Below are 125,150 nucleotides of genomic sequence, written 5' to 3' on the forward strand. Positions count from 1 at the left end.
CCACAAATGCTAACTGCGTCAATAAGCCAGAAAACAGAAGGGTTAATCCTTTCGACACCATTATGTAATCCTAGAACGGCTTCCACCCAGCATCACCAATCTCCTCTTCTTCTTCTGCAAGTTGCACTCCTGGTTTGGCCTTCTCAGATATCTCAACCTGCTTACTCTCTTTAGATTCCTTGTGCTTCACTAAAAAGGAATCTGCAGTTTCACCGAAGATTTCACCATTTGAAGGCCCAAATGTGGTTAAAACTTTGTGAGCATTCATAAGCTGTTCAAATGCTGTTCTTGCAATCAAGAGCTCCTGGTAGCTACCCGATTGGTTACTTGCAAGCAGGAAATGGGAGAATGTTGCATTCCATCTGTTCGCGTTTTCTTTTTTTATCTACGAGATACATTTATAGTTGCAACAAATGAATCTTTGTTCCACGTACTTAAATTTGATTTTTCTTTCTTTGGCTTGCTTTGATGTCATGTAGCCGTTCATGTTGAAAATCAAACTTGTTTTCAAGATCGGTTCCATGGAAACTGGACCGGACCGGCGGTCCGGTTCCTGGGTGGATCCATGCAACAAACAGGTGGATCCGGTTTTAATTTTTCGGAACCGGTCCTTAGCGGACGGTTCTCGGTTCTAGGTCGAGAATCGCCCGCTCGGACCATGCACACCCCTAATATGGATTTATTAATTCATGTAGTTCTTTCTATTTTTAAAGTGTCTAAAAAAATGTTATTTTTACTTTTAGTTAACTCAATTAGTGTCTAAAAATACTTGTTAACAAGATCCTTACTAATTTATTACTGTAGCATGCTATGGCAACCGAGATAGCATCCTTACAAGTAGATAAAGTTAACCTTTTTTTGTGTAAGTGCGCCTAAGTTGATTTTACAAATTATTCTTTGATTAAAAGGAATTTGCAATTCGTATATATTGATATTTTCCTTTGGAAAACATTTAAAACTTGTATGAGTTATAGGCATCGACAGCCCTGACACATATATTTATATATAATTTTTCAAAACTCTTTAAAATTTGATGAAATTATAAGTTTTGATGGAAAAGCAAAGAAGTAAAAATTTTACTTCTCAAGTGATAATTATTGTCAAGTGATAATTATTGTTGAAAAGGAAGATATTTTTCATCAATTCATAAACGAACGATATGAGTAATCTTTTTTCGGATTTTTTAAAATAAATTATTCATTTTTGGCGAATTAAACCCAGCAACGGAGACTAAGAGGGGGAGAAAAGAAGTTTTTTTTTCGGTCGGTGGGGGAGAAAAGAAGTTATCAACATAAAAAGGAAGGGAAAAGAGAAAACTAATAGAAGTTTATTTATTTATTTTTTAATTTGGTCCAAACTAATAGAATATTAGAGAGGTACAAAATGAAGAATAGGCACAAAAAAGAATGTGGGATGGGAATGGCACTATGAGTAAAATAAGGAAAAATCACCGAGGACAAGATTCAACCCAATCAATCAGGTCTCCCCGTAGGCCCCACTCGTCCAGCTATTATCATGGCATCCATCTTTTCAAAGATCACAACACAAGAATTAGAGATCTCTCTCTCTCTCTCTCTATCTAAATTTTTAGGGTCTTTTCTTCCTTCTCGTTTCTTGATCAGCATTTCTTTATATTATATGATATATTTCATCAGATCTTTTTGATGATGATGATGGTGGTGGTGCTGCGTCTCCTCTTCTTCTTCTTCCTGTCTTTGACTTCAATCCCCACAACACACAAGCGCACGCTCACCCTGCAATAGTACCACTTCCCCTCTCTCTTTCTCTCTCTTATTTACTTCAAGAACCTCCGACGGTCTCCTCCCTCCCTCCCCTCTCTCTCTCTCTCTCTCTCTCTCTCCGCCGCTTACCGGGGCACCTCTGCTCCGGCAATGAGCACGCCGCGCCACCGCCGGCATCCCTCGACGGCCGCCCTCACGGCCCTCGCCTTCCTGCTGTTCGCCTCCGCGTCCGCCGCCATCTCCGTCACGCGACAGGCCATGGCGGCGGCAAGGATCCCGGGCCGGCGCCGCCGGCGCGCCAGTAACCGCAAGATCGCCTACAATTCTTGGCCGCTGGCGGAGCCGCCGTCCCCGAGGCGGCTCCTGGCGGGGCCGGGGTCCTCGCCGCCGACGTGCAGGGGCAAATGCGGGCGGTGCTTGCCGTGCAAGGCGGAGCACGTGCCGATCCACCCCGGCCTGAGCCTGCCGCTCGAGTACTACCCCGAGGCCTGGCGCTGCAAGTGCGGGAACAAGCTCTTCAACCCTTGATCAGTTTCCCAAGAAAATCAAGAACAAGAAGAAGAAGAAGGAAGAAGATGACGAAGCCGATGGTGATGGTGATGATGATGTTGTGGAAAACAGACGATGTCGTCTCGATGTCCTCGTTCTTCTTCTGCTTCGGATTGCGATTTGGCGGTCAGTTTCTTTTTGGTCTCTTTTCTTGGGTTTCGCCCGCTTGTGTATAGGATGATGATTGATTTTTTTGGGGGATGGGGATGATTATGAGGAAAGCAAAGCTGGGGGTGTCGTTGGGATTATAGCTTATTTAGCTCTCTCACTCTCAGTCTCATGTGAAGCGGAGAGAGACTCTCTCAGTCTCTCTCTCAATCATAGTTTCTCTCTCTTTTGTTTCCTTTTGTTTCTTTTGTTTTTTTTTTTTTTTTTTTGGGTGGAGGTGGTTCTGACTTTACATTAAGATGGGGTGCGAGGTTATTATGGGGACAAGATGGGAAGCACACAGACATGTAGTTATAACATGAGCTTCTCTCTCCCCCTCTCTCTCATATATTCACTAATTTCTATATGGAAAACTATGGGAAGCTGTCATCTAAGATTTTCCTGTATATGCTATATTCCTTTCGTCTTCCTCACCTTCTTTCTTCTGATTGTTCTTACCGCCGAAATCCGCTGATGAGGAATGAAGTGTTAATCTACTTAGCATCTTCCAACCATTGTAATCTGAGTAAAGCTGATCAGTCTTTCGTGCTGCATATTTCTAAACCATCGACGACCATCATGATAACTCGGCTGCAAATTGGTTCCCCCTAACATTTCATGCTTCGGCATTAGCACACCATCGACTGCGTAAGCGCCATTTCTTTTTTCTTTTTCTTTTTTTTTCGCTTAACAGCGTGCATCAATTTGGATGTCGTGCGATAAGTTATATACTCTTGCGCAGAAAATTGTTTTTTTTCCTCCATAAATAGCACCTCTCTCTCTCTCTCTCTCTCTCTCTCTCTGTGGTTATGTGAGATGAGGGAGAGGGGAGAGATGGAAAAATGGAATATGAGAAAAAGCATGGAAACGGGAAGGGATTGGAGACTCTGGACGGGGGATGTCACTATGACTAAAGAATCGGAGAGGAGACCGTGTGAATGAACTGATCAGAGAGATGGGTTTCCATTTGACTTTGGATCTTGGAAGAACGATGGAGGAGAGCTTTTGAAAGTAAGCAGAGAGAGAGAGAGAGACGGAGAGAGGGTGTTTTGTTTCGGAATGTGTGGCGTTTTCTTTCCACTGTCGTTTATCTTTTATAATAATAATTTGTAGGAGAAGAGCCCTGTGCTTGGCCAATACGACAGCATTCATTTCTCTACGGACTTTGCCCTTTTCCTTTGCATCGTACCCTCTGAAACTTTCAGAACGGCTCCATTTCCAGATGTGCCCCTTTTGTTTTCAGATCTTTAATTTAGTTTTTGGTCAGATTTTCCCTTCTCTTTCCCCAGGACTTTTCATATGTCACTGTTCTCTAGGCGGTAGGTTTTCTGATAGATTGTGGCAGAAGCACTGCCAAGTGGAAAATGCAAACAGAAAAGAACTATCTACAAAAATGATCCCAAACTCCTAAAAGATGCCTATAGAGCTATCATTATCAAGCGCTTGAATTGCAGTAAATTTCACATTTGAATTACAGTGCCTGTTAACTCGTGCTTAGCCTTTCGATGTCGTGCCAGTGGGGAGGCGATTTGCGCAAGTGTGAAGAACTTGTCAGATTTTGAGTGCTCGGATTTCACATATTAAACAATAATTATAAGATTACCTACCAAAATATTTTTGAATTTGAAAAGGAAAGAGGAACCCTCACGGTCGGTGCAATTTTGGGTCATTGGAAGATTTGTAATTCAAGAACCGGAGGTCAACTGTTAGAATCCTACTAATTGTGTACAAATTTTTTAGGTCAAGACTATTTACATATATCAGCGGTCTAGATTTAACCGATTTAGGGAACATACGTGGTGTTCCATGAGCCTGTATAGCCGGATCTCTATGCTCACTCCCTTGATTCATAACATAAAAAATGAAAATAAACTCATTATTATGAAAATTGCTCTTTTAATTATATTATGAGAGAGAAAATAGAGATTTGGTTAGTGTGGACTCATATTCCTACACACCCTTCCCCCCTTCACTTTGCCTTAAACTTTTCCTTTGTAAAAGAGAACAGTCTTTTATTATGTAAATAGTCTTTAATTTTCGAATTATTTTCATCCTCCAATGGAAAAGAAATTAATAAAGATTTTAGATTCTTTAGAGTCTGCCTCTCAAATTTTTTTGAACTTCTATCCTTGTGGATAAACTCTTCTTAATTTGCCTCCCTCGAGATTATGGGAATGCTTTACTGTGTGCTTTACAAAATGCTAAGTCCAACCAAATGCTGACTTAATTTTCAGCACAAGACTTTTTACTCTACATTTGGTTCTTCAATTAGCAACATTTACCATCTTCCTCGACGCTTTACACTCATTAAATCCCAAACAATACCTATTTGTAACTTTAAGAGCATCATCTTATTAATACCAAATTTAAGAATTTTAAGAAAACTTACTTTCATCGATGAAGCCTGAAAGAAATCCCATGACGAGTAAATGGTGGTAGTCTCTCTCATTGAATGTGAACTTAAAATCGTCAAAAATGTTAGAAGTGATCACAAGAAAGTAATTAATTGTGAATTCTCTAACTCTAACATTAAACCCGTTGAAGCGGGTGAGTCAAGTTGGAAATGGTCTGACCAAATTGATCAATTTTCATGCAATTCAAATTTAGTGACTCATATTAGACTGAAATCATATTACTAAAGTACATCCATATTTAATCTAATCTAAGAAAACTCATCCTTGAATTAAGGTGAAGTGCAAAATCAAGTGAGGGTGAGAGAAGTGCGAAATTGAGTGAGGATGAGAGAGTGAAGAGAGAGTAATGAATGTGACTTTGGTCTAAGTAAGTTTTGAACCATTTAACACCGATATTATTTTGGATTTTACCAATTTAAACCCGTTTATACTTATTTACTGAATATAACGAACAAGTATAAGAATCTAGCTCATTAAATATAGGTTAAGAAATTAGCCTATAACCGTTTATTTGACATGAATGAATAGAGAAGGTAGATTTAATACGGCGCCCAAAGATTAGTTTCTATACCTAGTCGCTAAAAAAAAACCTCCTCCTCGGTCCGTAGGGGACTCGAACACTGTCCTTATGACACGAACTGGAAGAACGACCGAGAAGGAAGCTTGCTAGGAATTGATAGAGCAGCAGTCACGCATTTGATTATATTAGATGTCTTCTTTAGAAAAAGAAAGTCATTCCACCAGAGTTATTAAAAAACTATAATCACTTCTGATGCAATCGAAAACGAAAATTTATGGTTTTCACTGAGTCGCCTTATGCGCGCTTAAGATGTAATCAACGTTGTGGAATCAAAACACATTCTATCCGAAATAACTCGGAACTTCAGTACCTTACGAAGGCGCGTTATAAAACCCTAACCCCTCTCTACCTGTATATTTTCCCAAACGTCGCGGTTCAAGTCAAGAAACAGAAGTCAACGGAGGGGTCGTCGTGGCCATTCCTCTCCCACTTCTCTCCATGGAAATCTGTATAAAAATCCTGAAAAGCTTTCCGCACGGGACAGTAGACGAAGGAGGAGGACCCTCTGTCTTGCTTCTGTCTACTTGCATGTATAATGTTTTCATAGCAAAGTAACCGTGAGAGAGAGAGAGAAACCTACAGTTCTGCGGATCCATGTGGCAGTGTTCTTTTCCATTAAATGAGGTCGCAGGACTGTACGTACGCAAGAGAAGCCCCCACATTCACATCCACATACTCCCGTTCCTTCGACGTCGAAGCAGGGCGATATCATAAATTTATCGTTCACGGATATTTTGCGCAGAGAGTTTTACCTCTCCAAAGATAAATTACCCCGCATCGCCCCCCGTCGCGACCGATGCAGCCGTCCTTCACCTGACCTGACATTTTCATTACTCCAAGAAACCAAGACAACGTTTTCATATTTTGACCGAGGAATGATGGACTTTTTTTACAGTTTTCTTTCTTTTACTTACTTTCATCTTTCGAGGTTAAAAAAATGATTGATTTTCCTGGATCAGGCGAGACAGATTGACCGAGGGGTGAGCTGGTCGGGCCGGTGGATTCTGCATCTTCATTTTTAAGGAAAGAGAAATAAAAAAGAAAGAAGAAGGGGGGTCTGGTCATCTCATCTGCCCCCACCTCCTCCTTCCCTAACTTGGATTTTCATGAAGAGGGAAATTAGAGAGAGAGAGAGAAAAGAAAGGGAAAAAGAAAAAGTGGGTTTCGAAGTGATCTTTGATTTGACGTAGTTGTTGGGTTTGCTGGCTACTAGGTGGTATGGTCGATATTTCTCGAGATCTCTTCCCCTCTTCTTGCTTCCACCCCCTCAACCCTAAATCAAATCCTTACTTTCGCAGTTGCCTCTTTCTCGCGCATTATTGATCTCTCCTTTTCAGCTTTGAGCCTTTGGGGAAAGTGGTACCTAACATGTACCTTACCTACATAGGGTTTCGATTTGATGTAAAGGGCTTATGCTAAAAACGACGTACGTTTTACCAACTTATCAAAAGATGTGAAATTCTTGATCGGGTGTGGGGAATAAACCGGCAGTTCTTGCCCCTGCTGCCGATGGTGAGGTGATGAGTTGCGCAGCATTGCATTTATTGTACATGCAGTTCTCTCGATTTGCGCTGATAAATTTCATGCTTGAGTTATAACAAGGGTTAATACCCTGAAAAATCCCGAATCGGTACACTTGTGACAAATTTATTCTCAAACTATTTTTTTGATCATGAAAAATTCCAAACTGGTACACCTATGACAAATTTACCCCGACTGACCATAAAAAACCCTAAATTGGTACATCTATGACAAATTTACCCTAAACTAATTTATTCGACCGCAAAAAACCCCAAATTGATAAATTTGTGACAAATATACTATTCGCTAAATTGAATTAATACCACAAAAAAATTATAAAAATTGTAAATTTTGACAAACATATCGTAAAATCCAAAATTAGTATACTAGTCAATTATCACGTGTCATTTAACTTAATAATTTGATAATAAAATTTAACAAAAACTAACAGAGGGTAAATTTGTCACAAGTATACTAGTTTGGGGTAAATTTGTCAAAGGTATACCAGTTTGAGGTTTTTGGTGGTCAAAAAAATAGTTTGGGGTAAATTTGTCACAAGTGTACCAGTTTGGGGTTTTTGGTATTAACTCTTATAACAATGATTGCTCTTGCTGATTTTGAAGGATATTAGTGAGCTCATTTGGAGGAAAATAGATAGGTAGGGGGAAAGAATATAAATGAAAATGCTGATAAAGATGAAAAGAAAAAGAAAAAAGGACAAACATTGACAAAAAAAGGAGAAGATGCCGGATACATGCCTAAGTTTCTTTTTTCTTTTTCTAAATAACAAATACATCTCTATTTTTATAAACACAAACTCACGTACCTCAATTTAGCAAAATTATGCGCTTATTTGCAAGATTTCCATTCGTTGTTTCCCTAAAAAATGACCCTTCTTTTTCTCCACTGGCTATGACATCCTTGGGACGAAGTCTCTCCTGGCATGGCAACCTCAATTTGAGGTTGCCCATGGTGTTGCGACCTCGATCTCCGGTTGTGACGTCCCGTGGCAACCTCGACTTGAGGTCGCGACGGCCAAGGCTATGAGAAGGAGAACATCGGCGAATTTGAGAGCATTATAAGAGAGAAGATTTGACCTGAGGGACGAAGAGAGGGAAAGGGGGCTGTGATGATGTCCGCGGCATCGGCTAGGCCGTTTGAATTGGCGGAGGTAGTGGCCGATGGTGGGGGAAGGTTGCGGTTGAGAAGGTTGGGAGTTTGAGCATGTATGAGGCTATGGTTTTCAGAATGGTTACACGAGGAAGGATAATTAGGTCTTTTAGCGGAATAGAGATATAGAGTAAAATTGTAAACATGGACATGTTTTTGTCAAGGATAAAAATCGAGACATGTTTCCTTTTTTTGTATTTCTCCGAAAATAATCTACAATAAGATGAGCACCATCATAAAGAAAATATAAATTAAATGATGATCATCTAGACCATGTTAGCAATGCCAATCTTTCTTACCAAAGTTCCTTAGGAACATTTAAATACATGATATTCATGCATAGTATGATTCATTTGTCTAAACAATCCCCAAGGTTTTGTCAAATCACTTACCCAAAAGTAATCTCTTTGACATTTCTTATCATACATCGTCATCCTTCTATGTATCGAATAATCATTCGACTCTGGACAAAAATGCACGCAATCATTGAATTATTGTGTAACATGCACGATTGCAGCGACAAAGTCGAGATGAAATTTCCCGTGAACTAGTTAGTAGAAAATTCAAATTTTCCTCAAAGAGATTGATTTTTGTGTCACAAAAAATAATTCAATAACAAAAAGAACAGAAACAATAGAGCAAAGACATAGGGAGCCACCTCCCGACCTAAGCACCACGGTGCATGGTTGGCATGAAAAATAAATCTGGTGCATCACTAGAAGCAATATTAAATTAAAACAGTGCTATAAAAAGTGGAATCTATGTCACCATTTGTTTCCAAAAAAAAAAAAAAAAAAAAAGATGTGAAAACACAAACATCTTGTCGAATAAACATGTGTTTTTATTAAAAAAATCCCAGGAATTAAAATCTCCAGAAAAGAAAAAGAAAAAGAAAAGAAAAAGAAAATAGGGAGTGGTTTTTTCGTGACAGTCTGGTGAAAGTGTTTCCAACTAGCAAATGTTTTGTTGACAGGCCCCCCACCCTTTGTTTCATGTGAAAACATGTCCCATGAACTGGAATGGACATGGCCAGGCGGACGGTCACATGATTCTCAAAAAGGGCACGAAAGCTTCCTCTCGTGGTGTCCCTCCCTTCCTCCATTGTCGAGAATCCAATCGAGAAACTACCTACAGGGGACATTATGACCCTCCTTCTATTTTTTTTTTTTTGGACTCTGTTTGGAACATGCATGAAATTAGGCATGCGACGAAAATTCGAGTGGAAAATCTTGAAAATTGTTACAAAACTAAAGGGAGGGAAGACTTAAAATTTCGAATGTTTTAAAGTTCTTCACACGTAAAAGTAGATGCCATATTGGTCACCATTGAAAGTAGATGCTCTATCAAGATTCTAACGACATAAATAACCTACTATAACAAAATACGACATACAAGACTCACTGTCTAATCACTGTACAAACACTGTATGATCATAAGCAACTTTAACCATTCACCTTCTTGGCTTTTGCTCTCCCACTTGAAGGTGGAATATCATATTATGCCCTTAATAATTCTAGAAGAAATACCCTTCTCTATCACCTATTTTAGTAAGAGAGACCTCCCCCCTCCCCCGAAAGCAAATGATCTGTTAATCACCATTGAAAGGAAATGCTCTATTAGAACTGTAGTGGCACGAATAACCTACTCTAGCAGAACATGATAGACAAGAAACACAGTTCAATCCTCGTGCGAACGCTGAATAATCACGAGGGACCTTGGCCATTCACCCTATAAAATAACTCTCGGTTCTCGCTCTGTCACTTCAAGGCAGAACATCATATAATACCCTTTATAATTTGTATAAGAGAAACCCTTCTCTCCGGACTTGTGTCTCCTGTTCCGACAAGGGAAACTTTTCCTCTCTCTTTATATATTATATAATATATGTATAGGGAAAGAATTATTTGCCTGTAGATTAAGTATGGGTTTGATAATGGAGGATAGCATGGGCATCCTTGTAGTCTCGGTTGGGACGTTTGGAATCTGGAAAATGTCAGCAAAGGTGCAAAAATAATTGAGGACTGCAAATCGCTGCCGATGATGAGGAGCACGTAGATTTTTTGTACCCTTCGCGCTTATATGCTAGCCTTTAGAGCAGCAGACACAAACCATGCCACCGTCGCTAATGGAGTTTCAGAGATCTAGCATGATCAATTACAGAACATCATCATGCACAAAAGCAAGACCAGTCCTCCCTGTGATCTTTCATTGCACCCGAAACACGATCCTTCAAATTTCATCCCTGCATTCTCGAGCCGCAAATTTGTTCTCATCCGTCATGGCATTCTGCAAGAGCTCTTCCAAGCCTTATCGACCGTATTTTGGTTTTCTCATTTGTTATTGATTCAATCGAGGGTAGAATCGCTGCTCATCTATTCTAGGCCGCCTTGCTCCCGCAAACCGGAGATTTCGAGTTCAGGAATGTTTAATTGCATTAGTTTCACTTAATGCCGGTTACCGGTTCCTTTTCTTATTTATTATTAGGTTATGTAATGTGGTCCTTTTTCATATTATTCCTAAACAAGTAAATGAAAGAATCGACGCAACCACTTCGAGGCCGCCAGCACGGCCCTCCAATAGCCACCGATTGGATTACTAAAAGGTATGGAAACATGGTCAAATCAGGATTCAAATGAATGAAACGAATCGAAGCAAATATAACTGCAGACTATGTGCTTCCCCCAATGATCGCATCAAGACAGATTCTACACATCAAGTCTTATCCGGATCGGGAAACGTCTAATCTGTCATGATGTTTTCTGATGGGTTTCACAATATTGTCGAGGCATAAGCATACCGAACAAATGGCAAGAATCGTTTGGTGGGCTCACATCGTACATTTACAGCCCAACTTTATGAAGTGCGTGATCCCCTCATGTCCCTAGCATCTCCTTCTTAGTTCTATATTGCTTTCCTAAGGGAAAATTGTCTTAATATTATTTAAAAATTCTTAAATCTATTATAAAATGACCAATTTATTATTAAACCTTTTCAATTTTGATAAAAAATAACTAACCTGACAATCTATTCAGCACCAATATTTTTTACTATTCAGCACCGATATTTTTTACGTAGTTGTATGGACAAATTTTAATCGATATTGACAGGGATAAATTTTGCTAATTTTAAAAAAAATATAACTGGCAAATTGTAAAGAAGCTTAAGACTAAATTATCACAATTAAAAGATTTAGTATTTAGGATCGAATTGATTTAGGATTTAAGATCGAATTGATTGCTATATAATAAGTTTAGGACTTTCTGAAAAATTATCCTGCTTTCCTAACATTACTGTTTTCCTTGTGCAAATAGTCCCACAATATGACTAGGCATGGAATATGCAATTCCCACTATATACTCAACATGCTAATGAACAAGTTTGACCAGTGTCGTGAAAAAAGTGCCAATACAGTCCCAAAAAACCGAACATAGGAGAAAAAGAGAGAGAGTTAATGGCAGTACAAAGCTAAAGTTAGGTTCAGCTCGTCTCCAAATGAAGAAAGTAAGATGTGATGTGGATTTTTTTGTCAAGGGTAGACGAATTCTACTCCTAATTTTCTTTAAAATGCAGTAAGGCCTTTTGGGCAAAAAAATTTAGGTGATCAGCATCGTGCATCTTCGCGGTCCTTTCAAGCATCAAACATCATTTGCCTGAGGAAGACCCTCTTCGGACCGCGGTTCCTCTGGAGGTGGCGATACCTCGGTCACTATGTCCGCAAGATCTTGGGCTCCTTCTTCTCCCAATCGGGCATCGCATTTCTCAACAATCTGAAAATAGCAGCACATACATTATGAGTGATAAACCCACATAATCACACCAACGTTCAGAGTAAAAAGGAACTGCCCAAAGGGCTCGAATCCAAGAAAGAATGGACAACTTGCAGCAACAAAACCTCAATTATAAGTTGATCCACCGTACAGTTTAAATGGCAACCATATTCGCATGCCCGGAAATCTTTCTATCATCTTTATTTTTTATAAAGAGAAACACCACTGGGAGACATACACATGTAAATACTGATCCAAGCTCGATATCTACAATTCTATGTACTACGTGCTGTCACCCATATTTGTCTTAAGAAGCCTAACAACAGCTAGAACCAGTATTTAGTCATCATGCAATCTAAGTTAGGTAGTCTGGAGGCATATATGAGCATTTAAGAGAGTTACTTCTTCTCTGCGAGCATGTATGTAAGTGTATGACCATGCACGCTAAGCCTATAAGAAAAAAGTGGTCCCTTATGCATGCATGCACGTTTTCATCATAGCAGTCCAATATGCTCTTCCACTACACTACACAATTTTGTTACAGAAGGCCCAATTAATCAACGCATTCCATATCACTGAACCGTATTCTCAGATAAAATACTCAGTTCCCCAAAAACGGCTTTCTGAAGTTTGGCTTTGAAGTGAAGGTATTATTCCGCTCAGGCACACTGCATTTTTCAATAAGATTATTTTGAAAGAGCACTAAGGGAGCACGATTTACCAATAACCTAGAAAAGAAGAGCCCAAAATAAGTTCACACAACACCATCCTGATCATTCCTGCCAAGTTTCTTGTACAGGGCCAGAGCGTCCCACAAAAGAAGACCTAAAAGTATCTTGGTGCAACAAAGTGATTCTCAACTATTACCATATCCAAATTACTTCAAGGTAAAGGTTTATAGATATAATAAGTTGATCCTGTTTTGTACAAGAAGCTTTCATACTTTAAAAATGAGCAACATTATCAAGGATCCATTGCATCATGCCAGGCACTAACTCTTCAGCAGAGTTATATTCAGATCCTAATTATATTCAAATTGTCTGATATATCTACAATAGTTAAGAAAGTGTGCAAAGAATAGTGCAAAGATGATCCTAGTTCTCCATAAAGATTCTTTTTGATGACATTGCTCTTGATATAAGGGAAAAGTACAAATTTAAATAACTCAGTATTACAGATAATTTTCTGTGCCAATTCAACACCAAACTCTCTTCCAACTTATGCTTGAGGAGATGATACTCCTTTCAGGGACAATCCACAATACATTAGGCATCTCATAGAAGCACAGGGAACTTGAAATCAGTAAGCATAAGAATAGTTCAGCCAGTTGATATTAATATTGACCTCTTAACTTCAAATGACTATCTAAAAATCAAATCATTGACTACAAGATAAAGACTGGTAAAGATGAAAAGGACCGGAAACATATTGAATAAGACTCACCGTATAAATACCAACAGCTGAAGTTGGTCTAAGGTTGATAATGTTAAGCACCTCCGCTTTTGCAAGGTCATACTTTTTCACCTTCCCCAAAAGGTCAGAAACACTCTCTTTTGTTTGCTTGTCCACAGCGGTGTTGACTAAGTACTGGAAAACTTTGTATTCTGATGGTGCAACTGTTGCAGCCACTTCCTTTGAAGCGCCTCTAGACTGTAAGAAACTCAGGACCTCAAAGTTTGTTAGAGCACCATCATTGGCATTCTTTCTGCAAAATGCATAAAAGAAAAACATCAATCTAGAAATGTAAATTGGAAAACAAGAATGAGCAACAAAAAAGAAAAAAAAAGAAAGGAAAAGGGGCACATCAACAGAGCATGGCAAGTACATACATCTTCATTTCCAATAAAATCAGATGCCAAAGAGTAACCTCCAGGGAAATTCTTTCAATTAGCAGAGTCGCCTTAAACCGCTATGAGTCTCACTCCACTTTTATCAGCAGAGCCACAATATAATCAGAGGAATGATCAATCAGTGCATGCCCTGCACACACCAGACATAGGATTAAAGTCGATAATCATTCTCAATCAGTGCAAAGGGAGTACGCCACGGAACTGCATTTAGGCTTTTAGCTAATGGACACTCCAAGCAAAATGTCTTGCATGCATTACCTACACACCTTGGGATTCACATTGAATTTCACAAATGGAACCAGATTCATCTACCACTTAAGCAGTAAACTCAACACAATATCAGAACACAAGGTTGCTCAATTGATCGATGAATTTGAACTTTCACACTAGACGGATCATCCATGGTCTGCAATATTGGCTACGAATCCTCCAACAGTATTAAGAACATAAGCATATCATGCCTCTATCGATGGGCTTGAATTTCTAGAAAAGCATTCGACCTTTCCCTGAACAATTAGATGCTCCATCGGACCCTACAAACAGCGGAGACGGTTACCCCTAAGGAGAAGAAACGACCAGCCTCGAAAGCAGAGAAACTTCAGGAATTTCATCGAACAGTCGGCACGCCAACTCAAAAGACGCGCTTAAATATTCATGGGTATCTACTGGGCATCACTCTTCCTCGCGTCGAGTCGCATTAAGCTCGCTCCCTCCCCAAGAAAAGCACAGAAAGAGAGAGAGAGAGAGAGAGAGAGAAAGAGGGGCTACGGAATCTGGACCTGAAATCGTCGAGCTCGGTGGGGGGAGAAACGGCCTTTCAGACCCAAGCAGGAACCGCTCGATCGGGCGTCTCCGATGATCGCGACGCCACTGACTTCACCGAAGACTCGGCAGGACTTTCGAAAGCAGGAAATCGCCAAATGGTCGACGAGGGAAACGTCGGTCGCAAGATACCCAGAGGCAGAGAGAGAATTGCGAGGGAGAAATCCTTAGCAGTACCCTCTTTCGACCCGCCCGGCCCGGCCCGGCCCAGTTCCCGGGCTTATCCGACACCCACCGCACTCTCTCTCTTCCACGAACAACCCAGGCGCGAACAGAGCGCGTCCCCGCGCGATCGCCGGGCCGCCGCCGCCCGATCACCCCCGCCGCGCCGCCCAGTGGCTCGTCTCTCTCTCTCCCTCTCTCCCGCCCTCCGTGCACGGCGGCTCGTCCGCGACTCACCCACTCTCGCGACCCCTCGATCGGGTCTCGCTCGCGGGCGTCTACCCCTTCTCGGGGCGGGCGACTACCCCTATCGGGGTCGCGAGCACCGGGTGAGCCCCGTCCGAGCCGCCGTGCACGGAGGAGGGAGATGGAGATAGACAGGAGGGGGGCGGGGTATTTAAGGCCCCCCGGAGCTGAGAGCGCTCGATCGGGTGAATCCCGCGAAAGAGGATGGGCAATTTGGTCATTCCGCGGCGACGTAGCGTGAGTTTCGGGGCAACCTTGTCTGGCGGCCCGGTCGAACCGTCGGACCCGATTCGACCGGCATTGTAACTTGGAAGGAAAGAATTTTGCAGTTTCCATCACGCGGGTCCTACTTCTCTCTGCTTGCGCTTGAAGCTATCTCGGAGGGGCTCTATGGAACGCACCGTGAGACACGAATATAGTTTTGCAATAGCAGCTCCGATCTTGAGTCACTTTTTCATCGGTTGTTTGCATAGATTGTTATATGATTCCTACCTTGATATCATCAGGAGTCGATTTACAAGTTAATGCACAAATGCACTTGTACTTATTGAGTTCCTTTCTCCAGCTAGAGATATGATAAAGAATTTTACATTCTTGACCATTGGTTATGTACTTGTGAATGAGGCAATCTTTTCAGGAGTGCGTAGATGGTATGGCTTTTTTCAGACGATTTCCTGTGTAATTGATGCCTTCCCTAGCAGCGTGTGACTCCCTATTGGAATTTAGTTTACCTGCAGAAAACGCAATCCTGTCTGTGAAGGTTGCTGCTCTTACTCTTTTATGGGAGGACATTAAGACTCAAATTGAAGGAAAAGTAATTCCTACAACTACGACACTGAACAGAACCTAGGAAACTTTTGAAAGAGCAAAGGAGTAGGCAACAAACTCGCATTAAAATCTCGTCGACACTTAGGCTGGTGTTAGCAGATCCTCCTCTTTGCAACTCCACTTGCGTATGTATGTGCTCACTGAACCCACCATCTTGTAATGCACCGTCATCCGGTAAAGTTTGTGGGATCATCATCATCTATTTTAAAGCTTAATCTGTTACAAAAAGGGGTGATTTACTTATTTGAATAATTTAACAAAATTGGTTAAAAAGGTATCTCTCTTAAAGGGATGTCAAAATTAGTCTATGTATAATTCACTCCAATAAATTATCCAATTATAGTACCCTTCGAGTTCTAATCCCCAAATTTGCTTAACACCATATTGCTATTGAAGAAAATTCCCTAATAGATTTTGAAGATCGACAAAATTTTTCTTAATTGTCTTTTGATTTTAATAATAAGTTTTTCGAGATGAAAACTCTGATGTGCATCATCAAACATTATTTATTAGACTCAAGGATGTAGTGGAGACTTTATTCTTAATATTCAATCTCAATGAAATAAGAACATTGATCCGACTATGAATCATTGTGCTAATGACTAGAAGATTGACATGGATTCCTTATAAATATTGATTGTTTGAAAGGAAAATATTGAATAAAATCTTACTTATTTGGAACTTCTCAATCTATCAACGAAACGATCAATTGAAGACGGACTATTTCCTAAAGGAAGGACTCAACTTATGGAAACCTATATGTTGTATGGGCAATAGATCCTTTTGGAGAATTTTATTCTTGACAATCTAGAAGCAATAAGATCTTCCTCAACATTCAAGTCTAATAGGTTGATTGGATGAATGATCCTTAGAGCTTGAGTCCAATGGTCAACTTGGAGAACGAGAAGTATTAAAGGAAGTAGTAATGCTGAAGGATTCAAGAAGAGAATTGAAGTTTTGAATTCCGCAGTTCAACAAAGTCTTATCCTTAATACATTCATCTTTTCGTGAGCTATGCATTGTAATCTTTTAGAGGTCGTCGGTGTGAGATCAGTCCTTCACACAAGCTTTAGTAGTGAATACTTAGTCTTTGTAACCTCTGATTAATTCATCTTAGTAGAATCTAACCGATGGGCTGTCAACGCAGAAGAGTGGATGTAGACTTGTCAAAGCTAAATCACTATAAATTTGTTGTGTGCAATTTTTCTATCCCTCTATCTCTTATTTATATTCTGTGATAGATTGTTGCACATTGGTAAGATTTGAGCATTGCATAGCTTATCTTCAGACATTGTCTTGTCACAATAATCTTAATTTTGTTTCAATTCCACATTGTGACCTATTCACCCCCTTTAGGTGATAGATCTATCTTTACAATTGGTATTAGAGCTTAGTTGCTCATTATTTTTGAAGCGTTACTTTTGAGCTAACAATCTTTCAATGGTTAGCAATATTGCACTAGGACTTTTGGAAGGATAGAGCAACATAAGGCCTCCATACTTTGATAACTAAGACTATAATATCTAGAAAAACAAGATGAAAGCATTCATTAGATTCAATGATCCCTTATAATGGGACATAATTCTGAAAGGGATAAGGCTTGAAGCCTTATAATCCAAAAAGGAAACAATAGTAAAAAGTTGGAAATTGAAACTCTGTTTGATGAGGATATAACTAAAAGAGAAGCATTAGATGCTAATTCAGTTTACTCTTTATACTGCAGTCTATCTCATATAGAGTATAGTTGCATTTCTTCATGTTGAACAGTTAAGGAAGTTTGAGACAAGTTGCACGTCATATATGAAGGAACTGATTGAGTCAAGGGGACAAAGATAAACATTTTCCTAGCGCAGTACGAATTTTTCAAAGTGAAACTAGATGAATTGGTTTCTAACATGTTCAGTAAATTCATTGAGATTGTTAGTGGCTTGGCACATTAGGGACAACCAGTACTAGATTCCATGAAAGTAAACAAAATCCTTTATGGGTTGTCTAAGAAATGGAATAATATCAAAACATCCATTTGTGAAACTCCAAGGATTGCACCATTATCCATAGACAAACTTGTGGGAACATTTCAATCATATGAAGTGGAAAGTTTGAATGAAGAAGGAGACTCAATGTCATGCCTTGAACCCCTAGCACATGAACATCCCTCAAAGGTCGATTAGAAATTTGCGATGTCTTAGGACGCATCACCGACCCATTCTTTTTATGTTTTGATTAAACGCATGCAGAAGCGAGTTAAATAAACACCTAGTCAATTAACAAATAACATGGATAACAAAGCACAACAAACAATTTCCAAAAGCAACGATTTATTTATTGATTTGTTAATCCTAGGAGTTTAACATGTATAAGCCTACAACAAAAGGTCCTACACAACCTATGAGCAAAAAGGGTCAGAAAAGTCAAGATTAACTTTAACTTCACTAACTCTAAGCATTGACCCTAGTGTCTTGACATAGAGTTGGGCTCGTAGTCAGAGGGGAACTTCTCTAGGGGCTCATAGTCTGGATCGGATTCTGGGTCCCAAATGACACCATCAGCGATGTTGATATCCATGAAATCCCACACTTGCCTTCTCATGATCCTGGAGGGTGGTCCATAAAAGCCATGAAGTGGAATGGTTTGATCACCATTCGCTTCTCTAATAAACCACACCTTGAGCTTGTAGGGCACCCAAACAGCCAGCCCCTCGTCTATCCACATGGTTATGATCACCAACTCGTTGTTGATACCTAATTTTTAGTTGATGAGTCGAAAAAATAAAGAAAGTCAAGATTTGAGTTTCTAATTGCAACATAGCCCATTTCTTGGCCAAAAAAAAAAAAAAAATTGTTGCTTTTCATTTCTTTTTGTTGCATTGTCACTATTAAATGATTTTCAAGTCATTTTCAATAAAAATTCAAAAAGTCAAACGATTGACTTTTGGTTGACCTTTTTTGGTTAACCCTATGATTAAAAGTCAATATCGGGTCAGAAATTGACTTTTTACCTAAAAAAATGGGTTAATATCCTGAAAAACCCCAAACTGTTACACTTGTAACAAATTTACCAAAAACTATTTTTTTTGACAACTAAAAACCCAAAACTGGTATACCTTTGATAAATTTATCCCAAACTGGTACACTTGTGACAAATTTACCTTTTGTTAGTTTTTGTTAAATTTTATTGTTAGATTATTAAGTAAAATAACACGTGACAGTTTACTAGCATACCAATTTGAGATTTTACGCTTCGTTTGTTACCGTTTACAAATTTTGTGATTTTTTTGTGGTATTAATTCAATCTGGGGAGGGTATATTTGTCACAAATTTACCAGTTTGGGATTTTTTCAGTCGAATAAATTAGTTTGGGGTAAATTTGTCATAAATATACCGGTTTAGGGTTTTTTTATGATCAATCGGGGTAAATTTATCACATGTATACATATTTGGGATTTTTCATGGTCAAACAAATAGTTTGGGGTAAATTTGTTACAGGTGTACTAGTTTGGGGGGGTTTAGGGTATTAATTCAAAAATATTTTATTTAGTTTTAATTTTATATTTATTGGATCTCCAAAAATTCAAAGATTTAGAAAAAAAATCAACATTTTAGAAAGGACGCCGTTGCTCTGTTTCATCGATGCCCTAATTTGCGACTTCTTCTTTGCAGGCGTGAATCCAACTTGGCCGCTCGGGCTGCCAAGGCTTAGGGCCGTGGAGTTCTCGGGGGCCCGATTGGGCTTCTAATCAACATTTTAGAAAGGACGCCGTTGCTCTGTTTCATCGATGCCCTAATTTGCGACTTCTTCACTGCGGCGTGAATCCAACTTTTGGCCGACCTAGGCTGCCAAGGCTTAGGGACTTCTTCCACCCCCCTCCCCCTTTTAATCTTCTGTGTAATGATGCCCTCTCTAAGGGTTGTAATCTTTTCTACTCTTGAATGTTAAGTTATGTTTCCGACCAAAAAAAAAAAAAAAAAACTAAATGGTTGACTTTTTATCAAACTTTTGACTAAAAAAATTTGAAAAAAATAAAAAGTGCACAAATATATTTCTTTTGATGTCAATTTGACTTTTGTGTCAAAAATTTCACAAAATTCAATTAAGAACCTCGATTTCCGAAATTTTTAGTTTTAGGTTCTAAATCGACCAAAAATAAAAAATCTTTTATTTTAGTGAGAACTGGGTGTAGTTCCTTCTTTGACATTTGGTTTAGGGACTATTTTAAACCCATTTGTGCTTTCGGTTTTGCGAATTGCTTAGTCAAAATATGAATTGCTAGGTCAAAATATGAATTGATGTTTTGAGCTCCAATTAGGGAACTAAAATCGATTTTTTATGAATTGTGAAAGGACAGTTGTTGTTCTCTTATTTTCTTAAAATAACTCAAAATCCGAAATCGATTTTGTTCACACAAAAAATTCTTAATTTGAAGAATTTTACTCTCCCAAGAATAAAAAAGTCAAGCAATTAAGCTTCAATTGGCAAAATTTTAGTCAACCCATTCATGGTTATGGTTTAATTTCATAAATCTAGATTCAATTTCAATATTAGATCTATATTCATTTTTGACATAAGCTTGAACACTTCAATTCGAGGTTAATTTGAATGCGATAAATGATCTTATATACGGGTAGTTAATTAGATAAGACAATCGTGGCATTAATTGAACTCAATTTCAATCAATTTATAATTTTGCCAATTGAATTGCAAATTTGATCAATTTAGCCATTTAGCCTCATTGAAAGCACCCATGGTTTTGACCTGTTATCTTTCACGAGAATCATTCAAGTAGGTCAATAAAAGATCCCTAGATCACATTCATAATGTTTAATTAGCTTAATAAATCTTAATCGGTCATTTTCTTCTTAAATATGATAAATTTCCTTTTCAAGAACCAAATTGCATAAATTTTGAACCCATAGAGGTCTCAAGTGAGTGAAATAGCCAAAGCCGAACTAAACCGGTCAAGAACTAGTTAAAAATCAGCCAAATCGAACCGAACCAATTTGACCGATCTGATCAACCGTCGGCGGTGTTGGCTGATTCAACCATTTACCTGCCAGCTTTGGACCTCTGGCGATCGATTCTGGGTCCTTTCGATGTCACTTTCACTTCTACACCTTCAATTTCTCAAAATTTTACAAGTAGATTTTTGAATTTTATCAAATTGCAAATTAACCCCTAATTGGACATTTTGATGCAATTCTCGATTTTGACTTAGGTTTTTGCAAATCAAACCTATTGGAGAGATTACCCGACACCTCGAGATCATGATCCAACCTTCGAAATGAAATTTGAATATTTGAATTGAAATTTCGATTGTTGAATCGAATCGACGGACAAAATTACATGGTTTGGGGGTAGTATATAAGCCCATTTTTCCTCCATGTTTTTTAGGGGCCTAATTTGTGCATGAAGTGTCTTCTCTCTAAAACAAAATTCTCTCTCTTCCGTCTAAACTTTCCCGCCCAAACCATCTTCTCTCTTTCCATTATGCATTGAGTTTTTGCCGTCAATCCTTTAGCCAGTGTTGGTAGTCCACGCCTCCCTCAGCTTTCCCTTTCTACAATCGCAAGTCTTGCCCAATACCAAGGCTACCGGGGTTTCTAATCCAGCAAGCTCTTCCTCTTGGATTGATCACTGGCGTGTGTGTCATCGTTGTGATCGGCGGACTCTTCCGCGTCAATTGGCCTTTATTGGCCATCCATTGGAGATTCAATCACTCCCACTTGGATCCTTGAAGATTCCCTAACCTTATTGTGGTAAGGATTAGTAGATTAATCGCCAAATCAGCATCGGTAATTTGATCTACTTTGGCGACATCAAAATCGATCTGAATTTGGACTGGTTCTGGTTTTGTTTGTTGCAGGTGGTTTAGTCGGCTTTGTGGCGGTTCGTGGCAGCTTGATCGTCATCCTACAGATTGAGGATCAATTCGAAGATTTGACTCGATCGATTGTGATCAAAATCGACAAAAAGAGATCAAAAGGTAACAATATTGATCTTGAATCCTGGGAAGCGAGATCGGATTAATTGATTAGGACTGGGGTTCAATTTTAGGTTAATATGCTATGTTTAGATGTTAGATCGAAGGATTTGGATGTTGATTTGATGTTCTTGATTGTTCTTAAATGATATGGATGATTGAACTTGATTTGGCAATAATTTGCATTTTCACGGTTCTGTAATAGGGTTTCTATTTTGGTCAAAATGAGGTTTGAAATAACCGTGAGTTCTTATAAACTTTGATAATACACATTATGAGCTTCAAATTGATAGGTCGCACGCTCCGATCGAGCGACGTTTGACCCCCCAAAAACACCTCTAAAGATGAGTGATTCTGTAATGATGTAAGTTTTCAGTTCTGTCATAATTCGAATTGTGATTTTTCTATTTTTGTGTAGCTTTATATGTTGATTTTTGAAGGAACTTTCCTTCATCAAAGTTGTTTGTTGTTGTGTGGTGTATTTTTTTTTTATTTGGGAATATTTGAACATAATTAGTTAAGTCAAAACCATTCAGATCGGAGCCTAGGTCAATATGTTTTGTGTTGATTTCTGATTTTGTCAATTTTGTATTGATCTTCGTGTTGATTTTTGGAGGAACTTTATTTCATAAAAGTTGTTCATAATTATGTGGAGAACACCTTGTAATTGTTTTGGAATTTTTGGGTGTGTTTAAGTAGGTCAAAATTGCCTAGATATGAACATAAGACAATCTGCCCTGCATTGATTCGGATTGTATTTTGATGAAATTGAGTCCATAAATGAGTTTGTTTGGTCTCAAATCCTTCATAAAAAAAATGAAATGCATGCTGTTTGTGTCCAATTGTCGCATGATTTGCAAAGTTTTGATATTGTTTAGTGTGTCAATTGGATGAGTTAATATGAAAAGGTGTTACAGTAACATATGACTTAGATATGCATGTCTATTTTGCCATGACTCATGTGAATTCATATAATCTCAAACTCTTAATAAAAAATATTTCTCATTGTATATTTTGTAAATGTGATTTTTTGTAAGATAGTCGAAATCATGTTCGTTCTGTAATATTAAAATCAGAACGGAATCTTACCATATATGCACATTGCCCTATTTGTTTGAGTCATTTAAAGGCTAAATATTGCGATTATGTCTTCTTGATAATTGAACCGCATATAATAAGGTTTGTGTACATGTTTACGTCATATTATTTAAGCATCATTTCGCATGTTAAACTTGTATCACAAAAGTGTTCATAACACTTAAGATTCTCAAGTATGTCATTAAGAATCTTGAATCAACTTGTAATGTCATTAAATTTTTATGACATCTTTGCATGCCGACTTAGGTTAGATGATTACCCAAGTTATTCTTCACATTTGATTCTGTCTTATGTGATTTCTTCATGCCATTTGTGCATTACTTAATTAACTTTGAGACTTTTTAATAAATGTTTGTGTTATGTTTTTCTTAGTCATTAACATGTGCACTTTTAGAGATCTCGATCTTAAGACATCTAATTAACTTAATTAGACTCGAGCCTTTCTAAGAAGTTGTAAGGCACAACTAGAGGTTTCAAATGCCACTGATTTCATATCAATTGCCATCTTTAGGGGCACTTTCTATTTTTTCAAACCTAGGCTAGAATTTAGACATGATATCAAATTCGAACCCCTATTCTAACCCTTGTTTGGAGACTTTTGACATTTTTGCTCTATTTTCTTTATAAGGATTATGTAGTTGATCCCTTAATGAAACTTGTTTATCACCATGTTTGTTATATTGCATGAAAATTTGATAATTTTTAGACCTATTTTAATAGGAAAAATTCTTACGATATTAGTTGAATGTCTTGCTGTTTTGACAATTTCCTGACATGCCATTGTTTATTGTTTGATTTTTGTAAAATCATGGGTAGTTCGTTTAAGAAAATTTTCGCCATGAAAGTTGTTTGTTATCCTGTCATGCATGTTAGGGAATTTTGTCATTACCAAATTGTTATTAGGCATTACCCAATTTTACTGTCTTTACATGTTTGTTCTGAAATTTCTTAACATGAGTTTGATTGTGATTTTTTAGGTAATCTTTCTAGGTTAGTTTGTGTATGAACCTAGCTCATTTCATCTTCATGAAAGTTGCTATAAATACCTCTATATTCATTGTTGAATGATTTTCGATGAGTTTCTTTCCAAACAAAATTTAAAAATCCTTTGGTACATGTGATTTCTAAAAACCATTTTTTAAGAAATTTTTTTTCAAAGCTCGATTTGATTTAAGGAAAAGTCGTTGTTTAGACCATATTCAAAATGCTTGCAATGATTGTGAGTGCATTTATGCGAGCCCTGAGCTAATTTTGGCAATTGAATGTATTCCATAATCTAGATATTCCTTAATAAAAAATATCTTCAAACCTCTTTAAATCTTGATTTGACATTGTGAGAAGTCACAGTTTGAATTATATTTAAAATACTTGTGACACTTATGAAAATATTTATGTGAGCCCTGAGCTAGCTTTGGCAATTGAATGCCTTTCCTAGCCGAGGCATCACTATCTCAAAATTTTTTGTGGATGATTTCAAAAGATCTATTTGAAACATCATATAATGCCCTATGAATATAATCACGTTATTCATTTAGAAGTTCTTATATTTGTGACTAGCGCATGTCATTGATAATAAGTAACCAGCCAATAGTTCACTTTCTTACTTGATTGGTTAAGAAATAAGGTCGAAAAGACCTGCATTTAATTTTTATTCTTACAATACATGTGACTTTTAAATTTATGGTAGGGTTGATGTATGATATTGAAGGAAAACTTTAGGATCACATATATCGCTTGCTTAGAAGACTTATAAGTGTTATTGATAACGTGGGAACACAATTGGTCAATAATGGCTATAAATCATAAAATAAATAGAGTAGGTGTCTTGAGGGACTTGCGCATGAATTATAAAAGTTAACCCTCGAGACCCAAATCGTCTTTTTGAATTGAACTTCCTTTTGAGTGATTGATTTTAGTATGATGTTGTGCTTTTGATTTTTTTATGTGTATGTCTGTTTCCTTTCATTATATGTACCTAGTTATAGATTTTTAGACTAGATCTAGATTAGGACTCTGAAGATGGAGATGATATAAAGACAATGGATGTCGATGTCCATTCTAACCATTATTTTGTACTATTCATCCTTGACATATGTCTTGAGTTCTCATCATCTGTATAAAAGGTCAATGAGTTGTGGGTTCTTTTCTTTCTTATTCTTTAGTTTTATTTTTCTCTTTATCTTTTTTAGGATTACATGATAGATTTATTACTTTCCTTGTTTGTTTACTTACTACTTCGCAATTTTCAATTCAATTGGGTTCTTCTTTTTCATTTTCTTTAAGAATAGAATAATATGAAATGACCAACCACACACGATTGCCTATTTAGGATTAACGATCCTGAAAAAGTAAAGAAGAAATGCATGGCCATGTTAGATAAACATAACATATTATTTAGGCATCGAAAAGACGCTAATAAAAATATTGGTGTAACCCAAGTCCTTGGACCTAAATATTTGATTGCGTAGAAATCGAAGGAACACTCAATCCTCGATTGGGTCTCCAGCCGATCTCCTAAATGATGACTCTCGTCTTGATTCTAGGATATCTTAAATAATAAAATTGTATAAATGAACCTGTCGCGCAGAGTACGGGTCTTGATAAGACTCACCATGGTTTAACATATCCGCATGTGGAAAACTCCTAAAGTGACACCATCCTTTATACCTAACCTCCTCTCTTGAGATATGTTGCTTGTGTAGGTATGGGTTGTGACGCAATGCTATATGTGGGGTACGAGTTTGGAAGAACTTGCGACCTCGTAGAGGTAAATCACAAGAGGTTCAATCCAATAGACGAGGTGTTGATGTCTTTTGGAACGCGAACCGTGAGGGAACTCTCATGATCAAGGACCATTAAATCCGACATTTCCCTTTGCTTTTCCTCATGAGAGGGATCAGGTGATGAGATTGGGTCGTGACACTCGTGGACGCGACCGATCCCTTGAATAAACATAGTCCTATACGAATCATAGTCCATGGGGACCCCAAAACGTATGGGGTGGTGCTTCATACTAAGAAAATGAAAAGATTCAACAACAATGGGGTGAGATAAAATCTCAGCGAGTCAACTTCTTAAACGTTGATTAGGAAGTTGATTCATCTCGGAGACAGCTTAAACACACAATGACATACAATTTTACCTTGGTATACCCCTGCATATTGGTACATCTTACATGGCAATATTAGTGCAACGCACATAAATAATAATCATAATACGTTCGCAATATTCCAAACGCATTGCCAACACACGTGTTCCAATTATTACAACCCTTCGAACCATGGCCAACACAAGAGTTGGCAGTCTTCCGGCATGATCGAGTATTGTCCCACCCTATCGAGCATAGCATTGTCTAGAACCCCCGCCTAGACAACATTCCATAAAGGAGCATTGGTCCGGCTTCAATTGCTAGGCATCTAATAAAAATTGAGCATTGTCCCAAACTTCTCTTAGATGATAGGTTCGATTAGATGACCACTCAAGCACACCAACAATCAAGCCAATTCTTATTACCATTAATTAGCTCATAACAAAATAGTTCATTTTCAAATAATCAATTTTGGCAAATTTTCACACTTAAAAATCCCAGTAAGATATTTGTATGTGGTCACATATTTGAAATCAACTTATCAAACTTTGCACACTTCAATTTTAAAATCTCATTGCTTTATTTAGCACATCAAATTTGAAATCCAAACCGACACCTCAAAATTCTCTATTTTCTTGTCCATAAACCTTTTTTTTTTAAATAATAAATAAAATCTAATTGGGCAATCAATAACATAACATTACAAGCTAAAATGATTGAAATTAGGCACAATCTCATCCAAAAAAACAAGCATAAAACTCTAATTAATGGCTAATCCATAATTAATTACACTAATCATAATAAATTAAGCTAATCATGATTAATTAAGCTAATTTTAATTTAATTAGACTAAAATCGATTAATTATCCTAACTATAATTAATTAAAGCTAATCACCATTAATTTAAATAATCACAATTTATTAAACAAATTACAATTAATTAAAGCTAAACTCGATTAATTAATCTAACTACCATTAATTAATATAATTGCACTTAAATTTAATCTAAACTGTCCTTAATTGTAATTAAGGCTAAACTAAAAATAACTAATACTAACCGTCATTATCCCTAAATTAATTTACCCCATAAACGTAAGTAACACCATAACCAATGATTAGGAAGTTAACTCATGGGTTTCGGTGACAACGAGCTCGCGGCAATGGCGACGCGACGGAAACTCAACAGTGGCAGTGACGGCGACTCAAGCTCACGACCACCTATGGGATTCGGCTTGGTAGTGGCCACTGTGGTGGTTTGGCTTGCGACTGTGAGGATGAGCGAGTCGAGACGTGGCAGCTTGGTAGACGGGTGGCTTCAACCTTCCCTGCTTCACCTATTACAAAGGAAAGCCCTCAATTCATCATGGATGCCACGGACAACCTCTAATTATAGCGAGATGACCATGGGAAAAATGTTGTAATGGTAGTGGTAGTGCCATTGAATTGGGGCTAGAGTAGGTGCTGGAAGATGTTATTAAGAATTAACTTGCTATTTGGTGTTTCACTCATATCCTATCTTGGGGACTTAAATAAATGTTGTTTGCTTTGTGGAGAGTTTTGAGTTTGACCAGCCCCTTGACCATAATGCTTGGAGATCAATTGTTTCTTGTGCATACTTCAGAGCAAATCTTACATGATATTCTATCAGAATACGATAATGGTATAAACATTTATGATAAGGAAATAAGAAGTGAAAAACAGTTTGTTGTTGATATTTATATGTCAATGATACTCTAAACTTGGAGATAAGCACTGAAAAGGATGCATCGATTGAGGGGGAGCACATTATAGATGTAAGGGATGCACAAAATGTATAGATAGAGGGTAAGACACATAATGATCCACTTGTTGAAATCATTCCTCCATGATAACATTCATATGATTCCAGTGGTAAGATTATTTAATGACATAAGGGCAATGGAGGATCTAACGGCACATGAAATGACATATGTTATTTCGGGTACAAAAGGGTTAGTGTTCGTTGATATTTGCAAACACAATTGGCACCTAAGTGAATTAGTGGCCTATATAGTATTAAAAATTATAATTGTGGCACCTATAGGTACCTCATAGATATTTTCTAGGAGGTAACGCTCAGACTTGATGGAGCATCGTCTCTTAGGAGGAGGTGATGCCATCGGGTTGGGGTTGGAGTAGAAGTTGGAAAATATCATTAAGAATCACCTTGGTATTTGGTGTTTTGCTTAGCTCTTATTGTGAGAATTAATATAGGTGGCTTTCGAGAGTTTGTTGAGGAATTACGGGAGTCCGTTGATGGGTAAAGTGTGAAAAATCTTCAAGAGAGAAGGATGGAGCTTTAACCAGGCTTCATCCTTCTATGATTTGCTTTGTGGAGGGATTCTAGTTTACCGATCCCTTGACCACAATCTTTGGCAATCGATTGGATTTTGTGCATAGTTTAGAGCAAATATTGTCTAATCCTCTATCTGAAGAACTAATAAGGAAATAAGAATTGAAAAAGAGTTTGTCATTGATATTCCTATTGCTAAGGATATTGTGAACCAGGAGATAAGAACAAAGAAGGTTGCATTGACTGAGGGAGAACGCATCATAGATGTAAGGGATGTATAGAATGTAAAGATTGAGGGTGAAATACATAATGATCTACCTATTGAAATCATTCTTCCACTAGAACATTCATCTTATTCTAGTGTCAGTATTATTTATATTAATTGTATCAATATAAATGAAATTGAAAAATGAAAAATGAAAAAATGTACCCTATTTTTTCTGTTGGATGGTTCGACACAAAAATAGGAGGGGGGACTCACCAAAATCCAATAATATAAGGGTGGTAGAGACTCCAATGGCACATGAAATGGCATATGTTATTTTGGTGGCAAAAGGGTTGGTGTTCGTTGATATCTACAAAAACAATTATCACCTAAGTGAATTGGTGACATATATTATATTAAAAATTAGTGCGTTATCACATATGTATCTCCTTTATATTTTCTAGGAGGCGGTCTCCTAGGAGGAGGTGATAACATCGAGCTAGGGCTCGAGATGGAGCGACACTCGAACTCTATGGAGCAACTCAGGCTGGAGTGACGCTTGGACTCTATAGAGCATCGTCTCCTAGGAGGAGTCGATGCTGTCAGGTTGGGGCTAGAGTCGAAGTTAGAAGATGCCATTAGGAATCAGTTTGGTGTTTGATGTTTTGCTCAAATCCAGCTCGAGCCCCAGCCCAATGGCATCGCCTCCTCCTAGGAGACAATGCTTTGTAGAGTCCGAGTGTCACCTCCTAGAAAATACCAAGGAGCTACCTACATGCGTTACCGCTATAATTTTTAATATAATATACGCCATTGATTCACTTAAGTGATATTTATCTCTGCATAAATCAATGAACACCAACCCTTTCGCCCCTAAGATAACATATGACATTTCATGTGCCATTGGAGGTCTCCATCGCCCTCATGTTATTGGATTTTGTTGAGTCCCCACCCTCCTCTTCTTATCTCAAACCATTCAACCAGAATAATAGGTCGTGTCTTTTTCATTTCTAATTTTTCAATTTCATTTATATTGATACGATTATTATAAATAATAATGTCACTGGAATAAGATAAATGTTTTGGAGGAATGATTTTAGTAGGTGGATCATTATGTGTCTCACTCTCAATCTCTACTTTCTGTATATCCCCTACATCTATAATGTGCTTCTCCTCAGTCAATGCATCCTTCTCTGTCCTTATATCCTAGTTTAGAGTATTATCGGCAAACTCTTTTTCAATTCTTATTTCCTTATTAGGAATATTTATGCAATCATCTTCTTCAGAGAGAGGATTATGCAAGATTTGCTTTGAAATATACACAATATCCAATCAATCGCCAAGCTGAGCGCTCCCTTCTTGTTATATTGATGACAGAGTTCTCTAGTCTGAAAAATCGGGAACATTTGTCAAGGACTGGTAGTTGCCTATGTATAGTGTAAACAAGTTAGAAGGAAGTTGAATAAATGATTGCAGATCTACACAGGACAATACCGGTTTCTCAAGTCTATAAAGCGAACCCACAGTAACAGTAATGTTGTGATTTCCGAAAGTGAAAGCTGCAATCTATCCAATTTGATAAACATTCTAGGACACATGGGTTAGGATCTTGGACTAGCTTGTTTGGATCGTTGGTGGGAAAGGAAACTTTAATTCAGCATCAAACAAAATGTGGTATTGAATTCCCAGGCAATACACTTCACAAGCAATACATACTCCTCTATATAATTGACGTTACATTTAGATGATCACTAATAAACAAAAAAAACCATTATGGCCAAATACCTTAATAGTGATGGATTCAGTGATATGAACACGATGGAAGATTATCAGATGGATTACCGTTGACATTAACGTTGGTTACTAAGCTTCCCTCCATCAACGATGAGTTCGCAAACGCAATCCTTAGGTAGTTATAGTGTGCTTCAATAAGCACATTGTGGGAGCCCCCCTTAAACCACGAGCCAAACTCGTTCGTGCCTAGCATTCACAAGCCCAACCTGACCACCACCGTCCCTTGAGACCTCCGCTTTAGATCCATCTTCCTAATCACCGACCCCTCCGCCTCCTCCTCAGACCTCTCTATCCTCATGGTCACCTTTATCACAATCTTGCCGGGTGTTGGCATCACGAGTGGCTCCACCGACGCCACTGCCAAGGGTCGTGTCGCGTCCCAATTGTAATATAGGAAGCACTCTACTTGGTTAAATAGGTAGGTCTCGCTGTCCGGTCTCTCTACCAACAGTGCGACTTCCCAGGTGGCGTTAGACACTGTCAGCTCAGCAACCTTCAAGTGTGGGGTATGTAAGTTTGATCGGTGGCATATATAGTATTAAAAATTTACAATGGTGGCGCCTATACGTGCCTCTTGGATATTTTCAAGGGGGGTAACGATCGGACTCGATGGAACGTCGTCTCTTAGGAAGAGGTGAGTCATCGGGTTAAGGTTGGAGTAGAAAGTGGATAATACCATTGAGAATTAGCTTGGTGTTTGGTGTTTCGCTTAGCTCCTATTGCAAGAATTGATATAAGTGGCTTTCAAGAGTTTGTTGAGGAATTTCCGAAGTTAATTGACAGGTAAAGCTTGAAAAATCTTTAAGAGAGAAAGATAAAGCTTTGACTAGGCTTCATCCTTCTATGGTTTGCTTTGTGGAGGGTTTCTAGTTTACTGGTCCCTAGACCACAATCCTTGGCGATCGATTGGATGCTATGCATACTTCAGAGCAAATCTTACCTAGTCCTCTCTCTGAAGAAGATGATCACATAAACATTCCTGATAAGGAAATAAGAATTAAAAAAATGTTTGTCGTTGATATTCTTATTGCTGAGGATACTCTGAACTAGGAGATACCGGACAGCCGCGGGACCTACTTGTTTAACCAAATAGAGTGCTTCTTATATTACAATTAAGATGTGACGCGGCCCTTGGTAGTGGTGTCGGTGGAGCCACTCTGATGCCGACACTCGGCAAGATTGTGATAAAGGCGACCATGAGGATAGAGAGGTCTAAGGAGGAGGTCAAGGGGTCAGTGATCAGGAAAATGGATCTAGAGTGGAGGTCTCAAGGTACGGTGGTGGACGGGTTAGGCCTACGGATGCTGGGCACGAACGAATTTGGCTTGTGGTTTAAAGGGGCTCCCATAGTGTGCTTATTGAAGCACACTGTGACTACTTGAGGATTGCGTTTGCAAACTCATCGTTGATGGAGGGAAGCTTAGTAACCGGCATTAATGTCGGCGGTAATCCATCGATAATCTTCCATTGTGCTCATATCACAAAATCCATCACTATTAAGATATTTGACCATAATGGTTTTTTTGTTTATTAGTGATCATTTAAATGTAGCGTCAATTATATAGAGGAGTATGTATTGCTTGTGAAGTGTATTGCCTGGGAATTCAATACCACATTTTGTTTGATGCCAGATTAAGGTTTCCTTTCCCACTAATGATCCAATCAAGCTGGTCCAAGATCCTAACCCATGTGGCTTGGAATGTTTATCAAATTGGAGAGATTGCAACTTTCACTTTTGGAAATCACGACATTACTGCTATTATGGGTTCGTTTTATAGACTTCAGAAATTGGTATTGTCCTGTGTAGATCTGCAATTGTTTATTCAACTTCCCTCTAGCTTGTCTACACTATATATAGGCAACTGCCAGTCCATGACAAATGTTCCCGATCTTTCAGACTAGAGAACTTTGTCATTGATATAACAAGAAGGGAGCGCTCAGTACCTTAGGTCGAGAAATTTTTATATCAGGTAGAAGGGAAATTAGCATTCCGACTTACTTGTGAAGAGAGCCTTAGTGTTTCGATAGGGTGTCGAGTGGGGTTATGAGATGAATTAGAGCTGAAAGCGATGAAGCTCTTTGAGGAGCTGATTGTATCCAGTAGATAGAGGTTGTAGTGATTGCACATAATTGTTTTAGTCTGTATCAAAAGATCAGGTAGATTCTTGCTGCTCATTTTTTTCCATGGCCCTGAGTGCAAATTGGAAGTATGTTGTCATAGTCATCCGTTGTAAAACACGCACATCCACTTGGGTTGCTACATACCTTCCTCTGTTCAGGACTGGATGTTTCCTTGAATGGGAAAAGCAAGGCATGCTAAGCCTACTGGTAGATTAGCGGATTCATTTTTAAATACCGTAGATCACACAAGATGTTTAAGGGGTCACATCTACATTTTCGTATGTTGTACAAGACTTTTTCCAATTGCATCCACGAAGCAAGCAGTATGTCTCTATCTGAAATAACATATGCCATTTCATGTGCCATTGGAGTTTCCATTGCCCTTATGTTTTCGATTTTGGTGAGTCCTCACCCCGTCTCTTCTTGTCTCGAACCATCCAACTAGAAAAATAGGGCACGTCTTTTTCATTTCTAATTTTTCAATTTCATTTATATTGGTACGATTAACATAAATAATACTACCACTGGAATTAGATGAATGTTCTAGATGAGGAATGATTTCAGTAGGTGGATCATTATCTATCTCACCCTCAGTCTTTACATTCTCTACATGCTCTACATCTATAATATGTTCCCTCTTAGTCAATGCATCCTTCTCTGTCCTTATCTCCTAGTCTCATTGATCATGTTGTCTAGATTATCCTCCTAATCTTTCGATTGATCAAAGTATAAATCTTCAAAGGATTCTTTAGTCGGTTTTTGTATAAAAGTCTAAGACTCACCTTTCTAATAATGAGTCTTTCTCCTTTTTGATGGTGGTGAAGCAAGATCATTCAACCTACGAAACACTTTTTATGCAAGTGATGATAGATTTGCATCGCAGAAAATGCAAGTGAGAACAGAGTGACTCTTCATTATATAGGCTATCAATTTGAATTTCACACTCCCATAGTTAGTAGTTTGCCATTTGTCCTTTCATGGCTTGTGTGGTTTTTGTGCATAAGAAGCGATTGCTATCACAATTTGAGTTCCTAGAGTTCTTTTAACCTATGTTCCAAAGAGGAACAAAATATCCTCATCTTTAAGGGTTAAGCAAACAAGAAACTAGATTTGACTTCTAAAGCTAATTGCTCTTTCTTCAATTTCACCAACATTTAACAAAAAACGAGCAATCAGTTTTCCAAAAGGAGATCCTCACTCAGCAACCCAACCTCCCAAGAGAAAAAAGAAATCTATCGATTCAGATGTCCGTCTAATATTAATTAAATTCTTTCTTTGATGTCCTACAAGGACTAGGCTTAACCAATCCACTCTCCAACATCTATGAACCCCCCCAAAAAAAAAAAAAAAAACACCTCACCCAAAACCAAAAAGAAAAAACCAAACGCTCCAACTGCTTTCCAAATTTAAAGCTCCAGGAAACGCAGTACTCCGAATGCCTTCAACCCCAATGTTATACCATTATAGAATGGATTTTTAAAATGGAGATCCGCTCGGCAAAATACCCTACCTATGCAAACTAGTCCTGATATAAATTTTTTTCTAATAAACCACAAGTCAACAAGATATATCATTTCAAACGAACTACACAGGCACGAAAAGGCAGTCACTTTAGCGTGTGTTACACTGCACAAATGCGAAATCGGTAAAGTAACGAGTGCATGATATTGCTAGACGGGCAAATCTCCACCTGCTCAAAAATCAATGTTGTACATACCAAATGCACAACCACATGGCTACGAGCATTCGAACAAACGACAGATAACCCAGTAGACTATGATCAAAATTATGTCAAACTGAATACGAGCACCACTTGCATAACTTTTGCCCAAAGATCTAATTCTAATCAACTATTAGCCATCACAAAACACGGGATTACAGCCAATTCGCAATCACGAGTTCACAACCTCTCCCCCGCTGAATTCATGATTAATTAGATACCCGAAAAAAGGCGCACCTAATCTCTAGTTGGGAGTATGAATTCGGCCCCGGGAGACGAAGAAACCATTGTAAACACGCCCCATGCACGACGCGTTTGGCTCGGCCAACAATAAAAAGAAAAACCTAATAATAAAAAAAAGAAGCGCAGCAGAAAATATGGGGGCAAAAAAAGCAACGACAGTAAGGCATGGCCAGAAACCAGCATTCACTCACCGCCGGGAATCGAGTGTCGAGCTTCTTCCTTATGTCGCCACCAGCGAAGGAGCCAAAAGAAAACCCTAAAAAAAGAAAAAAAACGAGGGGATGAGCGATGGCGAGATCTCCGCTCTTTGCCCTAGCGCAGCCTCTCCTCGCACGAAGAGAGAGAAAGGGAACCCGTTCCCCGACCAGGACGAGTGCAGGAACCACGACGCGAGCCGTTCTCGAAGAAGAAGAAGCGGCAGAAGAGGAGTTGCGAATTCGCTTTTTCTCTGAGAGGAAAAATAGGAGAAAAACCTCCCCCAATTTCGTGGCTTTTGTTTATTTAATTGTTTAATTAATCAATTCTTTTTTCTTAAACCCCGGCTAACTGGGGATTAAGTTGGGCTCGAATCTTTAGACCGTTTTTGTTGGGTTGGGGGGCGCGGTTTTCTCTCACCGTTAAATCACGGCGACCATAACCCGGACGTTAATTGAACCATGAAGGGTCTTTTTTTTTTTTTGGTCGGTCCTACTCTAATCCTACTCTAATACTCACTCTCGGACTTTTACCCTGCCTCCTTGCAGGGCGTGGGAGTCGAAACCCACTCCTGAAATGAAATTGTCCCCATCCCAATCCTCCTATCCTCCTGAGAAGGTGAGGATTTGAACCCCTCACCTCCCCATTCCAAATTGGAAGAGTGGCCATTGAGGCGAACCCCCAGTGGTTTATGAAGGGTCGATTATAATATTTTAAGCTTTAAAAATATAATCAAATAATTGAAATCAAATAATAGAATTAAGTAAAAGATATTGATAAAGGGGGAAAATTTTCGAAATATAACAAGAAAATTTGCATAACATGTAGAAATCAAGAAAAATGCGTCCAAAATCTTTGATGTATCGGAAATCAAGAAAAGTGTGCGAATTTGAGATCAAATATCATAACAAATTTGTGACTTTGAAGATCCTACAATCTTCCTTAATTTGTGTGAGTGCTGCTCTCTTGATTTCGAAGATTTTCATATAAGCATTTGCTCATTATTCTATGTCAAATCTTCTTTGCTCTAAGGAAGTTATCCACAATGATATTCGGCTGCGTGAGAGCGGTCATATTCGCCGGCTACATCGTCTACGACGTCAACAACTTGGTCGAGCGCTTTAGCCATGATTAGGGCATTTGGGCCGCAGTTTCCCTGTATCTCGACATCATCTACATCTTCCTCAGCTTTATAGATTGTTCTATGATTCCTATCTTGATATCATCAGGACTCGATTTACAAGTCAATGTACAGATGCACTAGTAGTTATTGAGTTCCTTTCTCCAGCTAGAGATATGGTAAAGAATTTTACAATCTTGACCTTTGGTTACATACCTGTGAATGAGGCAATCTTTAATGGAGTGCGTAGGGGGTATGGCTTTTTTCAAATGATTTACTGCGTAATTTATACCTTCCCTAGCAGCGTATCACTCCTTATTGGAATTTAGTTTACCTGCAGAAACGCAATCCTGTCAGTGAAGCTTTGCTCTTACTCTCATATGGGAGGACACGATACCTCAAATCGAAGGAAGAGTGATTCCTACAACCACGGCACTGAACAGAACCTAGGAACTCGGCTCCCATAAACGTGTTCATTGGACCCACCATCTTGTAATGCACCATCATCTAGTAAAGTTTGTGGATCACCGTAATCTATTTTAAAGCTTAACCTGTAATAAAAATGGATAATTTAATATTTGAATATTTTAACAAAATTGATTAACAAAATTGATTAAAAAGGTATTTCTCTCGTAGAGATGTCAAGATTAGTTTATGTATTATTCACTCAAATAAATTATCCAATTATAGTACCCTTTGAGTTCCAACGCGTTAGATATGGCCCCCAAATTTGCTTTACACCGTGTTGCAATCACTTATAGTGGCCATTCAAAAGTTTCAAAGTACGTTAAAATTAGATAAAAAGTGCTTAGTCCCGCTTTTTCCTTAAATGGAATTCCCCACTAATTGCCTGTGTAATCAATACGCTAACCCTTGATTAAGCGATGCACTAATTAGGGGTGATGCCCATCCTAGAGTAGAGAATCAATCACTAAGGATTAGTTCCACAAAATGGGAACTGGTGGTCTAGTTCTCCCACGAAACTGGTCTAATTCTTAGGAACTATGATACGGTGAATTTTGAAGTACCAGTAATATAACCACTACTATGAGGACTGACCTTAAATTAAGGAGCAACAAATCAATCGACCAAAGCAAGGAGCAACAATTAGAAGGATGAGCAATATTCTTATTGTAGTTCCACTACATATTCCAGAATATGCTTAGTGATGAAAAGTATGAGCCGAGCTTGAACAAACCTAAACAGCTCAAGTAAATAGCTCGAACTAGAACAGAGAGCTAGAAACTTGCGAACTCACCAACCACTAAGACAGGAGACTCAACGGTCCGGCTTAGGGCAAGGCAACCGAGAGGCGAGAGGCTAGAGCGAGAGGCTAGAGCGAGATGAGGTTAAGTTGAGAGGGCTACCGCGCATAAGGAGGTGGAGGAGGAGTCAGGAATGGAACGATGAGTAAAAGGTAGGCTTTCTTCTTTTACTAAAAGGGGAGCTGAAATTAAAAAAATAATATGAAGTACTAATTTGGTCTGGATGGTCTAGTAAGCGGTTTCACACCTGAGAACTGGAAAACCAGATGGGTTCCCATGGGAATCACCCACACGACTAGCCGATTTAGGTGGTTCCTGGTTCTCTTACATGAGGCTGTTGATTAATGCGGCAAGTCTATTGTTGATGGCTAAGTATAACTCCCTCAAATAAATCATCCAATTATAGTACCCTCCGAGTCCTAGCACGTTAGACATGGCCCCCAAATTTGGTCACTAGCGTGTTACAATCACTTATAGTGGCCATTTGAAAGTCTTGAATTACGTGAAATTACGCAAAAAGCACTTGGCCCCACCTTTTCCTAAAATGGAATTCGCCACTAATCACCCCGTGATTAATACGCTAACCCACGATGAATCCACGCACTACTGTTAATTGAAACTCATTGCCTTCGTGCGAGACTTAGAGAAATTTTACTCGCAATCTCGGCCTTTGTTCGTAGGATTCACTTGCTTGTTCAGTAAATTCCACCGACTAACAAGTTTCCACATAAATAAACGCCCCCACACCTCCATCGTTCATACTTCTCCCCTCCTCTCTCTAGAACCCAGAAGCCCTAAAGATCGAGAATCCTTCCCCAGGACTTCCTTTTCGCAAGGCCGACGATGAAGAGCAAGGCCGGCGACGTCGAGAGCGGCCAAGCCGCCGCTGCATTGTACCCAGGCATGCTCGAGAGCCCGCAGCTTCGCTGGGCTTTCATACGTAAAGTGTACGCGATCATCCTGGTGCAGCTCCTCCTCACAGCCGGCGTGGCCACTGCAGTCGGCCTGGTGAAGCCCGTGTCGCGCTTCATCGCCAAGACCTGGCCGGGGTTCGGCGTCCTCATGGCCCTCATCGTCTTATCTTTCATAAGTAAAGAAACCCATCTTTCGATCCTTCTACTGTTGTTTCAATCTTTCGGTGGTTATTCGTTGGTGACGTTCTCATCGTCCTTCTTTCTCGATCTCTCTTCAGTTGTAATCGTGCTGCGCGCGTACCACAACAGATATCCGGTGAACTTCGTCCTCCTGGGCCTGTTCACGGTCACGATGGCGTCCATGGTGGGTCTCTCCTGCGCTTTTTCAGAAGGTACTTCCAAAATTTTCTGTTGCGTAAATCTTGATTTTGTTTCCTAGATTCGTTTGTCGAGCTCGTTCGGCCTTGTCCGAGGTTGTGCAACTCGCGGCAACCGCGACACTGGTGCAAAACGCCCGGAGAAAAAGTGCCATCTTGGCCTTCTTCTCTGTTGCTCTCGATGCCTCGCGTTTCATGTTTTTGCTAGTTCTCCGTGAGTGAGTTCGTTTCTTGGGTTTATCTCAGAAAACTAAAACCAGAGCTGATCAGCAATGAGGTGAGAAAAAACAGCCAATAAACCTCTATTTCACCCTTTGTGTTCTGCTGTTCGATTCATTACTCTCAATTTGAGTAATCACTATTCTTCCTTAATGACAGCAAACGTGTAAAATCCAGTCCACTTTCTTGTTCAGGGACTGGGTCGTTTCCCTCGCCGTTCCTAATTTTTCTATGCATTCAATTCGATGCAAGGCTTATCTTAGAGCTTTCGGCTCTGTTGAAAGCAGAGAAATTGATCGAAATTGTTGATTGGTAATGGAATAATGGAATGTTCTTTCCATGTATGTGCACATTGGCGTGAATGCTATGTTCTCTGCTTTAGTTCTGTCTAATATTTTTGCAGCTCATTAAGCCCTAATGATCAAGTGCTAGTAGCTACTTCTTTTCTGTCCATATCTAATCTCCAGCTTCATCTCTTCAACAGAAAAGGTCATTTTGGAATCGGCAATCTTGACAAGTGTCGTCATAGTCGCGCTTACTTTCTACACCTTCTGGGTCGTAAAGAGAGGCGGCGACTTCAGTTTTCTCGGACCCTTTTTGTTCGCTTCCCTCCTGGTATTACTTGTTTTCGCTCTTATTCAGGTACTAAACGAACAATTTTCATTCCTTTCCGACATCTCTCTCTGTTTTTTTTTTTTTCCTCTTGCTGCTCTCTGTTATCTTCTGAAATGCTCACGTTCTGGGCTAATATGTTTGATGAACAGATCTTCTTTCCTCTGGGGAAACTATCCATGATGATATTCAGCTGTGTGGCAGCAGTCGTATACGCCGGCTACATTGTGTACGACACCGGTAACTTGATCAAGCGCTACAGCTACGACGAGTACATTTGGGCTGCAGTTTCTCTCTATCTTGACATCATCAACCTCTTCCTCAACTTTATCAATGTTTTCCGAAGCGGCTGATCGCTAAGAAAAGCTGTTCGACACGGCCGTGCTGGAATGATGATGGTGTCTTAGCTGAAGATACCGAGGGATAAAGATTCTACGAGCATGATAATAATAGGGACATGAATATAGTTTTCAAAGCAACTCTGACCTCGAGTTACTTTTTCATTGGCCGTTTGAAGAATCCTCAAATATCTTGATTTGTGTATATCAAACCGTCTAAACTTTGCTTCGAAAATGTATTTGGATAAAATTAAGATTTATAGAGAGTGCTATAGATGCTGGAAAATAATAAATCGAGCGATTAAGCAAAGCTATAGTTTCTTCCTTTTAGTGTAACAAAAAGATTGATAATGTTGTAAGTTGTCATTTTTTTTTTTTTGGGTTTTGTGACAACGTGCTTGTCGATACGCTGTGACGGCAACTATGCTCAACTAGACAAGTACATTCGACCAAGGGCTTAAGAAGGAGCAACGATTCAGAGGTCGAAAGTTGAAGGCTCTGGTTTGGATAGGCATGCGTACTGTCCGGCAATTGATTGAGTGAAGCGATCTAGATGATGGAGCAGTGATACGACATAGATCAACGAAGCAAGTCTTCTTGGGCCAGTGACAGAGCATGCTAGTTGAATGCTGCGAAAAACAACCGGATAAGAGCGAAAGCAAGTAATGCTAGGAGGGAAGCGAATAAAAAGGGTCCGAGAAAATTGAAATCACGGCCTTTTGTCACAGCCTAGAGAAGGTGTAGAATGTAAACACGGCGGCCATGATGACAACAACGACGACCGTCAAGATTGCTGATTCCAAAATGATATTTGCTATTGAAGAGATGGAACTGGAGATTAGACACAGACACAAAAGAGGTAACTAATACTAGATCATTGGGAGTTAATCAGCTGTTGAGATATATGATAGGACTGAAAAATGACATATACATAGAGAACATTCCATTAAATAGCAAAAAGTTATAAGAAAAGCCCTGCGTGGAATCATTATATGCAGTGGAAATTAGGAACGGGCAGGGAAAACAACACGGTCCCCTGAATGAAAAAGTCAATCTGACATGATCGCTAACCCGACATGCGACCTGTCCTAAATTTTGGTGTGTCGAATTTCAAATCAATGGCGTATCCCATAACCTCAATCATTCTTCCTTTCCTGCGGAGATTCCCATTCAGAAATGAAGGGAATGCTCCCATTCTACCTTGTTGTCCATGGATGCCGAACTGAAGCCTGAGTCGACCTTCAGGCGATGCATGAAAAATTTAGGACAGGTCGCATGTCAGGTTAGTGATCATGTTAGGTCGACTTTTTTGTTCAGGGGACCATGCCATTTTACCTCACCGTTCCTAATTTCCTATGCATATGACGATTCGACGCGAGGTTTGTCTTATAGCTTTTGGCTCTTTAATGGAATGTTCTCTCTATGTATGTGTATCATGCTTCAGTCTATCATGGTTCTCAACAGCTGATTTAACTCCTACTGATCTAGTACCAGTTACTTCTTTTGCGTCTGTGTTGAATCTCCAATTCCATCTCTTCAACAGAAAAGTTCATTTTGGAATAGGCAATCTTGACAGTTGTCACTGCTGCCGTGCCGTGCTTACGTTCTACACCTTCCAGGCTGTAACAAGAGGCCATGATTTCGGTTATTTTGGACCCTTTTCGTTTGCTTCCCTCCTAGCATTCCTTGTTTTTGCGCTTATTCAGGTACTTACGGGAGATCCATTCATTCCTTTCCAACACCTCTTTTTCTGGCTGCTCTCTGTCATATTCTGCTAGAAATTCTCACGGTTTGGAATTTGCTTGACTGACAGATCTTCGGAGAAGTTTATCCTCGATGATATAGGGCTGCGTGCCAGCAGTCGTATTTGCTGGCTGCATCATATACGATGCCAGTGACTTGATCAAGCCCTTCAGCTGCGATGTGTACATATGGGCTGCAGTTTCATTGTGTTTCGACACTATCAACCTCTTCCTTAGCTTTATGTTCAGGCAATAAAAAAAATCAAGAAAATATAACTATCAAATAGATAAAAATAAATAAATAACTAATCAATAACATAAGATGAATTGCACGCCATGAGGAATCTTGCTACATAACTCTGAATAATACGAGAACTCGTGTTAACGCACAACCGTCACAATGTAATGCAGGGGCTTGATGCAAGCAGGCTAAACGCAATGCAAACACATGCCGGATCATGTAACTACATGCTAACTGAACACACATGGGGATGAAATCAATGAACAACGACATGACAAGCGATGAGTACAAACCCTACATGACAAGCCATTAAAAATATTATAGGCGCTTCGATGAAAATCTCATTTCATTTCATTGAAAACGGGGTTGGAAATCAGGATGTCACATCACTTCACGAGTTGATTATGCCTATAGTATTTTTCTCTGAGCTGATCACTCATGATGATAACTAATCTATCAGGTAAAGTTGTTAAGGAATATAAATGTGACTGACTTAAGAATTCGACCAGAAATCGACTACTCGACTGTGCTAATCAGTAAGTGTTAATACATCATCGTTAAAATCGATTAGAGACTGGAGATAGGTCGATTTGACAGAAGCATGTAATTAAATTATGGGTGATTCCACATGATTGCAAAATTCTTGTTGAGTGGCACTAAACTGATTTTTTTACCGATTACGTACCCCGGTGCTCGTAATTGAAATCTTGAGATTTTTACAACAATCGAGAGTCGCCTATGAGTTGGAGATACACAATGTGGATCGAAAATAATTGACCATGGGTCAAACGTATTAAAAATTCATAAAAGCTACTCGGTAGGTTAGGTCACGCTAAAATCGCATCTGGTTGAAATTAACCACGAAATTGAACTTGGTTTCAGGAATCAAAAGTTTTGGTGTGTCACGATTTATTTTTGGGACATCAACTCATCCTTCGAAGAATTTTTGATGAGCCCGAATTTTTGGCGAAAAATCAAAATTTGGCAAAATTGATTCAAGAAATTCGGAGGGCCACCTTGGTGTGGATTTTTTGCCTTCAAGTTGGATTGTTTGGTGATGGAAATGGTGGAAATTCATTTGGGGCTAGCAGGGGTTGCAACATTTGGGCATCAACCTTGGCTTGTTGGAGAAGAATTGGAGGAAATGGCTGTTGGATAAAGGCTGAAGTTGGTGGGGCCTTACACTTGAGTTTTTGGATATTTTCCCTTGACTTTAAGGCTTCTTGTCCCCCTCCTTCCCTGCAGCAACTCCATCTTCTTCTTTCTCAGTTTCTTCTTCATTTCCTCCAGTTGAAACCTCAATTTCCAAAGCAACATGACTAGCTACCACCCCCGCAAGCCGAGCCAGCCATCGCTAGGCCTCGCGCTAGCTTATCCTGAGCCTATCGTCCAGACCCCGTGCATCCGCCGAGCCAGTGACGCCGACCAGCTCGCTAGCTATCCGTGCATCGTCCACGCCATCCAGCTTGCCAGCTGTCCGTGCGTCGTCCACGCCGTTCGATCCAGCAACCTCCTACAGCCGCTCGTTCGTTGTTCCGGCAATCCAAGTCGCCGCCATCTACCCCTGCTTGCGTCACCGTCCAGCCCTGCCCATCCCCACGCGGATTGCCTCAGCCTCAACCGGTTCTGTCCCTCCTCGGGCGAGAGCGGATTTGAGCAAAGTGAGGCTTGCTTGGCCATTTTCGGGCCCTTCCGAGCCTCCTTTGGTGTTGCCGTAGGCCCGAGTCTTGCTCACCTTTGCGTCGCTGTCGCTGTGAACCGGTTTATTCGTTAATCCGGTGAGTTTATGTTCTAAACTCTAATTAGGGTGCTAATTATGCTTAGAGGTGGATTAGTGGTTAATTAGAGGTTTAGTTAGGCTTAAGTGAGGTTAGAGTAAATTAGTTAGTTTAGTTAGTTCATTAGATTTTGTAATTAGGTTAATTTAGCAATTAGGTGGTTAGTGATTTTAGTTAGTTAGCGGCAAAAGATCGTTTCAAGTACCATAACTTGGCATAAAATAACACTTAAGTACAATAACTTACAAAAGTGACACTTAAGTGCCACGTTCAAAGAGAAATAGATCACTTAAGTGCCATTCCGGCCAAAATACTGACGTGCGTAATTTTTGGCGAAGTAAGTGCAAAACAACGCCGTTTTATACGCTGACGTGGCTAAATAATGCAAAAACGACGTCATTTTGGTGCTAACATAGTAAAAAAATAATATAAAAATTAATTTAATTAAATTTAAAATTAAATTTATTTAAAATATTTAAAATTTTAATATTAAAAAATTTTAAAAAGTTAAAAAAAAATTAAAAAGAAAAGAAAAGCGGGGGAGGCGGCTAAGGGCCGTCGCTAGGAAGGGCCGATGACGGAGGGGGAGGGTCGAGTCGGGGTTGCCGGGACCTAGCCAAGGGCGGCGACTCCGGTTGACTAACAGCGAGGGCTCGTTTTTTTTTTTTTTTTTTGTGAATATTAAAAAAAAAATTAATTTTAAATTTTTTTAAATAAATTTAATTTTAAATTTAATTAATTTTTATATTATTTTTTTTACCACATTAGCACTAAAATGACGCCGTTTTGCACTTGCTTCGTCGGAAAATCGCCACGTCAGCATTTTAGCCGGATTTTGGCCGGATTAACACTTAAGTGATCTATTTTGTTCTAATTTTGGCACTTAAGTGTCACTTTTGTTAGTTATGGCACTTAAGTGTCCCTTTGTGCCAAGTTATGACACTCCAGGTCCGCACGTTGTTAGTTAGCCTAGTATATTAGATTAGTTTAATTAAGTCCAATTAGGTGGTTAGTTTAGTGTAAGTAAATTAATTAGTAATTTATTTAATTATTTTGTAATTTATTAATGATTTATTAATTAGCGAAAATTATCTTTTGGAATAGCCGGTTGTCAGAATTTCATGCTAATCGCCATGGTTGTATCGGTTTGTACAATTGAGTGCTAATTTATGTAATTGAATGATGATAGATGATTTTTATTTATTATTTCAAAAATATGGAATTTTGGTATTTAATTAGAAAATATCGGGTGTTGGTTTTTTATGCCAAAAATGTTTTTAAGTATTATATAAAATCGTGAAATTTTTAAAAGAGATGATATCGAATTTTACGATTCAATTTATTTGTGTGCCCACACATAATTATTTTACTAGGTGTTTTTAATATGAAGAAAATATGCCAAGTACATTATTTATATTGAGATATTTGAGTGCAATGCACGATATCCTTGGCTGGGATAGATGTGTGTGTGATCGTTATGAGAACCCATCATGAGCGTTTACGCCAAATAATGCTTCTTCGGGGATGCTCTTTCATGAATGCCAGTTGTAGTGGAGGCTAGGCCGATGCTCCTTTATGAATGTTGTCTAGATGTAGACGTTGTTGTACTCAATGGTGCGAAACAACGCCCGGTTATGTCGGATGACTGCCAACTGTTGAGTTGGCTGTCGCCGTTGGATTGTAACTAATTGGAACGCTTGAGTGATTAATATAGCCGCGCCTGATTATAAGACAAAATTGTGTGGCACGGAATATGACGTATCATAACGATTTGGCTTTATAATCGGGACTCTTGTGATTGATTGATATGTTGAAAGTAAAGTGTTCAAATTATTGAGTGCATTTACTGTATGCACATGTTATATGAACTGTACTAATATGCATAGAGGTGCTAAGGCAAGGTAAATCTTATATGATGTGTGTATAGGCTGCCTCTAGGTGAATTTATCTTCCTAATCGGGGTTTAGGGTGTAGACTCACCGAGACATTGTCTCACCCCATCGTGGTTTACAATGTTCAGGTCCCTAGATGGAGGTACAACAGGTACGTTATGGGGTTCCGCAGGTGGTGGATTTTGAAGACACCTTTTTCTTTATCCGGAACCACCCTGACCCGAGAGTTAGTGGAGTCCACGGTCTAGGTCGATGAGGGCCTACCCTAGTTGGTACCTCATCGATTCATAGTGTGGTTCATTGGCTTTCCTCAAGGTTTTGACGGGGTCGAGAGGGTTCCCTACAAGGTTTCGACAGGCCTCTCGTTGGGACCGAGGAGTGGGAAGTAGGTCACCCGATGGATCTCGACACCCTAATGGTGTCGTGGTGGACCCAGAGCCCATGGCTGTAGAGCCCGAAGTTTAGATAGCTCAGTAGCTCCTTTTTGAGTTAGACTCTTGCATATATAAACTCGGTTTGTTTATAAAATATGTTGTGTTAATTGGTTGTCCTGCTTTTCTATTACATATGTTCGTTATTTGGAGATTGTTTAATTTGATTCCGCATGTGTATAAAATGAATGGGTTGGCGACGTGTCCTGGGAATGTCGCAATTTTAATCGACCACCAAGGGATGTACGTGCGCTCGAGGTTTGGGATGTGACAAGTTATGCATTGAAATTACCGAGAATCGGAGAATCGAACCACGGGTTTTGGTTCGGTTCCCGGTTCCAAAGAGGCCGGTTCCGGTTCCCAGTTCCCTTTTTAGGGAACCGGCGGTTCTTGGTTTCGATTCCCAAACCTAAAAACCCTAAATATTTTTATCGGCGGCATCCCAATTTTTGAACTTCCGCCCAAACCCTAAATCGCTGGTGAAACCTCCACCCAAACCCTGTCCCCGACTCCTCCATATCCCTACCTTGATACCCTCGATGACGCCCTCCCTTGACGATGCCGCTCGCCCCCGGATGACGCTGCGGTGACGACAACGCCCTGTCGCTTGCCGCCCTTGAAGTCGATGTCGCTCGCCCCCGCTCGCCCGCCACTGGACACCACTCGCCCCCTCCGCCCCCGTTGTACACCGCTCACCCCCCCGACGACGCCCTTGACGACGACGCCCCGCCGCTGCCACTCACCCGCTACTTGCCAGCGGTGCGCGCTCTCTCTCTCTCTCTCTCGTGGCGTGGGTTTTGTGTCTTACGTATGTGGAATTTTTGATTTCTCTTTCTCTTTCTGGTTTTGTTTCTTGCGAAGTGCAGAATTCAAGTTTCAGGGACTCGAGGAGCTTTTCTCAGCCGACTTACATGCTGGTAATCTCTACTGCCCCCTCTCTCCATCGTTTGTTCGCGATTGAACCTCCTGGTTTTCTTGAACTGCCCCCTCTCTCCATCGTTTGTTCTCTCTTATGCTGGTGGCTGAAATAATTGGTGTTGATCGGTAAAATCTATCTTAAAGTTGATTCTCTAGTTCGGCAGCTGATGCACTTTGACTCATTTGTTGCTGAATAATAATCTTATATGGTGTGGATCAGGTTCCCACTAATGGCAAGCTTTGTGCTGACAAGCAAAACCAAATCTTTAGTTGGAACGTTGTATTAGTCAATTTTGTGCTAATAACCACGAATACAAGCATAATTAGTATCCTTTGCTTGTAGCGGCGAGGCCAAGGGTGAGCTTCTAGCAAGCGATGGAGACGTAGAAGACGAGGTGGGTGAGAGAGAGAGGAGGGGGGGAGTAATCCAAGCATTATATTGGACATAAACACTAGACTTGGAGTAGCACTGCTGTGCAGGTAATTTTCATGTGCTTGCTGAAAAACCTGTTTTTTTTTAAGAGGATCGCTTTTTAAATTTTTTGCTGGCGTTCTTTGACTCAATTGGAAAGGCGGGCCAAAGTGAGACTGTATAGGTGCATAATTTTGCGCTATTGCTTGTACAAGTGAGATTTCACTTGTTGTATCATCCAATTGATGCTTAGAAGTTACTACTATACAGGCAGTAGGAAGTTCCTATTAGTCAATGTTGTATCATCCAATTGATGCTTGGAAGTTCTTGACAGTCCCAAGTCTCACTTGTACAGGTGCAACAGTTGGAAAGCTCATCAATTTGGTGACGAAGTGAAGGTTGCCCAAGCCGATGATTCAAGTAATTAGTAAAATTTACTAGTGAGACTTGCCGGATAACATTAGGCAATCGATGCCTGCAAAGTTTTTGAAGGTATAGATATGAATTTGTCACAAGTGCTAAAGCAAAATTCTCGATTTTTTTTTTAATGTAAGTGTGTGAAAAAAAGAAGAAGTTTTGCGCTTGTTTGTTCGTGGTGTGCCAATTTAAAAATTCATGTCTCGAAATATTGAAGAAATCGTGTTGTATTGGAATTTGAAATTTTCGAGCATATATCTCTCTTTTCCTCCAAGTTCACAAGCATTTTCATTTTCCTTTGAAGGTATGAGTTTTTTCCTAAATCCAGCTTTGATCCTCGATCCTACTGCTTAATTGTTGGTAATGTTAGCTATGTTAGGCCTTCATGAACTCTCTATTTCTGAGAAAAACTATATTATTACATTCTTCCCAAGTTGACTAGCATATATCATTTTGTATTATCTTTGATGAATGACAAAGCTTATTTGTTATTGTTGCGTTCTTTTCCGTTTTTTTAAACTAAAATGAACAAAAAAAAAAAAAAAAAGAGAACTTGTTGGAACTGGAATCGACCACGGAACTGTGACGGGGTAGGTTCCAGGTTTTGGCCCGACGGGTAGGTTCTAGGTTCCAAAAATTAGGAACTGTGCACGAGGTTAGGTTCCAGGTTCTAGGTAGAACCTGTAAGGAACCTGGAACCGCTCACCCATAATTGAAACTATCTTATCAATCAAGTTTTGTGGTAAATTGATAGCTCCTAGAACCCAAGTACTGCCTCCCATTTTACCATGTCAAAAGGTTTCATGAGGTTAATTTGTATTGCCACGTATTTAGCTTTATTGCCCTTATGATAGTTGTGAAGGATTTTCTAGCAAAGCAAAACATTCTCCGAGATCTATTGACATGAGATGGAAGCATTTGGTTGAGGGCAACAACCGAAGGAAGGAAATAGTTGACTCTTTCTGCAAGTAACTAGGATATGATCTTATATAAAACATTGCAACATGAGATGGGTCTGAAATCCAGCACGCAAGATGGATTTAGGACCTTCGGCACAAGGGATATCAAAGTAGAATTTATAGTTTTCAGCATCCTTCTTAAGGAGAAGAAGTCCATGATAGCATCCTCTATGTTATACTATTATTTGTGCATATTGAAAATTAGGGTTCAATTCTTGGATATGGACAAATTGTAAATCGCTGTTACCTTAGGTTCACCCCCTAATTTCCACCGATCCCCATTTAATTAAAACACTAATCGAGGCATTTATAGAAAACAACGTGGGGAGTTAAAATAATCGTTATTCGTAATGAGGCGCTTTCTTGAAAATCGACCGACCTTTTTGTCTCGACGTCCGTGGATCAAATGTGATTTCGGCCATTTGTTCTTGGAATCGATCGTGACGGGCCCGATCAATAATCCCACCACGACAAATTTCGACCTAATATATATGTAATTTCGTCTGTCTCCTCCTCCTCTTCCTCCTCCTCCTCCTTCGCAAGACCCACAATGAAAAGCAAGACTGGCGACGTCGAGAACCGCGGAGGCGACATCGAGAACCGCAGAGATGGCGACAACGAGAGCGGCAGAGATGCCACCGCGTTGTACCCCAACATGCTCGAGAGCCCGCAGCTGCGCTGGGCTTTCATACGCAAAGTGTACGTGATCATCTTGGCTCAGCTCCTCCTCACCGTCGGCATCGCCTCCGCTGTCTTCCTCGCAAAGCCCATGAAGCGCTTCGTGGCCGAGACCAAGCTGGGGTCCGCCATCTTCATCGTCCTCCTCGTCCTCCCTTTGATACGTAAAAAAACCTATCTTCGCGTCACCCCAGGACGCGTTCATGTCTTTGTCCGTTCATTCATTTTCTACTGTCGTTTCTGATTTTCAGTAATTAGTCTGTCGGCGAAGTTTCTTTCTTCTTTTCTGTGATCGCTCCAGTTATATGTCCGCTGCGCGCGTACCATAAGCGACACCCGGTGAACTTCGTCCTCCTCGGCCTGTTCACGGTCACGATGGCGTTCGGTTTGTGTTTTTCCTGCGCTTTTACGAAAGGTACCTCCACTCTCTCTTTTTAAAAAAAAAATTAATTATATAAATCCTGGCATTTATATCTTGAACACGTTCTGCTTGGTCTGGTCAGTGGGGTCAAGGACCATTGCGTTCCGACGACTGCGACGTGCCGAGGAAAGAAATACCGTCTAGGCCATGTCCTTTTGCGTTTCGGACGTCGCTCCATGTTTGTTAGTTGTTTTGGGAGAGAGTTCATCATTTGGCTTGCTTCAGAAAACTAGACCAAAATTATAGCAAGTTTCCTGGCAAGTTTGTCTTCCACTGTTTGATTCTTTCTTTAATTTGTGCAATTGCTCTTCCCTGGTGATAGCAAATGTATAGATACACAGTCCCCTTTTTCTTTTTTCTTTTTTGTTTCGGGACTGTCTTTTTTCTCTTACCGTTCGTTTCCTATGCAAATGATACAATGCGTGGCTTGTCTTACAGCTTTTGCTCTTTAGATGAATAAAAAAGGAGTACGGATCAGATCTCAAGTGGCAGCTATTGCCGTTGGACTTATCGGTTCATTTCTGCTTTTCATGAAGTCCAACCTTGGCGCTTGAACAAGTTCTTGTTAGCGTACTTATGAAGCGTTTGTTTTACAACTCTGAAAAAGGACCGGCTTTTGCGTGGCTCTCATGGCCGATGCATTTTGGTGACCTTGAGCTCACCGAATACTCGATTCGATGAGGGTTTTTACTATATTCTGAGAGTCGGCACATGCTTTGTCGATATAAATTTTGTAATTGAAAAATCTTAATATGTTGACTTCCATCAAGAGGGTTTTGATGTTTGGTCCACTGTTCCTAACGGATATTCTGTTATTCGATTATCCGATCATGGTGCAAGTTCTCTGCTTTAGTTCTATCGAATATTTCACAGTTCATTAAGTCCTAATGATTAACTGCTAGTTACATCTTTTGCGTCTATGTCTAATCTCAAGTTCCATCTCCTCAACAGAAAAGATAATTTTGGAATCGGCAATTTTGACGAGTGTCGTCGTTGTTGCGCTTACGCTCTACACTTTCTGGGCGGTAAAAAGGGGCCATGATTTCAGTTTTCTCGGACCCTTCTTGTTCGCTTCCCTTCTGGTGATAATTGTTTTTGCTCTGATTCAGGTATTTAGAGGAACAATTTTCATTCCTTTCAAACATCTCTTTTCCTGGCTGCTCTCTGTCAAATTCTGCTAAAATTCTCACGCTGCGGACTATGTTTGATGAACAGATCTTCTTTCCTCTGGGGAAGTTATCCTGGATGATATTTGGCTGCTTGGGATCGATCGTATTTGCTGCTTTCATTGTATACGACACCAATAACTTGATCAAGCGCTTCAGCTACGATGAGTACATATGGGCTGCAGTTTCAATTTATCTCGATGTCATCAACCTCTTCCTTAGCCTTCTCTATGTCTTCGGAGCGGGCGACGGCTAGAAAAAACTGTTCGGCACCCCCTTGCCCTTGATTTGTGTGAATGGTGATTGGTGTCTTGTTTGAATAAACCGATGAGGGCTGAAGTTTGTGAATAATGATATGGACGCAAATCTAGTTTTTGTGAGCTACTTTGATATGTGATTGTGTAATGTAAGTGTTAAATTATGTCTCGAGTTTGAGCGTTTACAAAACGCGATTCGCTGGACTCTTGAAATGCACAAAAAAGGAAATATAAAAATAAAATAAAATAAAAAGGGAGGAAAGTACTTCTTTGCTGCGAAGCCTGCGGAATCCGAATTGAATGAAATCAAATCGTGGAGCCCAGAGTCAAAGTGTTGACTCTGGGCACACGCACGTAGAAGAATTCCCTTTTGGCGTGAAGGAGTCCTTCACACACATATATATGAACATATATAATTTCCTTCTTTGAGAGCGTGCGTGGAGCGGCCGAAGACCTACGTAAAAAGAGAAGCCACACGTCAGAGAAGCTTTTGCACGTCCACGCCGCTTGAAGAAGAGCCGCAAGATTTTGAAGCCATGCAAAGCCTTTGAAGAGATACGCGAAGCCTTACGTACGTGGACCAAATACGATCGCTGGAGTTCTTGATTTTGGTGTACATAGAGTGTTTTGTTTAAAGCTTGTACGTGCAATAATTTTGTGTCATGAATTTATGTCCAAATGAGTTGTTTATTTATAAACACTTTGGGTTTAGGGTTAAATCTAGTTGTGGGAAATACTTGAGCGTATGAGTGATTGTAAATTTTGATTCTCCAATTATAGTGGATTATTTGCTGCTGGCTCTCCCCATGGACGTAGGTACCAATACTCGGATCGAACAACGTAAATTTTCTAGTGTACTTATTTTTCTCATTTATTTATCTAGTAATTTCGGGTTAACGTAAATTGCAAGATCCCGTCGTTTCTACGTATTATATCCCAACAATTAGTATCAGAGCTTGGATTGAATTTCTTGATTGTGATTTGGAGCTTTTGCTTATCTGATTATTATCTAGAAATTCTATTACTACAATTATGTCTGAGAGGAAATCTGAAATTGAGAAATTTAACAAGAGCAACAACTTTGTGTTATGGAGCATCAATATGCGGGTATTACTAACAACACAAGTTTTGGCCAAGGCATTGGATGGTGAAGATGAGTTGCCGATTATGATGAAAGCCTCTGAGAGGGTAGAGCTAATGGAAAAAGCAAAGAGCACAATCCTGTTAAATTTGTCGGATGAGGTTTTAATAGAGGTTGCTGAGGAGAAGGATGTCGCAGCAGTATGGGCAAAAACTTCAAACACTCTAAAAGGTTTGAACAATCACTTGTGCATGTTAAAGAAGATGTTTCGATTTAGATATACTGAAGGTACGTCTATTAGAACCCACCTAGATGAATTTAATAAACTCATAATGGATTTGAAGAATGTCCGTAAGATACTTGATGATGAAGAATATGACATGATATTGTTAGCTTCTTTACCAGAATCATGGGAGCACTTTACTGATTCACTATTGCAGGGGCATACTACAATTACCTTAGAAGAGGTAAAGTCCGCCTTATTCTCTAAAGAGTGGCAGAGAAAGTTGCGAGATGATGGTCTAGTGCAAGGAGTAGTGCAAACACTGACGATTCGAGGTAGAGAACAACATTGATGTTCTAGTAGTAGTAGAGGTAAAAGCATATCAAAATCACGACATAGAAAGTTCAAGGAATGCGTGAAGTTCTTTGAGTGTCACGAGGAGGGGCATATAAGGAGAGATTGTCCAAAGCGAAGGAATAAAGCTGATAGGCAAATGTTGCTGAAGGGAGCACTAGTGATGTAAAAGTTGTTTTATGTGTGAATGCTACTTCGTCAGGAGACGAACGGGTGCTAGATTCGGGGTGTTCTTATCATATGACGCCTCATAAGAACTGGTTTACTACTTACCAGACTGCAGATGGTGGAAGGGTTTTTTGGGGAATAATGCAATACGTAAGAATGTGAGGATAAAGACAATTCGGATTCGGATGCACGATGGGGGTGGTGCGCACATTGACAGATATGAGGCATGTACCAGAGCTAAAGAAAAACCTTATTTCTCTAGGGACACTTGATGACATCGAGTGTAGGTACACCGCTGAAGGTGGAGTACTGAAGATCTCTCGAGGTGCCATGATAGTGATGAAGGGGAAGAAAGTGAATACTCTCTATCATCTACTGGGAGAGACCGTGACCAGATCCGTTGCAGTTTCATTAGGTGAGTCAGACTTTAACTTGACTCAATTATGGCATATGCGTTTGGGGTACATGAGTGAAGCAGGTATGACAATGCTGAGTGAACGGGGGCTGTTGAAGGGTCAAAAGACAGGGAAACTAGACTTATGTGAGCACTACATTTATGGGAAGCAACACCGAGTTAAGTTTACTACAATTATTCATTCGACCAAATGACCAGTTAAATATATTTATCCAGACGTCTGGGGCCCATCTTTAGTTCCTTCGAAAGGAGGTGCCCGATATATGTTGATATTTATCGACGACTATTTGAGGAAGGTATAGGTATACTTTTCCAAAACACAAATATGAAGTGTTTGATTGGTTCAAGAAATTTAAGGCATTGATTGAGAATCAATCAGATAAACAAATCAAGTACTTGAGAATCAATAATGGCATAAAGTTCTGTGGTAATGATTTTATTGAGTTCTACAAGAAAGAATGTATTGTGAGACACCACACAGTACATGGGATACCACAGTAGAATGTCGTGGCATAATGGAATAACAGAACTTTTTTTAAGCAAGCTCGATGCATGCTTTCGCATGCGAGACTTGGCAAGGAATTTTGGGCTGAAGCAGTGAACATGGCATGTTACCTAGTTAATCGATCTCCATAATTTGCTATCGAGTGGAAGACTCCTGAAGAAGTATAGTCGGGCAAACCTGTTGATTATTCTGGATTACATATATTCGAATGTCCTGCGTATGATCATGCGAGTGATGGTAAGCTTGAGCCGATGGCGAAAAAGTGCATATTTCTGGATTATGCACATGGGGTGAAAGCTTACTAGATGTGGTGCACTAATCCCAGATCACTCGGTTTTCTAATCAGCAAAGATGTGCTCTTCAACGAGACTGCAATGCTTTAATAGAGGGGTTCTGAGACACAACCAGCAAAAAAGACAAATTAAGGTGTCATTAGTGAGGTGGAGCTTCGGGTGAAGACTTTGGAGACTTCGAAGGTAACAGAAGTTGAGATTGCAGATAAAACTGTGTAGTTCCTAAAGTCGGTGATAGTGAACAACTAGCAAAGCTGCAACATACTATAGCTGCAGATAGACAGAGAAGGCATATTAAATCACTGGTACATTATGGTTATATAGATATTGCTTATGCATTGACTATAGGTGATGAGGTGGAGACAGATGAACCTTTGTCTTACTCTACGACGATAGCTAGTTTGGAGTCATCGCAGTGGCTAGGGGCTATGAGTGAAGAGATGGAATTACTCAAACGAAATCAGATATGGGGGCTGGTCAAAGTACCTAAAAGCCAAAAGATTGTCGAAAGTAAATGGGTCTTCAAATGGAAAGATGGCATTTCTAGTGTCGAGGCAGTGAGGTATAAGGCGAGACTTGCGGCGAAGGGGTATACACAACATGAGGACATTAACTACAATGAGGTGTTCTCTCCTATGGTAAGACATACTTCTATTCGTGTTTTACGTATTTTAGTTGCTTCGTAGGATCTTGAGTTAGAGCAGCTAGATGTGAAAATTGCGTTTATTCACGGTGAGTTGGAGGAGCATATTTATATGAGGCAACTAGAGGGGTTTGCTATTATGAGTAAGGAAGATCATGTTTGCTTGTTGAAGAAATCTTTGTATGGGCTGAAACAATCTCCTAGGCAATGGTATAAACGTTTTGATACTTTCATGGCTAGTCAAAACTATTCAAAAAGTCAGAAGAATAGCTGTGTTTGCTATAGGAGATTGGAGAATGATTATTTGATTTATCTACTTTTATATATTGATGATATGTTGATAGCAGTTAAGAATATGTCTGATATTGATGTGCTAAAGAGGCAATTATATGCTGAATTCGAGATGAAAGATTTAGGTGCTGCAAAGAAAATTTTGGGTATAGAGATTTTGCGTGACAGGGCTATAGGGGTTTTACGTCTATTTCAAAAGAAATACATTGAGAAAATCGTGACACGTTTTAATAAGCAGTCGACAAAATTTGTGAGTACACCTTTAACAAAGCACTTTAAACTTTTAGATAAAATATCACCATAGATTGAGGAGGAGGTGGAGCATATGTCCCGTATTTCTTATTCTAGTGACGTGAGTAGTATTATGTATGCTATGGTGTGCACTAGGCTTGATATTTCACAAGCTGTGAGCATGGTTAGTCGCTATATAAAGCATATTGGAAAAGCTCATTGGGAAGCTGTGAAGTGGATCCTTAGATATTTGAAGAGGACAACAAATGTGGGTATAGTTTATCGAAGGGACAACAATGACAGTGAGACCACTGGTTTTGTGGATTCGGATCATGCCGGTGACTTAGATGATTGCAGGTCTTTAGCAGGGTACGTATTTACGCTAACGAGTGGTGCAGTTTGTTGGAAAGTGTCCTTATAGGATCACATTGCCTTGTCTTCGACTAAGACAAAGTACATGGCACTAACATTTGTAACGAATGAGGTGATATGGTTACAAAGCTTGCTCTCAAAATTTGGGTTAGAACAGAAAAGTGTGGATATACACTATGATAACCAACGTACGATATATTTGGCATATAATCCGGTTTATCACGAGTGAACGAAGCATATCAACATTAGGTACCACTTTATCCAAGATATCTTAGCTAAGGGTAATGTCATTGTTAAAAAGATTGCTACAATAGATAATCCACAAGACATGATGACTAAGTGTCACGACCCGAACCGCGAGTGTGCCAATATCCCGCCATGGTCATGCAAATGCGACATTCCCAAGTAGTGTCGCGGACCCCATTCATTTATTATTGCGCAAGCAGAATGTATTACAAAACCCTTGACAAAAACTCATAGGATAGGAAAGTAGGAAACCACTCATTCATAAACAAACATGCTTTCAAAGGTAACCACACTAGGGTTTACACATATACCAAAAAGGGGCAGTCTACAAAAGGCCGGCTCTTAAAAAGGAACTGTCCTACGACCTACAAGTCGGACACGTTCTCCAATCCTCTTGACTTCACCTTTGCAACTCCTCAAGGCCAACCAAAGCGATCTGGTCGCTTCGTCCACTAGGGACCTAAAAATGTTGGCCCACAATGAGATGAGACATTGTCTCAGTAAGTTCAACCCCCTAAACCCTCTATTAGAAAGAAAATGCGTCCAATGATGGCCTAGCCACACCACATAGAGGACTTATCTCGCCTTAGTTCCTTTATGTAGGTTAGCACAATTCATATCACTCAATCATATGCTTATATCACCCAACCACCTACAGTAATACGAACTTAAATAACTAGAACACATTCGCTTTCATATAACCGTCAACCACATGGGTCTTGATTATAAGACTAAATCGTTATGACGCGTCTAATTCCATTCTACACAATTCCGTCTCATAATCTGACACATCAATAACACTCAACATGCATTCCAATTGATTATTCACTACCACGTAAGGTCATAGCCTATTCATAGTTTGGCTATCTACTAACATTAATGTCAGGCATCACCTCCCCACCTTGAAGCACGGCTTCGTCAGTACGTCGACGGCATTCCCGAAGGAGCATGAGTCTAGTTGGCCTAGCCTCTACTGCGACCCACAACCACTACATGGGTATCCCATATAGGGGTAAGTCCGGCTCAACAGCCCAGGACAAATTCCTCTTAATTATAACACAACAAAATCATACTCGGCCCCAGGACACTTTGCATTTCACTCAATGCTTCCACTTAAAATAGTGATCCCTGCCATTTTTCTTTATATTAAAAACATCTGAGAAAGTAGTTGTGTGAGTGGATACACAATCGGATTCAAACCATAAAAACTAACACCGTTCTTTTTCAAACCCCATTGCTTGATATAAAACTTAAATTTGCAATATCCACTCATCAAATTAATAATCTGAATACACAGCATCAATCAGCACGAAATTCTGAAAAAAATAAGATCTCGAAATAATTTTCGGAATTTATTAAATAATTAATTTTATTTCGAAAATTAATTAAATAGTAATATTTTAATAATTTTCGTAATATTATATATTATTAAATAATTAAATAATTTCGAAATACATATATAATTCAAAATTATATATTTAAGTCAAATCATCATTAAACTAACATAACCATCCATTTAACTTTAAATAAACACACCCTAAACTAATCACACCCCTTAATCTAATCCACATTTAAATAAATTAAACTAACCACCTAATAACACTTAACATAAACTAAACCTTCCTAAGCATAATTAACCATCTAATCGAGGTTTAGTGAGTTAAACTCACTCAATTAACGAATTGATCGGACCAAAATGACGGGGATGCCACAGGGAACAACTTTCCTCAAAGCGGGCCAAGCATCCGGGGTCGGGGAGCCGGCCAAAACGGGCCAAAACGGGGCTAAGATACCCATTTTTGCTTGCTACTAGTTGAGGCTGACGAAGGGGGAAAATGGCTGGTTTTGAACCGAATCCAGCAAGGGAAGATCGGCGGTGGCTTGGACGGGCCAGTGGGGAGGTCAACGGCGGCGGGGACGAGCTACGGCAGCTCCTGGAATGCGCAGACCAAAACCAACGGGGACGACTCAGCGTCGGCCAACCGTGGAGCAGCGGCTGTGCGAAATGGCAAGTGGCGACGACGAGCGGCTCATGCGGTCAAGACGGTGGCTCCGACGAGGATTGCTGGCTCCGACAGTGGCTGACGAATGGCGAGCAGATGACTGGCGAGGTGGGACGATGGCTAGAGGCTCGGGCGGAGACGATGCGACGTGCTAGCCGAGGCGTGCACGTGGACGAATGGCGACCGCGACGGCTTCGGCGATGGCGACGAACGGCGAGCAGTGAAGGAGCGGACGAAGGGGGGCCGGGCTGCTGCAACTGGTTCTCTCTCTCTCCTCCCACTTCCCAAGCTTGAAGATGATGTTGATTGGTAAGGGTGAAATCCCACCTTTTCAAGAGCAAATCCTCACCCTCCACTTGTCAACATCCTAGCCACTCTTGCCCCCACACCGTCATACTCCACTAACTCAACCCTCCACAACATCTTCCAATTGGTGCAAATTTCATTTTCTTCCGGGGCATAAAATCTTGTACAACAACTTTTCAATTTCATTCGATTCTCTTCCAATTGAATCAAATTGAAGTCCATAAAATTAATCCAATGTCACCACACTTCAATTCACATTTTCACTCGTCCATAAAACCAACTTAAGTCCCAAAAGCGCGACCAAATGCTGGCCTACTAATTTCTTGAACCAAATTAGTCATTCTCTAATTTAATTGTTGAAAAATTCTGATTACATGAAAATCTTCCGAAGATGAGTTAATGATCCTAAAATGAATTGTGACATACCATGACTTCTAATTTCTGAATTCGATTTCAATTTCACGGTTAATTTCACTTTGGCACGATACTAACGTGTCATGATCTACCGAGTAGCTTTTAGAAATTTTCATACATTTGACCCGTGATTGATCAATTCAAAGCACAACGTACATCTCTAACACATTTGCGACTTACGGTTGTCATGGAAATCTCAAGGTTTCAAATACGGACACAAGGTACCCAATCGACAGAAAAGTTGGTTCAGTGCCGATCGACAAGAATTGTGCGATTTGGTGGAATCACCCACACCTGATCACATGCCTCTATCGAGTTGACCTATTTTCGATCTCTAATCGATTTTTAATTGTGCAAAGGTCGCTTCCTGGTCAAATTCTCGAGTATGATGCATTAGAATTTCTTAACGGCTTCACCTGATAGACTAGTTTTCACATGAGTGGCCGACTCAAGGAAAATAATTATACGCGTGCCAACGAAATGTCCATCTCAATTTATTGAAAATAGAATTGGAAAATTGGGATGTCACACTAAGTCTATTCCTTTGGTGAAACTCAAGCTCTGCTTGAGCTCTATTGGCGTATGTGGAGAGTGAGCGCCTGTCGGGGCAGTGGGAAAGTAACATGGATGATAGGCACTATAACTTGGTTTCAAACATCAAGCTAAGGTGGAGAATTATTAAATTATGTCTCGAGTTTGAGTGTTTATAAAACGCGATTTGTTTGACTCTTGAAGCTGCACAAAAGAGGAAATATAAATATAAAATAAAATAAAAAGGGAGGAAAGTTCTTCTTTGTTGCGAAGCTTGCGGAATTCGAATTGAATGAAATCAAATTGTGAGGCCTAGAGTCAAAGTGTTGACTCTGGGCACACGCACATAGAAGAATTCCCTTTTGGCATGAAGGAGTCCTCCACACACACATATATGAACAGCTATAATTTCCTTCTCTGAGAGAGTGCATGGAGCAGCCGAAGACCTACGTAAAAAGAGAAGTTGCACGTCAAAGAAGCTTTTGCACGTCCACGCCACTTGAAGAAGAGTCGCAAGATTTTGAAGCCATGCAAAGCCTTACATATGTGGACCAAATACGAACGCTGGAGTTCCTGATTTTGGTGTATGTAGAGCGTTTTGTTTAAAGCTTGAACGTGCGGTAATTTTATGCTGTGAGTTTATGTCTAAGTGAGCTATTTATTTATAAATACTTTGGGTTTGTGGTTAAATTTAGGTGTGGGAAACACTTGAGTGTGTGAGTGATTATAAACTCCGATTCTCCGATTATAGTGAATTATTTGCTACTGGCTCTCCCTGTGGACGTAAGTACCAATACTCAGACCAAATCACATAAATTTTCTAGTATTCTTATTTTTCTCGTTTATTTCTTTGGTGATTTCGCGTTGACGTAAATTACAAGATCTTGTCGTTTCTGCATATTATATCCCAACAATAAGATATGTGAATGATCTAATATGAACAAGACTGAGGTGGTACATATGCCTCTCGAACTTTACATGTGACCTCTTTAGCTTCTTCATTGATTTACATACGCTTGTTAGTCCTGTAGTCGCATGCTTGCACTTCAGTGAATAAGGATCACTGTCGATCTAAAAAATTAGGTTATCAATATCAAGATACATGGACTATGTATTCCTTACTATCTCAAACTTGATATTTAATGACGATACATTAATATCATATCGTATATATGCTTAAAACTTTTAGAGTTCATTTATTATAAGTGCATGCATGCATCTGTCGTTCACTAAAAGCTACATCATATATGACGCCAATGACTTGATCAAGCGCTTCAGCTATGACAAGTACATACGGTCTTTGGTTTGATTGTATCTTGATATTGCGAACACCTGCTCTTTCGGCTACTCAATCGTTTAGCGGACGATGGCTAAAACAACCGTTCGGCATGCCCTTGCCCTTGATTTTGTGAATGATGAATTGGATCTTAGTTGAAGAAACTGACTAGGTTTGAGGCCTTTGGATGGTGATAGGGACATGAACATGGATTTGCAAGCAACTGTGATCTGTCATTTTGTATGAACAAGTCTGAGGTAATATATATGCCATTGGCCCTTTACATGTGACCTCCTAGCTTCTCCATTGATTTACGAAGGCTTGTTATCGGCGGTTGCTTGGCAGCCATTGACAGTCGAGCATCAGCGAGTTACCATTACCATAATTCCAAAGAACACATCATTTAGGACGGGCGTGTTTGAGAAAAAGTATTTTCCGTGAATTAGTTTTCCTAACTTTCACGCATCTGGTTCACTGAAAATGATCGGTCAACCAAAAACAATTTACAGGCCAGGAAACCTCAGTAAAATCTAATCCTCTTTTGTTGCGTGTTCGATATGTTTTCACATGCAGGAATCAACTAAAAACTACTATATTGGAAATTTCTTTTAGCACCGAAAGCACGATAATTCATATCTACTAGCATAGTCTGGAGCAGGAGTATCATCAAGAGGGCTCTAGTTCGTCTGAAGCTCAAGCACTCCCAGAAGAATAGCCCAAAGGACCAGCCACAATGATGTCCTTCGTCCAAGCAACTGAGCTGCAAGAGGAAAACAAGAACAACTTGATTTGATCACCATGTCTCATGGGCATTAATTAAATTTCTCTATGTACGCAGAGGTATAATTGAACAGGGACCAAGAACCGAAGGACTAAACTGCAACCCTAACTAGTGACATGAACTTACTTACCTTTGCTCACATCAATGTCTCCCAAATCCGGTGGGTAAGATCCATTCGGAAAAGGAATCCCAAGGCTTAAGCAATCCATTCCAAACGAACCTTCAAAATCAAAGGAAAAAGGGCGAAGAAAAAAAAAACCGTCAAACATATAGCCGTTGCTACCTATTGAGGTCATTCTATTAACCTGATCGATCGAGCGAGCCTATGCCTCTCGTTCCAGTGACCTAAGTTCCGCGAGTGCGCTCGAACCATAGAAGATTCTACGGGCAAAAGAGCAATAAAGAAAAGAAAGAAAGAAAGAAAAAGAATTCGGAGGTCTTACATCCTTTAAAACAAGGCAAGGCCGTGAGGTTGAGGAGATTGCTGTAACCCTCTTCGCAGACGCAAGCGTACGAGTACTGCGATGTTTGGTTGCACGACCCAACTCTGCATTCGATCCACATGCAGGCTGTGGAAACCTCCAAGCAACATGGGGAATAAGAATATAATGACCATACGATGATAAATCAGAATCAAATTGAAGGGTTGGGAGATTGAGATTACTTTCTTGCCTTGTTATAAGGAATGAATAAGTCTAGTCTAATCAGTAGAATATAAGGAGTTAAAAGAAAGCGAAGTCAATTACGATTGAGGATTGAAGAATTTCTGCCTCCGCTAGCTTTCCCTCGAGCTGGAGAGGAATCTCTCTCGCAAGAGGAATCGATCGTACCTGCGTGCACATGAAACAGATAAAGGAATTATTAGCATGTATCTCGTGGTGTGTGATTGTCGAGGCTAGAGAGAAGTCGGGACGGTCCTTGTTCCATGCCAAACTTAGAGATGTTTTAGTTTGTGAAGGTCAGAACGCAAGCGTGACTTGTCTGATTATCACGACTTGGGCGCGACCTAATAGCAATTCATAGATTCATACATACATCCATACACCCAAACATGCATGTGCACATGCGCATTCATAACACATGCACGCATGGCATGCACATGCGCATGCACATTTATATGTACATACATGCATCGTTCATGCATGCATAGATACGTGCATACAACCATTCATGCGGATGTATATACGTACTAGTTATATGTAGTTGTTTGACTTGGACATGAAAGTGCAATGCAAGAGTTACTAGTTAACATGCCCGCGCCTTGCGAATGTAATAGTGAAAATATATATTTTATAGGTACTCAATTTTTTAAACTAAAACATAAAAGGAAAAAAAGAAGAAGGATAAAATGTAATGTGCATAAGGAAAACGGCTTATGCTACGTGTAATTTCTTGCGACTGTATTCATAGGATCGATATCATCTTAATTTGTAAGTAAATATAAATGTCCAATCCATGTCAATAATTTGAGTGTTCAAGATGCACGATGTCATCACAACCTTGCCTTGATTGTCGTAGGACATGGGCGAAAGATGGTTAATCTCAATGAAGGTAGCATCGGTGGAGGAGTTGAACATGTATCATTTGCTTTTCAATCCTCCTCGGTAAAGAAGTGACCTCTTTAATTGAAATGACCAATCTACGAACATTTCTGTGTTTGAAAAGTGAAGAACATTTCAACAAAACTTTTTCCCAAATGATACTATCAGATTTTCTCCAAGTATAGGCATTTTTGAACATTGTTATTAGGCTATGCAGATCTTTGTATCTTTCCTTCCTTGGAGATCCAGTTTAGGCACTTAAGATGTCTTGATGATTCTAAGAACATCCATCAAGAGTTTGTTGGATTCAATCTTGGATCTGGTGAACTTGCTAACCATTGAACTCTATGGATGTGAGAAGTTTATTACACTTCCACGGGATTTGAGGAAATTTTTCAACCTTAGACACCTCTTAATTGATTAGCATGACTCGTTGAGCCACATGCCATGCTGGTTGAATCACTTGTCTTCACTTCAGATTTTCCCAATTCATCTTACAAAACATGGACCATGTAGTACCTGGTGGCATGAGGAGAATGGATGAACTGGATGAGTTAAACATACTGATTGGTCCCTTACTCTTAGAAAACTAGAGTTCCTTCAACTGACACCAAACAAAGTTACTTGAGGGAAAAACATCTCTGTGATTGAAATTGAAGTGGTTGAGGAAGCAAGACGATAAAAATGAAAGCAACGAATTAATCTTGTGGGAGAACATTAGACTACACCCAAATTTGGCTTGTTTAACCATATCTGCTTGCATGGGTAGGAGTCCACCAAAGTGGCTTTTTTTCATTAGAAATCTTGTTGTTCTTAGACCTCATGCATGCAAAGGATAGGAATACTTACTATCCTTGAGTGCACTCCCCTCCCAAAAGACGTTGACTCTCGAGGACTTGCATTTGATGAAATTCATTCAAAAAATATAAATAAATAAGTGAGCAAGAACATTCTAACACTGCTCGCCCCCATTTTTGGAGAGATTGTTCCTCTTTGGCCTTGTGAACCTGAAAGAATGGTGGAGAAGAAGGCAAATGGTGGGAGCAGATCAAGATCATTGCCAGTGTGCACATACGTGCCACATTTGTATGTATATATGCATGTGTCATGAGTCGATCTTTCAAGATCGACACCGTGTGATGACTTACACTTCTTGGACCGCCTAAGCTCATTAGAGTGGCTAAGCAAAGCCTTACTTGGGATTGATCACTCATTTGGATATTTAGAGAGAGAAAGTTTATAGAGAGAAGTTCTGAATGAGAATAATAAACTTTGATTCTGAAATAGTTAGATGGTTACAATGAGGGGGAGGACATCCATTCTTATACTAGTGGCTCTCGAATTACAATCATTAATTGAGATTATATCTGGCTGGACAAGATTGTACCTTCAAATCTACCAACTACCGACATTTATGCCTAGAAAGTTCTAGATCCTTGGCACAATAACCATCTTGCCTATCCCTAAGAGCATTCTGGAATTTATAGCGGGAACCATGGGAGGTCTTCCTCCATCATGCACAGTCCCTTGGTCGCGGGAACCTCATGGGCACGACACATGCATGCATGTATCCTAATATGTTCCCGCATGTTGCTTTCTTCTCCATTATCCTTTCAGGTTCCCACAAAGAGGAATAATATCTCTAGAAGTGAGAAGAAGGGGCATATAGTATTTGATTGCACCTTATCATTAATCTCTCAAATGAACTCCAACGCATGCAAGCCCTCAAGAGTCAATGTTCTTAAGGAATGGAGTTCACTCAAGGGAGGCTGGTACTTCCGTCCTTTACATGCTTGGAGTCCGAGGACCACAAAATTCTTTATGGAGAATAGCCAGCTTAGTAGACTCCTAACTATACGAGTGAACATGTTCAACAAGGCTAGACGTGGGTGTGGTCTGAGATTCTCCCACACGATCAATTCATCCCTCTTGCTTATCTAATCTTGCTGCTCCCTTCAACTTTAAGGAATGGAGACATTTTTTCCTCATGTGATCTTTCTTTGGTGTCGGTTGAAGGAACTCCAACTTTTGAAGAGTAGTTGATCCAACAAATCTATATAACCCACATAGTTCATTTACTCTCTTCATGCCACCAGGTCCTTTATGGTCCATCTTTTGTATTGGTAAATTGAGATAAGATCACGAGACAAGCAGTTCCATTTGAGTGACATGTGGTTTAGTGAGTCTGCCCATCAATTAAGAGTTGTCTAAAGTTGATCGATTGCCTCGAATCTCTTCAAAGTATGATAAGCTTCTCACATTTAGAGAGTTTAAAGATTAGCAAGTCCACCGAATCTATGACTGAATCGGCAAAACTATTGATGGATTGGTTTCCGAAAACATCAAGAAATCATACATGTTTCAACCGACTAACAAAGGAAGGAAAGTACAAAAATCTCCATAGCCCACCCCAACTTTTGACAATGCCTAAATTTAGAAAATTACATGATATTGATTTGGGAACAAATTATGTTAAAAAATTCTCCACTTCTTCAAAGACAGGATTATTTGTAGATTGGTCGATTCAAGTAAAGAGGTCAATTGACAATTGTGAAGCAAATGACGCACATTGAATTCCTCCACTGATTATGCCTTCATTGATATTAACCATATTGCACTAATCTCTTGCAACCTTCAAATTAAGATCATGTATAATAATATAGATCCTGTGAATGTTGTTGCAAGAAATTAGACATAACACAATATGTATATATAATGCACATTAGATTTTCTACTTCATTTTCCCCTTTTGATCATTAAATTATAAATATTGAATGCTAAACTAATTAATGGTGGGCACATTATCGGACTTGTCAAATGAGTGGATCGGGCTCAAAATGGGCCAACCCTAATTAATCAATTTAACATGTTTTGACTCATTTTCATGAAATATAAGTTTAGTGACACATACCCAACCTGACCCATAGTACTAAAATACTTATATATTTAACCAAATTTAGGAAAACTCATATATAAATTGAGGTTAGAGCATGAATTGAGTGAGAGCGAGATCAAGTGAGGGCGATAGAAAGTGAAGAGAGAGTCATATAAGTAAGTTGGGTCTAAGTAGTGAACCCATTTTTTACCATATTAAATCAAATTATTTATTTATGCAAAATTAGGTGTAAACCCATTTACTGAAAATAATTACCTATATAATAACTCAGCGTACTAAATATGGATTAAGAAATGCATCTATGATCCATTTTAACGTCCATTTTAATACTCTAGTCAAAATTAACACCCGAAGTCGACTATTGGAAGTTAAAGCTTCAAGAAGAACTTGATTCAATATTCATATTGCAAAGCTGAATAATCACAATGATGTGATGATAATAAAAATAAAAATGGCAATAATAATAAATAATAATAATAACAACAAATGGGAAGCGTTTCTCTCTTATTTTTTAGATAGAAACAAACTTTTCACTATATCAGGATGCAATTGAATATTTTTCGAATGCTTAATCGAAATTGTCAACTAAGGCAATTTTCGAGCGTAAATTCCACACACTTCAGTATACAACTTCAAAATTTATCTTGATAGCGAATTAATGAAGGCAAATTGTGTAATGACTCATGAACTCCCACCAAACATCATTATAACGAAATGACTCTTTCGGACACACATAAAGCAGTCAGCTAGCTTTCCTAAATGAGGTTGGCGTTTCCGTCTTTGACTGGAACAATTACTCCAAATGGATTCGATAGAGTTGAAGAGTTATAAGACACTACATGTGCAAACTGCAAATTCTTACCGCAGTTATAAGCGTAGCATGAAAATGACATATAACAAACATATATTAGAGTTTCAAAAGTGAAATTTAGGGTTCGTTGACGGCACGGATCAGGTGATGCTTTTCTCTGGTAATTATTCAATTCCATCACACACACAGCCCAGGCTGAAGTTAGCTAGAGCATCAGACGGTTTTCACATTTCAAAGTTTCATTTCCAAACTAAATTAGCTTAGCAAATACATTTTGTAACCACACTATCGAATGAAGGTCATGTAGCCTGCAAACCCCTAGACAGGTGGAGAAGATGTGCTATTAAGCTAAAGCATGAGCTACAAATTTAGGCTATACTTGTTCACTTCAGCTACCTAACTCAAGACATTGACGAGCCTGAAACTTTTATTTCCAGTTTAAATTTATTCCTTCGGTTTCTTGCGCGTACCATTACATCAAACAGTCAATGCACTGAAATAAAACTTTCGAACCTTGCTGATTAATTTCCCTTAGGCCATTGAAATGAAGAGTTATCTAGGACCATGGGATCAAGAGTTGGAAATTTCAAATTCATTTTTTTATAACGATGAATAGTACTTTTTATAAAGATTAAAGATTGAAGGATCAAGTTCAAAGCTTTTTTGAAACTGGCAGCTAAGGCCACCCTGAAAAGCACATGAAGTTGTGGGGACTACAAATTTACTAAAACTGGGTTTGACCAAGAGAAACAAAATAATATCTGGCTATAATTAATAACTTGGTCATGAGTTGTAAACCTAAACCTAACCCCATTGCATCGAAAACAGATTATGCAAGAGTTAATGGCGAATGCATAGGCGAACATTTTCTATCTCATGCAGTCCCAACTTCAATCAATGGAGCAAGTCCCAATGGAGATAGGATGGTTCCAAAACCTAACAACCGCTCGTTGAGAAATGTTTTCTTTTTTCCTTTTTTTCATCTTTACTTTTTTTAGGGTAGTGGTTTATTGAAATCCCTTCGAATTAGGTGCACTTCCATTTTTCACCAATAGAAAAGATTACATCCTCTTCAAACAAAGGCATTGCTTTTCTATCCTCCATCATCCTAAAACTCACCTCTTTTTACCTCCCAAGTTAGAAGAAACACTTCAAGGCCTAACCACCTAACGCTTAGCAAAGAAAAAACCAGAGAGAGAGGACATGAACTTACAGTTTGGAAGCGTACAAGGAAGGAGCGTGAGAGGATCCGTGCCCCGAAGAGGGGATTTCCTCCAGCCAGGATCGCACTCGCATTCGTACAAGAAGTTGGCGGAGTCACTGAGCAAAGGCATGCATTTCCCTTTCCCGCATTCCACTTCTTTGCACAGGTCATCTAATAACAAGAAACCCACGACACAAACACAAAATAGATATGCATTTAGGAACAAAGAAAAGAACGTACAGCGAGAAACTGAGGGCAAAGAAAGACACCCATCAGCGCAGAATCTGAAAACGAACGGAGAAACCCAAAATATCTGAGGAATACCTTGTAAAGGAGAGATAAAAGGAGTTAAGGGAGACAAAAGGTCGCTCGTTGTGGGGGTCACGAGGATAAAGAGCGTGGCGAGGACGCGGAAGAGGATGGGGAGCGAAGTGGCCATGGCTGAAGAACGAGGAGGAGGAGGAGGAGGAGGAGGAGAGACGGAGATATTTTATGTCTGAGTTTGAATTTGTGAAGTTGTCTTAGGATAGGGTTGGTTTGGTACTTAGGGATGCCAAAAATGTCAATGGGGCTCACCTATAATGCTTGCAGAGATTATTAATTATGGGTCGGGACAGTTCAGAGTTGAGTTGGAGTACAGATCCTCCACTGCATAATCTCATGGGATTGTGGTGTTGTTCTCACTATCGTCCCCCACTTTATTTCAACAGCATTGGCAAATTAGTTTTCTCCAAGGTTTTTAAAGAAAATAAGGAAGAAGAAGAATAGGAAAAAAAATAGTAAAAAAAATGAAAGAAAGAAAAGCTTTTTATACGAATAACTGACCCAGGGACTCAAGAGAGATCATCAAAGATGGAAAATCACAAAAGTCTTTCATTTTTTTTTCTCAGAATCCCCAAGAATTATGTTTTAAGCTATAGAAGTAGGTTGTGCAAAATAAATAAATAAATTATGATTGTACTATTTTTTATTTTTTATTCGTTAAATATAAATATTCTTAGATATCAAGTCCAATGAGCAATTAAATCATAAACATGTGAATTTACACAATCAAACACTAAATCAAGCAAGTTTACTACTGTAGTACACTAGAATCTAGTATGACATTTACTAATATATTTTTAGCAAATGTATCGCTAATTATCAATTTAAAAAATAAAAAGAAAAAGAAAAATATTAAGTTTAAATAAAATAAAAAAAAAAAAAAAAAAAACCAAGTAAGAGAGAGAACCCAAGGATGGGTGAGGGCCTACACTGTTTTCACGATTTAAGTTGCCCCCATTTTCAATGACTTGGCAAGAATTGTACAAAGATGTTGAGGAGGTGCCATGGTAGGAGACGGTCACTGACGAGGGCTAGCGATGTGGGCCCCCAGCCCTCATTCTCTCTATCTCATGGTCTTTGAAATTTTTAAAATTCTTTGGCTTTTTAAAAAAAAAAAAAATTCTCCACCAATCTTTTAAATTATTTATGTTTTTCTTAAAGCTTTTTGTTTTCGAATTTTTCAAACGTGCCTCCACGCCCGCACCACATCAATGCCACATACTGAAAAATGAATTGAAAGACGCCATATGCCAAATTCTCGGCATGCTCACGCGAATAAATTTGGTCGTAAGTTTGCTAAAATGACTAAATTACACCCAATAGAAAATTTTTACTATTTTGTTACACAAATATTCAAACCTTTTAGGACTTGATTGCATATTCGCCCAGATATCTAAAACAATCAGTGCAATTTTCCTGTCATGAAAATATCAGCTGGATTTTGTCTATGAGTTGTTGCTCGTGCATACCTACCTAAATTTCGACCCTCTCGTATATTTCGTCACCACAATGTCACATGATTTTCCTACTCATTCACCTGTCACGTAACGAAATCTTGTTTTGGTTGTAGAAGATCACCTTTAGCGGCGAAATTTGCTAGATTTTAGGTATGCACCGATGATATTGATCCATTGCCAGAATGTCTTTCTAGCGACGAACTTGTAATTTGCTGCTAACAACGTGAAAAGCTGATATTAATTCTTATAGTGTAAATAGGCCTCAAATGACTTCACGCTATCTATTTAAGGCACAAATTGTAGGACACCCGCACTCCATGCACTCCAATAATCAAGTAATTTATGTACTTAATTGAATACTTAAGTGAAACCTTATTATGATTATCAAACGTTGCTTAATTTTTATTAGTGTTGAACAAATTGATTTTTCGGTGCTCATTGGAATCATCAAGCCGGCTTGGCATGTATGTGTCGAAGCAGGTTTATTGGATGGCATCTAAATGTGTTTAAACTGGTTAAAGGGTTCATAAGGCATGAGGCACACGGAACTAGCCATATATAAGTGAGTAGACTGTTTACGACACGAAATTGATTGAGTGTCGACCAAAAAAATAGCTAAATGTCCACACGTCCTGTAAATAGAGATGCTCGGAGGCAAAACATAAAATACCTAGAGAAATATGAAGATGACATATACACATAATTTTGAATCCCAAAAAATTAATTAAAAAAATTTCTCTATCAAGTAATGCTAATGCGCAAGTTGACTGGAGCTATAAATACGATGAGGAAGAAACATAATGCATCATCGAATATAGTCAAATGTAAAACCGATTCAGAATCTGATTATGTCCAATACACAAAATCTGAATTTTCGAATTAGAGTATCTCGCATTTATTACATTTATGTTGTAATTAGTTGTTCTTTCGGAAAATATGACGAGAGAAAATGATGAAACGTGGTCGGCGCTGGTTTGCTACTTGGTCCATTTTGGTGAAACCAAATAGCCCACGGGTTTGAGTCCAGCAACGAACTGCAAATGGCATTTTTGAAGTTAGCCCATTATAAAGAACCCATCGCGCACTAGAGTCCAACTAATGAGCAATTCAAATATTTTCGCCATGAAGCTGGAGAGTGATCTGTAAATCGCATTTCATTACCAAAATGAAAGAATAAATTTCCAATTACTCCACCACCTCCACCGGCTGCCATTGCCACCGACGAACACCACCGTGTGGACTTTGAATTTGCCGCCGGGAAATAAAATTCCATCAATGATGTGGGATGTTTTCCCATTGGCTTTTGTCATTAAATCATGCACGCGTCTTATCTTGAGTTCTTTCTTGTATATCTTATCTAAGTAGATTTTTGTGCGTTAATGATGGGGGAGGTTAAAATAACAAATGAGGTAAAATTTCTATGATCCTTCGAAGGATCGATCCATTGCCTTAAAGGTGTTACTTATTAAACATAGCATCAGCAAGCGATAGCAAGGTCGACCTCGCGAGGGCTAGACCTCACCAATGCATGGGTGAGGTCATTCCCGTTGGCCCTCGCCTCTAACTGGCAATTGGCTAGAGGAAAGAGGGAAGGGAAAAAAATAAGAAAAAAATCGAAAAGATATTAAAATATTATTAAAATTTGTATATGTCAACGCCGGCCACGCTACATAGGATGGCCAACGTCCATCTTAGCGATTTTTGATCAAAATTAGCTAAATAGACTAATGGTACAAATTTAAAAGGTTTAGGATTAAATTGATAAAAAAAAAAGATTTAAGACTGAATTGACACAATTATAATAAATTTAGAAAATATTTTTAAAATTATTTATTTTCTATGAAATAAATGAAGCATTAATCATGCATTTATGTGCCCCTAACTTTCTAAAGGAATTTTGTTCTTTACTTTTTTGGGGATGTCTATGGTGTGGGCCATTAGATAGAATCATCATGGTTGCAGGAGCTATTCATGGGTCTCCAAGAGCTTTGACATTCCATCAATTTTGAAGGACATCAAGGCATCAATTTTGTTGATATCACTTATCCCCACTACTTTTTTTTATCCCATATAAACACAACTATGGATATATGACATATGAAACATGATAAAGTGTACTGTGTGACAAATATATTACATGATAACCATAACCTGAAGAAACTAATCGACAAAGAGTGAGAGCTTGGAAACTTGCATGCAAACATTAGTCAAGATGTATATCACTGAAATAACATGTTACTGGTAAATCGTGCCACGTCAGCTGTGTAACACATATATCATGTGACAGCAATACGTGAGGAAACATATTAATAAAAAGTGAGGGTTTCGGACCTTAAATGCAAACATTAGACGGGATGTGTATCACGTGAATAACGTGTGATGGGCCAATCGTACCACATCAGCTGTAGAGCACGAAACGCTAACAGGATGAGATGCTGGATGCTCACCGAAAGAGGGAAATTGCACGGTCCATTGCGGCCCTATGGCAGCCCCTTTTCTTTATTGTGCTCTTTTTCACCCTTTGAGGCAACGAATGAGAAGAAGGGAGAGGAAAAGGATGCATGCGCACAGAAAGTTAGAGGAGAAATCCATTTGAAAGTCAACTGCAGCCCCAATGATTTGAACAAATTCCACCATAATGTCATGTCAATTTCGCTTGCCATATTCATCATGTGGACCTCAATGCTTTCATGATTCCTTGGCTAGGGCTGGTCCCTTGGCCAGAGCAAATCCTTAAGGAATCATGAAATTGGACACCAGCAAATATGAGGACAAAGATTGTGATGTCAATTCAATAGGGCGAAAAAAGAAGCAAGGAAAAGAGCCTCCACGATGCATATGGAAGATTGATAATGCTATTTAGTGATTCATTTGTACACAGGCAATGAATAGGGCTATTTTAGAACACTTCATTAAACCATTTGTTTTTTCTTGTTTTAGCTGTTTAGGGTTAATTTCGGATTACCCAAGGTTTAGAGGGTATTTATCTGTTATCCTCAAAGAGTCGGACTATAGCATTGATTTTCACAAAATATCGAGAGTTTTTCTTTCCAAAAGTTTCACACGTGAGTGATTGTGTGCTTAGGTGAGCGTGTCGTGTCAATTTCTCAATTTTTATTGAATTTAGATTGCAAATAACCAAAAAAAGAGGAAACATTTCCGGTGTATTGCATCAAAGAGCTAAAGTAAAAGTTATATTTTCTTCCATCCTTGACTCGATAAGTGAAATGAGAGAGATTAAAAAAAAAAACCGCTGTATAAGTCTATATCTGAAACAATCGAAAAGCACTTCCCATGATTATCGGTTCAATCTTTCCACAAGACAACTTCATATATTCATGAATTAGTTCCATAATCACGTTCCTAAGTACGTATTGCGATCAAGGGTATTGTGAAACCCACATAAAGAAACCTGGGGATTGTGATGAATGATGTGGAGTCAAAAAGATGTGGCTACGCATGCTTGTTCAGCATAAAAGCAATACTAATAAAAGTAACCGTTCGATTAGTATTTGTAGTAATAGTAGAAGCATCGTTATGAAGTGAAAAGAGAAAAGTGACGAAGTACAGAGTCGTAGTGGATGGTCGGCGGTGTGTCTGACTGTTGACAATGAAACGGTCGATGGATGCATACCCAACACCATCTTTTCCTCTTGTTCATGTAAACATGTTCATATCGACATCAACATATAACGGACTCTTGAAGTGTGCAAAACATGCTCTTTGTAGAAGAACAAAAAGAAAGAAAGAAAGAAAGAATAGCACATGCGCAAGTAGGAGTGTGTGTCTGAAGAGGTTTCCCGGAAACCGTCGGAGTCTCATATTCGACTCGAGAATCTCCTACAGGTTAAACGTATTTTTCTTCCTTTGCTCGAGCCTAAATTTGGGCTATTGTAATTGTGCATTTTCTTGGAACCATCGTAGCACGAGCTCGTGTGCTTCGATCAGGTACCTTATATGTGCGAGAGATGGTCACTTTATAGCACAAATTACCAGGGTGCTCGGAAGTTCCTGAACGTCCTAACGAAAATCTCCAGAGATTACTCAAGTTTAAACACAGCTCTTTTGCTCTATCCACGCTTAACTTGCGATCGTTGCACTTATACACTCCTTGGGGACAACCCCAGGAGCACAATTACACCAAAGGAGATTAGCATAGGATATTCAAGGAGTCTAGGAATAATCTCTTCTCCTTCTTTTTTTCCGTAATTGGATTGGACATCAGGGAAATTTTACCTCGAGTGGAGGTCACCTATTCAACTTTTGCTAATTGCAGTTCGGGCCGCCTATACCAACCATAAGGCTGGACTTAACTAGTCAATGCGTCTTGTAGGATATTTCAAGGATCTCTAGGTAGTAGGCATCTATGTTCGTGCCTCTGGATGATGTCAATTACTCGCACAACATAGATTCAATCATATACATTCTGAATGTAAATCTATATGGCAACCTCAATTATTAGCTTGAGTGTCTTCAAAATGGGGGTCTAAATGAACTATTCAATGAGTGCCACTGAGCCTCTCGCTGGTCACCATCTCTCTTTTTGTGTACTACTTTCAGGTTGATGCTCGCAACAGTGCTTCCCACGAATCGTTCGTAAATTACATTGTCCACATGTGACATGGAGTTTGACTAATGAGCATATATGTGTGAAGTTAGTAAAATTGTTATATTATCATATGCACCTGCGTGCGTGTAAAGTTAAATACTGAACTTTCAAATCAAATTTTCAATCTTCATTTTTAGGACGACCCTTAAATAGATTTCGCCATCCTATCCATTCTCTTGAAAAAAATAATTAGTTGAACTACCTAAGTATCTTGCTTGAAAAAGGGTTAGCTAAAAATAAGATAAAAAGAGGCTAAAGGGAAAAAGCAAATGGCAAATGGAGATTTTCAAAATTTGACATGCCGATCTTGATGTTTAGCAAATCTAAAAAATAGAGAAGAAAACTGGTTAGGCAAGAAGAGTAGTACATTGTCCCACATTATAGTATACCCTTTATACCCTTCATGCGTAGTTCAAAATATCAAGAAAGTCCTTCGAATATAGCCTTGATACCCTTCCATAATGATTTTTGGAGGGAACAATTTGGCTTATAATACATTGCATACATGTACATAAGAACCAATATTCAGATTCATCGACCCCATGGACAGTTCTAATGATCAAGGTGTATGAATTAGACGCGCTGACTTAAGTTCACTCCCTTCCTTCTCAAGTACAAGCAATCTCATGTCTTGACCACTCATTTATGTCTCTGGATTATTTTGAAATAGGTGCATGAACCAAATAAGGCATGTCGCTAGTCCAATATCTACTCATCTCATACCATCTTCATCACAAAAGGAAAAATAAAATAAAATGCCGTAAGTGATTTCTGAACTTTGATTTAATGTATAATGTCGTCTATAAACTTTTGATTTATTTAATATGATTCCTAAATTATTACTAAATATTCAATTTAGTCATTAAACTACATGAAAACATTCAATATTGTCATTCCGTTAATTTAAATTAACGAAATTTGCTAACGTGGCTTTTAATCTGTTAAGTTTGACCAGGAACAACTTACACATGGATATCTATGTAAATATTCATCACAAATCACGATATAATTATCCATGTAATAACCCAAGGACTAAATTGAATATTTACAAATAATTTCAGGACCACATTAAACAAATTAAGAATTTGGAGACAATTTGAATATTGAACTAGAGTTCAAAAAGCATTTGTGTTATTTTCCCAAAAGGAGATCGTATCAAATTCTGTAGAAGATAAATGCTTCAACATGTATTCTTGGAAAACAAATTAAGGCTGCATTTGGTAATTTGGATTTCAATCTATATAGGATAATAAATTATCATATTCGATGTTTGGCGATGTCCTCCAGACTGGATAAATCAAAAAAAAAAAAATGCTAGATAAGAAATCCGGCACAATGGGTGGGGTAAACATGGTGTTTCATCAATTTTAAATCCCACAACGAAATATCTTTCACTAAGTATTATATTTTGGTTCTTATTGAAAGAGACTCAGGTTCTATGTCGGCTTTAGACAGAGAGGGACAAATGCAAACGAAACCATACACTTTATAATCTCATGATTAAAGAAGCCGCTAACCTATTGCGCGCCCTATACCGGTAATAACTAATGTTGAAACCTCAATAATGATGTTATCTAGACTAAATTTATATAGTAATGAAATCTCATTAAAATTAAAGTGATTTACACAATATCGAAGTAACTTCGACAACATTGTGTATGGACAAAATGTCTAATAAAGCACTATCTTCTTTTAAGCTCCCGAACACAGCGTCAGAATTTAACCAACGACGCTAGACAACGAAAATGATACTTGATAGACAACAATCCAAGAAGAATACAAGGACATGACGTTGAAATCTAATTAATAACGTTGAACAATGATAACTACACCTAGTACACACTACTCCTAGATGTGCATGAACATAATGTTGGAATTTAATCAACAACACAAGCAGATACAACTGTTGGGGTTTCATGAATCAAGTATAGGTAAAATTAAATTAATACGGTGGAAACAAAGCTGACATATTTTATACATAATTCTCTGAATGCGTTGTTTGTGCATTTTAATAAAAAAATCTGAATATAAAAAGGGAGTTAAAAAAATTACCTCTCGAAGCGCGCTTTAAACGAATTAGTTCGGATGTTCTTCAGTTTGAGTCCCACAAACGTCAGGCCTCTAGTTTAGACACACCAACAATGGACGTTGAATGGAAGAGAGAACTTTCCACCACTATGATTGTGCTAGCAATCTCGTGGAGACAATCCGCCGTATCCTTGATAATTTAGTCACGGCCCAAACTAGAGAGAATTTCTTTTCTTTTTCACATCTCTCAAACACAAAAAACACATGCCCACACTCTCTATACGTTGCAACCTTTTGCGGACTTTCTCTTAGTTTATTCACGAATCAGCAACGGTTGTTGATCGTAGATCGTGCACAATTTCGTGCTTCAATTATTATTATTATTAGTTATTAATTAATTAATTAAACAAATAATAATTAATTAATCAATCTCCTTTAAAAATAAGAAGAACATAATCTTTATATATACAAATGGAATACAACATATATTCACTTTGAGCATGTATGTGCATCATATGCAAATAGGCTCATGACTATAATACAAATTAAATTAAATCTCATTTAATTTAATTTCAAGTCAACACAATTCAATTACAGTAATTGCAAACACATTTGCAACATTATTTTTCTCTTGTTCCATGTTATCCTAATTGTTTATGGTGTGTGACATCCCTAGGTTCATCACCAGCTCGCTTGTATTAACACATTAGTACTCCCAAATGAATTAATTGTCCCGATTAATCTTTGGGTCCTACAAGCCATAATTGACATCCAGTAATATGTCATGGCTATCTAGATAGTGTGAATGCTTTAAGAACATAATGAACTTGTCAGTTTTGGCTACAGTTTAATTCAATCCCTCTGTCTTACTATGTCCCGATCAAATAAAGACCATGGAATATTTGTCAAGTCACCAATTCGATCATATGTACAATTATAATTGACATGCATTTTATTTAAGACATAAATAATTTATTCTCAGTTACAACCTTGGCCGAGGATTTCATATAGTGTCATAATTAGATCATATAGGACATCATTATTATACTTTAAGACAGATTCCATATTGCACACACGTGCAACTTCGTATATGAACAAACTATGACTATCAGGTATAAAGACAGATTAACGACCCGGCATTACGTGCACCTGTGAACCATAGCTATTCGACACACAAGTTAACACTGTGCCTCAAGTTTAAGGATTATTTACACAAGACCAAAGCATGAATAATTAGACATTGACCACACTAAAAGCTTCCATGTTGCTAACTGTTCCGTATACGTTACGTTCAGTAAACTTGTCTAATACAAACACATGTGTTCTAACTCAGGCATCATAATACCCAATGGCATGTGACTCATCATTCCCTTAAGTATCCAATACTTACTAGCGAAGTTAAGAACACATTGGTCTCAATAGGATTATTAATATCCACTCAATAATCCATCGATCGGGAACGATTTAAAGATTCAGTCTAATTATGAACCCGTCACATATATTCTTGACGTCTTAAGAATATGTCTAGTTGCAATTGATCTTATGGAATTATTTATAAATATAAAATAATTAGACAAGAGTACGTCAATGATAAAAGTACAACCGAAATCCCTAACATATAACTATTATATAGTAGCTTTAAAGCATACTTCCAACAACAATATCTAACAAACACTGTCTCTAGATAGATTTGATGACATGATGTCGGAATCTAACAAATGACGTGGGATGTTGGTTGGCACTAGAATCCAATCGATAGCACCTCCTAGAATATAGATGCTTGTCGGAATTGAATTTACAACAGGAATCTTTGGGCTAGACTATGAAAAGATAAAGACAATAGATAGTAGTGTTGTATGTTCTTTGGGGACCCCTCTGTTGGATAGTTGATGGTATTTGTAGGTTAATTTGGTAACTATTAATGGTCAGTTATCTCCTCCTCAATAATCGCTCCATGTTTCAAGTTGAACCGCCTCATCCATATATGTTCGACAATTATATCATGGCTTGCCCAACAAACATTTAATTGCTTTTTCTTTCGAGCTTGGCAACTTTAAAATTGTGCCCACCTATTTTCACCGTCAAGGTTGCATCTCCATTATCGATCTTCGGCTTCGACACCTGGTACTCCGCCATGACATTCCATGCCGTGGTTTTGTCAAAATTTAGCTTGAAATTCCTCCAAATTCTTAATTACTTTTTCTCATATGAATATTCATGGGCTAGAATGATAAATTATAGCTCATATATGGTTGCGATGACTATTTCAAGACTTTCCATCCCTCATACCTTCGATGTGCCCACATAGGTATTGATATCAACACATGGATTACATCAAAGAATAAGATAATCTATATTATCTTTCAATGATTGAGTGATGAAGTGACGCATTGAACAATGAACCCATATTTCTTGATGTCTCTTTGCTTTCTTATTAATCCATCAAGGTATCTCAATCGTTCTCAACTCACTCATGTTCTCATTGGACGATCGCAATTCCAAACCTCCACACTATTCGATTACCCAAAATGGAGAATCAAGTGAAACTGATCTTCTCACTACCCACTTCTGCTTGTCCACCAAACCCAATTGATCCTCATAACTATTCATATCGTCAATTTCCTTTGACAATTCGTCACTTTTAATTTCTCTTGATTAATCCCTATCATATGCTCCTCCTCAATTGATGTTTTTCTCACCGGAGCGTCGCCGGCCCTCGTTGGTTAAGCCTCGCCGGGGCTAGGCGAGGCCCGCCTAGCCACTGGCCAGGCCGAGCCTTGCTAGTGGCTGGGCTTGCCTCTGGCGAGCTTTGCGGCAAACGGTGGCGAACAGCAACCGTGGTGGTGGATGAAGTAGAAGAAAAGGGAAGAAGAAGAAGAAATATGTGCTTGATTCTAAAATTGTTCCCGGAAATAAGAATCAACTTTTTTCTTTATTTTTGATTCTATTCCAAATCTACTTCCGGGAACAAAAAAATAGAAATTTATTCCTAGAAACAAAAATTTTACTAGATTCTATTCCCAAACTACTCCAAGGAACAAAAGAATAGAATTTTGCACTGTTTGGCCAGTTATTAAGCATGCCCTAAGAGATATGGCTACGATTAGATGTGGAGCCATAGTTGGGAATGTTATAGGTAGAAGCTGGTAGGGCAGAGTGGGTGGCAGCAAGAGTACTTCAGACATGAGGCGGTTTGGTTTGTTGAAGGAGCGCGAGAGAGAGAAGCTTCTGATGGCTATGACTAGTGAAACAAGTAAAGCATCGAAGAGTGGAGGGACTATCTAAGAGAGAGGATATTAAGAGAATTTGTAAAGATTTCCACGTCTATCTTAAGTAACACTAAATATAGGGAAAAGTGCCAAAAAAATCCTAAACCTTTTGTATTTGTGCCAATTTAGTCCTAAACCTTTTTATGTTGTGCCAATTCAGTTCTTTCTGGTCAATTTTGGCCGGATTTTGCTAATTGAACGCCGGCTGGTTGACGTGGCCTCATCGGTCGACGTGGATAACTTTTAATAATATTTTTTTTTTTTGAATTTTTTTTTCTTATTTTTCTTTTCCTCTTCTTCCTCCAGCCGGTCGCCGGACCTCGACGACTGGCCAGAGGCGACGGCCGGATCTGGCAAGGGTGAGCCTCGCCTGCCCTCGAGACCTGTGCGGCGAGGGCGAGCGAAGCTAGGGAGAGAAGGGAAAGGGTCAGATCTGGAGGACGGAGGACCCGCTATCGCTACCCTGTTGCAACCGTCGCTCCCTACAGTCGCCTCCACCTCCTCCCCCTCGACACCATCGCCTTACTGTCATCGCCAAACCTCGAGCCATGGGTGAGGCTCGCCCTCGCCAGCCATGGCGAGGCTTGCCCCTCGCCAGATCTAGCGAGGGCAAGCCTCGCCGCCCAGCCTCAAGGGCGGCCTCGCACCGGGCGAGCGAGCCTTGCCACCCAACGCGAGGCTGCCCTCACGACCACTGGCGAGGTGGCCGGCAAGGTCGACCTCGACCTCGTCGGCCATTGCCTTTGGCCGGTCGCTAAGGAAGAAGAGGAAAAGAAAAAAGAAAAAGAAAAAGAAAGATAAAAAGTATAAAAATATTTAAAAAAATCAAAAAAATTAAAATATTATTAAAAGTTGTACACGTCAGCACCAATGAGACCATGTCAGCCGACTAGTGTCCAATTAGCAAAATCCGGCCAAAATTGGCACAACATAAAGAGGTTTAGGACTTAATTGACACAAAAAAAAGTTTAGGATTAAATTGGCACAAATACAAAATATTTAGGATTTTTTTGGCACTTTTCCCTAAATATAGGATTTTTTTTTTTATAATCCAGAGGATATTTGAAAATTTTTAATTTCATTTTATGCTATTTTATTCTAATTCAAATCCATATCATATATTAGAAGACTCTTTCATCTTGAATGGGCTTTTGTCCAAAAGTCATGTCTGTCCAATCATAAAAAGAAAAAATACATATAGATAATTATGCCAAAAGTTTCGTCCGTCGTTTAAACTTGAACAGTATTCTCTATAGGAAGTACATGCACTCGTGCCATGATATCGACAGGACTGAACAACATGGGCATGTGCCAGGCCCAGCATTCGTTGGGCTTCGTCTAAAATATGTGGATGACTAGTTATCCTTAAACATCATGTTGTCCCTATATGAAATGTGTGGTCCATGCTATGAAAAATATAAGGAAAAAAGAAAAATGAAGTCCCAGCTGATAAAGCTATTTACATGCAGTTATAGCTTTAGGCTACTCATAAGTGTCAATAAATTAAAAATAAATAAATTTTCCCCAAATAAATGGAGACAAAACATAAGAGCAACGATTTTTTGAACGATTGACAAAAGCATTTACATTTTGGTAGATTAGGATCCTGTTAATTTACGATAAAGATCTTAAAGTGGCCTAGAGAACAATCACTTGAACTATATGAAGCACCAAATATTTATTGAAAAATTGCTCTTTTCAGGAAAACAAGAAAGTTCTTTTTCGTGCAAAACAATTCACTCTTGCTTATTTACAAAATGGAAGATCACGCAATGCTCAGAGGACACCTAACATTTTTATAAAAGTAAGATTCAGATTGACATCGTGTCTTGTCCAGGCATTGACGTGATTAAGACAGGGACTGTCTCTCAGATTTCTAGTTCATAATCTTTTACCCATTCTTAATATCTCATTAGTAAGCTACTTAAATCATCCGTCAACTCTCACCTATTGAGTAACTTTAATTGATATGCTAGTATATTAACAGTAAGTCGATAATGCTTGACCCTAAAAATGAGAGGATTCATTCCTTGTGTACATGAGTACTTAATTTAAATTTGCAACCACATCCTCATTTAATTGCTTAAATTGATAGTGTAGCTGGCTATGATTCCTCAATTTTTTTTATATATATTAGAATACGATGTTCCAAATTCAAATCTTTTTGAACTTTTTATTATTTCATATATGATATCTTTCCATCTTTAAAATGTTTATATATTAAACTACACGTAAGAATGAGTATTAAAATTTTTAAATATAAAACAGTGCATCAATTTAACAACTTAAATTTTTATAGCAGTAGTCCACCTAATTTTCACAATTTATGACCGCAAGCCACACTGTCCCACAACTACGTAGAGGGAATCTTTTGGAAACATTTTGAGTCTCTAATTAATTCTTCCCACTACATATCCTCCGTTCGTTTCCTTCCTATGCTGTTAAACCATATAAACGTACAATCAATCAGCACATTTCAATCACAATCGGCAAGCAAGATTAATTATATAATGCGATAAGATCACAAATATTATTCTCCATGATTTAAATTATTTGACTTCAATTGATATGTTAGTATATATCAATTAAAGGGTAAGCCGATAATGCTTCACCCTAAAAATGAGAGTATCCATTCTTTGTATGAATACTCAATTTAAATATGGAACTATGCCCTCACATAATTGCTTACTTATATAGTTGGCCGTGATTCCTTAAATTTTCATTTATATTAGGACATGACATATCGAGTTCAAAACTTCTTTTTACTTCCCATATGATATCTTTCCAGGCTTTAAATATTTAAATATTAAACAACGTGAGAAGAAGAGTTTTAAAGTGTTTAAATATTAAACAACTCATTCATTTAACAACTTAAATTTTTATAACTGGTGGCTATAATTTCATCTTTCACAATTCCCGACTGCAAGCCACAATATCCCACAACTACATAGCGGAATCTTTTGGAAACATTCTGAGCCTCTAATTAATTCTTCCCACTACATATCCTCCGTACGTTTCCTTCCTATGCTACTAAGCCATATAAACGCACAATCAATCAGCACATTTCAATCACAAGAGGCAAGCAAGATTAATTTCATAATGTGATAAGATCACAAATATTATTCTCCATGATTTAAATTATTTGACTTTATTTGATACGTTAGATATTAAAGGGTAAATCGATAATGCTTGACCCTAAAAACGAGGGTATCCACTCTTTGCATATGTACTCGATTAAAAATATGGAACTACACCCTCACATAATTGCTTACTTATGGTCTAGTTGGCTGTAATTCCTCAATTTTTTCATTTATATTAGGACATGATGTTTCGAGTCAAAACTTCTTTTTACTTCCCATATGATATATTTCCATGCTTAAAATATTGAACAATGCGTGAGGAGGAGTATTAAAATGTTTAAATATTAAATGACGCATTCATTTAACAACTTAAATTTTTATAGTAGTTGGCTATAATTCCACATAACTTTCACAATTCATAACTGTACGCCACACTATCCCACAACAATGTAGCAGAATCTTTTGGAAACATTTTTAACCTCTAATTAATTCTTCCCACTACGTAGCCTTCGTACCTTTCCTTCCTATGCTGTTAAGCCATATAAACGTACAATCAATCAGAACGTTTCAACCACAAGACGCAAGCAAGATTGGATAAGATCATAAATATTATTCTCCATGATTTCAATGATTTGACTACATGCACAAAGGGTCGAAAATGTTGTGCTCTAAAGTCCATACCATGTTCTACAGCAACGAGTATTAGACATAATAGACACCCATGAATACACACATGCCACATACTAGGAATAATATAGCTTGTTATTATTACCCAAAGACTAAAGGAGAAAAAGATTAAAAAACGAACAATGATTTGGCCAATTCTCATCCAATTGAGTCGATATTCATCTGTGAAAATGATTAATGAACACAAACCCTTGTGATGGAGAAATCCTTTTTTTCTTAAATTTAATTCGCGAGTGGAACACCTGTTTGCTTTCTTTATTCCCTTCTATAACCAGCACTAGATTGGTCGGATCAAAGGGGTCTATAGCACAGAAGGAGAGAAGGTTTCATCTGGGGTTGTATAAGCTCTCTCTCTCTCTCTCTCTCTCTCTCTCTCTCTCTCTCTCCCCCCTCCCTCCTCTTCCTTATCTATTATCTATTTGCAACAGTTGGAAGTGAAGAAAATAAAAACAGACAAAGGGAAATGAATGCATATAAAGAGAGAACGAGGTTTTATCTGGGTATGTTCGAAACCTGACCAGTGATAATACTCATTGATCTTTCGTTGTGCTCTACCTTTTCTCAGAGTGCGCCTCTCTAGTTTCAACCCCCACACGCATCTTTCGATTTTGGGGTTCGAAAGTGATCCATTATATTACCTCTTTTCGCCTTGCTTTTTTCACGTTCAAGCTCGTAATGAGCATCACCCATTATGCAGCATTATTGTTGATTTTATAATGATTATGTATCGCAAAGTCTGGATTTTTCGGAACTACTATTTTATTGTGACAAATGCTCCATATGGTCACAAGCTTTTGCCGTTCTAAAGCGCGCAGGGCCACCAGCCACCTCATCCAAGTATGAATAACGGACTTTTCCCTTTCTCCTCAATTTAACTTAGGCTCCATTTATTTTGTGAAAGATGAATTATTTGAAAAGTATTTTTCTAAAAATAATCACTTATATTACTTAAAATGATTAGTCAATAAAAAATATTTTCAGTATTAATAATAATTTATGCATAGACATTTTCATGGATAATGAAATTTTTTTTTTGTTCATTCATTATTGTAATGATATAAGCGATCATTTTTAGGAATATATATTTTTTCCAATTATTCATTTTTTACGAAACAAATAGAATCATAATTACTCTAACACGCGCAATGCAACGTAAGCTATCTAGAAAGCATTTTCTTTCCTGCGAGATCGTGGTAGTGGTGCATGACCTTTCTCCACTAGCTTTAGAATAGAGAACGCCAACTTTGAATGGTATTAATAGTATTGTTTGATGAGGTTGATCGTTATTTACAATTCCACCACTTGTGACCAATTTTAGGGTGGGCCGATTCTACCTTTAAACTGGAATTGGACTATTGTTTATCAGTTTATGGAACCACCGTTATTTTTCTTTTTCTTTTTTTCTATTCCCTGACAGGAATGAAACAATGGAACCAGACAAGGGATTGGAAAAAAAACGTTGTTTTTGAACACTTGCAAGTGTGGAACACTCTTGTAGAGTGCAAGTGTGTCCATGAACGTTATTTTTTGTTCTATTCTCCAGCCTTTTGGCAATTAAAAAAAAGATTATTGGTCTAGTTTGGGTGGCCCGAGCAGTTTGGTCCACACCTAAAACTAGGAACTGAATCAAGTATCACCAATTCCAAATTTTAGGAATTGGGAATCACCAGTTCAATCTAATTCCCGTGCTCACCCCTCCATTGCAATGTCACTTAACGCATATGTTTTAGAACTTTGATATTCTTGATCTAAGGTGAAGTACTTTTTGAAAATTATAAACCACCTTTTTTCATTGTGATATCGATTTTTTGACATGTATTTCACAAGTATTGCTTTGCCGTTATCAAAAAGAAGGAAATTGTCAAACATAGTGGTATGTTTCAATGAGGGTTGACAGTATTTTCTCGAGCTACGAAATATGTTTTGTCCTTGGTACGAGCACCCAAAGTGCCAAAATTTGGCACTAATGGACACATAAATGCCAAAACTTCCAAAAGATTTAAGTGCTACTTTTTAAAAAAATTGAACACTTAAGTGCCAACTCCAGTAAGATTTGCTAGAAATTTCAACATGACATTATTTTATTAATAAAACTATCTACGTGACTTGCCCCAACCAACAGTAGCACTTGGCTCGATTTAGGTAAGGGCCGGTGACCTTCATTCGATTTGGGGGAGGGCTCAACCTCTCGTTTTATATCTAGGCGAGGACGTGTAGGCCCTCGCCTGTGGTCGGCTAGGGTCGCTAGCCACTGGCTAGGGCCCAATGAACCTAGCCGACCCTCACCCCACCATCGTCAACCCATTCTGGCAATGGTGGGGTGATGGCAGTAGCAAGGGCTTTAGAGCCCCTCGCTGATTTCCCTTTTATTTTTTATTTAGTATTTTTAATTAAATCTAATTAATATTTTTATTAAAATCAAATTTGGGAGTAGAATGACGTCATTTTGGGACAATGATTGCTGAGTGGACATTTCAGCAAGTCACATAGACAATTTTATTAATAAAATAAAGCCACGTAGGATTTTCAACAAGTCTCGGCGAAGTTGGCACTTAAGTGTCTATTTTTTTTTTTTTTTATAAAAAAAGAATGACACTTAAGTATACGTTTTTGGAGTTTTGGCATTTATGTGTGCACCCGTACCAAGTTTTGACACTTATAGTGTATTTCTTCCTATTTTGTCCACTAAGTATATCTAGATTTCTTTCTACTCAAAGCTAAGCACCAAAACCTAAGTGAAGGATGAAGCCGGTTCTTAAACAAAGACACGGAGTTGAGCGATCAGTTCAGGTGAATCGGACGGCCGCTTCATGCATTGACTGGACAAGGTTTTGACAAATAACTTGGATGCAGGAGTTTATGTGCCTATGTTGAGTAATTTGTGTGAACAAATCCGATCTACTCAACCCAGCTAAAATGACATATTAACTTATTGAGAAGCGAAGAGAAACCGGGGAAAATTACCTAAGATTGAAAGGGCAATTTTCCCTGATTTCCTGCGAAGATTGAGCGAAAAGACAGAGAGAAGACACGCTCAAGCTATATTAAAACACCAACGGATTTCCCTCTGAAGTTCATCTTTCCAGATCATGACTTTCAGTCTCACTTTTAGCTTTAGAATCAAGTTTGTTGTCCGTAATGTGCATTGAATATCAATGTCTTTCCGTTCTTCCCTTTGAGCATCACAGCGTATGTAATTATCAGTCATTTTCAATTCCCAGATGTTCATCCATGTTTCTTTAGTCAACGTGTTTTCTCATCAGTTTCCTTTTATTTCATTGCACTTAGATCTAGTATAGTTTAATATTCTTTAAATTCACTACTCGTAGTTTGCATTCCCTCTATTTTTCAACATCATGATCTCAACTTCCTTTCGTCCATCGCACTTAGCTCTAGTCCATTTTACTTTACTTTTCTTTTCTTTTCAATTTCGGGGTGCACTTTGAGTACTTTAGTTTCAAGAGTTCACTTCTCCTTACTGCTTAGATTCAAAGATCTACTTTCCAATTACATTTTACTCTTGACACATCTTTCTTTCTCAAAAATCCATTTCAATTCGATTTGAAAAAATTATTGTCTTGCAGAAGTTTGATCACCATGTGATTGAGCTAGAACCATTGAACAAGTTTTTCATTTTTTTCTTTGCCCAATCCTCTATCCATCGGATTTGCCTTACATCGGTTTAAATTTGACGGGTAAGCTTCCTTGGATTCATTCGGCTTTTCACGTAGTTTTGTATGATTTTCCAAGCATGCACGAAGATTGGTTTGCGCACACACGGCAGAGCAACTCCATTCACATGTGAACGAGCAGATTTCATGGAGTTTTGCACGATGCATAACGGTAACAAATGTAGCAAGAAACTGGCTATCGCCACCATCCTCCCTTCGAAAATCTGCGAAAAGGAATAATAAGAAAATTCGAAACTCCCCATCTTCACAATTTTTCTTAGAGTCAAGGGAGAATTATTATACCTACAAAGAAAATAAGACACTTTCAAGTGGCCAACAGGCTACTGTGGTGTTTTCTTGCCTACCAGCAACTTATACATCGACGTGAAGCACACACCAAGAAGCCCTGTTCTAAGTCAGAAATGAAGCTTCTCATTGTCGATTATGCTCATAAACTTGGCCATTTCTTTTCACTCGCATCAAAACTCCTGTGATAGTGATGCGAATAGGCTGGGTAAACACAGTGATTTCTTTCGAAAGAATTCGGACTTCGACTATTGCTGTATGCAGTTTTCGTTTCCTTTCCCCTAATTGAGTATGAATTGCACTTGTTGAAGTATATTTATGAATATTAAAAAATTCCCTATTGGAAAATATCCTCAGATATATTATTCGATATTAGGGATAGGATTTGATATTTCATTATTTTCTAAGGTAATTAATTTCCTTGTAAAAGTAGATTATTCCATTTCCTATACATATTGTTCGGGTATAAATACCCTTAATTGTAATATATATTGTCAAGCCAAGTCAAATGATTAAAGATGTAGTTCTTATTATTTTCTCTCTCCCTCTCTTTTGAAGATTCTAGAATAATTACAGGCACTGTTGCATGCATAGTATATAGATAAAACCTTCTTGGTGTGATCTCCTCTGTAATCCTCATTCTCTTACTCAAAATGGAAACTGTCTCTATGCTTTGCTCTTCCAAAGTGATCCATATCATCAAAATATACATTCTTTTTGGTTGTTCAGGGGAAGCTTTCTACTGACTTCAACTTGATGTTGTAAAAAATGCAGAATGATGTCTCTTTCTTTGTGGCTAAACTCTCTCTCTCTCTCTCTCTCTCTCTCTCTCTCTCTCTGTAGCACTGTGACCACTGGTTGAGGCCGATCAAATGACAAAGACTGCTAGTCATCACCGCCCGCCTACCTTCCATCTTTCATGGCGTACTTAAAAACTAACATTAGGTTTCATTGCCCTTTGCAGATTCTTCCGGAAATCAAACCGGTCGGCGTCATCTCCAAACGGGTCCGCGACACGTGTCCCCCGCAAAGCGTGGTTACCCAACGTTCTCGTCGTTTTCCCTCCAAAAAGGGGGCGTCTTTTCTTCCGTCAACCGAGTCTCAACCATTCGTCGCATTGCGGGGTCAAACGTGGGAAGTGCTTTGTCAGCCCGACGCGCACAAGCAAAGCGCACGCGCCGAAAAAGCAAAGATTGAAAGAAGATCTATTATTGCCCAAGAGCCCTTCTTCCTTTGCCCAAGCCGTATCTATTTGACCGACGAGTCTTTTCCTAAACCGAGTAGCGTCAGACTCACTTGCGGAATGAGGGAAGAACACGTGCTGACTTTCGTGCTAAGGAGACAAAAGTCGTCCGTCGGTCAACACGTGGAGGGCGCATTTCGCTGTATCGTGATTCCTCCGCGTGATTCACAACGCTGGAGAACCAGCGAAAAAAAGCAGCTAGAGGGATAGAGGTGATCTGCAGAAGTGCGGCGAGCTGCCGAGACAAGATACTGTTGGATTATGGAGGATCGCCTGCTGACTGGAAAGCTTACTGCTGTCTGTCACGTATCATTTTGTGAACTGATATTCGGACCAAACATATGACTTTTGATATCACTATTAAAGAAAGAACTGTACATGTATCCCCAGCGTTGCTTATGTTCCTTGGATTCTGTCAATGTTTTCTGTATATACCGGTATCACTGCATAACCTGAGTTAAGGTCTTAGGTTGTAAATCACGTTCCTAGATTAAATTAATTGGATGAAGTAAATCCTCCATAGAAAATCCTAAGGTTGGCACATCACTCGATCATCACGATGCGGTTGCTTATGACCATTCTAGACCCACATCATATGTCTGGAGCGGAAGAGAAAGAATAGCAGGCCAGGTCAACACCATCATCAACATCCGCAACCGGCAATTCAATTGCGCAAAGAGTGACAGCCAACACCAATCCCTTCTATCAGCAATTCACTCGTGCAGATAGTAACGGGAAGTCATGCTCATGTGCATTAGCTAGAGAATAATTATATCACTGTCAGTATAAAATCGAGGCTATAGTCAGCTCATTAATATCTTTACATACGACGAAAAAGGATTGCTCGACAACTTGTGGTTTCATATTGACTACCTACCGTATTGTGTCCTACTTTAATACCCGTTTCAAATACCACTACTGTTTGCTTTATAGCCACATAATGTTGTGCCGGTCCTTCAATTGCGTTCGGAAGAGACCCGAATCGCTTTACAGAAATATCCAAATGGTAGGTACCGTTCGGCCTAAATCTTCTCCATTTCCTTCCAATCATCGCATGAGGCAGGCCCATAATTGCGTTTTTTAATTAGAAACATTATGTGAATCCGAGACCGTCCCAACTTCTAATAATACCTAATAAAACAACAGGGTTTCCAATAAGCTGCAGCCCTAATCACAACGTTAAATCCCGGATATTCTCCCGAGCTGATCCGATGGCAACGAGCGCCACGTGTTAAGTGGATCGGTCCTTCTAGGCAATTAAGAAAGCAATCCTATTGGTGAGGTACATGTCACATGGCAAATCTCTAGTGGGACGAGATTCCCCCCAATATATGGTAGGCTTCTTCGATTTTGCTTCTTCGAATGAAATTATTGCCTAATTATGTTCGCCTGTCGATTATATCCCTTAATTAAAAAGTATTATAGTTTCCATACGGGATTTATGTTGATATGTATGAAGAATAAATGACCTGGCATAATAATATCAATGTGAGTTATGGCCAAGCGTAGGGTACAAAGGGTACTACTATATTTGCTTCCTCGGCCGGATGTTGAACTTGGATTTTTCAGGAACCCTTCATTAATTTATGCAAAAGGTCGGCTATTGAAAACCAAAAGGATATTGTACTTAGGTCGAGCATCAAGAAGTGTAGCCCTTCTATGCAGTTGGTGAAGAATCGATGCACAAGCTTATGCAGTAAACAAAATTGGAGTGCTAGAAGCCGCAGAAGCAAACGGACAACCGACCAAACTCGCAGACCAGTTTGGTGCAGAGGATAGAGAGGACGCCGATTTCATGCGGTTTGACAAACTGTGCCAAATGATGAGATGCTTTCATTATAAAATTGACTCAATTCCAACCCCAGGTCTTAACGCCGTGAAATTCGCTCTTGGAGTAAACTCAACCTTTGATACTTTCGGTATAGGCTCTTTATACACTGTATGTGAATTAAAGAACACATGCATTTATGCTATCTAACTCTCTCTAGACCAGTAACTGGAAAGTCCGACCTTAATCGATCAGACACCTGCCTTGTGCCCACGTGAGAAAATGGAAATTGCTCAGCGGGCACCTACGTATACTTTTGATTCGAGAGTGGATGTGATGAGTGCTTTCCGCTCCAGATTTTGGTTCGACTGAAGTTACTGTTGCATCTGCAAATAGGGCCGTTGAAAAATTACCAGTCTTTTCCAAGAAAGTGCGATGGTTATGGTCAACCAGAAAAGCGAGTGTGAGATTAAAAAGCATAAGTTAGTGCATGACGTAGATTTTAACGGAGTCAATTGAGCCTTTTGGCTAATAACGTAGTGATTAGCAGCTTGATAAAAATTTAATCATAAGGGTAAAACCATTGTGACTGGCTTGTACAGCGACTTGCATCCAACACGTGTCTTCGCATCAGTCATGAGATTCATGCCATCAAGCTTGACCACAATATGCTACAATATTAGCTTCTCAAACCGTCAATTTATAGAGATTAGCTCACTAAAAATGGGTCCACACCACCAGTTTACCTGCCTTTCATTCAATCTGTGATCTTTCTTATAGGAACTCCCAGCACAAAGCTGGGTAGCCTATCAGAAAAGCAAAACCCCACTGGTCATGCCCTTGATCAATAGTTCACATGCTCATCTTAACATGTGGTCCTATGCCAAGAAACATCGAAACGCCAAATGCACAAGCTCCTTAAACTCTAGGTATTGATTAATCTTGTCCGTACCGCTATCCATACAATGAATTTACATGGGTGTTTTTTTTTTTTTTTTTTTGGGTCATATAACACGTACTTAATGAATCGGAAGATTTTCATGCTCGAAAATGTTTGTTTAGATTATTTCTCTGTCACCTCGCCATCGAATAAAAGAGTACCTATCATTTAATCATATTTCTAAACAAAAAAAAATTGAAAAATAGTCACCATAGAAGGTAGGGGAGAAGTTGTGACGAAGTTGACGACATTCCATGTGTTGGGATGGGACCCAAGCAGCATTTGCAAAGATCCCTTTCCCTCCTCTCATCTCTCCTTTATATATACCCACCTCACCTTCATTGCCATGCACTACCAATCTCCAACCCAACCTCACTCCGATACTCTCTCCCTTCTCTCTCTCTCTCTCTCTCTCTCAAAAGCCGCCTAACTCTTAGCTAAGTCCTAAGCTCGATATTTGCAGATAATATACATTACCTTGTTAGTGTTGCTGCTAAAGCTTTGCTAGCTTGAATTTGGCTTCTTTAGGCGCATTTGGGCACTCCCGCATAATGGGCAAAATGGAAAACATGGACTACGAGTGTCCGCACAAGGTAGCCATCCCCCCGCCCAAGCCCTTCCTCCAGTCGCTCATGACCACCCTCAAGGAGACCTTCTTCCCCGATGACCCGTTCCGGCAGTTCCGAGGCCAGCCGGGGTCCCGGAAGCTCGTCCTGGGGCTCCAGTACTTCGTCCCGATACTCGAGTGGGCCCCGCGCTACACCTTCGACTCCTTCAAGTCTGACCTCATCGCGGGGATCACCATCGCCAGCCTCGCCGTCCCCCAGGGGATCAGCTATGCCAAACTGGCGAGCCTACCCGCAATTATCGGACTGTGTGAGTGCCGCTACATACGAAACAATTGTCGTAACATATAGTCACTCTATGTGTTTGTCTTCATCCCATCTCTCGCCCACTCCTGTGAGCTTAATCTCGCCATCTCACTATCGAAAAACTATATTTTCTGAAGTCTTCTTTCTTGATGAATGCAGATTCGAGCTTTGTGCCGCCATTGGTGTATGCAATGTTGGGGAGTTCGAGAGATTTGGCCGTGGGGACGGTAGCGGTGGCCTCGCTGCTCATATCTACAATGCTAGGCAAGGAAGTGAGTCCAACTGAGCACACAAAAGAATATGTTCAGCTGGTTTTCACTGCCACCTTCTTCGCTGGTGTTTTCCAAGCCTCTCTTGGCTTCTTGAGGTACTCTCTCTCTCTCTCTCTCTCTCTCTCTCTCTCATGGCTCATTCGAGAGGTAGATTGACTCTATTTACATAATTCTTTTATAAAGGCAACGCGTCTCTAATCGCTAATGGATTTTCTGGAAATTGTTGTGGTCCCATGAGTGTAATATGATGAGCTGATTACTCGAGAGGGATTGAAATCCATTTTCCAAGCCGTAGATGGTCAAATCCATCGCTTTTAAAGCAATCGAACGAGCTTTATGATGTTCTTTTCCTCTCCCAAACTTTTATTTTTCATATGCAACCCAAATAGACTAAAGTCTATATCACAAGAGCCTTGCCCTTGCATGGACTTGGGAACAAGACTTTCGATCTTTGTCTTACGCAATTGAAAGGTCTTGTACAGCGCTCTAAAAGACAACCGGAAACGGTGACGAGAGAGATCGAGAAAAATACGATTTCTCCCTCCCCTTTCGAGTCTCACGTAATATCAGACTCTATTATAGGAAAAAAGTTGTCTTCTGGTCAGAATTATTTTTCTTTTTTGGGACACAAGAACGCCTTTTAGCTGCTATTTTAGCTGGTCCTTTTCTCTTTGTAATCGACTTAACGGTTTTTTTATGCTTACAGGCTGGGGTTCGTAGTGGACTTTCTGTCACACGCCACAATAGTCGGGTTCATGGGAGGAGCAGCGACCGTGGTGTGCCTTCAGCAGCTCAAAGGAATGCTTGGCTTGGTCCGTTTCACTCACGAGACCGATCTCGTCTCTGTCATGCACTCCGTCATCACTCAAGTCCACGAGGTTCTTGAACTCTTCCTCTTTTTCTTTTATTCCAAATATCAACGATAACCATTGACGTTATCATTCTGTGTTGGGACTTTCTCATATATCATTATTAACGTCTTTAATTTACTTCTGTTTTATCTCTTTTGCAGTGGCGATGGGAAAGTGGAGTCATGGGCTGCTGCTTCCTCTTCTTTCTCTTGTTCACCCGATACCTTGTAAGTATAAGAAGAATGCAATTATTTAGACTGATGCTATTTTATTCACTTGGGTTTCAAGAAATGCAATTTTTTCACCTTCATGAGTGAGGTTATATGTTAAGTTAATAGTTGAAAATTAAGCCCACTATATATGTTCGTTTTAATTTCTCATCATTATAATCAAGATGAACATATTAGTTGACAAAATAACCTAGCAGAGTCAGCGACAGTGACAAGGATTTATTACCATATTAATACCTAAAACTTCGCAAATTAGTGAGAGAGAGAGAGAGAGAGAGAGAGAGAGAGAGAGAGAGAGAGAGAGAGAGAGAGAGAGTCCAATAGTCAAGAATTCATCTTAGAGAGGCAAATTGTTGGTGCCCTTTCTTTCCCACCAGAAAAAGAAACGGGAGAACAAGATCAAAGAAAGAACAAAGGATAAAGAGTCTAGTTATTGAAATAATTGTAGTTGATCATTGCCTAATCTATCCATGAAGCTCAGTGGCGTTAGGTGGGTTCTGCAAAAGCTCCGGAGAACGAATAGAGTGGACGACGAATCATCGCATAGTCTCGTGCTCTTCACACTGTCATTCATTTCTACTTTAACCTTTTCAAGGAAAGATCTTGCTATATTTGGTATAGTATATATAGAATCTACACTGTATTCCACATCTGAATAAACTTCTGTGTGGTAATTTGTAAGCATGCCTAGTGTTTTTAAGACATTAGTCTTTCAGTGATTCCCTCTCAGATTATGTACATGCGCACGGTCTCTTTGCAATAATTTAACACATGAATCGTGTCGTTGTCTAATAGTTTAAATTATAAAAACAAACTATGGCACACTTTATTAACTCCTAACTCTCTTGATTACTTACATGCATGTTATCTTCTTGCAACATATTTATTGGGATGCATATCTTTAATTAATTGCTTGCAAAATATACATGTCAACGTTGGCAGAGCAAAAAGAGGGCAGCCTTCTTTTGGATAAATGCCATGGCGCCTCTCACTTCGGTCATTTTGGGGAGCGTCATCGTCTATTTCAGTCAGGCTGAGAGACATGGAGTTCAAGTGGTGAATCTCTCTCTCTCTCTCTCTCTCTCTCTCTCTCTCTCTCTCTCTCTGTGAGAAATTAAAAGTTAATCCTAGAAAAGGAAATTAAAAGCTGGAAATTCAGATAACGACTACATGGACCGATCTAGTGATCGAGGAACGAATGCATATGTGCCTATTAGGTGCGCATCAAAAGTTCAATTTCTCACATCGTCAAATGCCAAACAATATCATGTTTAGGCTATAATCCTTTAGCTTTAGGCTTGCAGCTTACTAATTCATGAGATTAATGAGATGTCTATAGGGTTAGAATTTATCCATCTAAGATGGACTTTCTCATCGAAAAAATTCAATCACGACAAACATTTTAGGCTTCATTCAAAGTCCTTTGATTGTTTATACCACAAAAAAAAGACATTCATTTTGGGCATGCGATGTATAGTTACATTCCTTCTTTAACGTTTGTTTCTAAATCCAGATCGGGCACCTGAAGAAAGGTTTGAATCCGCCATCTATAACGGAACTGGCATTCGGATCGCCACATTTGATGACCGCCATTAAAGTTGGAATCGTCACTGGCATCATTGCTCTTGCTGTAAGTTCTCACTCTTCAAGTCCCCTTTTGAAAGAATTCTTCGCTGAATCGGATCCCCAAATTACAATACATCCATGCCAGTTTACTTGCATGACTAGCATCCTTTGCTTGTCTAATGTATTTAATAGCAATATAATGCACAGTAATTGATGTGAGCGAAATAGACTTAACGTCAATGTATGGTGTGCAGGAAGGTGTAGCTGTTGGGAGGAGTTTTGCCACATTCAAGAACTACCACATTGATGGCAACAAAGAAATGATAGCATTTGGCATGATGAACATTGCAGGCTCTTGCACTTCTTGCTACCTAACCTCAGGTACTAATTTCCTACGGCAAACTAACTCAAACACATGATGAGTGAAAGTTTCATATTCATTCTGAATTGCAACAAATCAAACTGATATGTGTTACATGTGTTTGTCTTTGATTACAGGGCCATTTTCAAGAACAGCAGTGAACTTCAACGCTGGGTGCAAGAGTGCAGTGTCCAACATTGTGATGGCAACGGCAGTGATGATCACACTGCTATTCCTAACTCCCCTGTTCCATTACACTCCTCTCGTGGTGCTCTCATCAATCATCATGGCCGCCATGCTCGGCCTCATTGACTACGAGGCAGCGATCCATCTCTTTAAGATCGACAAGTTTGACTTCGTCGTCTGCATTAGCTCGTACATTGGTGTCGTCTTCGGGAGTGTTGAGATTGGCCTGGTCACTGCGGTAAGGAAAACGAAAGAGAAAGCACTACCCAACTTATTATTCAAGAGATTCATTGCCTTATCAGTTACGATTGTGTATGCGGTCATAGTATATCTTGCTCGACAACTCACGAAAATGACATGAACCTTCCGAATTATATGCTTCAGAATCTTAAGACTGACTATGTTATTGAAATGAACTTGTAGGTGGTGTTGTCGTTGGTTAGGGTGCTGATCTCCGTAGCCAGGCCAAGGACTTTCGCAATGGGCAACATTCCCAACTCCATGATCTATAGAAGCATTGATCAATACCCAAATGCTCAGCATGTCCCTGGAGTCCTCATCCTTCAGATAGACTCACCAATTTACTTTGCTAATGCAAACTACTTGAGAGAGAGGTACATCTAGCTACATTACCCCATACCCTACTTACTATTTTCATTGAGCTTCGACCTTAAGCAGAAATCGGGGTATTTCGTGATTTTAGGATTTCAAGGTGGATCTACGAGGAGGAAGACAGGGCAAAAGCGTCGGGAGAAAATAGCTTGCAGTACATTGTACTAGACTTGAGCGGTATATACATATTATAAGAAAATTTCTATCTCCAGTCACTGTCAATTTGCCGTAAAAGAACTTACATAGTTGGATTTAACTTATTTGTGATATGTTACAGCCGTCGGAAGCATTGATACCAGTGGAATTAGCATGCTTGAGGAAACCAAGAAAAATGCCGACAGAAGAGGACTCAAGGTAAAAGAAAATCTTCGAGATTTATGGAAAGAAAATCCCTCTTGTTTCTTCTATGACTGGAGAGAGCTAAATGGTTGCATCCGTCATGATTTTTCAGCTTGTTATAGCGAACCCACGAAGCGAGGTGATAAAGAAGCTAGAAAAGTCCAAGTTCATCGAATCGCTTGGTGAAGAATGGATCTATCTGACAGTCGGAGAGGCTGTAGGCGCGTGCAACTTCATGCTCCACACTTACAAGCAAAATCATGCTGGGGTCGCATTCAGTGCGCAAGACTGTAATGTATGATCTATGCTCGAGGGATCGATAAATCACCGCAGAGGACGCAAACCACAACCACAGATGCAAGTGTCCCCACTTACTGATTTAGCCAAATTTAGTTTGATTGAAAAGAAGAATGTGAAGAAGATGAATAGAGCTTCCACCATTTATTTGGAAAGGAAAAGCTTGAAGAAATCATTCCCAGTGTAGTACTATTTCGTCCTATGTACTGAAGTTGAATGCAAGATCTGATTTGAAACTTTTTTTTCTGACTTATATGCTCGTCTTTTCTTGATGGGATCTTAGTGGATTCCTTAAGCCTGTGAAATGTCTATGTCCAAGATCTATGCTTTAGTACTAGCCACAACTTCATGGACCACAGTGGATGCATGAACAAAAGGCTGCAAGTATTCGATGAAAATAAGCTTCCCTTTTTGGTCAAAGGTTCTATAATTATAAGAACTATTCATAGCATCAGCCCTGGATTTGCAGTTTGATCAAAGCCGATGCCTTTCGTATTTAATTTTCTTCTTCTTCTTCTTTTCTTGCTCTTTGGATCCGGACAAAACGAAAGAACTTGGGCACAGCCACAGAAGTCATTCATCTCCCTCAGATAGTGGGAGAGTCAGCTTTTCCATGACATGTGATGGATCATTTTCACAAGAGAAATATGATTCCTGAAAGAGATGGCATCAAACACAAGCCACGCTAACTGACGGATCCCAATTGTCCAATGTCGTAGGATTCGTCACGCACAGAGAATTGATTGGATCCTACCAATCGAGGATTGGTGCTCACATAGATAAGCATCGCATGGTTCTCATTCACCGTGAGGACGAGGAGCGTGGGGATAGTGCAGATGGAAGACTAAGGCAAGAAATTGACAAACTACTAAAAGCAGACTCAACAAAAACGAAGCTAACCGAAAGCAAGTGATTGACATCTACTAAGACAAGTGTTGAATCTACCCTAGGATAAAATTTATCATAACCTTAGATAGTGGCTATCATGCCCCGAACCTCGGGCACGCACACATCCCTCAGCGATCGATTAAAAATGCGACGTCCCAGGATGCATCGCCAACCCTTTTTTTTTCTTTCTTTTGATTAAATGCATGCGAAAGCAAATTAAATAAACCATCGGCCAACAAACAAACATAAGGATAGTAAAACACGGCAACCATTGCCGAACCAACATATTCATTTATCAACTGTTAACCCTAGTAAGTTTAATAGTACAAGCCTTTCTACAGCCACTTCCTATCGACCCTCTCAAAATCCTCAAGGATTAGGATTAACCTACTTCACTAACGGCAGCCAAAAAGGTGTCGCATCTCGCGCCCACTACATCCGCACTCAGCAAATCTCCACGCTACGGTCTTAAAAAATGTTAACCACAACAGAGTAAGATAAAATCACAGCGAGTTAACAACCTAAACCCCGATTAGGACACAAATTTGTCTCGAAAGTAGCCTAAACAGGCACCACAAATAAACTCACCTCGCCTCGGCACGTCCCTATATATTAACACATCACATATGTTATTATAAATATCATGAGCGTAATTAATAACTGGAACACATGATTTTTATCCTTCAAACATCCACGTAGGTCTCGATTATAAGGTAAAATCATTATAACACGTCACATACCATACCACACAATTTTGCCACATAATCAAGCGCAATAGCACAACCAGTCAAGCGTGTTCCAATCATTACGACCCATTGGCCACGACCAATTCAAAAGCCGGCAATCATCCAGCGTAACTGGGCATCGTCCTGCCCCATCAGGCACGGCCTCATCCCAGGTATTCATACGCATCAGAACAGCATTCCTATAAAGAGCATCGGTCCGACCTCTACCACAACTCGGCATACATTGACGTGGGCCATCCGAACTTAATTAGACATCGTCCCGCATATTCATACGCATCAAGACGAGTTCATTACCCCGCATAATCATACGCATTATGGTATTTAGGTGATCACACGAGCACACCATCAATCAAACCACTTTTTATTGTCGTTATTAGCCAGGAACACCAAAATCACTTTTCAAATAATAAACCTCGCAACTCTTTTTCTTTTGTTCAAAACTTTCCGAAATAAATTCGTAGATGCTCACATACTCAAAATTAATCCGTCAAACTTTACACACACCTAGTTCAAAACCTCATTGTTTTATTGAGCAAATAATTTTTGGTGTCCAAACCCTACACCTGAATTTCGATTTAAATGCCCACAAAACCATCTTTTACAATAATAATGGATAATTATCATAAAACAACCAATCACATAATATTGCACGTGCGGCACTCAAATTCACGCATAAGTTCTTAGTGTGCCAAACATCAACCAAATCACAAAATATACATTTTCCAGCAAGTAAGACACCAAGAACAACCACAAGATCACAACCGGCCCTCACTGGTAGAAATCGAGTTTACTCGCACGCCTCCAAGAATAATTTCAGAAACATAACCAAACAAGTTCAGAAAATTCTCAAATTTGAATATGTTATAAAAGAACACTTAAACAAACACTTTTTATGAAGACACCTTGACCTAGATCTTTCTATAATAGGAGCAGTAAATCGTCCAAACCATTACCAAAACTGTGTCCACGTCCAGAAATTATGTTTTCCAAAATCAGTTTGGATCGAGGTCCAAAACTTGTCTATTTGCTATGAAATTTGATTATGTTGAACTTCAAGATATGATGAAAAAAAATTGTGAAGAAAATCTTGAAAAAATCGAACCCTAAGAGTTGATAAAAATCCTTTAAACACCAAAAGGTCACGGGTTCCAGCACCAACCGAGATTCTGCTTTGCATGCAACAAAGCTGAAATCTTGTTCTTTTAAATCCATAAAATCTTGAGTAAAATATATGTTATAAAAGAATATGTTTAGAACATTTTTCAAGAAGAAAGTGATCTCAAAATCGTAGCATATTTTAACCTCGAAAAATAGCAACCAGCGAGGGTCCAGTAAATGGATCTAAAGTCAAGCTAAACCAACTTAATTAACATAACCACGATTAATTAACCTAACCATGATACTTAATCTAATCATGGTTAACTAACCTAACCAAGCTTAGATAACACTAATCTATGATTAACAGAACTAATCCTCATTAGCACTAATCTAATCATGATTAGCACTAATCTAAACACCCCATAAGCGTAATTAACGGCCTAATTAAAGATTAGAGAGTTAACTTACCGGATTAGGATGGTGGTGGGCTCATGGCGACGGCAACACGACGGTGACGAAAAATCGAGACGTGTCTCAAACAGAGGCTTGGCGGAGGCTAGATCAGCCCCTCAAGCTTCTCGGCCAAGGAGAGTTTGGCGCGGCTTGGCTGGTTTCGGTAGAGGCGGCTAGTCGCAAGGGTTGTTGGGGCGGATGGTCAGGCCGGGACGGTTGATTGGTGAGCTGCTGAAGGCGTGAGGGTGAGCTTGCGGTGGAATTCTAGTGGGCGCTGGACGTTGCTGTGGAGTTGGGACTCTGGCAGTGGGATTCTGGTGGTGATGCAACAGCTGCCAAAAAAAAGAAGTTGGAGGTGGAGGGGGCTATTCTAGCGGTGGTGATGGCATGAGATGGATGGAGATGGCGGCCGTGGGTGAGTGTGGGTGGTGAGGATGAAATTATGATGGGATGAGGCGGTGAATGAAGATAGCATTGGCAGAAGGAAGGGGAATGAGAAAGTGAGGGATGGAGGGAAGAAGAGCAGAAGGGGGAGTTGGCTGAAGGGGGGATGCATGCATGAAAGATAGAGAGGAAAGAGGGAGAGAGTGAGAACAAGAAAGTCAAGGCAATAACCAATCAAATGCCTAATAAAATATCTAAACACTCATTGAAAATGCCCCAAAGTCTTCATGCCCAACAAGTCAATAGCTCATCCAATTAGGAGTTAGTCCTAATTTCACCCAAAATAAACCAATTTAGGGTAGAAAAACCCAAATCTTTAGCCCATCCAAATTTCTATTTCTTTTTCTTTTTGCCGAAAATCATTTTTCCTCAAAATTTCGGACTCGACGAAAATTCGCCGAAAGATGAGATGACGTCCTATAAATGAATCAGGACATGCTCGAACGTCCAATTCCCGAGACCGAATTTAATTTCGTGGTTAAAATCGGCCAAACGTGATTTTAGTACAACCTAACCTATCGAATAGCTTTTAGAGATTTTAGCATGTTTGACCCGTGGTCGATAATTGTCGATCCACATTTGTACATCTCCAAATCGTAGATGACCCTCGGTTGTCACATAATTGCGAGGTTTCAATTACATATCTCAAGTATAATATCGATAGAAAATCGGGTTGTAGTCGTTCGCCACGAATATCGTAATCTTGCAGAACCACCCGCAATTCGACTACGCGATTCCATTGAATTAATTTATATCCGTTCACTAATCGATTTATAATTGTGTCGTATTGACCCTTGTCGATTATTATGGTCAAGTGTTTGATTTTCAATTGAATTCTCTAATCTGTCGCGTTTATATCCCTTAACGGCCTCATCTAATAGATTAGTTAACTCATGAGTGATCAGTTTCAAGTAAATTAACCATAAGCGTGTCGACGAAACAACCATTTCATATATTCGAATCATGGGCCAAATTTCGAGATGTTACAACTCTTCCCCTCTTATAAGAATTTCGTTCTCGAAATTTAAACCATTACAATTCTTCCACAAAAAGGCGAGAGTATTGACGTCTTATCGATTCTTCGCTTTCCCACATGGCTCCCTCTGTTCCATGATGTTGCTAGACTATTTTAACCAAGGGGATTGTCTTGTTGCGTAGCACTTGCTCTTTTAATCCACTATCCGAACCGGTCTCTCCACATACAACACCCTCTCGTCCACATCTAATTATTTGAAATTCAGTACGTGGGTTGGATCAAATTTAGACTTCCTCAACATCGACACGTGGAAGACATCGTGCACTTGTGCAAGTCTCAGGGGCAAAGCGAGACAATACGCCAAAGTCCCAATCCGCTCCAAAATCTTAAAGGGACCGACGTACCTTGGGCTTAACTTCCCTTTCTTACCAAAGCGCAAAGCCTCATCGGTGACACTTTGAGGAATACATATTTACCTACTTGAAACTCCAAGGGTCTATGTCGCTTATCTGCATAACATTTCTAACAACTCCGAGCGGTCTTGAGTCTTTCTTGAATGACTTTGACGATGCCCACTGACTGCTGAACTAACTTAGGACCCGTGATCTTACGTTCTCCAACTTCGTCCCAACAAATTTGAGTTCTGCAGGCTCTACCATACAACACTTCAAATGGTGCCATTTGGATATTCTGCTGATAACTATTGTTATAGGCGAACTCAACTAAATGAAACTGTTCCACCTAGCTTCCTTTGAAGTTCAATATGCAAGCTCGCAACAAGTCCTCGAGGGTTTGAATCGTCATTTCCGACTAGCCATCCGTCTATGAATGATAGGCCATGCCGTACTGCAGCTTTGTTCCCAAGGCAGTTTGCAAACTTTTCCAAAAAGTTGCCGTAAACTTCAGATCTCAATCTGACGTGATCATCACTAGTACTCCATGAAGACGAATTATCTGTCGCACGTACAATTCAGCATATTTTTCTAATGCAAAGTCCTTTCGTACAGCGATGAAGTGAGCAGACTTCGTCAATCTGTCGACTACAACCCAAATAAAATTATTATCTCAATGACTCCTATCATTACCCCGCTGACTCCTCGACAATCCCATCACAAAATCAATTGTGATATGTTACCATTTCCACTTGGGAACCTCGAGAAGTTGCAAGAGTCCTCCATCTTTGGTTCCTCAACCAACGAATTAACAACGGTCGCCAAATAATCTTGGCAACCTTTATCCAATAGTTGAGTCACCTCAAGTGACGAAATCAAAGTGATCGAGGGTCCTCCTCGATTTCTAACAAACACGAAACTACCACCCGCTGATGAGTTAAATTGGATTACTGTATGACAACAATCCATTACAGCAAGATGCTCCTTGAGCCAAGCAACAATCCAATAACAATCCAATACAACTTGTTGCTCCTTGCGCCAACTCTTTTCAATGATCACATCAAAATCACACATAGGCAAAATAGTCAAGTATAATTCTAGCTAGTGGTCCTCTTTTCTCCAACCTTATTTCAATAAACCGAAGTTCTACAAGTTTAACCATACTTTCGCTGCACCACTCTAATAAAATTATTTGAGAAACACTACCTCTCCCGATCGATGCATAGTCCGATTCATTCATGTCCCCTTCGTCATCCTAGAAGCCTTTTAGGAGCCGCTCTTTGCTCAGGCCCTCTAGCCTTGGCGACCACTCGCTGCCCTCATCGGTCGGAGTTGTTACAGGCCCACCATATTTCGCCTAGTTCGTCCTCAAGCTACACATCTACTGGAGGGGTCCTATTTCGATAGGGACTAACTCACAGAGATATTATCCGCTTTGGCCTATCCCATGCTAAGCCTCATGGTTTTATTCTTTGGCACATGGATAGACACTATTCCAAGAGGTCACCCATCCTAATAGTGCCCTATCTGGGTGCCTGCGCTCCCATGAGCCTACGTAGACAATTCCTCACCTGATGGTCATGCTGGCCACACATCCATAACAAGCTCCCGTTCTAGTAGAAGACGGGGCTGATCCATGTTCCCTTTCACAGAATCTACATATGCCATTCAAGTTGGGTGCCAGCTTTTCAAGTCCACCCTTTCGGTTGGGAGGAATGGAATACCTTCCTCCCATCATCAGTTTCTTACCAAACCAATTATTATCCCTGTTAGGCACGAATCCCGAGTATAATATCAATAGAAAATCGAATTACTGTCATTCGACGCGAATATCGTAATCTTGCGGAACCACCCGCAATTCGACTACGCGATTCCATCAAATCGACTTATATCCGTTCGCTAATTGATTTATAACAGTGTTGTATTGACCTTTGCCGATTATTATAGTCAATCGTTCGATTTTCGAGATTATTATAGTCAATCATTCGATTTTCAATCGAATTTTCTAGTCTGTCGCGTTTATATCCCTTACCAACCTCACCTAATAGATTAATTAACTCATAAGTAATCAGTTCCGAGTAAATTAACCATAAGCGCATCGACGAAACAACCATTTCATAAATCCAAATCATGGGCCAAATTTCAGGATGTCACAATGGCTCTTGTTTTACTTCACTTCCCCCGCTCAGAACATGGGAATTATGAGAATTAGGCAAAGTACTTAAGGGTCCATGCAAGAATTTACCAAGTCCCCCCAGTTTCACATGCTCCTCTGGTAGAGAAATAATATGACAATCGAATCTCAAAGCAGCAACTTCAGATTGATGTGCAAATGCTCGAGAGAAGGAACCACTGCACATTCTTAACATTTAACCTTCCAATCAATGAAGACGTGAATTCTGCGGTAATATTATGTTACAGATCAATATATAACAAAGATAACCGCCTCAAAAGTCGACTTCCCAGTAAGTGAAAAACTATAGAACTGATAAGACAAGCACAACTATCAACAATAGTGCATGTGACATTAATGCCCGTAAGTTGACTAGGAAAAAATTAAATTCCTTACAACGTCGTCAGGAAAAAAAAATACAATCTAATAATTGAGATATTCTTCCTTGAGGTCAGGAACAACTCCAGAAACCAACTTTCAGCATCATACATATTGTCATAAATACATGGCAAACTTACAAAAACCAAGACATAATCGGAGTATCAAAAACCAAATGAGAACCCTAGACCTAAAAAGGTTTTTAGCTTTTCTACAAAAATTGTGGAAATTAGCAGCAGCTTCAAGGTGACCTCAAGACCACTTGCAGCTATGAATAAAGACCTCACACTGCCCATTACCATCGAGAGCGAGCTTAAATTCAAAGGGCTTAACATCAAAAGCAATAATCATGAGAGTGATAATGAAATGCAGCCTCAGAAAAAATGAAGCAAAACCCACAAGACAACAGAAGAAGGTGCATGGGCTAAGCACAGTATCGCAGGCGTTCACCAAATCCAAAACAGGGTCACATCATATCAAGGCTCACTGTCATGGCCCATTCTTCCGATCAGCTGACATGTTCCTCAGATAAAGCCCCAGCAGCTACACTTGGCACTACTTCTCAGAACTGGAATGTTTCCCCCTGAACAGACGTGGAAGAAGTTCATGTGCACTGACGTCCAATTCCACAGGATCCCTGCAAGATTTCATGTAAATTGAGGCTCCAGAGATAAAGACACGATTTCTATACATGGGATCCAGAAACATAAGAAGAAGAGGTCTATTCTAGCCAATTTGGTCTGCAATATGCCACTTGAGCTTCATAAAACAAGCCTTTTGAAAAAGCAACAAACAATTAGTATGCAAAAATGTTCTAGCAAAAAATAGGATGGGTGGTCTCTATTCAAGTGACTACGTAAAGAGCAAGTCATGGTTCAAGAAAAGAGGGAAGAAGGTTGACTTCTGAGAAGCAGGTGAAAGTGCTACCAGATTAAATACTCAAGCTTTGAAAGGAGGCATACTTCACATGTAATCTGAAGAAAGTGAAAGCAAGCAAAGGTTTCAAAAAACTTCTCAAGCAAAAAGGATAAAGAACCCCAACCATACCACATAATGATATCACACTAATACAAACCATTTCATCGATGAATGATATCAACAACATGATCTCAGTCATTTTGTAAAAGTCCTTGAGTGGTTTTATTCCTCGAGTTTTGGAAGAAGTTGTTTCTCAAAGAGTTTTGACCTTAATCCGGATCCTAAAATTCATACGACTGTTATATTCAATGGACCATCAATGTTTTAAACCTATGCGAAAGATTCTACATTCACTTGTACAACTCTGGGACCTCGCAGCAACTTAATTGTGCATATTCCACTGCAAAGGCATACAGATCCTTTAAATGTAGTATTGTGGATCTTAAAGTCAAATATAGAGAAATCGAGAGAATTCCCTACAAAAAAGAATCACACCATCCCACATTCTATATTGACCCGTGCTTACTAAGAACAAGTTCCATAGGATTATTTCCAAACATATGAGACGACTAGAGAGGTATGTCATCCACCAAGCTTTGGAACAATACAGAAGCAATCCATGAAACTAATGGGTTTTTTCCAAGACCACAAGAATTATGAGATTTTAAGCTCAGGGTTATGAGTTTAGATAGCTGGCCACAACCAAGTCTCAACACAGGTCATATGCCAACAAGCCGGACAGGAAGTAACCACATCCCAGACCGTGCATATGGCCTTTGGGACCCAACTCCAGCACTCAAGATAAATAGACCCCAAGCTCCATCCAGGAAAAAGCACTAGCATAGTAAACCCATATTCCAATTAGATCACGAAGACTTAAATCTTGACCCATATCACGAGCCCGTAAAAAAGTATCGACTTTAATAAAGCAGTTTGTTCGCTAGGTTTGTATTAGTGTACCACATGTTACGCAGACCACTGCCTTTGGCCGAAGTGCTTTTATTATTGTCCTTCCATTTGTAAAAGAGGGAAATTTGTATTATTGCTCTAGAAGAACATTTGGCAGATGCCTATGTGGTTGTATGTAAAAGTCCATAATGCCCTAGCCTTTAACTTCTAATAGAAGTTGAGGAATAAGAATTGGCTAAAATAATTGGTTTATATACACTTTACAGCGATATTCTAAACACTTCTCTTCCTCCACCAAGACTTGATAGCATTAAATAGTAAGAATTATCTTGTTAGTCCAATAAGATGAGTTTAGCTGTGCTAGTATCCTCTCCACTTGCCATATTGTGAATCTTGTGGATTAGAAATTTTATAGGCCATGAATGCCTTATGGTATACATTAATGGCGTTTGAAGACTAAGAGGCAATCCCTTTTGAGGTTAAGAGAAGGGTCATTTGTTAAGAAATAGCATACTTGTCTCAGATCGCTTATTACTCCCTATCATAACCCCCTCATAGTATCAAAGCCAAGTTCATCAATATCAGATCCAGATAATAATTCCAAGCCTGATAATACATCAGTGCTAAGAGTAAAGTAGTTGAAGCATCTAACGATATAGGTGCTGAAATACTAGTTTTCAAACTTTGAGCCAGAGAGATAAATATGACCCAATTGCATAATACCATGTAAAAACTGTAAAAGAGATAGCTGCAAGCCGAGGCCTGTTCGTTTCAACTTAAATAAAAGCGAAAGGTTTATGTTTTTCTGTTAAAATTTAAAAAATTATTCAAACTTCAATACAAAAAAAATGTGTAACTCTACAAATTGACATTTGCATTTTGTGAAAATTTCAAGTATTTCAGATTTAAGAATATATCAAAGTACATGACCTGTAAGATTTGATGCAAAAAGTAACAAGTGAAAGTCGATCCATGACTCAGCTCATTAAAAGGTCAAGTTTGCTTGAAGAATAAGAAGTGATTTGTTTTCTTGAGAGATTATGTTGAGACCTAGATAGTAGTGGAAAAGGACACTATAAAACAGTCAAAGGAAATGCTAGGGAAGACACTCTTCCCAAGATGTTACCTTTTCTTTTTGGCTTGACCACCCAAAATGTTACCTAAGTACAGTCCAAAATATCTAGATTTTTTTTCTTTTCGGAACAGAATATTGATATACACACCAGCTTCTCCAGTTATGTAATTGAAATTTCTAAGCCATCTAAAGTGTCGAACAGCCTTCTTATCCAGGTTTTTCTGTGACAATATCTTGGATTAAACCATACAAAACAATCCAATTATTGGTTGAAGAGATTTTCAAGGGGATGTTTTGAGAAGCCACTTGATAATTCGTAAAATATTGCAAAAGCAGTACCATCATTAGAGGAGAAAGAGATTCCAGTGTTAGTAATTACCTTATTTAAGATTGCTAACACAACTAGAAGGTTATAATATAGTGGAGGACAAAAATAAAAGAGCTTGCTTTCCAAATTCTGAAACACAGGAAAAATAGGGAAAGAACATGCATAGCTTTCCGAGACTCCAGAAGTTCATAAAAAAGAAACTCAGATGCACCAAACTAATTCGCAGAAGGGTACAGTTCTACCAAAAGTAGGTTTGAGATACACCAGTATACACTCACATAATTAGGCCACATTAAAGGTGAGAGAAAGGGAATGTGTACATAGTAAGTTCCTTCTACCAAAGCCCAATCACAAAAATATTACAACCTACTATATACTAAAGATTAAGGATTTTTTAAAGTTCCTTGGTAATTATTTATCAAGCAGAAACAGTAGTAGCAGAATAAGAATCTATACATTTGACATTCTATCTGAGCGGAAAGAACACTCCAGTACTCTCTTTTGGCTTTTATCTCTTTGTTTACTTAAAGGGTACAGATGAGAAACAGAAATGCTCAGTTTATACTAACGGAAGCATGAATGCAAGAGACCAAAGTGGGGTAGGAGAAGGAAAAAAACCTGCACAATGTCTTCCCTCTTTCAGTAGAACTAGGAATAAACCATAATTTCCGAGTGGATGGACATTCAAATTGGACAAAGAACCCATCATTTTGCCCATGTTTCCACTTCCTTGAACCTTGGCCTTTCCAGACCTGTCAGAATATCATTTGACCAACCAGGCGAAATTAGATCCATCGCCATACCTTTGAATGTGTATTTTCAGAAATGTCGACATATGTATACTAGACGAAGAACACGCAACTAGTAAAAAGGTCAGAATAGACTTCGTGACAACTTATAAATGCCAGATCTAGTCTTAGAGTGAATTTCCTCTAGTAGAAAACTTCTCATGCCAGCCAAATCTACAAACATTTGAATGTCAATAACAAGTTCTCGTGAAAGCAAAGTAATTGCTGAGTACAAAAGCAATGTACTTAAGAGGATTAAACAAGAAAGGATGAAAGATGCTCCAAAAGATGTGATTATCATTCTGAAGGATTCCAGCCAAAAAGCCAAAGCAACTCTCATTTTATGATATTGCGAAAAAATTTTGCCAACCCCGAAGGATGGGATGCTGTTGCCAACTCTATTTTTCTTGGTTGAGAGCATTGCTATTTGAAAAGTAATTAGGTGTCTGAAAAGAATTTCCATTCCATGCAAATGCTTTTTAATATGTACAACGTCCTCTTCTAATCTACTCTTCCATACATTTTCTTCTACCAAGCGAGACAGAGTCACAGAAGGAAGAAAAATAAAGGAGAATAAATTTGGGTTTCGTGGATAGACAAAACTGAGAATAGATAAATAAAAAAGCCATCTTCCAGTTGGGTATGCTAAACCATTATTTTGGTGCATGCCAATGAAATTAAATCCTTCCAGAAACTGAATATGTGTAACCACAGTTCAGAAAGCATATCCAACATTTCATACACCAATATCAGTACATTGACCTTGCAGACATTAATAGTACCTGGGGGTAAGAAATAATGCTTTTGGGAGCAACTACGCAAGCTGCTTTGGAGAATGAATCCTCAGAATATTGTCTAAGAAATGGAAAACAACTGCTGTGGGTATGAGGTGATTCAAATGCCTGGCACATTGCAAAAAATACAGAAAGAAGTCAAACCATGATACAATATCATATCATAATTGGAGTCTAATTCCACAAATATAGAAGGGTGAAGAAACTCAGTGCGTATTATCTCATTAGACATTCAAATGAAAGGTAAAATTTCAAAATTGCCAGGATAATTATGAAAAGAAACTATGATGTTGACTATCTTTTGTGAAATTTCAAATTGCCAGGATAATAATGAAAAGAAACTATGATGTTGACCACATTATATAACTTGGAGAAAAAATATTGAAATAGATCCCATTACCTTATCAATATTAACAACAGGAGCATATTTCTCAGTGTCTGTCTTTTCTTTATCAAGGAGGAAATAAACTCTAGGGTCAACCTTAGAAGTGTCATGCCAAGATTTAACTGCTGTTTCCAATGTCTCAATGACAAATGACAGTACTTCTTCCCATCCTTCTTTCTGGCCATACTTCCCAGACTGCAGAAAAGAGAGAAATTCAGATTTATCATCAAAAAGTTTCAAAGGAACTATGTCCAGGTTCATAGACCTCATCAGGTGTCTGAAAACCCAGGATACTAAAAATCTTGATAGACTAATACAGGAAACTAATGGACAACTAAATTTAAATAGCACGTGTACAAACAGGATAGCAAATAAGACTTACAAACATTTCCCCTAAAAAGACAGCCAGTGAAGAATATGGCCTACCAGTTCAGACTTTAGTGGTTCCAAGTGCTTCGCCATCTGAACATTGGATCTCAAATTCTCAACCTCCTGATCCCGCTTCTTATCTCTGACCAACTGGTTCAACCTCTTAATCTTCTTTGTTACTTCTGAGCTTTGTGGATTATATCGCATGGCAGTCTCGAAGGCAGCTAAGGCCTATACATGTGAACATAAGGAAACAAACTTGTTGAAGCACAAAAGACCTGGTCTAAAGTAAAAAATAACAATAAATAATAATAAAAGAGAAAAAGGAAATGATTGGTCTTCTCAAGTAATACCTCGTCATACCGTTCCATTGACTCCAATACACATCCTTTTCTGAAATAGCCCTGGACAAACATCAACTTTCCCTGAATAAGAAGAGAAAAAGAAACATCCAGCCACGTAGACACATGATGCCCATAAAATGTACCTTCTCCCACTGAGGATTCAATGTGATCGTTGTCTCAGCATCGGCTAGTGCTTTGCTGAGCTTGACCAAATGCAGAAAGGCAGCAGCTCGGTTGCTATAAAAACAACACGAAAGTTAGAAACTATGCTTGTATGCTAATCTGAAAGATGGAATCTGCTCAGCCCCAGAAGTCTTACAGAAAATTACAACCAGGTCTTGAAGATGCCAAGTAAACTACGTGCTATCTAACAAAAGAAGTGTGTTGCCAATTCTACTACTAAAGAATGGGAAAAATTGCAGATTTTACTATGAAACAATTCGCTGGTGCTATTGTGCATCTTTTCGCTTCAATGTTGTTATACCAGACACGCCAAAGTACCACTACTGATCAATAGAGTGATGATGACAGTGGCCACTGAATCAACCAAATTTTCATTTCTAGGCATGCAATCAGATAACAATTTATGTGGATTCCTAGTAATCCTGTTTCTTTTTCCTGGTTCTGTCTTCATCCTATTAGGCAACTGTCAACATTCCATTGTCCTTCTTAGCAAAGAAATAGAAGCCACATAAATTTCACTCAGTTGAGCATATCTCTTTCTATCAAAGGGCACCACTCGTTGACACTCCATGTCTTTCTACCGCAATGGTCAACAAGTAAAACTACAAGATGCACAGAGATTTCTTAAGATAAAGGTACACAAACCACCAAAATCAACAGTTCAGGATCATATTCTTCAAAGTTCTCCACACACACACAAAACACTAGAATACATTATCACTTTCAAGATTGCGCCTTCGCAGAAGTTACCCCCAGGCACTAACTATGGTTGAAAAAGCTACAATTGTAAAAGTCACAACCATCTATATAACAAGTCAAGCTCATCCATTGGCAGCAAACGTTCAGCTCAAATTTTCCCCACACTTCCTCCAAACTAAATAGTCATCATCACCCAAGACATCATCCAACCCCTAAACTCAAATTTAGTCTATAGAAATAGGTTACATTGGTAAAGAAAAGGCTCCCAAAACCTACCCTTTTTACCCACCTGCCCCAAACACTATTCACAAACAAGCAAAGCAACGCCAGTCCATTGAGTCGACTACAGAACCACTAGACCAAAAGAACCAAAGCACCCAACAAAAACCCACGTCCTGATCGTTGCCAAGAACCACTTTTTCCAAACTGCACTAGCGAAACAAACACTCAAAGGCAGCTTCTTGATCAAACAGGGCGAAGAGACCTGTACAGAGCGGGGTTCTGAGGATCCTGCTTGATGGCCTGAGTGTAGAGAGCTGCCGCTTTGAGGTAATTCCCGGCTTTGAAGAACTCGTTGCCCTTGTCTTTCAGGGACGCCTCCGCTGCCCCCGCAGATCCGGCGGCCGCCTCCGATTCTGCCATCTTTGCGGCGTCGGCGAAGCGAGACGGAACCGAATAAAGCACCGATTTTTCTCCCGATATCGGCGGGTTCCGTCCGATGGGCGATTAGGGTTTTGGAAGCAGGCTCTCGTTTCGGATTTCTCTTCGCCGGTCGGACTGAAATGAGCAAGAGTGAGAGCAGAGCGGAGTGCTTCACTTGGCTTAGAAGCAGCGCCAGAGCGAGGAAGAAAGAGAGGGTTTTACTCTGTATGACATCCTATTCTATTTCAATAGTGTTCTGTTTTCAAAAAGCATTAAAATCCTCAAACTTGTAATAAATGAGGATTATTAAATGCTAGTATTTTTCAAAAAAAAAATGCAGATAATTATACCCATTTCATAGACCAAAAAATTGAACTTGTCTAGAACCAAGAAACACTGATTATTCTAGACACCATGTGAAACACAAGATTTTTCACGGTAGTCCGATAATCGGATGCTCAATTATAAATACATTATTTATTTTAATGTAATGATACCCATACGTCATATCTCTCCCAATTGAATATAAAGTTTTTCTTCCCTCACCTATAGGAATACCCCGAATTTTACATCACAGAATCTAAATGAAGTAGTTTTAGGACATACTAAGGTCCCATGTGGCTTTTTTTCTTTTTTATAAAAATAATAATAAGTCCTATTGTAAGCCATTTTCATTAGATAGTGACCATAACAAGGTTGTACTTAATACTAATCCTAATGAGTCTTTTAAGTCCTTTAAGATTGTACTTAATACTAAGTCCTAATGAGTCTTTTAAGTTCTTTCTTAACTTAAATAGAGAATTTAGATTCTCTTTTTAAGTAGGGGTGGTCACCATCAAAAGGAACAATCTAAGGCTTTGTTGGCCTCGCCAAGATTTGGACGAGCACGAGTGACCTCAACGGTTGTGCCACAGCATCCCACCGTCAAGCCTCGAACTCACGATTGCCACACATGATTTGGCTTTGAGACTTAGCCAACTTCATAGCCTATTAGAAATTTGTGCTCTCTTTGCTTACTTGTTATTTGTGAGAAAAGAGGATTTTCAACCAAAAACGAAAGGAAAAGAGCAGCCTATAGTTTTGTTGTGAGAGCGATTCATTCTCTTTGAAAGCTTTCATTTCTCCCTTGTCATTTGGATTCGCATAAGTATCGGATTGTTGGGAATTTCCGGTGCAAGAACTAGATATCATATGTCCAAATCGATCATATGTTTTTTTTTTTTAAAGTCGAAAACGGGTGATTTCTCTCATTCCTTCATACGATAATTACAAGACAAAGGTAAACATACTTCCGAACATAAAATATCCCTAAGAGGCTAGGCATGGGAAGACGCCTAGTTAAGAGGGAGTTTTTTGATTTGATGTGCTTTTGCTATCCAATCGGCGACTCAATTTCCTTCCCAGGGGCAATGATTCGTCTTTGCTTGACTGAATTGGGCTAGAATTCTTTTTCCTTCATTGATTATGTTCCTCACGGCCCAAGGTGCTTCTTCCCGGCCCATTATGCTCTCCACTACCGTCAAGTTGTCACTTTCACAAACAAAATCTATTCCTTTCTCCTGACTTACCCACACGTGAGCCTCTTGGATTTGCTTCAGAGAGTTCAGACCTTTTACAAAGACTAGGGTTTTAGCTTGAAGAGGGGTTGCAGCTTGGATCTCACACGTGAATCCTCCCTCCACCATTCCGCACAAGTTTCTCAAGATCCCAACAATCAAGCTCGGGATTTCGCTCCCCACCCAAGATGCGTCCACGTTTAGCTTCAGGTTTGAGTTTGTTGGGGCCATCCACTTTATTCTTCCTTTCTAGATGTGGCATCCCAAAATTCTTAACGACTTCTAGTTACATTAAAGTCTATGAATAGGTGATGGAAGTACCATCAAGTTATTTTATGGCCATTTAATCCATAATTTGCAATAAGATTTATGGCCAAGCTTTTAATGGATAATTAGGTGATAGGAAAGAAAATTCTATCATTGGCCATGTGCATCATAAATTGGAATTTGTGGATTTGTGACTATAAGTTTAATGGCATTATTATTTTTGCAAGTTAGGTATTTATTTAAGTAGAAAATGTTAATGGATGATCAAGGTTGGTGCTATAGGACAATTTGATAAAGAAGACTTTGTTCTTGACTATGCACTTTATAGATTTGATTTTTATGGATTAATGTCACAAAGTCTTTTGGCCATTTATTATGCAAATAGGTATTTATTTAAATGAGGATTAAAATGTACTATTAAAATTAACTTGGGCCATTTAAGCTTGGACTTTAGGCCCAAGTGTATTGGCCTAAAGTGGGCCAAGAGGCCCGGCCCATAGAGCCATGAAGTGGTCGACCAAGCTGGCCCAAGATAGGCCCAAGAAGAAGGCCCATCAACCTTGCATGTAATCGGACAAGTGGCATGAAGGAGGTGAAGCATGGTGGACACTTGTCTTCCTCCACAATTACACTTGTCCCCCATGCAAAATAAGAATACATGCAAGTATATAAGCAACCAAAAAAGAGAGAGAGCAGAGAGAGAGAGTGGCTGGTGGAGAATTCGGCCAAAGGGAGAGAGAGGAGGTTGCGAGAGAGAGGGAGTGGCGAGAGAGAAGGGAAGCCGAGAGAAGGAGCTGTCCGCCTGTCGCCGCCCGTTTGCTGCCCTTGTGCCGTCGTCCGTCTGGTCTAGAGGCAAGTGGGAGTCCTCTAGCTGCTCTTGCATGTGTGTATGTTACTTGCATGTTGAATTTTTGGGTGTTTAGGTGAGAAAAACCGAAGTATGGGTGGTTTATTCTTGAATGGTATGGCTGTTTTTGCTCGAACAGTGTGAGTCAGAATGTTGTGTGAGCTTGCATGCATGTTTAGAGTCCGATTTTGGCTTCTATTTATTCATTAAAGTTGTAGCTAACATCTTGAACTAAAACATACTGAAATTTCGTGGAAAATTATGGAGATTTGAGGGGTTAAACTCTCATCCTACGGAAACCTCAGATCTGGAAAGATTTTACTGACCTCTTGTTGGATGTGTGGTTGCATGTTGATTTTTGCTAAGAATCTTTCTTCGATCTCTTCATGAAAGTTGTAGGGGACATCTTAAAATACAACATACTCAAATTTGAAGTGAAATTAACAAGTATAGCCTAGTAAATCGACTAGATCTTGAAGACGGTAATTCTGGAGATGTATTTCGGGACACCAGAGACTTCATGGACTTAAATGACGATTATACTCTGGTTATTTGACTTAGATCTCTTCATGAAACTTGTATAGGAAATCTTGATGTATAACATATCCAAATTTCAGAGGAAACGAAAGAGAATAGGTAGGTGAAAACCCAGTATTTCGGAGAAGCATGCACTGGACGATGCGGTAATGGATCCAGAAGCTTCGTGAGACTGTAGAAATCAATATAAAAAGAATCTGGCTTGGAGTTCTTCATGAAAGATGTACGAAAATGTCTTGGCTATAACTCGGTAAAATTTAGTAATTTTTTGAGGTCGTATGAATATTTTAATCGAATTTCTTCGGAAACTGTGCATACTGATTTCATCCGAAAAACATATGCTGTTTTGTGTGATTTATGGAATTATGTGAAATTTTATTTAGCCATGTATTTTACATGAAATCATCATCCTATTGTCTTGTTTATCACTTGCCTTAATTTTTATGATTTTTGAGATTATATAAATAATTAAATTTAATATTTTTGAAAATGGCACAAGCTGGAATTTAAATAAAAATAAAAATAAAAATAAAAAAGGGGCGTGATAAATGGATTATTTTAATTGGCATAAATTCCATGAATTTTATTGCACCATGTAGTATGTGTGATGAGGTCTGGATGTATGCATTAAGATGCATGTGTGAATTCAAATGCTGAACATGATTGTTGATTTGCCAATACATCATATGCCATGCTAAATTAAGACCGAAATTGGTGAACATGAATAATGTTAAATGAGGAGATTGTTGTGGTGGATGATGATGCCCGGTGGCCTAGTGGCGTAATTCTGGAGATTCCCCGGGAGTGTCGGGATGCCCGGTGGTATACGGTACGTAATTCCAGGGGAGGCCTGGTGGTATGTCGGTACATAATTCCGGAAGCCCTGTCGGAGGTCTTTACCCGAGGGGAATGCCTCGCAATACCAGGATTAGGGTGCGGGATGCCCGGCCAGGGAGTGTAAATGCCGGAAGCCCTGTCGGAGGTCTCTGCCCGAGGGGAATGCCTCGTGATGCCAGTTGGGATGCGAGATGCCCGAAATGTGGAGGGCCGAATGCCCAGTGGCCTGGAATGGCTAAATGCCGGAGGTTTTCTCGCATGGGATGCGAGTGTAAAATATGAGATGAAATTGATGATCCGAGAAAGGGTGATGTGGTGATCAAATTGAAAGTTAAAAGTGGAAATTAAACCATGTATGATATGATATGATGTGATATGGTGATGATCACTCATGGCATGATGATATGCATGATGATGATGATGATGTATGATGTGATATGGTGATGATCACTCATGGCATGATGATATGCATGATGATGATGATGTATGATGTGATATGGTGATGATCACCCATGGCATGATGATATGCATGATGATGATGATGATGATGATGTATGATGTGATATGATGATGATATATGATATGGCATGATAACATGCATATATGTGTATGGTATGATGATGTCATGATGATGATGACATGTGTGATATGATGATGTCATGATGATGATGACGTGTGTGATATGATGATGTCATGATGATGATGACGTGTGTGATATGATGATGTCATGATGATGATGACGTGTGTGATATGATGATGTCATGATGATGATGACGTGTGTGATATGATGATGCCATGATGATGATGATATGAGTATGACATGATGATACACATGTATGTGTTATGATTGTGGTGATGATGCATGATAGTATACGCCTGGCTTCAAGGTAAGTAACGCCTGCAATGCATGTATGATTTGTGTAATGCATTGAGTGGTTATTGGATTCCTTTACATGCTGAGTGGTTGTACTCACCCCTTTTGGGGAATAACATTTCAGACTAGAAAAGATACATCTGCTGCCACTGCTACCAGTACATGAATCAAGTGGTTGGTTATGATTCTAAGGAGGAGGATAGCAAAGGGAGGAAATTTTTGGATGCCGACACTGATCAATGGACTTTAAGTATTCGACTGTTGTAGAAGATGTCGGTCATCCTTTGAAGTGTAGTCGAGTATAGAAGACTACGGCATTTTGATGTACTGACTAAAGATGTCCATCTGCTCTATGTAAATAAACGTGTTCGGCTTTAACTTATATAAGATGTTTAGTAGGTGTGCATCGTTTTCTGAATATAGGGAAAGGAGTTGTTGGATGTGCTTCCGTATATGAATTGCACAAGGGACCGATCTAAAAGATGTAAATCCCCAGGTTGTATGGACCCGCTGCAATTGAAATGGTATCAGAGTGACATGTTATTAGGAAAAGTGAATGATAAGCGAACTGTGGCGACCCCAAATCGGATCGGGAGCCGTCAAGGGGTGCCACACTAGATCTGGCTTTTGATCTATTGTTCTGTGGGTTCCATCTAAGGTAGGTGATGGCTTGAGCTCTCGCCTCTTCTAGTATGGGTGTGGGAATCGACTGTTGTCCTCGGAATACCATGTTGTTCCTCGCCTTCCACATGAACTAGAGGATTGTTGCGACTTCCTCTGCTGCAGTTGAGCTTTTGGCTGCTGTCCTTTGGGTTCGGCTATTGTCCTCAAAGAGATCCAATAACCACTTGTCTACTCTGGGGACGTTTTGCAGGTTGTTAAAACTCTTCAAAGCTTGGTCCGACCATATTCCTCCTGTACAGCCGCATGAGAAGAGCAAGTGTTCAATCATCTCAGGGTACTTGGAGCAAAGCGGGCATATTGGGTCTAGTAAGACTCTTCTCTTGTAATTTTTTCACTTGTTGGTAGGGCGTCTTGACATATGCTCCAAAGGAAGATTCGTATTTTGGGGGGAGGGGGGGTTCGGATATTCCATACTTTCATCCATAGTTGTCTTGGTGGCTGGAATGAGGTTGATGTTGTATTTGTAGCTACCTTGAAGAACTTGGATTGCTCATTGTTGTAGCCACTCTTAACTGTATAGCTTCCAGTTTTGTTTATTGTCCAGTATAGGGTGTACGCCTTGAGGGAGGGACTAATGGGGGTTGCTAATATCTCCTCAACAACTTTTTCCGAAAAGAGATTCTGCAAAGTTTGCTCTTTCCACTTTCTTGTGTTAGCATTTATCAATTCTGCCACTTTGTGCGGCTCATGACCCCCAATTATGCTAGAGGGTAACCACTTGTCCTCTCAGATTTTTATAGTTTTGCCATCCCCTACTACCCATCTAACTTCCAGCTCAATAACTTCTCTCCCGGTTAAGATACTTTGCCAACCCCAAGAAGGTCGAAGTCCTCTTTTGGCTTTCCAAAATTCCCCATTCGGGAAGTATATGCCTCTAAGAATTTGACTCCACAGTGCTGAAGGATTCTGATGTAATCTCCAAGCTTGTTTACCCAACATGGCTCTATTTAAGGTTTGCAAATCTTTGAAGCCTAAGCCTCCTTCATCTTTCCGAAGTTTCATCACTTCCCATTTTTTCCAGTGCATTCTACTTTAGACATCGCTTTGTTTCCACCAAAATGATGCAACTCTCCTCTCTATAGCATTACAAATAGAATTTGGTATCTTGAATATCGACATGGCATATTGGAGAATAGCTTGCACTACACTCTTTATCAATATTTCTTTATCTGCTTTTGAGAGAAATATTTCTTTCCATCCTTCCATCTTCATATTAATTCTAGCCAAAATCCAAGTGAACATGTCTTTCTTGGACTGACCCAGTCGGATGGTATTCCAAGGTACTTCCCGGTCTTCTCTATAATCGGGACACGTAGTTCTTGAGCCATATTCCCCTTCAAATTCTATGGACAACCACTATTGAAAGCAATTCTAGATTTATTTAAAAATCAATCATATGTTTGATTCCCATCAATTGTACACATTTTTTTTTCACAAAGATGTCTACACGGGTGAAACATCTAAAATTGACAATTAGGGAGTTTGGAGGGTGTTCCATATGTTTTTTGTTAACCAAGTTTCCATCCCTTCATCCCCCAATAATTAAGAAAAATGCATTACTAATTTTTTAAGCATATATGCTATGTGCAAGTTGTTTGATTATGTGTGAAAAAAAGAACGGTAAATGGAAGTCAAAAGAAGTGGGTAAGTAGTGGATAGTTACTTAGCAAATGATAAGTTGAAGACATGTCACACTACACTATTAAGCATCATTAGTTCCATGCTGAAAGTAAACGTGGGAAGAAATATAAAGTGAGGACACAAGGAGTTTCAGTTATAAATTATAAGATAAGTACAAACTATTATGATATCATTTATGTCGGCCTTGAGCAAAGTCTAAGAGTGATTAGTGTAATTAGGTCACTCTAGTCCCTTACGAAGAAAGATGAGGGATAATAGCCTAAATGGTCACTGAACTTATAATTTGTGTAATATAATCCTTAAATTTTAACACAATGAGTAATGTCGTCCTAAACTTTAATTTGTTTAATATGATTCATGAATTATTAGTAAATGTTCAACGTAATCCCTAAAACATATGAAAGTGTTTTAAAGTTCATAAACTATATCGAAATTAGACCAACATTTAAGAGCCACGTCGAATAAACTAAAAGTTCTAGAATCATATTGCTCATTAAACCATAATTCATGGATTACATTGATCAAATTACAAATTTAAGGACTACATTGCCTATTAAAGTTCTGAAATCATTTGCGTCATTTTTTTCCTCAAATTAAGTGTTTCAAGGGTTTTCTTAGCGTAGGACTTCTTAAAGCCACGTTAGTGGTCATATCGGTGTGCATATAAATTTCCAACTTTCTTCGCATGATGCATGATGAATGATTGAAATCTTTTTCTATCATTTCTTAAAGCAAAATAGATAAATGACACAAATAGATTATAAACTTTGATCTAATATATGATATGATCCTCAAACTCCAAATTTATTTAGTGCAGCCCATGAACTTAAGCATTGCATATAATATCGTCTATGAACTTTTAATTGTTTATTATGATCCCTAAACTTTCAGTACATATTCAATTTAGTCCACGGACTATAAGAAAATTTCAATGTTGGGCTACATTCAACCCATGTAAAGTCTAGGCATTACATTACATATTGGGTTAAAGTTCATGAATCATTTATGTCATTATCTCAAAATGAATTAATTTTTTTAAAAAAAAAAAGTTAAAGAGTTTGCAATAATACGATTGATCAATTGTAGTTGTAAAACTAGATGTTGTAACAGTCCATAAGGTGTTGGGTAAATATAATAAATAATAATAATAATAATAATAATAATAATAATAATAATAATAATAATAATAATAATAATAATAATAATAATAATAATAATAATAATAATAATAATAATAATAATAATAATATGTACGACATTCATTCTTTTCCTACATATTAGTTACTTTTTGAAAATTATCCCGCACAATTTTGATATGCCGAAATTTTAGATCACGTGCTTTCAAATGCATGAGTTACAAACACATCATAGTGCAAGACCTCTCATACATCTCTCTCTCTCTCTCTAGCCAACCTTGCCGGGGGCTTATCGAGCCCGTTGCAACCTCGGATCATGGTTGACCATGGACCACGGATCAAGGTCATCAAAACATGTGTTGTGCGTGCACGCAAGCGCGCGCAAGGGCACTTAGAGAGAGCCCTCTAGAGAGAAAGGAGGCTAGGCAATGCTAAAAGCAACCCCCTGCTGCTCAGAGCAACGGAGGATAATGGCAAACTCAACTTGAGGTTCATAGGAGTATCAGGGTCCGTGACAAAAGACCCCTAACAAATGCAACTGGTGTTTGACAAATTTTTTAAAGAGCTTTTTTGAATATGCAATTGCATTTCCAAAAGCCCTCTAAAATCTTTTAGTTCAAGGAAGGTCCATAGAAGCTAAATTTTTTTTAGCAAAATCATTTTCAAGTGTAGTTTGTTTCAAACAACATTTAAACCAAAATTGCTTCTCAATACACTTTATTAAATACTATTTACATTTTTTTAACCTAAAACCCTTTTCATTTCTCTAAAAACTTTCTCCAAAAACCTAAACAAACACAGCTTAAATATGTGGGTGCTTTGAGGATCTTTTTCTATTAAGTGTATTTTAGTTAATTCACTTTCGCATAATAGCGCAAAGTAGTAATTTTAAAACATAAAGGATGCAAAATGATAAAGTTGTGAGCACTCCGACGCATTTTTGATGTTTTTTGTACTTACTATTGGTAAACATGAAAGAGTCTAAGGCCTTGTTTGTTTTAATATGTTTCTATTTCCTGGAATACAAATTTTTGTTCTTTTATTTCAGAAAACAAAAAAAGAACAGAAACACATTTGTTTATACTTTTGTTCCAGGGAAAAAAAAATCTATTTTTTTTGTTTTCGGGAACAAATTTGAAACATAAATAAAAAGTAGAAAAAACTTATCTCTTGTTATTGGGAACAATTCCGAGAAACACTTTTTTTCCTCCTTTTTCTTTTTTCTTTGGCCGATCGCCGACCTCAACCATGATCGGCGATCGGCCATCAAGGGCTGGCGACCTCACCGAAGTGTCACCGGCCCTATGGTGAGGCCGACCTCACACCGGCCGGCAACCCTTGCCGTGGCTAGGTGAGGCCGCTAGCCCTTGTCGGCCGGTTGCCGCCATGGCCGAGGCCGGCAAGCGGCCAAAAGGAAGAAAAAAAGAAAACAAAAGGAAAACAAAATTTAAAACAAAATTTAAAAAATTTAAAAAAAAAACAAAAAATTATACAAGTTTACCAAACGTGTTTCTGTTCTTTTTCTATTCCAAAAACATAAATTTTATACGGTTACCAAACACGTTCTTTTGTTCAAAAATTGTTCCTCGGAACAGAAATAATTTTTCTATTTCTATTCCCTGAAACAATTTTTTAACAGAAACGTTACCAAACGCGCCCTAATTTGACCAAAATACTCATTTATGTTTGATTCCTGAAAACTTCTCGTTTATTTTTCGAAAATCGAAATTGGCCTATAAAAATGCATTAGACATTGACAACGGCTTCTCAAAGAAAAGAAGACAAGTTGTTACAAGAAGAAAAGTCATGAACAATATTAACACGTAGAGTCTTTTCAGTTGTTTGGTTCCACATGGAATTATGAAGGATTGCCACACCATTTGGTCCCCGGTTCTGATGAATCATTTCCACGTGCCTAGCGTGTTTTCAACAGAATGGACCAGGAACAGTAATATGAAAAGGGGTTTTGAAAGTTGAATTGAGTTATAAATGCAACTATTGACATTACGATTTTCCTCGTTCTAAAAACTTTGTCAACGGAATGATAATAGGCTAGGGGGGGAGTCCCACCTATGGTTGGCCCCTAATCTTTGCCAAATTTTTTGGGTTTAAAACCCCTATCTCAATTTGCCCGCCAGATTTATTTTGCCTACTATAGGTGATTACATATGACTAAATTTTCATTTTTCAAGTATTATTCTACTGAAGTTATGGACAAAAATGCATGTTACTAATGTGTGAAGAAAAATACACCACAAATGTCATAACTTGTGTATGGTCATAACCTTTTTTTTTTATCACTCGAATGTCATGACTTCTTAAAAATATTCACTAAAATGTTGTAACTTTATATCGATTACTTAAGTGTCGTAACTTTAAAAAAAATGTTCACCCGAGTGTTTAAAACCTGATATGATATGACACTTGTGGTGAACTTTTTTAAAAAGTCATGATACTCAAAGTAACCGAATGAAAAATTATATGGCACTTAAGTAATCAAAAACAAATTTATGACACATTAAGTGATCGTTGTATGAAAGTCATGGAACTCAAGTGATAAAAATAAAGTTATGACTCATCAAGTGAACGTTATACAAAAATTATGACATTTGTGTGTCCTTATTCTCTAATGTGGATGGGCTCAGCCTACCCCTGCCTTTGAGCAAGCCCTGGTACGTAATTAAGCTCGAAAGTTTAGGCCCGTCTAACCTAGGAAAAGTCGTGCAAAATTTGAGCCTAAAAGGTGCGGACCTGTCCAATAATTAAATCTACTCCAAAAAAGTTACCTTCATCACGACATGAATTTGGTATCACTTTTTCTACGGCTGTGGTGTCAAGTTTCTATCAACTCGATTAATCTTCAAGTCGAGCGTTTTTCTTTGACCTTATGCCTCACGCTCATTTCTTCCATTTAATCTTTTTCGAAACGTTGAATAGTTAGACAAAATCTACCACTTTTTAAATTCAACTTGCAAAGAATATAGACGAAAGTGATGCTTGACTAAACATCATCCTCTAATATACCAACTAGCTAGGCCGAGACATGGATCGGTAACCCACTCTTTTTCTCCTCTTTTTTTTTTCCTGGAAAGTCTGAAAGCACCGACATGACGCTTCAACAAACGAACTAAACATTTCCTGAGAAAATCCGCACGAAAACGAGAGAATAGACCATGTACTAAGAAGGTTAAACCAATGACCAGGCAAGTTAGGGCATTTTGAGTTGACTTCTGTTGATTGGGTATACTTGACACATTCCTCCTCGTTGGTTGCGTGGTCTCTATTTGGCTTTTGCCCCGTATTGACTACTGTCTGGAATTTGCTGAAGTTTTTCGCATGATCATGTTGCACCCGGTCATATGGTTTGATAGTTGCCTAAACTCATTCTATTTAGAACAAATAAATTGTACTACATTGAAAAAATGGCGAAAATTCACATCAATCGTGACATCCCCGGATTCTGCTATTGGAGACCGCTTCTAAAGATCTTTAAAAACATTAAAGCGGCGTATCAAGGGAGAAAGACCAAGACGGCTATCACATTTTGACGGCAAAATTGTCCAAAAAAGTCATAAATTTATTACACACTTTTGTTAATTCAGTCCTAAATTTTTCAATTTTACCAATTGAATCATAATATTTTCATGTTTTGCCAATTTAATCCATCCAGCTAATTTTGGTCAAAAACTGCTGACATGGATGCTAATTATCCTATATGGCACATCCGACGTAATGTAAAGAATTTTTTATAATATTTTAATATTTTCAAAATTATTATTATTTTTATTTTTCTTTTCTAACCCTAGGCTAGCGAAGCTACCAAGCAACCCTCATTTGGTTTGGGCGAGAGCGATCTTGTCTCATTGGCCACAAGTAAGGGCCAGCAAACCTCGCCTTTTGGCTGACAAGGGTCACGGAGGGCTGACACCCTCACTTGTGGCTGCTCAAGGCAATGATGCCCTCGCCTAGACCAAGAGAGGGTTGAACTCTAACCTCACCGACCTAAGAGAAAAAAAAAAAAAAAAAAAAAAAAAAAGAGGAAAAGAACATAATAAATAAATAAATAAATAATTCAAAAAGAAATATTAATTTTTAAAAAATTTGTCCATTTTAGCACCATTTGTGCCATATAAGATGACTGATCTCCACACCCGCAATGTCCAATCAAAATTGACTGGATAAACTCAGTTAACAAAATATGAAGAGATTTAGGACTCAATTAGTAAAATTGAAATCACTGCCCGCGGTGGCGCAGCTGGCTTTGGGCTCTCTCCCCCTCACGAAAGGGAGGAGTTCGAATTCCAGAGGTGTTGCATTTGTGCGACTCACCCGTGGCTGGGTCTGTGGTGGTGGCTCAGTCCACCCCGCGTTTACGCCGCCAGCTGCCGGCTGTACGGTGGTTCACGGGTCACCAAAAAAAAAAAATAGTAAAATTAAAAGGTTTAAAATTAAATTGATAAAAGTGTAATAGATTTAGGACTTTCAGAACAATAGGCACATGTCAAATGGTGATTGGTGCTTGCAGTCTTTTTTATTTTTTATTTTTTATTTTCTTTAAGTTTTTTATTTTGCTTTAGACTGCCCTAAGTGAAGATAAGGCCCACTTTTTGTATCACTATGCTTTCTTTTTCTTTTTTTCCTATTTTCTTTCAATTTGATTATGCTTTTAAAAAAAAAATCTCTATATTGCCCTGGGTAATGGCAAATTTACTTTTGGTTCTTCTTGTTTTCCATATATCGTTTGACATATAATCGTACTTAGTTATTTCGTATTTCCTAATTAATCTACTCATGCGTGTTTCGGGATCTTATATTTTATATATTTTGTACTTGTTTTGCAGTTAGTCTTCCCAAAATTTTGCAATAACAATTCAAGTTTGAACCAATCATTGCTTGTTTCTCGTATCTTGGTGGAAAGATATCGGTTGGAAGTTATTGACTAGTACACTTATTAATATTCTTCTGTTTTTTCTTCTTCTTAATCTTTGTTGACTTTTCTTAGGCCTCTCAATTTCTCCCTTTTCCTTGATTGTTTCCCATTTTAAAAAATAAAATAAAATTCCCACACTGTGTTTACCAGTAGCTGAACCAAAATGATCCCGTGTGCTATCGTATTTCAAGAAAATATTTACTTATTATATTTCTACCACAATCAAATATTATTTATATTGACATTTCTATGAAGAATTACACATAGTATATATATCAATACTTGCATGTTTTGCAAGTTTTAGGTAGTTTCCATTACGTTTTAACTTTTTATAAAGGATGAGAGGCAGAAGATAAAATCACTCCAAATAGAACTCAAAGGAGCGATTTTCTCGAGCTTTCAAGCAAAAGTTGAAAAATAAAGGCATTTATTTATCTTTTAGAAATTTCATAAATTACATGGAGATATAGATGGCTAAATCTATTAACTCAAAAGTTTTGGGTATATTAATATGAGTCTCGCGATTGGCCAAAAACAAGACAAACAAAAGTACTCCAAAATGGCTCTGGGGCTTAACTTATATACTTCATTGAACAAAA

General features: G+C 38.9%; 7 protein-coding genes across 7 annotated transcripts; 4 read left to right on the top strand and 3 right to left on the bottom strand.

Annotated features, from left to right (window-relative positions):
• The first annotated feature begins 1,561 nt into the window (after positions 1-1,561).
• Positions 1,562-2,776, top strand: LOC104417337 (EPIDERMAL PATTERNING FACTOR-like protein 5). Its single transcript, XM_010028635.3, has one exon. The coding sequence runs from the start codon at positions 1,893-1,895 to the stop codon at positions 2,268-2,270; it is 378 nt and encodes a 125-aa protein (XP_010026937.3). The 5' UTR covers positions 1,562-1,892; the 3' UTR covers positions 2,271-2,776.
• Positions 2,777-11,444: 8,668 nt separating this feature from the next.
• LOC104414757 lies at positions 11,445-15,098 on the bottom strand. Its single transcript, XM_010025923.3, has 4 exons — positions 14,520-15,098; positions 13,720-13,870; positions 13,334-13,595; positions 11,445-11,890 (listed from the first exon to the last, which is right to left on the bottom strand). Exons 2-4 carry the CDS (start codon positions 13,725-13,727, stop codon positions 11,759-11,761), a joined length of 402 nt encoding a protein of 133 aa, XP_010024225.2. The 5' UTR covers positions 13,728-13,870; positions 14,520-15,098; the 3' UTR covers positions 11,445-11,758.
• Positions 15,099-37,738: 22,640 nt separating this feature from the next.
• Positions 37,739-39,673, top strand: LOC104414758 (protein LIFEGUARD 4). Its single transcript, XM_010025924.3, has 4 exons — positions 37,739-38,025; positions 38,128-38,241; positions 38,930-39,087; positions 39,210-39,673. The coding sequence occupies exons 1-4, from the start codon at positions 37,779-37,781 to the stop codon at positions 39,408-39,410; spliced, it is 720 nt and encodes a 239-aa protein (XP_010024226.2). The 5' UTR covers positions 37,739-37,778; the 3' UTR covers positions 39,411-39,673.
• Positions 39,674-48,735: 9,062 nt separating this feature from the next.
• LOC104417338 (protein LIFEGUARD 4-like) lies at positions 48,736-50,803 on the top strand. Its single transcript, XM_010028636.3, has 4 exons — positions 48,736-49,027; positions 49,165-49,278; positions 50,236-50,393; positions 50,500-50,803. Exons 1-4 carry the CDS (start codon positions 48,736-48,738, stop codon positions 50,704-50,706), a joined length of 771 nt encoding a protein of 256 aa, XP_010026938.2. The 3' UTR covers positions 50,707-50,803.
• A 9,697-nt stretch (positions 50,804-60,500) lies between these two features.
• On the bottom strand, positions 60,501-67,744 carry LOC104417339. The gene is made up of 6 exons (XM_010028637.3): positions 67,617-67,744; positions 67,302-67,463; positions 61,587-61,670; positions 61,284-61,409; positions 60,971-61,060; positions 60,501-60,819 (listed from the first exon to the last, which is right to left on the bottom strand). Exons 1-6 carry the CDS (start codon positions 67,729-67,731, stop codon positions 60,737-60,739), a joined length of 660 nt encoding a protein of 219 aa, XP_010026939.3. The 5' UTR covers positions 67,732-67,744; the 3' UTR covers positions 60,501-60,736.
• A 23,295-nt stretch (positions 67,745-91,039) lies between these two features.
• On the top strand, positions 91,040-96,513 carry LOC104414759 (sulfate transporter 3.1). Its single transcript, XM_010025925.3, has 12 exons — positions 91,040-91,550; positions 91,706-91,913; positions 92,525-92,696; positions 92,831-92,896; positions 93,842-93,955; positions 94,413-94,529; positions 94,720-94,846; positions 94,964-95,250; positions 95,436-95,626; positions 95,716-95,801; positions 95,902-95,978; positions 96,076-96,513. The coding sequence occupies exons 1-12, from the start codon at positions 91,226-91,228 to the stop codon at positions 96,262-96,264; spliced, it is 1,959 nt and encodes a 652-aa protein (XP_010024227.2). The 5' UTR covers positions 91,040-91,225; the 3' UTR covers positions 96,265-96,513.
• A 7,248-nt stretch (positions 96,514-103,761) lies between these two features.
• LOC104414760 (serine/threonine-protein phosphatase 5) lies at positions 103,762-111,485 on the bottom strand. The gene is made up of 8 exons (XM_010025926.3): positions 111,085-111,485; positions 109,862-109,955; positions 109,728-109,778; positions 109,432-109,605; positions 109,021-109,200; positions 108,609-108,728; positions 107,657-107,790; positions 103,762-104,445 (listed from the first exon to the last, which is right to left on the bottom strand). Exons 1-8 carry the CDS (start codon positions 111,240-111,242, stop codon positions 104,364-104,366), a joined length of 993 nt encoding a protein of 330 aa, XP_010024228.1. The 5' UTR covers positions 111,243-111,485; the 3' UTR covers positions 103,762-104,363.
• Positions 111,486-125,150: the final 13,665 nt, after the last annotated feature.

The sequence above is a fragment of the Eucalyptus grandis genome, chromosome 8 (genome assembly GCF_016545825.1).
Source record: "Eucalyptus grandis isolate ANBG69807.140 chromosome 8, ASM1654582v1, whole genome shotgun sequence".
In the NCBI taxonomy this organism is placed as follows: Eukaryota; Viridiplantae; Streptophyta; class Magnoliopsida; order Myrtales; family Myrtaceae; genus Eucalyptus; species Eucalyptus grandis.

Excerpts from the sequence above, each read along its gene's own strand:
- LOC104414757 (XM_010025923.3), bottom strand. Across the intron at positions 11,891-13,333 it reads CAGCTGTTGGTATTTATACG|ATTGTTGAGAAATGCGATGC; the intron begins GTGAGTCTTATT and ends TGCTATTTTCAG.
- LOC104414759 (XM_010025925.3), top strand. The coding sequence starts at position 91,226 with ATGGGCAAAATGGAAAACATGGACTACGAGTGTCCGCACAAGGTAGCC. Across the intron at positions 93,956-94,412 it reads AGAGACATGGAGTTCAAGTG|ATCGGGCACCTGAAGAAAGG; the intron begins GTGAATCTCTCT and ends TTCTAAATCCAG. Across the intron at positions 95,802-95,901 it reads CATTGTACTAGACTTGAGCG|CCGTCGGAAGCATTGATACC; the intron begins GTATATACATAT and ends GATATGTTACAG.
- LOC104414758 (XM_010025924.3), top strand. The coding sequence starts at position 37,779 with ATGAAGAGCAAGGCCGGCGACGTCGAGAGCGGCCAAGCCGCCGCTGCA. Across the intron at positions 38,242-38,929 it reads CTCCTGCGCTTTTTCAGAAG|AAAAGGTCATTTTGGAATCG; the intron begins GTACTTCCAAAA and ends TCTCTTCAACAG. Across the intron at positions 39,088-39,209 it reads TTGTTTTCGCTCTTATTCAG|ATCTTCTTTCCTCTGGGGAA; the intron begins GTACTAAACGAA and ends TTTGATGAACAG.
- LOC104417339 (XM_010028637.3), bottom strand. The coding sequence starts at position 67,731 with ATGGCCACTTCGCTCCCCATCCTCTTCCGCGTCCTCGCCACGCTCTTT. Across the intron at positions 61,671-67,301 it reads TCCTTGTACGCTTCCAAACT|GTACGATCGATTCCTCTTGC; the intron begins GTAAGTTCATGT and ends ATGTGCACGCAG. Across the intron at positions 61,410-61,586 it reads AAATTCTTCAATCCTCAATC|CCTGCATGTGGATCGAATGC; the intron begins GTAATTGACTTC and ends AGGTTTCCACAG.
- LOC104414760 (XM_010025926.3), bottom strand. The coding sequence starts at position 111,242 with ATGGCAGAATCGGAGGCGGCCGCCGGATCTGCGGGGGCAGCGGAGGCG. Across the intron at positions 109,956-111,084 it reads CAGAACCCCGCTCTGTACAG|CAACCGAGCTGCTGCCTTTC; the intron begins GTCTCTTCGCCC and ends TTGTTTTTATAG. Across the intron at positions 109,606-109,727 it reads CAATGGAACGGTATGACGAG|GCCTTAGCTGCCTTCGAGAC; the intron begins GTATTACTTGAG and ends TCACATGTATAG.
- LOC104417337 (XM_010028635.3), top strand. The coding sequence starts at position 1,893 with ATGAGCACGCCGCGCCACCGCCGGCATCCCTCGACGGCCGCCCTCACG.
- LOC104417338 (XM_010028636.3), top strand. The coding sequence starts at position 48,736 with ATGAAAAGCAAGACTGGCGACGTCGAGAACCGCGGAGGCGACATCGAG. Across the intron at positions 49,279-50,235 it reads TTCCTGCGCTTTTACGAAAG|AAAAGATAATTTTGGAATCG; the intron begins GTACCTCCACTC and ends TCTCCTCAACAG. Across the intron at positions 50,394-50,499 it reads TTGTTTTTGCTCTGATTCAG|ATCTTCTTTCCTCTGGGGAA; the intron begins GTATTTAGAGGA and ends TTTGATGAACAG.